Raw genomic sequence first — 121,896 nt, forward strand, 5'->3', positions numbered from 1 at the left:
TAATTTGGAGGTTCCTAACTTATGCACCAAGTACGTAAAAATGGATATCATTTCATATTATTTTAATTATTCATTTTAGATCATTTGATATATAGATTAGGAGCTTTTAAATCATAAAATTTTATATTGTAAACAGTTTAAAGGTGGTACATCATATTTAACAATTTGGATTATTCTTAGAGAGAGGGAGGGAGAGATGAAAATATCTGATTGCATGTGAAAATGGTGAACAAAAGTCAGCAGAAAGTTAGTCCAAACGGACTGCATGAATGCCGCACAAAGCATGCCTGCTTGCCTTATTGCTCCAATAAAATAAAGGAAGCTCCTCTAATCTACCATAAAATCTTCTAGCATGACTTCAAGCTTGCTTTAATCCACCACGTAATCTAATCTTATACAATCTTACAAAGATGGAAGTGGAGGTTTAAATTGCAAGTACATAACGAACAAAAGTCAACAGAAAGATAGTTCAAACGGTCTGCATGAATGTCATGCAAAGCACGCATGCTTGCCTTATTGCACCAATAAAACAGAGGAAGCTCCTCTAAATAATTCAATATATGGTTGGTCAGATTGTGTTGCCTATTTAATAAAAACATCATATACGAATTTTGAATTTTTGATTATTTAATAAATAAATCAAGTTTGAATTGATAAATTTTTAATCTATGGTTGTTGTGCCTAGTCTAATAAAACGCATGAGAACTTTTTTTTTTAGTTCTGGCCTACCTTTGCATTAGAACTTAGTACTCATCATTTCATGTTTGTCATGGCATGCATGATGGTGACCTTCGTCACCATTATTCTCGAGAACAACAAAAAATTAATTAAATGATTAAATCCCACAAGGTTCATTTCATTGAGAGAACGAAATGAAATTAATAATGGTGACTTCTTGTCCCTTGTGCAGTTTGCCGATGGCGACTACAGACCATCATTTTATGGCTCGCTTCTTTTTCTAATAGGGTTGATCATAAATTGGGCCTTGGGCCTAAACTCTATTTATTTTTAATCAAATTTTTGATTGGGCTTATATAAAATTTAATATTTTTTTACACCCAAGCTCGAGCGGTGATCATTTTTTTAAATATTTTTTATAACTAGATAAGGAGCCATTTTTTGGGCTTTGAAATTTTGCCCCCTCTCTAGTTCTCGCTTCGATATTGATCCTTTGAAGGACTCCTATTTCTAGAAGAATTAGGAAAGGTTGGAATATTGTTGTAGCTATTGTTTGTTAGGCTTATGGCTAGACAAATTTGAGGATATTATTAAGCAATATATTGTTTGTTACATCTTCAAGAAAAGATGTTATATGGGAAGGGTTTGGATGGCCACAATCATACCAACTAAATCTAATAATCATAAGTGCCTAATGACAGAAATTTATTCGAGCCTTAATTTCCAACTTTCTTATTCATTAGAATGGCATATTAAAAAGAATAAAACTCAATCTTCTTGAACTAATCTGTAAACCCACCACTATGACGATGATGTCCACGGCGACAATAACAAGTGATATTATAACATGCGAAAAGAAATTTAATTAAATGAAACCATTATTTTTGTTACTGCTCTATGTTGTTTTTCAAAATTATCTAGTAGAAGGCAAGATTTTGCAAATATAGTTTATCCATTATAATGACTAAACTCAGCAGGCTACTATGATTGGGCAATACCATTTGCGAAGATTGGGAGTACTTAAATACAATGCTGCCTAATGCCGCGGTGGGAAATAGGATAAAATCTAATTAATTTACCCATACGTTCCAGGCTTGTAAGGCTTGTAAGGCAGGGGCCCATTATATTTTAATGGAAAGTTGTAAAGTGCTTGTGTTCATCTATTTTATTCTTCCAGCCAAGATCTAAGGTGTAAGGCAATTCTTCTATAGATTCCAAAGGTCATACATTTTTCACATAGAAACATGCATTATATATATACACACACACACACACACACATTTACAGTATAGGGGCATTTGGTAAGAGGGTAATCATCCCAAGATCAAAGGTGATGTAGGTGGAGGTAATGATATCACCATATTTGGTTGCACCATGATGATCTTACATGGCAATGATCCTAAATCGCCTCTACTTCTTAAATCACTACTCAACCCAGTAATAGGATACCTAGCCTTTTGAGGTCGGAAATCCAAGATCACTATAGTGATCTTGGGCTGAAATTTGACGACAAAAATATCCTTCAATCCAGAAAAAAATAGACATGTCAATATACTATTAATATATTATATTAGTATATATATGGCATTATGTTATATTAATATTATATATATTGTATTTATGATATATATTATTAATCATATTATTGTCATATTACTATTCAATGATAATTTTAAATTATAGTAGAAATATATTATTATACTTTATATTTATATAATAAAATTATTTAATATGTTACTTCTATTTGCCTTCTTTTCCCAATCAAAACAAATATTGGTTCAAAATAATATATTATAAGGACAAATAAAAATATTAATTCTATAATAACAATTAATATATCTTTATAGGATTAATAATTTATAGGACTAATAAATATATTATATTAATAATTAATATATTAATAAATATATTAATTTTTTATTATAATATATTTATATAATTACTAAATATATTTTTATGGAATATATTGATAGTTTTGGTATTATATGGTAAGTGATTTTGAATTTTCATGAAATACTAAATAGGTTATCCGTAAATTCTTAAGAATTTTTAATCACCAAAATATAGCATACCAAACTTGTTGATCTTAGATCATTGGGGATCAAATTATCCTGAGATAAAGATCACTAATGATCTGAGATCACCTTGGTGATTCCATTTGGGTTACAAAACACCACCTATATGTAATGTATATATATATGATAGCAGGTCACCAATACCAATGAGCCATGTTATATATATTAGAGAGATGGAGTATTAATACCAAAATAACTTAATATATATGTTGAAACTTCATTCAATTTTAAAAAATTAAGCCATTAAATTTTGTACCCAATCATCTATTAATCCATCCACCTCCTACTAATTATTCCATATGAGACTAAACCTCACATGTGATTCTTAGCAGTATATGGAGTCAATGGTCCTATCTTTTACCAGTTGCTCAACTAGGGAGCTTAGGCTTTGTGAAATGTCTCCAGATTTGTCTTGTAACTTATAAGAAGAAGAAGATGATGATGATGATGAGCGGCATTGAGTGCAAGCTGGCCAGATTGCTTCATATCCACATGGACTAGAATTCAGAGAGCTGCAGGTCTCCAAGTTTAATCAAATACAGCTTGTATATATACATGAATGAGGTGGGTTCCAATGCAAATATTTGAGCAGAACTTGGTTGCAATTAGGCGATCTCCAGTGCCACAGCCTTACCCATGTACACCAGGCTGAACTTCCAAAGCAACCATACTAGTAGGGTGTAGAGATGTCCGGCTTTTGCAAGGGTGATGTCAGGCTCACCATCAGCCTAGCTTGTGCTCTACGGAACATACTAGTCTTAAGCTCAGCTCTAGCTGAAACCAGATTGCCCATACAATTCAAGCTCACAAACCACTGACCTAGGGCATTACATGTGACCCAAGTTCGGAACATATATCTGGATTGGGCTAAGAAGATCATGTGGTGGAGCAGCACAAGTGCTTTCCAAGTCTCCAGGCCAGACTTCAGTCTTCAGGTATCGATTATTTAAGAGCCCGGACTTAGGTAAGGACTTCATGTGGTCGAGCAGCCAACGTGCTTTCCAAGGAAGGAGCCCTTTATGTGCATCTGGACTGGTCTTAGTATTCGGGACCCCACAACCTCTGATTGCATGAATGAAAGGGAAAAGAATCCAGTTCCACTACAGTGGTAGAGCACAACAAAAGGATGGCTCTCCGTTCCCTAGTTTGCTGAAAGAAGAATCTCGCATCTGAAGGTTAAATATTGGGAAAGCCGGGAATTTCTAGCTGTAATCCTTCTTTATGGGCAAATTATATTCTGCAACGTGACGGTGCGGAACGAGCATATAATGAATAGAGTCTATAAAAATGAGACAATTCTGATTGATGCATGGTGATGCGGTGTAGAGTATAATTTCTTTTCTCTTTGAGGGTAGCATCGGAGTTGCCGTATGCTTTCTCCAATGACAAATATTTTGGCCTATACCTGGCCCATATGGTATCCGCAAGATGTTCACCAGATTTCTCCAGCCTTTTGATGCACCTTAAAATGAAATTTAAGAAATAAAAACACAAATTAAAATGAGGAAATAAGTCAATTACGAGAAAACAAGGGGAAGAAAATGTTTGCTTCTACCTGATTGCCGAGATTTTGATTGCAATAGTAACAGTTGCCCTGTCTCGGTGGGGACTTCTACATGACAGCTAGCCTAAACCCTCTTCTTTAAAGTACCTGACACAAGCTGCTGTAGCATTGAATAGTAGCGCTGTATCGACATTTCCGAAGTCTATCCTGACCCACCAATGGCTCCCAACTTCACTAATCTGTACAAAGGGCCAAATAGTCTAGAGGAACGCACAGCTCTCTCCGACACCTCAATAAATCGCTAACAAAGTTTGTAGTAATCAGCTGATTAATGTGTAAGTACTATCATATTATTTGATTTACAAAACAATGCTTCAAAAACGCTGACCAAAGGCTCTGGCCAACACCTCTGCCAAGGAGTTCTTCCCTGGTTTTCTGGTAACCAAGGGAGCAGAAGCAGCAAACAACATACGCTAATTCCACGAAGTGCCAAGCCAACCAGGGAACCAACATGTGGCGAGTATTGTGCAACATAAAAATCAAAACTTTAATTTGAGAATCACATGCCATAGTTTCAGAGTGAAGACATAAGGGCTCCAATTCTTCTAACTTGCAGCATCTCGTTCACCAGACAATTCAGCTCCGTCTATATAATTAATTCTTTTTTGAATCAGAAATCAGGTTTCTAAAGCAATGCTTCAGTAAATCCTTTATCTGGATACATAAGCATATAAAAAGAAAAATACTGTATGGACTTCCGCCACGGCTTATCCCCTCGAGGTCAGCAAAGTCAAGTCTAGTGGGCGCTATTTTGCCAGGCAACCAAGAGGAGAAACATGGCAAGCATGCAACATCTAGAACCAGGTATTGATGACGATCTCATCACTCTTTTTTCTCCAAAATGAGATGGACTAGACAACAAATATCAACAAAAATAGTTTACATATAGCGAGAACTGTGAATAAGCATTCTAGATGACTTTTTTTTTTTTTTGTCCTATAAAAACTATCTGATAATTCTTAGACACAGAGTTGCATGCAGCTAAATCATGCCCTCAAAGTAAATCTAAACAGGGACAGTCCTGTGGTAATTAGCTGTTTCGGCAATCTGATCTTCTTCATCTTGATTTTCCCCGGACATCTCTTCCAAAGATTTTCCCTTGGCCTCCGGCACCAAGAAGGTAAAGAAGAAGCCCAAGAGGCAGCAGCCTGCCAGCAGGAATAGCGAGTTCCTGACGCCAATGCCGGCCGGGTAGCCGGGATCGGCCTTGGCCTTGTCCTGGTTCTGCGCCGCATACAGGAAACCGAACGCCCCGACGATGGCGCCCGCCTTCCCTGCGGCCGAGGAGATCCCGTGGCACGTCGACCGCAGCCTCGCCGGGAAGATCTCGGCGGGCACGATGAAGGTGGTGCTGTTGGGCCCGAAATTGGCGAAGAAGAAGGTGAACGCATACATGACGATGAAGCCGATGTGGTTGCCCTTGGTAGTCCAGTGGTGGTAGGGGATGGCGAGGCCGAGCATGAAGACGGTCATCATAAAGAAGCCCATGAGCTGGATCTTGAACCGGCCGATGATGTCGATGAACGCGACGGTGAACCAGTAGCCGGGGACGGCGCCGCAGAGGACGATCAGGGTCTGGGCGCGGGCAATCTTGAAGACTTCCTCGAGGGCGTTCATGGTGGCGGCTTTGGGGATCCAGCCGACGGCGCTGAAGATGTCCTTCTGGAAGAGGTTTTGGCTGTAGAAGGCGATGTCGAGGAGGAACCAGGTGGTGGCGGTGCCGAGGAGGTGCACGCCGTGGCGGCGGGCGAATTCCTTCGAGAAGATGCCGAAGTTGCCGGCCGCGTTCTTGGTGAACTGCTCCACCTTCTCCTGCTCCTCGACGATCTCGACCTGGAGCACCTTCGACATGTCGGAGGCAGCCTGCTTGGCGTTCCTAGCAATGAGCGCGGTGTACCGGGCGGTCTCCGGCATCTTCATCCGCCAGTAGTAGGTGAGCACCGCCGGGAGGGCGCCGATCATGAGAATTATCCGCCAGACGTAATCGGCCTGGGGGACGGTGGAGGCGACCTGGTCGACGTCGTATGGCGGCGCCTTGAAGCGGGCCTTGAAGGCGGCGGAGATGATGATGGCGACGATTCCGCCGGAAAGGTTGCCGAAACCCTGCATAGCGAAGACGGCGGCGATGAAGGCTCCGCGGGTGCGCTTGTTGGCGTACTCGGACATGATGGTGGCGGAGAGCGGGTAGTCACCGCCGATGCCGAAGCCAAGCCAGAAGCGGAAGAAGCAGAGGGTGGCAATAACGCCCTTGGCGGTGTGGCCGAAAGAGAGGCCGGAGGCGATGGAGCAGATCACCATGAGCATGAGGGTGACGCCGTAGACCTTCTTCCGGCCCATCTTGTCGCCGAGCCACCCGAAGAAGAGCTGGCCGGAGAGCGTACCGCAGAAGGCCACGCCGTTGACGGCGGCCGCCACGTTCGGCGGGAGCGAGCCGGGGGTGCTGGAGCCATCGTAGTAGTAAATCCGGCCGAGGAGCTTGGTCACCAAGGAGATGCAGAAGAGGTCGTAGGCGTCGGTGAAGAAGCCCATGCCGGCAATAACGATGGCCGTGAAGTGGTACCACTGTGTCTTGGCAACATCTAGTGCGTTCAGCACCTGGAGCTGGTCTCTAGCCATCTTCCTCCTCTCTTGTTCTTCTTCTTCTTCTTCACAAAAGAGTGTTGCAATTGATATCAGATATCAGAAAAGAGACGAAGGCTTAGATAGACAAGGTTAAAACCATGGACGCAATTATAAATATAATATTATAACTTGTCCATTTAATCCAGAGAACATGTGACTAACAGTCGGTGAGACTCGAAAGAGGAGCCAAGAGAAGGAGACAAAGGGGACAAAAGAGTAGACGAACCATAAAGAAGGCAGTAAAAGACTCCAGATATGCCTCCCCAAGGTGAATCCAGAAACGCAAGTTGTGAGATATGTTTATTTTGGCTGTTTATTTGTGGATCCTAAGAAGAAGGGATTGGGTGAAGGAAGAGAAAGATATGGAGGAACTATTAAAGTGAAATTATAGAGATAAAAGAGATTAGTATAGTTCCGAGACCACAGGAACTAGATGGGAAAAAGGACTCTGATAAGATATATCAACTCGAAAAAGATAAAGAAACGAAAGAGAACGCCACCTCTTCAAACTCAAAACATCCCACAAACCATTCATGATGGATGAAAACAGCTATACTAATTACTAGCTAGGTAGTCAAGTATGAAACCATATATTTATGTCGTTATTATGTCTAAGTTAGATATAAAAATTTATGAAGAAATTGCCCATCTCTATAAAATTCGGGAAAGAATTTTTTTATTTTTATGCCAAACTATTTGATAAATTCAATTTAACAAGCATGAACACATCACAGATGGGGGGAAAATCGTCCAATCTAAAAGAACACGGCAGGGGAGAGGGAGAGAGAGAGAGAGAGAGAGATCACAAACCTCTTCCCGGAGAAGAAGACTGATGCGTCGAGAGAAGGGAAGATGGAACGAGGAGCCCCGGGGTCAGGAGGGCGGTATTTAACGGTGTGCGAATGAGGCGAGCGTAACGGCATCCGCCCGGGGCATATCCCTTGCAAGTACCCACGGTCAACGGTTCTATACGCCGTGATCACGCGGGAGTGGGCCCACGCGGGGAGCCAACCACCCCTCCCTATTCTTCCCTCGCCCCTTCCCACTCTCCGCGAAGTTTATGTACGTTTGTTTCGTGATAATTTGTGATGGTGGGGTCGGAAGCGATGGAGAATACCACCATTGCAAGCTGCCGACGCAAAATCCCCAAAATATTCTCCTCTTCAAAAAATTAGTTTGGCAAAAATATTCTAACTTTCATAAAAGAATAATATGCGGAGGTAGACGCAAGTTGAAATGCACAGCTTGCTAATGGAGAAATAAATAAACTATTTATCTAAATAGTATGAAGCCCTTTAAACTTTGTGCAGGTTATTTCTCAATAGTATCTGATGAGTGATGTAGCACCCATAAGGGTTGCTTAAAGACAATTTTTTTATTTTATTCATATCATGCCCACGTAAAATTATATAATCTAGAAACTCTATAACTTTTTTTTTCTTAATTTGATATTTTTCTCAAATATTTTTTGAGAAATTACCTGCGTATTCTAACACATGCCTACAGTACAACACCAAGCCATTGATAAGATGCTCATGTGCCTAAAGTACAGCAATGCTACAAATTTAGCTTTGGCAAATTATTAAAATTTTCATGATACTATCCATTGTTGCTTCTAAAATTCGAGCCGAAGTATTGAGATCAGTAAAGTTACCGATGTGAACTGGTAAGATCGAATACACTCCAATCTGCCAAACTGGGCAGATGGACGGTGTGCTGGTGATGATTGATTGAACTCGGGTTGAGATTCACTTGGTGATCTCTAACCGACTTGAAACTAGAAAAGGAAGTCCTCTTGTCGGAGGTTGCTCGACGGAAAACCCTCCGACACTTAAGTCAGTCAGATTCTAGAAAAATGGTGGAAGAGAGAGAGTCAAAGTTTTTTGAGAAAGAAAGAGTGGAGAGGACAGAACTTACCTAAAGGTCCCCTATTCATCCCCTTTTATAGAGGGTGCTCGGCATCATTGCCCAGATTGGCTAGACGTGCTTTAACTACTTGGCGACGGGTGCTAGGTCACACGTGGGTAGGAATTAACTATTCTGATCGTGCTGTAACGGACAACCAATCGTAATGGGTCATAACTGCCACTAAGGTCGTAGCCACGTTCTTGATGGGCATTAACTATTTCTAAACAGACTTTAATGAAAGATATGTAGCTTTTTTTCATTGCTCGACTGGACCAGAATGGCACTTCGGGTAGCACCGAGACTTCGAACAAAACTGAGGTCGGGTACTTTGGCCTATACCATAGTCAAGTGGACCTATACAGAGATCAGTTTTAGCATTCTGTGACTTAAGAATTTGTGGAACTTCAAACTCTAAAAAGGCAAAGAAGATATTTTTTATCATTTGTAAGTACTTCACCATTGAAGGACCCTGTGCTTCTTATTCTCCTCAAATTTAACCAACAACAAGATGAGAATCGCTAAGGCCTTTAAATGTTGCACCCCGAGCTCTTTGGCAAGTTTGAGACCGACGATGAGGGTTTCGTACTTAACTTCATTATTTAAAGTTGTGAAATCAAGCCGCAAACCATATTCTATGACCAATTCATTCGAGCTGGTCATGATCAGCTCAGCTCCACTTCCACCTGAGCTAGTAAATCCATCCATATGAAGAATCTAGAACACCTCGGGTGTATTCTCCTTTTGTTCATCCTCGGGAATGGCACACTCCACAAAAAATCAGCTCGATAGCCCATTTTGCTGGTAGTGATCGAATTTTCTAAGCTCGATAGCCCATTTTGCTAATCATCATGAAATTTTTGGCTTCTACAAAATTTGCTTCATTGATCAATTAATTTGAATAGTGATTGAGTGGGCTTAAAAGTATTGACACGGTCTCCAAAATAAAATAATGAGAGCGTAGGCTATCTTCTCCAGCCTCATACACCTTATCTCAGCACCTAAAAGGGTTTTACTAATATAATAGATCGGCTTTTGAATTCCTTCTTCTCAGATTAGCACCATGCTCATGGCCAATAGAGAGACTACCAAATACAAATAAAGCATCTCTCTTGACTTCGCTTGGTGAGAAGAGATGGTGAGCCGAGATATTCTTTAAGTTGATGGAAAGCAATCTGACACTCTCGGTCCATTGAAAGTTTCTCATTTGCATCACTGTTTTAAAAAAATAAAGGCATCTTTCGACTGATCTTAATACAAGTCTACTGAGGATAATTATCGGATCTACCAAATGTTGTGCCTCCTTTATTGTCTTCGATGGTGAGATCTCTCGTACAACTTGGATCTTCTTAGGGTTCAACTCAATCTCTCACTATAACACCATGGAGCCCAAAAAAAAATTTTAGGTGATTCCGAAAGCACATTTGTTTGGATTGAGCTTCATATGGTATTTCCTCGAAGTTGAACAAGCTTCTTCTGAAACGGTGATATGATGCTCGGGTTCCCAACCCTTCGCAAGCATATCATCAATATAAACCTCCATATGTCTACCAATCTGTTCTTTGAAAATCTCGTTGACTAGTTGTTGATAAGTTACTCCTGTATTCTTCAAGCCAAAAGACATGACCTTGTGATAATAAAGACATTTGTCAGTGGTAAAAGTGGTTCTCTCCTTGTCCTTGAGGACCATCTTGGTCTGATCATTAGTTCAAGAAGGCATCCATATAACTCAGTAGCTGGTGTCGTGAGGTTGTATTTATGAGCTGATCGATCCTTGAGAAAAAAAAGCTATCCTTCGAGTATACTTTGTTGAGATCGGTATAGTCAATGCAGCTCCATCATTTTGGTTTGCCTTGTTTGCCAGAATGATGTTAGCTAGCCAATCAGGATAGTTGACCTCATGAACAAAGCCAGCCTTCAAAACCTTGTCAACCTCCTCATCAATGACTTATTGTCTCTCCAAGGAGAAGCTTCTCTACTTCTGTCATACATGTCCATACACCAGGTCCACATTAAGCTTATGAACAATAACATCAGAACTTACCTAGCATGTTGGAGGCGAGCAAATGAAAACATCTGCATTTGCTCAAAGGAAGCTAATGAGTTGAGTTCATGTCATTTCATCCAACTAGGAACTGATCTGAATTGTTTGGCTTACATCTTCTTCATTGAGATGAATGGAAATGAGCTCCTCAGCTGATTCTCCTCATTGTTCTTTCAACTCATCTCAAACGTCCAAGCTTTCAATAGAGAGCATTTCAATAGGCTTTTTTCCTTGGAGTGTGGCCATGTAGAATTGACGAGCCAATGCTTGGTCACCTTGGACCCCGCTAACTCCATGCTTTGTGGTGAACCTCATCAATAAATTGTAGGTCGACACCACAACTCGAAAGGTAGTTAATCTAGGCTGACCTAAAATTGCATTATAAGCAAAGGACTTTAATTACCAAGAAGTCCAACTTCGCAGTTGCCTGGCATGGTTTGTGACCAAAAATGACAAGAAGATTGATGATGCCTTCAATAGGAATGGAATCTCCCAAAAAATAGATACTAGAAAAATTAATTCTCCTCAGCCAATCTATAGATAAGTTCATCTTTTGAAAGGTATTATGAAATAACACATTAGTCGAGCCTCCGTTATCAACTAAAATTCTTCTTACATCATAATTAGCAATAGTAAGAGAAATCACAATAGCATCATCAATTGTGAGGTGTGAACTCCCTCTAAATCAACATCGGAGAAGAAGATTACTTCCCTAGTCCTTTGTCTCTTTGGTGTGGCATCCCGTACTTGGCTATTCTAACCATGACCTCTTGATGAGCTGGCACCTCCAGCTGTAGGACCTCTAAAAATGGTGTTGATTGTTTCTACAGTTAGCTAATTGTCGTGTGGTTCTTCAAGGAGACGCCAATCCTAACTAACTTCATCCCGATCTTGCCAGTCATTGATGTGGCGACCAAGATGCCCTTGTTGGATTAGAGTCTCGATCTCATTCTTCAATTGAAGATACTCTTCAGTGTCATGGCCATGGTCCTGATGAAACTTACGATACTTCCTATAGTCCCCTTTATTTTCCAGCGCAAGGCCACCATAAGTAGCCTCGGCCCAGCCCTTGATCTCCATAAAAATTTGAGCCTTTAGCATATTGAGATGTGTGTACCTCTCAAATTACCTCTCAAATTTTTAAGATGGACTCCTTGAGTAGTGCGAGCTTCCTTCATCTCGTTGGTACTTTCTCCTTGGCTCATCTCTTTCTTCCCTGCTCTTCTTGTTCTTGTTGTTAGGCTTATCCTTGGGTGTCTCTCGTTGGGATGCCATTGCCCTCTTCTCAACTTGGGCCAGAAGTTTGGGGAGGTCTTTTGGGAACCTTTTCTCTAGAAAGAAAAGAAAATAGGATGGCCTCATTCTTCCCTTCATAGTAGATATTGTGACCCACTGGTTCAAGTCATGAATCTCCAATGTAGCCACATTAAAATGGCTGACAAAATCTCTAAGAAACTCTTTTTTCCTCTGCTTCACAGCAAAAAGAGCCTTGAAGACTTGGTATTGCCTTCTACTGTTGATGAAATAAGCAGTAAACAATCAGCTAAAGTGCACAAATGAATGAATCGAGCTTAGCTGAAAGCTCAAATACCAAAATCAAGCTGTCTTTTGAAGTATGGTAGGAAAAGCTCAGCACAATACAGTATCTTAAAGCATCATGAGAGTCTTAAAACTCTCTAAGTGATCCAAGAGATCCTAAGTGCTGCCATATGATTCTAATTGGGGCATTTTGAACTAAGGTGGAAGTGGTTCCTCCATAATCTTCTATGGAAAAGGAGGCTTTGAAGTGAAGTCCAAATCATCCCGAAGCCTCGATGTCCTTCCTCTTAATGCTTCAATCCGATGATGCATCTCCTCAATATTCCGATCAAGGTTGGCTTCCCACCTAGAAATTCTTTTTGATTGGCAAGGAGAGAAATAACCTGAAGTAGAATCTTTGTCGGAGTGCGGGCTAGGAGAATGATGCTTGTCCCTTGTTTGAGGCTTCTCAAATGAGAATGATGGCTCTGCTGAGCTCATCCGGGGCTCTAAGGACAAAAATGATGGCTAGAAGGAGCTGGAGCTAAAGTTGTATTCAGCTCATTTTTTTATTGTTGGTTAGCTGTTGCCTGCCATAAGGCTTGGACAGCTGTTGTTAACATCTACACCCATTGCAAAAACAGGTGCTGGTAATGATTGCTGAGGTGGACGAGCTTGGTGAGGACTCTTCGGGAGCCATTAGATTTAGGGTGAACCTTCACGTGAGAAGCAATTGATGCACCTCAAATCCTTCTCAACCTCATGATTAGAAACTTAATCCCTCTCCAACTTCCAAACAGGGATCAAAAGAACACTTCTTCTAGTTCTAATCTGTTGCCGTAGGAATCCGAACTGAAGTATTGAGATCGGTAAGTTATCGAAGTGCATTGGTGAGGTCACTTATACTCTAAGTTGCGAAGCTAGGCTGATAGATGGAGCACTAGTGACAACTCTGACTAAACTCAAGGAACGTCCAATGGGGCATCCTTCAATGCTTAACTCAATTGGATTCTAAGAAAACAGTGGAAGAGAGAGAGAGAGAGAGTTAGTATTTCTTGAGAGAGAGTGGAGAGGAAAGAACTTACCTAAGGGTCCCCCATTCATCCCCTTTTATAGAAGGAGGTCAGCATCCGTTGCTAAGATTGGTGGGACGTGCTTTAACTACTCCACAACAAGTGCCAAGTCATGCATGTGGGTAGGAATTAACTACCCTGATCATGTTGTAACGGACGACCAGTCATAATGGGTCATATCTGCCACTGAGGTCATGGCCACGTTCGTGATGGGCATTACCTGCATTTAAACAGGTTTTAATGGAAGACATGTAGCTTGTCTCCATTGCTCAGCTGGACCTGAATGGTACTTTGGCTAGCACTAAGGTAAAACACTTCAGACAATGCCGGGGTCAAGTACTTTGGCCTGTATCGAGGTCAAGTTGACAAATACACTCCATATCAACTATATAATTGAAAGGTCATGTTTGTGACTCATTTGCACTATTTTATTAATGAGAGTGCAAATGAATATTTTCGACCATATAGACCACAACAGTGGTCTTAGTATAATATTCATCAATTTATATCTTAATCAAATTTATACGATGGTCGAATCATATGATGGTATGAGAAGTATCCCCGCTCAAGAATATTTGTCATGTTCCTTATTTGGAGTTTATTAGGAGTCATGCACTCTTTCAAATAAAAATATTTACCAACGTCTGAGCAAAAGCTCTCAAGAAAGTGACCTTAAGATTCATTAGTAGTAGTAAATCCTTGTTGCCTTCCTCTCTATTGACTAGATTAAATGTTGTATGCTAGTTTAGAAACATGATTAGACAAACCCTGAGGAAGTCTTAGCAAAATGAAGGTGACGGATAGCAACAATAAAAGCCTTTTATTTTATATCTAGGAATAACGTGTGAACTTGGTCTTAGTATCTTGCAAAGGGTATGAATATATTCAAGGTAGAAATACAGATTGCACACAACGCACTCGGCTGAAGGCTTCCAAGAACAAATTGCCAAATTCAAAGGTATTTAGAGGATATTCCTTGGGATAGTTGACTGGTAAGACAAGGGTGGCTATACTACTCAATGGGTTTGGTGGACTTTTGGGAGCTAAGGCTATAATTGAAGTTGCACTGTAACTCAAGCAGCCTTGCAACTTAAATTGTAAGAGTTGATGTTGGTTTATTAATAATATGTAATTCAAAATTTTGTTGTTTTCAGAATAGTCCCATATATGATATTTAACTAAATATGAACCTACTTAAATATAAATCTTTGTCTTAGACTCTCAAATAACTTGGTTTTCTGAGTAGATGAATCATGTAAAGAAATGTTTTCAATGAAACAATGCCTGAGGGACACCACTTAAGTAAATTAAAGAAGAGAATAGTAAGAGTAAATTGAGCACTGAGTGAACTCAAATACACCCATTATGCATTTGAGAAGAGGATTGAGAAAGATATTTTTTAAATTTATTTTGTTGATTTTCAATGCATCTGGATTTGGTTAGTTCGGGTTCAATCTTGATTCTTCTTCGTTATAGTGTATATGAAGGAGAACACAAAGCTTCCACATATTCAGTTTGGAGGAATCTCCTATAGCTTAGGTGGTTGGAGGAATCTCCTATAACTTACATTGTAGAAGGTTTGTTGCCCCTAATAGGAACACACGATCATGATTTCTCAAATCAAGGTGCCTACATAGCCTATTAGTCAAGATTGTTAGTGGCCATATCATACTTGAATTTTAATTTTGCATTCATTTTTGGTAGAAATTTTTTTCATTCATTTAGTTTGGAACAGTTAAATGGTATTGGAAGAGAGCTGTCCCTATTTTGTAGCTTATAACTTTATCAGATATCTAGTTTTTTGGTGCATTATTAGATATCTAGTTAATCTCAAAAGATAAATGGGAAAATTTATTATTTTATTATACTTACCAATATCCCTATCTATGTTATATTGAATTATTAGATGACTCCAACCCTAACATGTAGAGCCTTGAAAGGAATGACACGTTGATTAGTAAATATAAATATGGAAGAATCACTAGGTAAAATGAGATAATTGGCTTTGATAGTGTTAGAAACTCATCCAAAAACTTAAACTTTTAGAATGAGTCAGTATACATCAGACTTAACACAATTTTTTTTTTAATTAAAAAAGTTTTGAAGCCGTAATATGATTGTTATACATCTCAAATTTAAAAAATTTATGCATTGACCGCCATACCATACAGTCCACACTATATAGGTAAAGTATTATTATCAATGCATCACTTAGCATCTAATGATGCTAACATGCGATATTATATATATCTTGCCAGCACCAACAAGTATATCACATATTTATACAATAGCATCTTGTATTGATTCATTTTGTATCGGCACGAAGGCTTCAATTCTTAGTTATGCACATGCTAATTAGAATATGTATAGACTCACAACTAAATTATGATATTTTCTGATTTCGTATATCTTTTCATCTTATAATTCATGATTTTGTAATATTAATTGTTTGATCATAGGACTCTTGAATCATAAAAGAAAATATTTCTATTTGATATTTGAGTTCATAATTTTCTCTTTATCATTTCCTACATTATTTAGAAACTCTTTCTCTTAACAACCTCACATCTTCAAACGAATATCAACTTTTAAAATTCAAAACCTAAACTAAAAAAACAAAGTCATGGTTTTAGAATTCAAAACTTCCAAAATAGCACAAGTCAAATATGATTTAATTAAGTAATAAGAATCATTGTAGAAAATTTGGGATCTTTGAGTGAACCGCAAGAAAAATCTTCTAAACGGTTGAAAAATATTTAGCGTAGCAGACGTTCTAGTTGGCTGAACTAGGGATGGCATTTTGTTTTGTTTGACTTTACAATTCAAGCCAAGCCATCCTATCCCGGCTCAATTTGTACAAAGTGTATTATATTGGCATGAACTCGAGTTCCACTTGTATTGGTCACTGGGACATAGTAATTAGATTAGAATTTATTTTAGTTAGTTAATAGACCTAATTAATGTGCATCATGATAGCAGATTCTCAAAGCGGACCGGATATCAATCATGAGGTCAAATGATTTTTTTATTATTATCATTGTTTCTCCTCAAATAACAAGCAAGTTTTTTTAAAAATAAAATAAATAGAATGATGGAAGCAAGTTAGTCAATTCAATTAGGACACATTTGGGTGGGTCTGGCATATATGCAGTACCATTCTTTTCTTGAATCAAGTGGTGTGAGTTCAGATATCTAGACAAAGTGGATCAAGTCAAGTCCAGATCAAATTTACGAGGATCAGTATCTTCAGCAAATTTGCATGTTGGCATTTGAGGCGGGTTAATTTGGCCATGGCTGCCATGCAAGCACCTTGCAAGAATGTCATCGTTCTTTCTGAGAAAAAAGATGGATAAAGTCTTTCGAAAATTCATCAAAATCATGAATTATGGTGAAAGCAGGATTTAATTAATTCAGAGCTAAATCAGCGAGCACTGATACCAGTATGCCATCGTAGATAATGCATCTTAACCAATTCTTTTGGATGTCTTACCATAAAAATAAAAAAAAAATAATCATTGAAACAACCACAATAATATGTCAGTCTTGCTCATCTGTCATGACATGACATGGTAACCAATCCTTGGTTCTCTTGACGAAGACCAAGGAAGGATTCCTAATTTTATTTCTTTTCTCCAAAACGCAGCTTTCTTTCATGGCAGAGGCTTTGTCTTTTTGTGTCAGGCTTACCTAAATCTTGCACTCTTTTCTCTCGCCGGTCTTCCTTTTTTTTTTTTTTTTCTTTTTTTTTTCTAACAATGACGAATGTGAACGTGGCAAATAAAATTAAAAAAATAACTATAGAAAGACTCTGATAATGACTTATGTTTGCCCAGATAAAATTTATAAAATAATAAACCGCAAAAGAGACAACCCAATCGCTATTCCGTTTGCCATCCGTCCACTTCACTGGAGTCTAGAGGTATTACCCGGAAGTTGCTGAAGGCCGATCGTTGTATGAGCGGACGCCATGCATGTTGACTTGGCGGTCATCGTTGACACGTGTGGAGCCCTACAAGATTTTCCGGGCTACTCAATATATTCTTGTTTCTTATCCCTGATGCCCACCTGATGTGATCCCCTCACAGTCCTCCAGTTTCCACGTTATTTCTGGAGTTGATTTAATATCGTTGTTACTTGCAACAAAGACACAAAGTGACCAAATTAAATAAACCCAACTAGCATTAACCTAGTGCTGTCGTCCAATATTAGGTGCAGCCTTGCAGTATGTTTCATATAAAATGAGAACTCGACACAAAATATATGTGAGAGTAGGTAGAGATGGTTGTGATTTTATAAAGGCTTATGTGCATTTCATGTAAGAAAATCAAAAAGCCACCGGATATACATGGACTAATTCAACTTCGATGAAGTTTCAAACATAGTGTTGAGATAAGTAATGGCAGATGGACTCCATTTTCCTTCTAGCAACATCCAATGGAAGAGAGAGTATACTTTTAGTATACTTTTATAAAATAATATATTTTGAGAGTTAATTTTGATGCATAATATATGACTTTCCAAATTATATGATTTTTGATGTGTTATATCCAAAACAAATAATTTGTGCATATGATTTTTGATGCATAAGGTATGCTTCCAAATCATATGAATTTTGACCTATGAGTAGTTTTAATGTAATAGATTATATCCAATAGCTCCCACGTATATGGGAATCTGAATGGATCTTAATTGAAATCTGGTCGACCGAATTCTAATCCACTTATAATGACCCTTATTTTAGCAATTCTCATAATAGTAAAAGTTCAAAAGTTGCCTTTTGAGATAAATAATGACAGTTAGAACCGTTAGAACGGCCAATAACAATTTTGGTGGGCCACTATGAGAGGATAATGCATTGGATTGGGCTTAATAAAAATCAATTAGTGAAAAAAAAATGGTCATGATCAACGTATGTCTGTGAAATGGGTGATAACCATTGATCATACTCCTCTGAACGAGGCTGGGGAGCTATATCTCCATACCTGGTTTTGGTTGTGTTCTTCAGGGGGCTATCCTGCCCATCTCCAAAGAACAAATGGTGGGTGTTTTAAATTAGTTCGAGTAACAAAGATGGATAGTTCCTGATGCGGGATTTGCACCCCGTCATCTGATGCGGGATTTGCACCCCGTCACCAGCACAATCCCCACCGATCCGAGCAGCGGAAGAGAAAGTGTCCCTCAGAAGGTATTGTCCGCTTTGGGTCCGATTCGGGGGTCGAGCGTACCCGGAGCCCTCCGCACGGCGCCTCACGGTTTTGCCCCACAAAAGGCGCCTCCTAAGGGAAGGGTTATTGAGCCCCCCATTATATGGCACAGACCTTTCCGCTACACGGTCGATGTGGGACTAAATTCGGGAACCCCCCGTAACAGTTCCATTCTAAAGAATTGCACTGAAAGGTGGAAGAGAGATCAAGGAACCACAGAATTAGGAAGGGAGATTCCTCGAAGTCTCAATGCCTTTCTAGAGAACATGTGTACCGGACGAAGGCTTCTGTAACAGGCCAGAGTCCATTTCTTGTCAAGGGAGGGGCTGGATAGCTTGATCGATCCATCTTCCATTCCACAAAGGAGGAGAGGTAAAAGACGGCTCCTTTTCGGCGGCTCCTTTTGGACCGCTCGGAGAACAAGTGCCATACGTGGTAATCTCTCCCTCTTATCTCTAGATCTCTCAATCTCTATGGCTCGACAGCGACGTTATAATTGTGATTCATTTGGAGGGAGGTGCCAGAAAATTTAGACATGTGCTGAATTAGTAATTTTATAAAAAAAATATTTTTTTAAACAAAGCATATTCAGGTTCCGTGCGGACATATATTCAGTTCCACATCGATTATTCGCCGAAGAGATCTTGGGTACTTATACAGGTCTAAGAAATTCAAAAATTACTTCCGGCTAGCCATTTTGGATGGATTTCTGGGTTGTTACAGATAGTATTAGAGTAAACTCAGTTAGAGCAGCACGAGATGCAACTTAATAACATCATACTTGATGGATACGTTGTCGTGGGATAGCATTGGATCTTAAAATAAATTAACAGCATAATTATGGTGCAAGTCTTACATTACTATGGGTTAGGGTACATAAAATCCAATTGTTTTGTATTAAGCGAGTTTTGTCTTAATATTAGACTGGTATTAGGCAATTTTTGGCCTTGTCATGGACTGAGAAAGGAAATTAGGTCAGTCCAACTTCAGCTTGAACTAGCACGCATTCCTAAATGATGGTTTTCCTTTCAGTCTTGTGAGTGGTTGTAACAAGTGGAATGGATATTTAATCATGTTGAATCAGGTTAAGCTAGTCATCATAATTTAAATCATAATGTTAAATTGGTTGCTTTTCTTATGATATTTCTATGATTCACAAATCATAGTTAGGAGACTGTTGTTGAATCGAGGGCAATCAAAGGAGGGAACAACTAGAAATTGTACATGAAGTCTAATGGAGAGCATGCAGGCCAAATACTTCACCATAAATTTGGCGATGATATAAATCAGTAAGCTTAGCATCAAGTAAATAAACTATGTATGGGTGCACTAACCCTCATGCAACAATGAAAATGAGCTATCTAGGAAGAATGATGAGGTTTAATTTAACTACTTAAATATTCTTATATCCCTAATATTTGTCATTTAAAATGGGATTCCATGTGTATTTCAAGCTGTTTGCTCTTGCTCTTTAGAGGAGCTCTATTCAGTTTAATATAAATGTTGATTTATGACGGATGGGCCAGTTAATTACTTGGTGATATTGTGCATGTCTTTATTGACTCCATTTGAAGCATTAAACTGAGCAACTATCTGTACATGATTGTATAGCAACTAGTATGCACCTTATCTAGGGGTTCTGACATGCAAACGGTGCTTGTTGTAGGGTCATTAGTTTTATTGTCACATATATAGTATGGTATTTGGCGTTACATTTTGTTGTAGTATTTCGGAAATGTCTTGATATGCTTCTACATATTGCAAGCAAAATATTATCAAAGTTTACAGGTATTAAGATGTTTCTTCTCTAGTTCTACAGGTCTCAATATTTTATGGGGTTGCAACTAGATGGCTAGATGTGGTGACTGTTGGATCCTGATGGTAAAGGCCTCTAAGGGCTTTGCGAGGATCCGTGCAGACGTATGTTTAGTTCCATATTGGTTATTTGCTGAGTAGATCTTGAGTACTTATACAGAATCAAGGAACCCAAATAATACCTTCCAGCTAGCCATTTTGGATGAGGTCCTGAGTTGTTACAAATAGTATCAGAGCGGACCCCTTCCATAACCTATGTAGACTAGGGGACACTGCAGCGCGGATCCATTGAAGCTAACACGAGCCGATCGTGATGTTTGTGATTAGATTTGAATGGATTTGAATCCTTAGCCTGACGAGGACGTCAGAGCTTGAACGCGGGGGGGGGGGGGGGGTATGTGAGGATCCGTGCAGGCGTGTGTTTAGTCCCACATCGGTTATTTGCTGGATAGATCTTGGGTACTTATACAGGATCAAGGAACCCAAATAATACCTTATGGCTAACCATTTTGGATGAGGTCCTAAGTTGTTATAGGCTTTGCCAGGTATGGCTTGCAATCGGCGAAGAAGGCTAGCTTGTTCTTAGTCGCTTGAGAGCTATCAATGCCAAGCATATGATTGATCGCAGATTCTCTTCTTATATTATTCTGATCTAAGTACAAAAAATGAGAGGCTACTCGCTTGCCCTACGCAAGAAGATGCTTAAGGAAGCCATCCAGCGAAGCCAATTTGTGGTAGTTCACCTCCTAATCCCATATCATGATGTACCAGCTGTCTCAGCTCCTAGGACTCACTACATTCTACGTATGGTGGTCTATATCCTCCTATTTTGGCATGGTTCTCGTATTCCAGCTTCTTACGTGAGGTCCTAGAACCCACTACATCCTGCGTATGGTGGTCTATGTCCTATTTGGCATGGTTCTCATATTCCAGTTTCTTACGTGAGGTCCTAGAACTCACTACCTTCTACGTATGGTGGTCTATGTCCTCTTATTTGGCATGGTTCTCATATTCCAGCTTCTTACGTGAGGTCTAGCTATGTGCACTACTTTATTGGACTAGTTGTATTGCCTTATGGATGTCGCCTACAAGGCTCGCCGTCTCGGTATCAGATTCTGTACTGATGTTATACTAGCATAGTATCAGTATGGTACAGTATGAAATTTTTTTGACATACCGAATATTAGTACGCCACTCGTATCAGGTACGAATACTAAATCGGTATGACAAGATATGTTTTGGCATACCTTGGTAGTATATATATCTTTCTTTAAGCTCATATACGGTACTATCCATTGTCTGAAATGATCATAGTTTGGTTATATTTTTAGTTTTATGCTTTGCTAGGTTAGTCGGTCATACTTTAATAGTATATATATGTCTATATACGCTCGTAAAATTTTAGCATACTATTACCAACAATGTTTTGTCCTGGGGAGAGAGAATTCATGCTTAAATATATGCACTCTATACTAGTGAGAGCAAATGGCAATGTTGTCAAAGCTGGACAACTGTATGGTTGTAGGTGACTGATCCAGGAGGAAGGGAGGTGGATGGGAAATTGGGAATAGGTGTACGAGGGCATGGCGATATCTCCACAAACCGGTATGGGTAATTGGGAGGGAGGGGGATAAATGGGGGAAGGACAGCTTTATCTGGACAATGAAAATCACCACTATATCCTTAACTTATTCCTCCAACCAAACAATACTGTGATAAAATTACCTCCAAACTTATCCATTCAACGAAACAAACAAAATTCTTATTCCATGGAATAATCTTTTGCTTCCAAACTTATCCGGATAATTTCCTCTTATTCCTTCAAAATGTATTTCACAACTAAACATTGTCTTGGAGAGTCTCTGGATAGTTTTATCTTTGGTTCTAAGTGTGAGATGAAGGATAGTCTAAACAATTATATCTGATATTCTAAATATGTATATTGGATATTCAATATATTTGTATCGGATGTTTGGTAAATCGGTATCACCTATCTTCTACTTGGGTCTAGGTCTGATTTTTTCTCTGCAAAATCAATAATTGAGTGATTTTTTTAATCAAAATATACTTTTACTAGATAATGCTTTTAAAATTGTAATGCTTTTCAATCGCATTTCTAGTGCAGTAGTAATCACTTTTTTAAAAAAAAATCTACAGTTCAAAAAATCAAACAACATGCTTATGTGTGAGGTCTAGAAAATGGCAGGTCCTTTTTAGAAAAAAGAAATGCATTAGTCTTAAATATTTCATCCCCATTAATGTCACACTTAGTTGTTGAAAGAGAGATCTTAAACAACAATATCCTCTCTCTATAGTATACCAGTGTGTTGCTCCCCAGCTTCCTATAGTCTGTGCAAAAGGCTTCTGTAATTTCTTTATTTGATTAATAAATTGAGAGGATTTTCCTCCCTTTACCTTGAGAAAAAGAAAAGAGAGAGGGGGAAAAAAATCCTCTCTCTCCTCTAAAGCTTGCCCTCACAACAGATGTTACTGAAACAAAACAAAGGACAAGCAAGGAGTAATGAGGGGATCGGGAACAGATGAAGCATGGTGCAATAAAAACTTTGCTAATAGCAGTCTTCCTTTCGACAAATTGGATACTCTCTTAAGTTATACTCATCTAACATTCACTCTCTCCAAGTTACTCATCTCATATCCACTCTATTTTTTGGATTTTTTTTGAATGAAAAGGGAGGATTGACCACTCTCTTTCTCAGTAAAATTAAAAATTATTTACAACTGAACCAGATTTGAGACCCAGTTTGAAATATGGAAAGACAGTTTGGGGTCCTGGTTTGACCCAAAAAAAGTCTAGGAATGTTCTTTGCTTTTGCCTAAGTTGAAGAGTTTATTTTATGAACAATGGACCTACTTTATGTCCTAGCGTTGTTGTGTGGCACGCTTCCACAATGAGCCGGGAGCGAGAGAGCTTTGAGATTGTCTGTAAGTAGAGGCTGAAGTTCGCTCTCATTAGCTTGCATCCAAAGTTTGTAATTGCAATTTGCAAATTTCCATCGCTCTGGATACTGAATTAGCTTTTAAGTCTGGATATTCCCGCGTTTATTTCTTTCCACAGGCTCCCATCACTGTAGAAGCTAAGTTGTCTTAAAAGGATCTTAGGCAAGTTCGAAGGAAGCTGAGCTCTCCATGCTGTCCAAAACCCTTTCACCGAGCTCGGCGGTAGTGGGGATGATAGTGTGAGGACCAGTATGAGTATATATTTAGTCCTATGTCGATTCTTCGTCAAGAAGATTTTGGATACTTATATATAATTAAGAAACTCAAAAAATACTTTTTGGCTAGTCTTTTTGGTTGAGGTCCTGGATTGCTACAAATGGTATCAGAACGAACTCGGTCCATAGCCTATATGCACTAAGGAACATGTGGCATGAGTTCATGGAGGCTGACCATGGGCCGATAATGATACTTATGATTAGATTTGAATGGATTTGAGCTCTTAGCCTTACAAAAACGTCAGGACTTGAACGGAGGAAGTATGTGAGGACCCGCGCGGGCATGTATTTAGTCTCATATCAATTATTTGCCAAAGAGATCTTGGATACTTATATAGGACTAAGGAACTCAAAAAAATACTTTTTAGCTAATTTTTTTAGGTGAAATTCTGAGTTACTATAGATTGACCCTGAGAGATGAACCACCAAATTGCTTGTGGAAAAGTGCAAGTTAGAAATAGGAAATCAATGTGCTTATTTGCCTCGCCACAAAGGGAGCAATAAGATAGGGCTGGGAAGTTTCCTTTCCCTCAGGTTTAGTTGTTCATCACTATGATGGTCTTCCGCTCGCTCCTTTTGCGGGAGAATTCTTTTGAAGCTCGAGCACTGAGGAGGTCGTGAAAGTGGCTTCTCAAGTTTCCTCTATTCAGGAATTCTTCTACTAAGATGCTTGGGTTAGAGAAGAGTAAATAGAGACTTGCTTCAGGCCCCTCTTCATATTAATCCACCTTGTAGGTTCCCCAATGACAAGTAGAGCCAAATTGCTTGACTTCAGGATATTTTCGATCCATGTACACCATCTACTGTCAAATCCTTTTGCTCGGAGAAGGGAAAGGAGAAAGGACCAGTCCACGTTGTCGAACGTCCTTCTCAAATCCTATTTTTTGGATATATTATTAGAACTTAATACTAAGTACAAGATCTATTGAGTTTTGGCTTACTTACGTGATCATCTGGATTTATGAGCATTTGGAACCTACATTGAGCTTCAGCATTTTAGTTAGGAGTGTTCATTTTATACGGCTGATAGGTGGCTTTCAAGGACAACAAATCTCAAAACTAAGATGTTGTCTTTCTCGCACAGCCAAAAGGATTAACAAGCTCTAATGGGCCCTTTTTTGCAAGGATGAGAATAGGTGAAAAATGATCTGCTGCCTAATTAGACCCAAAGAATTGCAAATCCAAGGAAGAACAACGTAAAGCAAACCAACAATATAAAGGTGACAGTCCTCGATTTTCTGTTTGGAGTCTTTTTTTTTTCCTCAAAAATATAAGTTCTATTAAGGTATCCACAATCAGGAAGCATCTCTCTTTTTCTTTTTCCTTTTAAAGGAAATTTTAGAAACCGAGTGCCTAACATGTTTTCATTCAGGTAATAAAAAATAAACAAGAGGAGTCCACATTTCATTGTTAGTTTGTTATTTACTAGTTTTCTTATGTTAAATTTGTGGGTGTGACTGCCTTTACATATAAAGCATTCGAAATAGTTCATAATACAGTCTGAGACATTTGCCAAACTAATTAACATCAAATTTCAACTTACTAGGATTATGAATCCCTTTTTTTTATGAAAAGGGAGGGAGGAACTTTGATATACCTTTAATGAACTGAAATCCTTTCTCAAGAAGAAATAACCTGGCAATATGATTTTTCAGCCCAAGTTGACTAATCCAAAAATTTCATAGTGTCAGAGAGAAATAGATTGTCTTTTAACTAAACATAAAATTTAGTGATCTCTAAAAGGTCTAGTGGTCAATATGGACCAAAATAGACTAGTAGAGTTTGCAAATATTTCGAATCCTGGCAACAAGGGAAGAATGCATGTACTGCTTGAAAGTGTTGACCTGAAGCCGAACAAGGCCAAGAAATAGGTGTTGTCACCATATTGAAAGGTGATGCGTATTTTGGTGAAATGCTAGTCCTTAACAAAAAATAGAGGATGAGTGATCAAGTAATTCCTGCCCTTCACAAAGCCAAATAACTTGCAGTTACTATATTACCAAAAGGTGATGTATTCGTGAGCTTACTAACATCAAATGGTACAACCACCACCTTCTCTCCAAGGTTTATTAACCTTTCTAATGGATGGAATGATAGTAAACTATGGAGAGGCATGCATCTTTGGTACGTAAGTGGAGTGCATGTGTGCATGTAGGAACAAAGAAATTCTATACTTCGATCAAATATGGAGGCAACTATAAAACAAAATTATAAATTGAGAAATCTCCATGGAAAAACAATGAGATAACAATTAAAACAAGCACATCAAACAATGTGTGTTTGAAGGACTCTTTTTAATCCTCAATTAACAAGTATGCAAAATTTCTTTGACAAAAAAAAGGTCTTCTAGTTTTTTTTCTCCAAAAAGATGGTGCAAGGAAAGGTAGGCATGTGATGTCTCATGGATCGAGACTGCAGGCACTACAACAAAAAATCTGTTTGCCGACCCTATATTGCCGACGCTAGATAAAAGCGTCGGCAAAATTTTTTCTTGCAACAGTAAATACCGACGCTTTTGGAAAGCGTCGGTACAAAATCTTCCGCCGACGCCTTTGTTAGGTTATCACCGACGCTTATAAGCGTCGGCATAAGGGATAAATGCGACGACGCTTATAAGCGTCGTCGGACTTCATTTCTCCCACAACAAAACCCGATCGACCCTCTCCCTCCGCAGCCTTAAATCCCTACTATCCCTAGCTCGCTCGCGCCGACCGACTCCCCCCTCCCTCCGCCGATCTCAGCCATTCCCCTCCTTCGAGCGACCCCAAATCGCGTTCCTCCGCCGCATCTCCTTCCCCTCCGCCGCATCTCCGTTGGCCTCCTCTCTGTGGATATCTCCCGCCTCCTCCGCCGCAGAGCACTCACGCGGCGTTTGAAGTTTGGAGCCGGCAAGGACAGGGACAAGGCCAGGTTTGGGATCTTCTTCTCTTGCTTCGATCTTTAAATTCTAGATGTTCTGGATCTTTAAATCCGTGCTTGCCACCGCCATCCACACCGGCAGAGCCTGAGGGTAGCTATCCTCCTCCGCCGCCTGGGATGCCGAATTCTGAATACTACCCTCCATCATCAGGTTCATGGGTTTGCTCACATTGTTACTGGGATTTCTTCTATGCAGTAGCCTTCCCAATCTTTTCGTGCTCGCCACTCGGGATCGCCCTCCGCCCTCATATCCTACCGCTCCGCCGCTCGGGATCGCTCTCGCCTCCCTTCTCCTCCAACCCCTTGCGCGGCTCAGGTGAGATTTCTTCTCCTCTTCTCTTCTTCTTCCTAATATAGATATCCGCTCGTAGAACCATGGAACCATGGACTCGCACCGCTCCTCCATCCTTCTTGCCCCATCGTCTCCGCCCCCGACCCCTCCCCGGCCGCCAGCACAGCCACCGCTCCGCTCCGCAAACTCATTTCTCGGACCGAACGGCATTCGCCCTTCCCTCTATTCCCTCGTTCCCATATTTTCCCCAATCTCTCCCTCCCTCCCTCCGCGATGCCCTCCGAGTTCTCCGTCAATTTCACTCCGCCATGATGACCAGTCCAATCCAAGAAGAAAAACTCCGTGATGGCGGAGGGCTCCACCTTCTCCTCCCCCAGAAGCCCCTCGGCACCCCGAGCGGCGGCGGCGACCCTGTCCCAACCCCCAACCCCGTCATTCTAAATCCGTATTATGATTTATAATTTTATTATTTTTAGTCATATTAGTTTTGGTTCAAACTCAACATTTATTGGCCGGTCCATAACCCGTACCAATCCATGCCAGCTCATGCAAGGACATGTTATAGCATGCCAATATGTGCCCCAGTCTTGAAAGTTGATACAATTTCATTGCTATCGACAGCTGCAAAACTCTTTTCCTTATACTAATGTTTCGACTTTTATGTATCCTGTAGAACCACGGTGTCTGCTCTTCTTCCTGCAAAGGTTTACAAGATGGGCACAATTCTTTCATTCTGGATCTATGCCTGTACCAGTTTACTGGAGTTCCATATATACTATCACAGCATTGTTATGTTTTTAAAACATTTTGACAGTCATGGGGTTTTGAATTTGGACTGGTTAGGCATGATCGATGTCTATTACTCATTGTAAGTCTTAAAAGTAGATGAATTAGAGAATAGCAGAGAAAATATAATTGCTTTGAATTTTCACTTTTGCTTTTACTAAACAATTTTATTTCTGTTGTCAGGGAAAAAGAATTAGTAACTATGGTACATGTTTCTATTATAAGAAATCTGGTACATGTTTCATCTGTTCTCCTATTTGCTAATGAATTATCATCACTGATTAAACAGATAGTTATAATCTGCTAATGCTATTCCTTTCTAATAACTGTTTCTTTTGCCTAATGGTGCTATCCTTGCCTGTTACATGCGTAATTATATATGAATAAGAACAGAAACTTTATGTTCTTATTCATATATACTAAATTAAACCTTGGTACCGTATAGGTATCTTACCGGCATGGTACGGTCAGTATGGGGTGGTACAAATCAGTATGACAGACCTTATGTATAACAATGGCCAGAGTAAAATTCTCGAGTTTCTTCAACCATGGTAGCTGGAAAGTTTCTATTGAGGGTGCTTCGCACAAGTAATCATCCTCAATTTTTTTAACCCCTATCACTTTAGTGTGAACTTAGTGTCCATTCAACACATGCTTTATGAATGATTGGATGCCCATGACTTTTATTTATGGTTCCATCTAGGATGCTGTTTGTTCTGTCACTCCACATCTTTGTTTACTGCACTGAATCATTGTTCCAAGTAACCACATTTCTTGCAATATTTTTGTGTTGCATGCACTTCAGCTAGCAGAAGTAGTTGTTGTGTCCTAGTTTTTGCTAGTGGTTTCTCCTGTTGTTATTGTTTGTTTATCAATCATGCTATTTAATCTGGCTTCTATTAAATTTACTGATATATAACTTGCAGGGCACTGGGGATTTGATGACTGCACTTTTGCTGGGATGGAGCAATGTAAGGGTTTTACTTACCATTTTCAGCTCAATAGCGCCATATTGTGACATCTATTCATATTTTAGAAAGTAGCAGTGATTTATTTTGCATTATGCTGTTCAGAAATATCCAGACAATCTGGACAAAGCCTCAGAGCTTGCAGTATCAAGTTTGCAGGTAATTATTTTTTTTTGCCTCCTAGCATTTTTCCTATGATTCACCTTATAAGCTTCTTATGACCAATCCTGTCGAATGAATTCTTTGCTTTTGTGGAACTGGTTGGTTGTTATCTACTTATATGCTATGCTTAATATTTAATTAATATTTTCCCTTTCATCTTATGCTATAAAAACTAAAGGAAGAGCATTAACCAATACAAAGACACTATAAACAATGATTCATGAATGATTGGTTAATTATAAGGTTATTATAATTAGTTTTGAACTAGGTGGTCAAACTGAATTTTCCTAGAAATATACATCACTATAATAACCTTATAAGGTTATTATAAGGTTATTATGATACTTTATGGTCAATATGATATGTTTGAATTTTGGTATATAAAGCTTACATGAGAGTTTAAGCCTCAAGTGCCAGAATCATAGCTGCTGCATTTGTGTTATTCTAACCTTTAAATATAGGGTGTATCAGCTGTTTCTTGATGTGAAAAGATCGGCACAGTATTTAATGGAGTACCAGAGCCAGTATATGTTCAATGAAGTGCTGAGGGAGGCAGATGAAGATGAAACCACACAATTTTGATCTGGGACATGTAGAGTTCTATCTGAATGTTTACTTGTCATGGTAGGGTAGGATTACAATCGAAGTATTCTGCTCTTGCTTAATTTATGTACTATGGTTGTGTGGAATCTTGGATCAAGTCAAAAACAAGATTTCCTATGTAGAGGGATGTGTTCTGTTTAGTACTTTAAATCTTTGACAGACTAGTTGGTTTTCTTCTATATTGGTTCACACATTTTTCTTATCGCAATGGAGCTCTTTGATTCAAGGTTTTTTCCTTGACAGGATGATTCTGTATTCTTGGCCGGCTCATCTGTATGGACCTTGCATTGATGAAAGGCATGAACACTTGGTGAGCGAAAGAACAAGTACTTGCAGGTGTCATGGTACGAAAACATGACGTGGATTTCTAGGAACCAACATTCTGAAGCTTTCCTCAATCCAGGGAACCCCGAGTTTTTTGGCCATCACCAGATTCGCGCCTTAAAGCAGAAGCTTTCATTCTCTTTCGGCCCCGTTGCATTCCAGAACAGACTGTATAATCTTTGTTTGTGGTGGTTAATTGATATTAGAATGGCCTCAACACCCGAAGGTACTTCTATATTTGAACATATTTGAGCCTCTTGATAAGTCATTAAATATTTATGGCATTAAATATCTTTAATGCCATAAATGCAGAATCATAATATTTAATGCCATAAATATTTTTTTTAACGAAAAAATATTCTAACGACGCTTTAAAGCGTCGTTAAAATCACAAAATTTTTTTTAAAAAAATAATATTCTAACGACGCTTTAAAGCGTCGTTAAAATCACGAAATTTTTTTTAAAAAATAATATTCTAACGACGCTTTAAAGCGTCGTTAAAATCAAGAAATTTTTTAAAAAAAAAAGAATATTCTAACGACGCTTTAAAGCGTCGTTAAAATCACATTTAACGACGCTTCAAAGCGTCGCTAAAAGCGTCGCTAATTTCCGACGCTTTTGCAAGCGTCGGAAAACATTTTCTCCACTGTAGCATAGGCGACGCTTTGCCGACGCTTACGAAAGCGTCGGGATGGTTTTTAGCGACGCTTAAAAGCGTCGTTAAAGGCCAAAAAAAGCGTCGCTAATGACCACTATTCTTGCAGTGAGGGAAAGGTAATTCAAGGCCCCTGGATATTAACTAGTTAGATTTTTGTATGTAGCAAAGATAGAAATCTAGAATTGGAATACGAATCTATTGGTTTTAGGGGTTGGTTGGGCTACCTACGATGGGTTAGCCTGGTCAAGATCATCTAACATTTAAATTAGAGAGAGAATAGTTGGAAGAAAAGAAAAAAAACTACCGAATAGTTTCTCCTTCTCTCCCTCTCTTATTTGTACACCATTCACGTCCAGACTTCTCTCATAAAAAAAAAAAATTAAAAAAAAGGTGTTTTAGAGAGAGAGACATAAAGAAGCAACTTCCTTTCATTCTTTCCTTGCATCATAAGCATTTGAATGGTGATTTTTGTATTTTTTCCATTGTGATTGAACACTCGACCTTAAGCATATTCTAGGATTAGATAAATACGTGGTTCAACCGAATTTCACTTTTACAATTTTTCAAGATAATTCATAAAACTTAAAATTCTATTAATTTAATATTCTTGATGTTATCAGAATCTTTGCAAACCAACGTCGTACGAAGCTAGTGCCTACCTTTTCTCAACGGTTTTCCTCTTTCTATTCACTTTGCTCAAGTAGCTCTCACAGTGAACGTATACTGTTCTCTTGAAGTGGTTTTGGGGACTGTAGTTGTCGTCACTTGAAAAAACGGGTATTTAATTCAGACTTTAGATCCTCTCAGAATCTTGAACTAACTAAAAGGAACCTACAACTATTCAACCACTGCCAAGGGAGGCCGACTTGTATGAATGGCTGGGAGTGAACAATGGCACTATTTAGTTATTGGCAGAGGATCCTCAACTACATAATCTATGGCACACTGTTGTAGACATGGAATCCGAATAAGATTCTCTTTTCATATAAAATCAATTGGATGAAGGTCACAGGTGTACAGCCAATTAAAATCTAATTGTTCTCCTGATTTTAGAAATTTAATAGAATTTACACTATCAATATGTCCACAATTGGAGAAGGATGTGAAAAATTATTAGCAAAGCATCTAAGTTACTTCACAGTCCAAGGGAAACTGTGTATTAATCTTTTAACTCCGTCCTTCTCTCAATGCCATCTTTATTTGTTTTGTCTTCCAAAATTTTGAGTGGTCCTCATGCTGGGAAAATGAGGATTGGACCATATTAAACTTTTTAAAAAAAGGAGAAAAGAAAAAGGTATAGACATACATGTCTTGGATATGTAGGAAAATCTCATTAAAGCCGCTGCTCTACATAGAACCTTTTTCCTTCTAATTGTTGCTCTTAGACAATGTCCTAGTATCTGCACAACATGTAACAACCCAAAACCTCATCCAAAATAGCTAGCTGAAAAGTATTATTTGAATTTCTTGATGTTGTATAAGTACCTAGATCTATCCAGCAAGTAACCGATGTGAGACTAAATACATGCCCACGCGGGTCCACATACTCTCTCCGTTTAAGCTCTGACGTCCTCGTCAGGCTAAGAGTTCAAATTCATTCAAATCTAATCACAAACACCATAATCGGCCCGTGGTCAGCCCCAATAAACTCGTGCTGCAGTGTCTCCTAGTCTATATAAGTTATAAACTAGGTCCGCTCTGATACTATTTATAACAATCCAAGACCTTATCCAAAATGGCTAGCCAAAAAGTATTATTTGAGATCCTTGATCTTATATAAATGCCCAATATCTACATAGAAAATAATCGATGTGGGATTAAATACATGCCCGCACGAGTCCTCACACTACAATTCTCATAATAAGTGCTACAAAATTCTCTCTATAGAAAAGTTTCATATACAATGAACTACATAACAAAAGATTCCTTTCCTCTAAAAATATCAAGCCCCAAAAACTTAGATGAAATCATATATAGTTAGACTTCAGTGACATAGTGTTTTTTCTCAAAATACATTACTACTAATATGTGACATCCACTAGTTGAAGGATGCAACCAAAATAACGGGCATTATAAGAGCTGAAAGCAAGTTTTCCCAAAATTAACTTAGAGAGCTAAGAAAATGTGCCTGGCCCCACTAATGAACATAAATTCAAGTTTCCATGAGTAAAAAGTTGCCATAATATTTAAGCATCACATAATCACAGCGTGTGCCAAGGGAAAGCAAACAGTAATGTTTCCAAAGTATCCTTTGGAACACGAAGCCCTTTCGGAGGGAATATAGGACAGCTTTGTCCACGTTGGGTCCTTTTGATTTGCGATTAAAAATCATTTAGTAATATGCAACTCAGGTAGCGGTGACTGGACCATCATGGGGCATGATCATGTCAAAGGTAAGTCCAAGTGCTCAGTGACCAAAAAGAAGAAAAAAATAGAAAGAAGTCCAAGTGCTCAGCTAGCGATGGTTAAAAGATAATGGGGATTATTTCAATGAATTTATTGAATGATTTTATTGTTGCCTTCTATGGCTTATAGTATCAATACTAGGAGAGAGAGTGGTCTGCCCACTTCAAAATTCAGAAAATATCCTGAAAAATATAAAAATGGATCATATCATATCATGAATTTCAAATTAACTAGACTCTTTTTCCCTAATCTCGCTGTCAAAGCAAATATATCTTTGCTAGAATTTATTTTCTAATTTAATTTTTCAGTTAGAAGCTTTACTTATCTAAAACTTTGTTGATTAAAACTAAGCTCCTATAATTAAAAAGATTCATAGATTAAAAATATAAATTAGTATATATTATTTTTAAAATAAAAAAAAAATTTATATAAAAAATTTTTATTCTTGCATGAGCATCACATGCTAGTTAATTATTTATATGAAAAGCATTATTTTGTATTTAAATAATAATAATACAAAAGATATATAAATTGTAGAATGGTACTAAATGAGGGTGATCTTAACACACTAATAGTATTGCTCCTTTGTGTCGTAAATAATGACCCGGGCCAACTAGAAAATAGCTTCTCTGCATGCAGAAAGATAAGGCAACGTACACTTAAGCCTCTAAATGCTGCAGTAACAGGAGGCCATCTCTGATTGTTTCAAGGGAGGGGAAGGGTACTAACTTCCCTCGGATGTTATAGTGCATAGTCTAATACGGATGCAACCGAGGGTTCTGAGCTCTCCTCATTTCACCTGTTTGTGCCTTCAACCAGAAGGCTCCCATTGCCAGGCCCACCACCTTGCCGCTCGCTGCCTCTGGCCCTACACCTAGGGCTCTCCAATGGCTTGCCTCCAAGCATAATGAGCTCCCCCTCCCCATTCCTCAGCCCTTAAAATTCCAAACCTAAACTAGTTGTGCACCCTTTAGCATAACCATGAAAAGGGTTAATAATTGGACCATCAGATCCAATACGACAGCATTACCAGAAACAATTCCATCATGAACGTATTTAGATTCGATTAGATATGATCTATATTTACCAACACCTCTGCAGCCCGTAGAAGGAATTAAAAAAATCTTCATAAAACTTTTCTTTTTTTCTTTTTTCTTTTTTTTGCTAAAGAAAAGAAGAAGGGGGAAGGAAGGGACAAACCCACCCCCGCGTAGCAGCCCCCACTGGACCCCCACCCCGCCAGGAGAATGTTCGATGCGAGCAGAAATGACCGTGTTAAGCACCCCGGCCGGTTTTACTCATACCCTCCCCATTCGTGTGCCCGGCTCGATTACCCCTCTGGCCTCCGGCACGAATACCACGTGTGAGTACATCACACTTGGCACCACTGAAGCTACCAGAAGAGCGATACGCTCTTCCAAACCCCATGTCCGAGCAAGGAGCATCCAACTCCACAATTTAATCAACGTCCGTGTGTTTCGAATTCGGAACCACTTGGTTGGAAGTAAGGCCACGCTCCCACTAGGCTACCATCTCAGTAGCTCTTTTTATTTTTTTTTAATTATTTTTTTTTCATCCTACAAATCAACAGATAGACCATAAGCTAAGATTTAGATTAGGACAGAACTTTAGAAGACCCTAAAAGTATTACCACATAAATGGGTCTAACCATATCACTGTTTTAGCTTTCAAAGATCTGAATCATATTACCATGCTCTATTATGACTTCAATCCATTCACAAGCCTAATTAAATTCAGACATCAAAGACCCAGCATACTTCTCTAATTTGTCGTTCACATGTTGGTCATCAATACATAATACCCACTGTCGAATCTCTCCAAGCTAATGTTACATGTTCTTGCAAGCCACTGTTCTAATGAAGGTTGAGTGGATTGAATGGATACCTGATCAAACATGATAGCCCAAAACGAGTCCCTGCCATCCAACTTCCACCCAAGTTACTGTTACAGAATAAATCACAAACCACACAATTAACACTATTTCAGAAAAATATTGCCCCTGCAATAGTACCTTAGCACATACTTCAGCTAGCATCATGTGCTAACTTTGGGTTGATGGAGGACAGTGACACTCGCATTGTGCTAAATATTTATGGTATGCAGCGGATTTTGCACCTTTCCGATGATCTGAAACTTTTACCGGATGCGGTAGCAGGGTTCAGAACAAGATGATAATAGATGCAACACACGTCTGAAAGATAACTAAAACACTGCTGCATGGCTCCATCTCTGGAGGATGCGAAGCACAACGAGCAATATTATGTTTAAAAATTAGAGTCTATTATTTTCTTCCAAATTCATATTGGAAAGATCAAGCAGATTCACATTTCTGATGTTCTTGAAATTGAGATCAAGCACGCATGTCCTAACCATCCACAACTAATTTACATACGGATCAAGAAATGTGCGACATCAAAAAAAAAAAAAAAGGAAAAGGAACACCTGAGCCATAAGTACCTAACTGTAGTCGATAAAAATGATGATTCGGATTCTTTTTTGGATGAGCGCTTGGTCAGCGGACAGCATACAGTGGCGTGTCCTCTATGATTGCCTATCTCATGCTCTTGCACCAAGAAAAGACTGGTATAGGGAGGCAAAAAAAAAGCTGTCAGAATTTATAGGAACATAGAAGACAATAATTCTTGTGTATAGAATAAAGTTGTTACGTACATATATGCATATGTGTGCCTATATATATATATATATCTGAGGTTCCAACCCATGAGACGAAAACAGACTTAGATTAAAGAAATTTCTCCAGTGGAGAAGGTATAATGACCCTATAGATGAGAGCGGACAAGAAATAAGACCCAAAAAAATATCAGCAAGAAACACAATCACATTAATAAGAAATAGACAAGAATATGTATAATTTAAAGAAATACTCAAACATCAATCTGGATTTGCATGAAGTCAATGTCAGATTGAACTTAGATAGCCATTTAGTTATGACATATAACTAATTCTGCAAAATAAAATAAATCAATAAATCCTTAGAGTAGTATGCTAACAACAATTTTGTTACATTTAGTTCGCTTTAAGTCAGACTTTCATCCACCCTACGTATCCATTTACTCCAGATGCATGATTAGTTAGTGAGATCAGCTGAAAAATTATCTGGGCTACAGGAATTGTCTTGAGCAAAATCCATGATCATAAATTTCTTATGATTATGTTTCAAGTTCCACTTGAAATAACCATAATTATGATAAAGATCACTGACTGACAATCATCGAAAACCAAAAACTCTATTGATCTTGAATCAATGACATTGATGATACCTAATTATTGTATCTTGTGAAAGAGAGAGTCAGTCAAATGCAGAAGAAAAAGAAACACAAGAAGCATGCTAGAATGCAAAAACATTTTATTCATATTAATGTCCTATTTAGAAACAGAAAAAGATTAGATGCTAAATTAATCACAGAAGTGATGTGACTTCTTAACTTCATGATGATGGAAAAGTGATGCACCAGTAAATAATAGATTCTACAGAACCTCACTTTCTCTCGTCAGCTGTTGGCATTGGAGATGACAGAATTATTCAAGTCTTTGTTTTTAATGATAAGTTAGATTTTTCCCCTGTTTTGTAAGAGGTATTATGTATTGGCAAGGAATCTGGAGAATACAGCAGCCGATAAAAATTAATAACACCTGAAACTTCAAAAATAAACTGCATGCACCTTTACTCCTGGTGGTGGGGTTCCAGCTTTAGCTGTAGTCGTACTACCAAAGCCAAACTTGGTTTTCTTTTCCGCAGGCTTCAAAATTTGGAATGAACACATCAAGGTTTCATCTACACTCATCATGGCACCTGCATTGTCGAATTCGCCACAGTAATTTGGTGCCGAGAAGATTGTTACAAGTTGTCTGTCAGCAAAGAATTCATATCCATCCTCCACCACCTGACAAGTAAAGAACTTGAATTAAATAGCAGCTTTATCTATACATCAAAAGTAAAAAATAAATGAAGACAGCCATCTATAACCTGGTGAGCACGACATATAAGGTCTAAATCATGCTTCTGAAGGAACTCAGAAACCCTATCAGGACCAAAAGTATATGAAACTCCCCTGTCATTCATTCCCCATCCTTGAATATCATTGCTAGGATCAGACCAGAGAAGATCACAAAGAAGGCCCGTGTCTGGAACATCGGTAGGACGCGTTAAATTTCGTATTTGGTCCAAATTTTGCAACTCTGGCGAAAGACCTCCATGCATGCAGAGAATCTTTTCATCAATGAGAGCTGCCACAGGAAGGCAGTTGAAACAATCTGTGAAGACCTTCCAGAGTCTTACATTAAATCTGCGCTTACATTCATCATAAAACCCATAGATACGGTTTATAGAGGCACATTCATGATTCCCTCTTAAGAGAAAGAAGTTCTCTGGATATTTAATCTTGTAGGCTAAAAGAAGACAAATTGTTTCTAAGCTCTGTTTCCCTCGATCTACATAATCCCCTAAAAACAAGTAATTAGCTTTAGGCGGCAATCCACCATATTCAAATAGCCTTAAGAGGTCGGAATATTGGCCATGAATATCACCTGCATTGCAAAGCAAACCACATATTAGCAGGAAAGTTTAGCAAAATATTAGCAGGTACATAGCAGATTAAATTGTTACTTCAACAAATTGATCAATTAAACAGATATTTTCAATATTACTTATTTAAACCTGAAAATGAAGTAAAAATTAATGAATATCTCCAGGTGTGATGTGTGAAAAATGTGTTCATGGTGGTTACAAAAAGATTAAAAATTAAAGCAATATAGAACTTTAAACTACTCATAAGTTTTTTCTGCCTATACTGCCTTAAGGAAAAAAAGATACAAATGGATGATGCAGAGCATACAAGAAACTATGATTTACAGAGATATGAGCACTGGAAGAATAGCTTGTTAAATGTGATTGCAGGTTAACTAGCATTTATAATTCATTCCACATAATCAACAAATTAGGACATTTTCTTGCTAAGATAAATTGAAGGGAAAATGAGGGAGGAGGGAAGACCTAAGCATAGTTCTTGTTAAGTTGGTTAAGATGCACGCATAGAATCAAGAATTTATGAAGCATATTAATGAAGATATATTGTTCCAGAGGGTTAATATTAATAGCAACAAGGAGAACTGTTACAAACAGTGAACCAAGTGTGATTGACCATCGAGAGAGGTGGTATTCTGGCTGTTAGGGGCTTACATGGGAAGTTGACTCAAGGTTTAATTCTGGAAGACGTTAGTATTTTGTCCATGGATGACATAACATGAACATACAAAACAGAGCCAACATCCAGGCCAAAGCAACACATTTGATTCTTTTGATATAGTCATCAATAAGGGGCAAAAGGTTTAACTTCTCTGTCTCACTACAAATCATGCTTAATTATACAAAAAAAAAGGACATGCGAGGACACTAACAAATACCTAAAGTACCTTTAGTTCCCCATTGATGATATATGACAAGAAAGTTGAAGTGAAATTGTTCATTTAGGTGGGAAGCAAATCATAATCATAACCACTAAACCTAGTGATCCACTTAATAGATCCCCATTCGCTGTGCGTTCATACTGAGGGCCACTGCAAAGGAGACATCATCTAGAAGATTAACATGGATAATAGGACAAAGCCAAAACTAGGCCAAAGCAACAAGGACCTTTCATGTGAAATGATGTTTGTAGGGACAAATTTAACTAAGTATGAATCATGCTCAATAAAACAAAGGAAACGGAATTATTTGATTTTGCTTATTAATTTTCTGCAGGTCTTTGTCAAGAGCTATGATGCTACGACGGATCCCTCCCATGTTGAAGAGATAAGAAGGAGAAGAAGAAAATGTGGTCTCGCAGCAGGGGGTTGTCTTAAGTAGCCAACCAAACAAGAGCAATTCTATGTAACATGCATGACCTTGATAGTCAAATCTCAAGTTAGTGTTAGGTAAGAAGACTAATGCAATACTACAATGGAACTAATCAAGTACCGACATCATGCAGCAAAATCATTTACCAAGCAATCACTTTTTAAACTTGAAATTGTAAATAGTGGTGGCAAAAGAGAAGGGAGAAAGATAAACACCAAAATTCATGTATTACTTGTCTTCTCTAGGATATACTGCTAGTCCATCGTAAAGTGCAAATCTCAAAACCTATCATAGCAAATCCTTTAATCATCGTTGCAATCTATACTCTGTAGTTGGTCTAGTTTATGAAACTTAATTCTGATGCAACTAGGCTCCCATATATGACAGCGCTTGATCAAGTAATAACCAATCACCATAAAGTCAACTCAGAGATCGAATCAACTCATGACTGTCTCCGCGCAAATTGGCACTCACACCACGATAAAGCCAAGTTCAAAAAATAATCAAGTGCATCATCATCCAAATGAAGGCTGGTTTATAACCAGTCAAGGCCCGGTCAAACCTCAATTACACCATGACTCAAAAAGAAGACTCCATAACTATGTGAAAAAGGCAAAGTTCACCACAAAATGCCCATCATACAATCAAGCCCATGACTCACACAAGTGCACATGGATGCACTGGATGCTGACTTTGTAAATAATGGCAATGATAATGGTAATGATGACAATAATAATAATAATAATAATAATAATAATAATAACAACAACAACAACAACAATAACAATAGTAATAAAAATAACAAAAAAATCCTGTAGGTAGATCATACATGCAATTTCAATGTTTTTTAATGTATGCCCTACCAATGAGTTAGTCAAACCTCTATGAAAAGCATGCAAGAGCTTCCTTTTGGAACAACATAAATTTAATGAGATACCCATAACAAACACAACAATTAGGGTTTGGAATTGCTTAGAATAGAATGATGACAGAATAAAAAAAGATATTGGCAATAGATAGGATTTTATTTTTTCAGATCAAGCTAAGAATAAAGTATCTTTTGGCTCCAAAAGAGTTGGTGATCAATTTTATTTTCTCCTCATTCTTCACTGCTTTCTTTTGTCTCTTATTCTAGTATCTCCTCTCTATTCTATCTTTTCCTTAGTAAGCAAAGCCAACTTGTAGCATTCAAAACCTGATGAAGAAGATCCATCAGACCAGCTCGGCATCTATAGTCCTTCGCAAAAAGAACTATTTAGGGTTGTGTTCGGATATTTAATAGATCTAGAACTTAATAATACAAAAATGTTAAGTTATATTCTAACATAATAAGATTTTTAAAAAAGCATTATCTGTTCAAAGTTTAATTTAGTTTTGTTGTTATCCATGTGCAAATCATAATTTAATTAAACTGAATTTTGTTGACACTCGGCCAGCACAAACAGGATATTTGTAGTTATACTCAACACTCTATAATACGGAATGCCAAATTTAGTGTCCATTATTCCCATGTTAATTAATATCAAATGTCCCACGATGTATGGCGATGGACTTGACACAAAGCTGACAATTGACTTGCATGCTCGAATACTCCTGCATATATTCCCAACAAGAATTGCAATTTATAAATATCTTGAGGTGAGACCTTCATATAATCATATCCAAAGAATTTTGAACAAGCCGGTTTGAGGAGCACCAAACCAGACCAATCGGTTCCCGACATAGTTCAGTATATAAGTCGCCCTAATGCCACAGCACCTCTAGCTTTTTTTTCTGATTCGATTGCTGCACTCATTCCCCTCCCTCAAAACCCTAGGGCATCCATTCCTGGTGCTTGACGACAATGCTGAACGACACTGCAATGCCGAAGAGGTACCACCTTCCTCTTCACATTGGTACATCCCGAAACGGCATGGCATAGACCTGTACCGTGCTAAACTAGTCGTCGGCCAGTATCGGAGATGGTACTGGTTCGGCGAACCTTGATCATGTCCTTATCCTACTTGTGTGGAGAAAGAAGAGTCCCAACTCATCTCCAAGAAATAACAACGACGTATCAGCTCCGATCTGAAACATCAGATTTATAGCAAAAAGTGCAAGTCGATAGATTTCCATTTTTAACTAACCAAGCATATCCAAAATCAAATTATATTTTTAAAACTCCAAAACCAAATAATTAAAGATAAATATAATCTTCATGTTCTACCAAGTGCAGCTTAAAAACTTAAGCTTTTCCATTTGTTAAAGCTTTCATGCTGTCATTCCTAAAATATCCCTATTCACAAAATTTTCTTCCCAGTATTCCACAACTGCACCTATTAGTAAACCTTTTTATTAAATAGTTGCATCTAAGCAATCCAACAAAATCCCATTAGATTTACTTGGTCTCAATTCAGCCATATCATTCATTAAACATCCAGAGCTCTCCAATCTTAGTTTGGCTGTTCCTACATCTACAAGTTCAACCACGATGTTAAATAAAGGAGACCTCTCTTCAGCAATTTGGTGGGAATCGCCTTTCCCATCTTCAAGATGCTGATCCACAGGTGGACACCCTTAACTGAGAGCCTAGTCACCATCAAACAGTAAAATAGATGTAGCTTACCAAACTCTACCACCAAACTTAAGAGCAAGCTCTAGAAAATGTTGTGGTTAAAATAAAAACTTAACAATAGAAACAAACCAACTACAATGCAATTGCAATTCCTGATAACTTAGTATGTAAGTTCAATTATAATTAGGACTCATGCAGATGAAGAACCCCAAACAATTCATGAGGATGGTTATCATTTTATAGTATTCACTAAGATCTAAGCTTCAATGCATAAGAAGTATGAGCATTTTTGAGGTGAGGAAAAGAAATCAAATCATCCTCGATCACCCAATTCCCTATTCCTTCTTATCATCTCTAGCTATAATTTCTTTTGCTAATTAAATATTTGCACCATTAGCCACAAATATGCTATCTGGTCAATAATATGTCACACTAAAGCTACCTATAGTTATTCCTTGGTAAGCCTGGAAAGCAAGATGTTCTACCTCCTCAAACCAGCTTTGTCATCAATCCTGACCTACCCATGAACAACCTCACCTGCTTGTGTGCACATGAACGGTGATCAAGAAAAAAAAATAGTGTTAAATATCCGCAAAGCATGGCAAATGAGTTTTTCTATTCACAATTATATGTCAGTGTCCAAATGATAAAATGAGACATATCTAAAAGGATTTATTTACCTATAAAACTATTATCTTGTAAGTATGCTTTATGTGATCAAAAACATTATTATCTTATTATCAATGAATGAACCTAAAGAAGATATTTGTCAAAGGGATTCATGATACACACATTTATAATTTTGACAGAGTCATGAGGTATGGCTCACATATGATGTTGTAAATGGCACTAGTTATCTCTATAACTGAACCTAATGTGCTTCTGTCTACAAAGTAACTGTCACTACAATGCTACAGGATAATTTCAATAATGTTGCAAGCATGTTTATAGCCCATGCCAATAATGGCCACTATATGCTAACACGCTAAAACCCCAAAGAAAAACCATTAGAAGTGCATCATGGCCATTGCAGTGCCATTGATTGTGTTTGTATTTGTATAAGTGAAAATAACCAAAGTATTTGTATTCGATGATGGATGGTATTTGTATGAATGAAATAGACTTGTTTGTATGAGATATGTAAATATACATGCATACATACATACGTTTGTATATGTACCCAAACACATGCTCACACATACATGCATAGACTTGTTCCTTATAATACCTTCTGAGTGCTTTTTCATCATGATATGAAGTCTCTCCTCTTGTGTTCACTTTTTGTCACAAGCAGCAAGTATGCTTAAATGAAACAAAATAATTGATTGGAACAATGGTAACCAAGTTTAAAGAGGTTTCATTTGTTTGATCTATGTTGAACAACAAAACTATGATTTTTTTCCTAATGCTATGTAAAGTTTTCCCTAGGCACTTTAGTTTTGGGGTGTCAGCTGCAAGTGTCAGCTCTCGGCATTTTGTTATTTTTTGGGAGTTTCCTTTTAAAAGAAACCTTCCTATAATTGAGGGCACTAGAATTATGAGACTAGGAAGGTTGACAATATAGGCAACTTTGCCCTCAAGATAATTAATGGGAAGTTCATGTTCTTTATGAGCTTGGAGAAAGCTTTGTAATATTGAATGTAGGAAAGGTGATTTTTTGGACTTTAAGGACAAAAAAGCTGTGCACAAACAACAAATTGATATCAACAAAGACATGTATGCTAGGATAGTGATAAGCGTCAGAAATAGTTGTGGGCCTTGTGGATTGGGCCTAAAGCTAAGACAAGGCTTATATATCCCTCATTCCATCAACACTAGTCATAGATTAATTTTAATGTTGATATTCAGGAATAGTGTACCACAATGTACATTATCTGACAATGGTATAGTGTTAGATGTTGAGAGGAGAAGCAACAGAAATGCTAAATTGGAATAGTAAATGAATGTCTGATAGGGTAGGAACCTCAAAGGTAGTAGAATAAGTATGGGAAACATGCTAAAGAAAATGGATATGAGAAAAAGGGCTCAAGTTAGTACTGACAATCAGGAGATACCACAATATAATTTTGGAACTGCTTTACAAGAGGAGGAGGAGATAGATGAAGACTTATCCAGTAGAACTAGATGAGTTGAAGTGGAAGGGCTTCTCGGGTATTATATAACTGATGCATGTAACTACAAAATGCTGAGCAGCAAGAAGAGACAAAACACATAATACAAAATTAGCAAAGATGCAAATGTCAGAATGTAGGCATGAATATGCTGTAGAACTCTGAGGATAAGGTGAAGGAACAAATATCTAGAGGCTAAGAATTAAACTCTAAGCACAGACATGCATATGAGATATTAATATGATATAATGAAGATATACCAAGGCAAATCATGAGACCACCCATCTCACCATGAATGGCCCCCGTCACGTGAAGACTGGTGAAGAAAGGGGAGAAGTGTCAGCATCCAAAGGAAAAACGGCTTTTAGTCATGCTAAAGGAGAATAAAGGGGAAACAAAGGGTTCTGTAGGAAGTCCAAAGAAAGGAAAGGAAAAAGAAATGCACACAAACAGTTTTGTGTATCATGGTCTTTTGCTGCAATGATCCACTACAACCATCGCTTCTTGATTATTCTTCTCTCCCTTTCTTCCCTCTTTTATTAGGTAGGGCACAAGATACTGCGGCACAGGAGAGGATGGAGGCCAGCAGAAATTTGCTTACCATATTGGGTGCAAATGTGGGTATGAAACACAATTAATTAAACCCAGTTAACTACTGGCAGTTTAAAGTATTATGGCATAATTGCAGGAGTTTTTTATCAATACTTAAGTATTCAAACCTCATTCAGTCATAAAGAATTCATGATGCTTATTTTCCATTTGGGACATGCATCTAGGGGTCGTAATCGTGATCCAGACTCGTTTACCCGACCCTATACTCAATCCACCTAACCCAACCCATTGGTTGAGGCCCTTGAGGGTATAGATTTTATAATTTCTAAAAAATATATGTCCAGTGATGGGTGAATATGAACCACTAGATATTTGATTCAATGGCTCATAATCAACAGAAAGATGAGAAGGGCAGTGTCTAACCCCTAGCAGCCTCTCCAGGCCCACTCCTCTCCCAAGTATTCTCTCTCCCCACCCCTCTGAACTCTTCTCTAACTTCTCTCCATCGGGAATCTCGTCGGCTCTTACTGGCCACTCAGTAGCTCTTTTTGAGTTCTCACAGGTATTGCTCTCCATCCTCCAACTTTGCCCCTGCTTTTCCTAGTTCCATATTCTAATTGACAGTTGCCATTGCCACCTACTCTCTTTGCCCTACCTCTTGTTCCACAGCCACCTTCTATCTCTGCCCTCTCTTCCGCCGCCACCATCCCCACTTCTACCTCTCCGCCAAGAAACCAACCACTGCCACCCTCTCTCTCAACCTCTCCACCGAGGTATCAACCACCAGCTCTGGATTGGCTGCGACTCGGGTTGGATCATGCATTCTAAACCCTAGGGGGTTAGGCCCGTAGGGCCTTATATATGAGCTCAACCCAACCCAAACCTGACCCGACCAACCAATTGAAAACCTCTACAACTATCAGGGTTATAACCTATATGTATCAGCATGCGATACATATTGGATGCAGCAATAGCTAGTGAAGAATAAGTGCTTCCTAGGTTACACTATTATCGCAAAGTGTTTCAAACTAATAAAGATGGTACGGTCAAACTCAAAAAGTTAGGGATCACAATAGGAAAACCAAATCTAAAACTAATTGCAATTATGAGGACTCTAGAAAATCTTGCAATACCACCAAACAGAGCTTTTACAAGAGATGGATGGCACGCAAAGGTTCAACATGCCAGCCCATATAGTTGGTTAAACACTTTGGTAATTAGTCTCATCCCAAAATCATGGTGATGAAGCCTACATACTTGTTAAGCCAATGGATCTCCAAGATATGCAGACACTAGGCCATTAGAATGACAACCTAGTGGCTCTAAATCATTAATCACAAAACACTCAATCCACAGTTGCACGAGGTCCTACTTGGCATGATTAAATGTGTCAAAAAACTTTCTCTAAGAATCAACAACTTTGGAACCTCACCAAATACTAAAGAATGCAACAATTTATCTTCTATTTCACTAGTCTATCAACTGATGTGAGATCACCAACCTTTGGGTCTTCAACTTCAGGACTTTTCCTACATAGAACAATCTCTGGTTTGTTAATCTTCAATAGGAGGATCTTTAGTTAAAGGATCACTCGCTACCAAATTGCTCCTTTCCTTTATTTTTGAACCAAAAAGTTTTTCAAACTTATATATCGACTCCATTTGCATCTCCATCATAGAATGCCTTGCGTTTTTAAGCAATTCATGTGACACGTGCCGCAATCTGCATTCAATAACTTGACAACAAATCTTAAACTCCTAATGCCAAATCTTTATGGTTCCATATCAGATTAATGAAAATCTTGACAATCAAATCTCAAGGTGAAGTTCTAGATCCGGTTTCTTTCAATCAAATCTAAAAATAAAGTTACATCATGATCAAGTCAACAATGGAACTACTAGAAAACACCAAGATTCACCATGTTCTATATAAAAGGAGAAATTAATGGAAAACTATAGTTCATTCTTCAAAACTAGAAAATTTATTGCAGAGCATCACAACCTCATCAAAATGCTTGCGAACAATCAAGATCACCCCAACCATTTCCATTAAAAAATAGGATTTCATTCTTCTCTGTTCCATCCAGCTCCAATTCCTTCCATTCTCTAATTTGCTTGGTAGGAGACCTCACTTATAGCATCTAAACTCTCATAAGATCTTTCTATATCCACAAGCTACTAAATTTTCTAAGGAAAATTATTACAAAAAAGCAACACAAAAAAAAACAAAAGCTGCTAAAGATATTAAGAAGATATAATATCAAGTATGCTGATGACTCTCTGAAAAGCAGCCTAATATTCATCCTTTAATGATGACAAAGACATAAAAATAACAAAGGCAATCTTACTTTTTCAATGGGTTTTGAATTTATAAACATGTAAGAGCAAAATGCTGGTGAATATAAAACCTAAGAATTTCAGGATAAAACTATCTCCACTTTCCAACCAACCAAAATATATAATTAGTGCACTTCCATTAAGTGATTAGAAACCAAAGGGTAGTCCAAAATGCCAATTGCCAATTTACCTAAAACAATTGTTCAAAAGACTGGAATATTTTGACAACCAAATCAAGAACAATCAAAATTTATTTCCAAATGACAAGATTAACACCACCTACAGCATAATATATTAACGGCATGGATTTTGCCACCTATGTTATATTTCATTTTTTAGGCGAACTGATTTGGACCATTAGTTAATCGGGGGCATTATGGGAAACTACTATAAAATTGATTGGCAACCAATTGTTTTTCCCCTTCCTCTCTCCACCTGTAGGTTGCGGGATGACTACCGAAGTCTGGCCATCCTCAACCTCTGCTGGCCGGGAGTCATACAAGCTCCCAATCTCTATATGATATCCATGAAGAAGTCGGAGTGCCTCAAAGGTGGCACCAAGTTCCAGGCAAGGACCTAAACTACTAAGAGCATCCACCACACGACCTTGTTAGCCTCATAATTCTTGCTCCGATGACCCTACCACCTCTTGGACTACAAGTCCATCGGTGCACTTAAGAGACTATGTTGTTGGGCACCATTGAGATAGGCAGCACAGTTCGGCTGATAGATGCTCTCATCAAAAGATTCCTACATAAAGACCGTGTAGTATGATGCATTGATCTTTGCAGAGGCGGTCCCAAGTGGCTCAAGATGGTGGGGTTGGACTGGTTGGACACAAAAACATTGTTATGCAAGTTGTCACCAAATGCTAGTACCTTAACGCATCTATCAGCCATATGGGCTCTTTCTCTTTACATCAAAAACCAAAGAGGAATGGATGTTGATTTTATCCAAGAGTGTGCATGGATTAGTTCTTTTTTACATTTCTGGCTCTTCTCATGGCCCGATGACGAATGACTATGGTGATGAATAGAGAGAAGAAGAAAATGAGAGGAGTTTGGAATAGGATACGGTCTTTTGGAAAATTAAAACAATCCTACACTTTTGACGTGCATTTCCAATTACCCAGTAACCTATATAAAGAGTTCATTTTTAAATATATGGCTGAAAACACTTACTATACGAATCTTGAAAGAGTACCATTGCAAAACCCTAAAGGCATACATATTTTCTCCTTACAAGAAATATAAAAAATAATGTACTAAGATTTCTAGTGGGGCATAAAACAAAAAATATATTGGAACCTATGAAATTAAAGTGCTATTGATATGTCTATTGGAGCAACAATAGGTTTTAAGGCAGGGAGTTTTTCATGGTAATACAGCCACAATAAGAGCTGGCAGGAAAACCTTACCTGATAAACAATGAAGCGATGATATGTTGGAGGAAAAGAGTTTTCCATGGTAATACACCAACAATAATAGAAGGCAGGCTTGGGTACAATAGTAAGGCTGCTCCATTGTGATCTCGATGTCATGGGTTCAAAACACAGAAACAACCTCTACATATAGAGAAAGGCCGCATACATTTGACCCTCCCTAGGCCCTACAATAGTGGGAGCCTCGTGCAATAGGACACCCTTTAATACCCCTTAAAATAGGAGTGGGCATAAAAACCTAACCATCATGTATATGCTAGATATTCTTTGATTGTTGATATTCAAGTTCACCCATAGGTGTAAAAATATGCTTAAGACATAAAGCAAGATAATAAGAGTTGACAACAATGAATAAAAGAATAAATTAAGTCTGACGGAGAATCAAATCAAGATAATACAAGAGTGCAACTTTAGTTAGAAAATTTGTAGAGCAAAAGAGTGAAAAATAAATTGAGATGCAAAGAGAATGATAGGTTGATTGATGAGAATGTCCCATGAGGAATTGATTCTTACAACGAGAAAACATACATGATAATGATAAGGCTAGTTATATTGTAGGCTTAGAATGGTAGGAAGTGAAAGGGCACATGGCTACTAAATGAGAATAAATTAAGTTCCCAGCTGACTAGTGGTATAATAAGAAAAGAGAGAATTTCTAATGATTTGGGCATATGCAGCAAAGGTTTCATGGATGCAGATGAGATACAGGAATCGAACTAATGACTATAGAACCAGCAATTTAGATTTCAATTTCCAAATTTCAAAGGTCCTTCTTCTATATCATCCCTCTAATATGTCATAAAACCCAAGCAGCAACCAAAATCTTAATCCCTCACTTACCTAACGACAGTTCCTATTATTTTCAATCACGCAAATAGCATGGAGTGGATCGTAGACTCTGGTGCTTTAAGGCACAAATTCGATTAAAAACCGGACCTTTTGTCCCTCTCCAAGATCAAAGATGAACAAAACCCAACTCCAAGCAACCAAATTGGCCCGCACCCAGATCATCAAAACTCAAGACACAGGTCTCGGAATTTACCACAAATCTTGATGGGCGCCTCGAGCTCCAGGAGGTTGGGCTGCTGCATAAAGATCTCCTTGGACACGAGGCACAGCTGGCGGATCTCCGCCTCCGAGAGCTGCACCTGCTTTCCCGGCCTGGTCCCTCTCACCTCCAGAAGCCGATGTATGATACCATCCAACACCGCCGGATCCATCCCCTCCTTTCCCCTCCCCGCAACTGATCAAAACCCCTCCCAAATCGGAACCAAATAAGAACAAAAATCTTACCTTTCTCCTCGCTCCCACCGCCCAAAAGCTCTACGATTCCAAGGGGGAAGGGGACGAAAGAAGCCGGCCTCTTTGCGTCGCCGAGATAAAGACTTTTTCGCACATTCCACTCGATGTTTCTCTCTCTCTATCTACAGACTCTAGCTCGCTCGCTCGATCGATCGATTAGGGTTTCTTTCGCTCAGATTCCCCTTTTGGAGAGGAAAAGAAGATTCTCTCCCTTCCTCTCCGCTCTTTCTGCGCGCAGAGAGCGAGCAGCCGAGAGAAAGAATTTTTTTTTCCCGATGGGAATCGGCCGTGACAGAGAGAGGGGAAGAGAAGGGAAGAATACGAGCGAGGTTGCTAACCTAAGTGAGAATGGGAAACACGGATTGGAGGGCTGAGATTGGATCTCGTGACGGCGTAGTCACAGAGAATCATTTATCTGTGACCGTTTCATCGTTGATTGGATGGGAATGGTTGGGCATTTAGGTTGATCTATCTGGAGGGGTCCACAGTGCAGCGATTGGGCGATACGGAGCGGGGAGCCGCGAGTGGGTGGTGGGGCCCGGACTGTTTGGGAGGGCGGACTGGTTCTGGCTTGTTGCACAGGAAATGTTGCGGGATTTGGTGTCAGTGTGGGTCAGCTCGTTGGTGGATAAAAAACAGTCCCCGGATAGAGATCCCTAGAAATGGAATATAATAAAAAATAACTACCCCCACACCCACCCCCAAGAAAAAAAAAAAGTAAAAAAAAAAAACAAAGTATCTTACACTCAGAAGTACACCCACCGATGGGACAAGAATAAATTATTTATCAAGTAAAACAGTTAGCTAGTAATATTTGTAATGAAAAATCTTCTCCGGAGATATTCTCGTTTAGTAACATATATGTGAAAATCAGTGCTGGTTTAATTGATTCAACCTAGTTGAACCTACCCAATCTAAAAGTTGGACGGTCTCGATAGATGCCATCCAAAATTGAAGAGGCATCCGTCTCCCTACCATCTTGAAGACGAGCTTTGCAAAATCATCGCCAATAGAAAAGAACGATCATCAAAAACTATTACTTAACCACCGTCATGGAGGCGAGTGCAGTTGTTGCCCTATTATATTTATTTCTCTCCTTCCTCTTCCTATTCACGAGCATCACTACCATATCTAAGCCTGCTTGATCCCTATTACCAACCTCCTCCTCATTCTCTACCCATTGACCATTAGAACTCCAGTTTTTTCTCTCCTATTTTTCATTTCTTCCTCTCCTATACAATGTCGCCGCTATTCTAGATTTCTTCATTGTTAAGTGCACTGCCACTTCACTCCTTCCTCTCGATTTGTGATCGTGAACGTTGTGCCTCGCTTGTACCCCTCATTGCCACTACTCTCACTTCACATTCCACCAATTAGTCATCGGAGCACCAACTTTCTTCCTATTTGTTCCATCCTTATCATTCCTTGTTTCAAACACAGCCTTTCTCTTAACATCCCCATCTGTTCGGGTAGTTCTATATACACCCCCCCTATTGCTCAGGACACCCCCCAAAAACCAAAAAAAAAAAACCCAAACTAACCTTTAGTGTAATTACCATATTGCCCTTGAAATTTTCTCATACACCCCCCCTTCCTCCTCCTCCGTTTCGTTTTGAAAAGAAAAAAAAAAACACCCCTCAAACCCCCCTTAAACCCCTCCTCCCCCGTTCCCCCTTCTCCCTCTCGTCGCCGGCATTCTCCCGATCTCCGACCACCTCGCCGGCTTCTCCCGGAACCACCTCGCCGGCTTCTCCCGAAATTTTTTTTTTTCACGGTTCGTGCTCCGTTCGGCACTGGATCGCCGAACAAAAGGCTTCTGTTCAGCTGAACAGTGCCGAACAGAAGCCTTCTGTTCGGCAACCCTCAACCGAACAGATCTGTTCGGCTGCACAGTGCCGAACAGAAGGCTTCTGTCCGGCACTGTTCAGCCGAACCGAAGCCTTTTGTTCGGCGATCCAGTGCCGAACGGAGCACGAACCGTGAAAAAAAAAAATTTCGGGAGAAGCCGGCGAGGTGGTTCCGGGAGAAGCCGGCGAGGTGGTCGGAGATCGGGAGAATGCCGGCGACGAGAGGGAGAAGGGGGAACGGGGGGTTTTGGGCGTTGGCGAGGTGTTTTGGAGGGGAAGAGCGGGGTGGGGGGGGTTTGGGGGGTGTAGAGAGCAATTTAGGTGAGGGGGTGGGGAGGGTGGGGGTAATTTAGGAATTTTTAATTTTTTAGGGGTGTCCTTAGCAAATGGGGGGGTGTAGAGAGTATTTAATTTTTTTTTAATTTTTGGGGGGTGTCCTGAGCAATAGGGGGGGTGTATATAGAACCACCCCATCTGTTCTTCTATTAATTTCTATAATTCCCTCTAATACCCTCATCTAATAGGTAAACTTCCATCTTAACCCTAAACAACCCCCTTCTATTTAATAATTTCTATTTATTTCTAATATAGTTAGTTTAATTTCATGTAGAGGAATGGTTGTCCATGAAAGAAGACTAGCATATGGGGTTTTACACTAATCACTTGTTTGAGATAAAACCTTAGCCTTCTTATTTAATTTCAATAGTTAACTTGGCATAGGGTTAGGTTAAGGAGATATGTAGGACTATCATTAATTTTGGCGATAAAAATATTAAAAAAATTAGATTTTAAAATTTTATAAATAATTAATTAAATTAATTATGCATGTGAAGCAATTGATTGTTAATGAGTTAGTTTTCTTATTTTATGAGGAAAATCAATCCGTGTAATTATGATGAATACTAATATTAAATTAATTGGATAATGTTAGATGTAGGATTGACTAGCATATCTCGTTTGGATTTTGGTTGTCAATAGAGGTAAGAATTTTCTTTACATGCTTCCTTGTATGATTCTATATTTTGGTATGCATGTGTTTGATATATAGGATGAACTTGATTACATTCTGCATACCATAGTGTAAGCACAATGAGTATATGAAGTTGATGTGACTTGCAAAATTTGATGATTGATGGTGGTAATATTTGATAATATTTTATATGATATAGTTTAAGCATGATAGAAGCATGAAATTGATATAAATGAGAATTGTATAGTTTGATGGCCGGTGATGGTGGATCGGATAATATTCGTTCGGATCTATTTTCGTATTCGAATATATCTAGATATAAATAGATATTTAAATATCAGACAAATATCCATATTTTGTATCTATATCAATCAAAAAAATAGATATGGATATGGATAGTGAACTATCCGATCCGTATCCGAATATTCGATTCCATTTGTAATCCTATTTAATTTTATATAGTATTTATAGACTTTTAAAAAAATAAATAACCATATTAATATGTTATGAACTTGATTTATTATACATTTAGTAATATCTTTAATTATATGATCATAAAGTTTAATTATCTTATATATATCCATACTTTTGATATCCAATTTGTATCCATATCTGCTTGAAATAAATATAGATATGAATTTTTACATCCGACTAACATTCGTATATACATATATATATTCGTCAAATAAAATAAATATAGATATAGATATGCTAGTATCCGATCTGATTTCAACCCTAGTTATATTTATTACTGTCCTGTCACAGAAAGAAAATGTGTCATTATCGTTGCCCCATCATAGGCTAGAAATATGGTATTATGGTTACCTGGTCATCAGCTGGAAATGTGATTGTGGATAGTTCAAAGCCAAAACTAATTTAAAATACTTGATATGCACTCTTGGTATGAATGGATGAGTGTGGACTATGGGCTAAGCTTGTCATTGGATGAAAATAGACTATTATCGTTGCCTCATTATAAGCTAAAAATATGGCATTATCATTGCTCTGTTATAGGCTGAAAATATGGCACTATCATTGCCCCATCATGAGTTGGAAATGTGGCTATGATTAGTCCAAAGCTGAATTCAAACTAAATTATATTTGTTAACTAATATCTACTGAATGGATCTTAATAAGAATTATAAATATGAATGAACAATTTAATGAATATAAAGTAACTAATTTTCTTGATTGTTATTGATTATCGTTCTATGTTGTGGAAGATAAATGAATTCAAACACTGGTTATTTTGCATTTTTCATATGTTGATCTCTTTATCTAATTCTAATTGTTGCACTTATTATTAAATAATTTATTTTATTCGTTATTTAATATGTGTCTATGGGGGTGGGGGATTCTTACTAAGCTATTATCTCAGTACATGCTTTTATTTCTCTTTTCAGAGCCATTGGATGTTTAGATCTCAGCTAAATTTGGGGTATCAAGTGAAAGGTGGAATAATTAAATCACCTCTAATACTACTCGAGTATTTGGAACTCGCAATTGGATATTTCTATTATTTGTTAGTGATGAAAACAATTTATCTTATTTAAAAGTAACGAACATGCATTATATATTATTTAATCTTATTGGGATTTTGTATTGTTTTCTTTGCCTTGCATACTCTTTTAAACTTTGCCTTAGGGATTGTACATCCATATTGTATGGTTGACCGGAGTGATGGGTTCAGGGCATGACAACATATATGTTGGAATACTTAGTTGGTAGCAAAGGATATCTCAAAGCATATAAAAGTTAAATGTTATGAGCTACCTACCAAGCTTCAATTTTTTTTAAATTAATATTAGGTTTTCGTCTTCAAGGATGAATTTTCTGTAAGAACCACACAATGCAGTACTGATAAGTTTATATTTGAACATGCTACATTTTTCTAATGAATCAACAATATATATATATATACCGAATAATATACAACTCAACTTTGTAGCATGCATTCAGCTTGTTCCTCTTATTGTAAGAATTGAATTAAGTATAATGTTATTATCGGAGATGTAAAGAATTTGATACTTATTTATCTATAGAGCTGTGAACATCACAAATTAAAAATATTCACTTGCACTAAACATATAGTTATTACATGATATTAACATTCTACTGATATTTACATGTAATAGTGCCTATGTAACATTTATTGATGTTGATATTAGTTTAAACTTAACATATGTATTTGATATTATAATGTAAAGGGTTTCCTTTTTATATCTTGTTGCCTGACATTTTAAGCTTAGTAATCACATGCACCACACATGCCATTATTTAGGCCCTGTTTGGGGGAGCTGTTGGAAGTAGAGCTGTTGGAAGTAGAGCTGTCTGAAGTAGAGCTGTTATAAAAAGCTGTTTGCTGTTTGGTAACTACATTCGTAAAGTGCTGTGGTACTTTGTTTTGTGTTTGGTAAACAAACTGAGAAAGTACTTTTATATGACAAAATTACCATAAAGGACATTGCATAGTATTATACAACATAACATAATAAAACATAACATAAATTAATACATAAATATACGATATAGTATAATATTATTGTAATATAAAATAATATTATGTTAATATAGCATAATAGTAATATAATTATTAGAGTAAATTAATATTTGGTAATATAACATAATATTAAATTATTTAAAATAACATATTAATGTATTATAATGAAATGTAATATAATACAATATTTATAGTATAATACAATAATAAAGGTATAAAATATTATAATTAATATTATAAATTAATTTTCCATAATATAACATAATATTAAATTATTTAAAATAACATATTAATGTATTATAATGTAATGTAATATAATACAATATTTATAGTATAATACAATAATAAAGGTATCAAATATTATAATTATTAGTATAAATTAATTTTTCATAATATAATATAATATTAAATTATTTAACATAACATATTAATGTATTATGATATAATATAATATGATATTATATTCATAGTTTAATACAAAAATAAAGGTATAAAATATTATAATTAATATTATAAAATAATTTTCCATAATATACCATAATATTAAATTATTTAAAATAACATATTAATGTATTATAATGTAATGTAATATAATACAATATTTATAGTATAATACAATAATAAAGATATAAAATATTATAATTATTTGTATAAATTAATTTTCCATAATATAACATAATATTAAATTATTTAACATAACATATTAATGTATTATGATATAATATAATATGATATTATATTTATAGTATAATACAAAAATAAAGGTATAAAATATTATAATTATTAGTATAAATTAATTTTCCATAATATAACATAATATTAAATTATTTAACATAACATATTAATGTATTATGATATAATATAATATGATATTATATTTATAGTATAATACAAAAATAAAGGTATAAAATATTATAATTATTAGTATAAAATAATTTTTCATAATAATTTTTCATAATTTTCCATAAAATAATTTTCTGCGGTCCAGGGGCTCTTCTTCATGGTCCACGCTCGAGGAGGACCTCAGCGTGGGCCGCGAGGTTGATGATAAAAAAAAACAATAGATTGATTTTGGAAGGTATGGAAAAGGATTAAAATTTTTTTCTTCTAAAATGTGGTTCAAGAGATGCATACAAAAATTGAAAAGAAAAATACCTTTTCTTACGGAAGGGAGTCTGACGGCTTGGGTTCTTGGCTCTAGCAGATTTTTAGGTTTATACAGGGATAAACTATGTAATTATGTTATTTTAATATGGGCATTTTTGTCAAAAATATAGCTTTCCGAAAAAGCTGAAACAGCTTCCTCCCAAAAGCTCCAAATTGGAGCTTCCTCCCAAAAGCTGTTTTCAGCTTCCCGCAAAAGCTGAAACAGCTTTTTGAAAAATTTACCAAACACAGTTTTTCATCTAAAAGTACTTTTGGAGGGCCAGAAAGTGCTTTCTGGCCCTCCAAAAGCTCCCCCAAACAGGGCCTTAGTAATATTAATGCTCTATTTCGTGCTACATGTAAAAATATTTTTGTTAAGTTGCCGATGAGGGTTAATGGGTTGGTTTAACCTAAAATAGAAGCATTTACCCAGTTTGCCTGGTCAATTAATGGAATCATGGTATATTTTGTATTTGCACGGCTTCACGACAACCTAACCCGATCTATCCTTATCCTACCCCAACTAATTGCCTATCAAACTTACGAATCCTATTCCGAGTCGGACTGGTAGGGATAACAGCGCACTTATATATTCGGAATAAGATCCCTGCGGCGCTCTAAGCTAATTCCGATCTTTACAATTCCCGAATTCCGGTCCCGGCGCAAACGTCCCTGCTTTGTTCTCAGCGCCAAAACCCACCCCAGAGAGATGAGAGGTTTCGCCGGCGCCAGCGGCGGCCGCGGGAGGGGCGGAGGGGAGAAGTACCGGAATCCCTGCCTCACGATGCACCAGCCGTGGGCCTCGCTCTTGGTCCATGGAATCAAGCGCATCGAGGGGAGATCATGGCCGGCTCCTCTCACGGGTACGAAGCTTAATCTTTTTCCTCTTTGATCTCCGCTTCTATTTTCCAGTCTTGCCTGTGATCGTAGTTAGTGTACTTGATGTATTCTAAATCAACAAAAAAGTTTTATTCTTGTTCGAATTCAAGAATCCCCATGGGCCCATTCAATACTCATCTCGTAAATTTTACTGTTTTCTTGATTCTCGCAGACCTATGCTTTAATTGATGTGAATTTGTGGTTTTCTCCTATTCTTGGACCTTTTTTTTTGGCTCTGTGTCGTCGTTGAATTGGCTGTTGATTGCGGGGAATAACTGATGCATTTATTCTTTTGAAGGTCGACTTTGGATTCATGCTGCGTCGAAAGTTCCGGATCCAGAAACTATCAAAGCAATGGAGGAGTTCTACAGGGAAATATATGCCATTAATGGGATCACTGATATCAAGTTTCCGGAGCACTATCCGGTCTCGCGACTTCTAGGTATGTAACGGATGCCTCGTTTCCTTATTGTTTTACCAATATTTAGATATCCAAGAGTAAAAAAAGAGAAATAAAAAGAGCAACTTTTGGAAATCCTTTGCTGCACTTCTGTACATACTTTATATACTGGACAAATTTATTCAGTTATTCTCTTCGATGAAATTTAAGAACTGAGATGGTCTGCAGTTTTCAGCTGTGATGTAAATTATCTGGATGAGGGATCATAGCATATGAGATATACACCATATTATAATTTTTAAAACCCCTTGAATATACTTGGGACTAGGGCTCCAACATATCAATGGTTTTTGTTGATTACAATGTCAAAAAATCTGTCTTGCAATATGCTTAAAACATCTGAACTTAAGTATGTTGGAGTTTTAACTTAAATGTGTTGGTTTTTTCTTCTTATCCACTATTTGGTCACCGACAATCCCAACCCTATCATGAGTGCTCTTATCAGTGACCAAAATATATATTGAAAAAGGTTGAGTTAGTCCAAGATAGAAAATCTGCAGGGTATTAGGTCATAAATATCCTTGGAGGACTTACCTATGTGAGAAATGTCGTATAAGCCGTGACTAAGGGTTTGGACTAACCCTAATAAACTTCTCATGAAAAATCACCACATAAAGGCTTAATTGATCCATACTGTGTGTGTGATAAGTAGAAGTCTGAGTCAAAGGACCTAGTTCAAGGTTTAATTTTCTATGGTTTCTTCAGATAAATACTATCAACACTAAGTGAGGTTCAAGTTCATGGGATTATACCTAAGAAGAATAAAACAAGTTAGCCTGTGATGTTTGGTTTGAGTTGAATCTTTCTATGGTTTCTTTAAGAGATGTTTGAAACATCATTATTACATTCCTCTCATATCTTTCTCGCAGAGAAACCTTGGCTATAGGTTGGCAAGTCATCTCAAAAGTGTTGCATATATGTAGGTTCTTGCTTATTCGCTTATAATTCTAAGTTGTTTCAGCTATATAGCAGCTTATGTCCTTCGACTATATAACAGCTTCTATCCTATGGTTTAGAAGATACATCTATTAGAACTTTTTACTAGGTTTCGCTAATTACACCTAACTGAGAATTCCCATTTATTTGCAGCTTTTTTCATTTATAATTTATTCTGATAGCCATCTTTCTAGATCAAACTAAAAATCTGACAATGTAAAAAGAAAAGGTGATCGCACAATTGGCTTCTTGTTGAAAATAAGAAAGAAATACTATTTAATGCTTTCAATGGTAAATTTGATCTTTCAATTCAATCCTTTTCTGTGGGCTGTCCCATCTCTTTCAACTACTCTTCTCCCCACGTGTACTTAAAATAAGAATGCTTATCGGAAGACTTTATCAGGCTAATAAGACCTTTTGGTATCCAAATACACTCTTAGTCTATTCATATAATTTATATCGAAAAAGTATGTTTTTTTTGGGAACCATGTGATGTCGGAATTCCTACCACATCATCTTCCAATTTTCTTGTTCCTTACAATTCAAGCTTCAAACTCATCTGTGTGTGTGTGTTGGGGGGGGGGGGGGGGTCACTCATATATATATCATAAATATGTTAAGTGTATTAGTGATGCCTATACTTAAACTTTTTCCACCATTTGAGGATGTCAATTTAAAATGCATATTTATATTGCTTAGCTATATATAACAAGATGGCCCTTGTGAGTAGGAGGGTGCATACGAGTAAGATAACTTCAATGAAGTTTCTGTGGAAGGATCCAAATATGCTTGATTCTTTCATAGACCTAGCAGTTGATGATGGTACAGTGGATTTTAGGGTATTTTGGACTTCGGTGTTTTGATGATGGTATTAGTAGCAAAAGTAGTATAGCAATAGGAAGTGTGCTTTTGTTTTACTTTGTGCTTGTGGTTTGTCTTTATTGGTTAAATGATTTATTCTTGCCTTTTTTCTTTGCTTATTATACAATACAATTTGTTGATCAATTTATGTAGACTAGTTATAACACCACGTGCTTATGCATGTGATTCCGATAACTAATAATCGATAATATATGCTAACAGCAAAGTATATTAGTTGTAATAAATTGGTAGATATAGTTGCAAAAAAGAAAAACTTTTAATGAGGATTTAAAACCATAATTTAAAATATGGAAATATATAGAGATTATTGTAGAATAGTATTTGATCTATTACACCATTTTGAGTAAGATGACTTCTGGTCGTAAAAAGAAAATTTAAAACCATAATCTCCATTAACCTCAAAAAATATATTTCTAAGTATAAGGCAATCAATAAAATCCATAATTAGTAAGAATATCATGTGAATCCCTGTTGCCATATACCATTATGGCATTATCTCTTGTGGATGGCCAAGATGCAACAATTTAGAAAAAGAGATGTATGATGCATAGAAATTCATGTCAAACACCATATACACTAAATGGCCAATAGAGTGCTTTATGGATACTCAATCCATATAATTCTGTAGATGCTATAGTCTTTCAAGGTTAATATTATGTCATAATTCATATGCCATGTTAGACATCTTGCATGTGTAACTTTGTAGTTCTAACTTTCAGATTACTTATCAGTGTATCAGATATTCTATAATAAATATTAGGTCCATGTCCATGTCGGTATCTGGTTGTCCTAGGATAAGTCTCTCACTCTCTCTCTCTCTCTCTCTCTCTCTCTGTGTCTGTCTTCTCATTTCAATGCGTGCAAAAACTCTCACCAGAAAAGGACATCAATATTGGGATGTCTAGCTTACCTCAAGAATCCAAACCTTTGCATGTCCCTGGTCTCATTCTCATGATGACTAATATCTCCAACTAATTCTACCTTTGACCAACAGCTGTTAGTTTAGCTGGTTGCTATTTTCCTCTCCAAGTGAGGGGCCTCGGGTGCAAACATTAGTAGTGGTGTAACCACCATATTCTCAAAAAACAACAAATGTACCTATTTTTTAATAAACTCACAAGGCCAATGATGCGAAGTGTGATTAGTGTAACCAAGCAAAACACTGTCCGAACTTGTGAAGATCTTTTCTTGAATCGGTGAGAAGTTGGGGGGGGGGGGGTCTGTTGGAGGGAGTTTCGTGATGCACTCAAAATCTGGTTGAATATCACAACTTCATATGGATAAATTTAGAATGCATCCTGTTTGTCAAGAGTTCTAATTGGTATAACCAGTGACAAAAATTAAAGTTAACAGTGCTATTACATCCCACTTGTAAGGGTTTCAACCAGTGACAAAAACCAAAGTAGGGTAATTTACTTGGGGCCCGGCTAGAGATGGTTAGAAGGGATCCATCTATTGAGAATAGAACATTATAAAGGTATTTTGACAGGAAATATATATGTCTTAGTTATCATAGGGGTATCTGGGAGAGGTGTATTTTGGGAATGCGATGGTTAAAAGGGATCCCATTAGTCGAGACTAAAATATTCTAAGCGTATTTTGGGAGGAAATATATATTTTAGTTATCATAGGGGAATTCTAGGAGGGGTATATATTGGGAATGGGAAAGCTTTCACATAAGACACTAGAACACATATATAGATTTTAGGATTTAGTGAGACTCTCCTTACCATTTTAAATAACTCAAGGACGTTGGGCATATTTCAAGTGTGAGATATGATGTTAGATGCACTTGGTTGCAAAGTGCTGCTCAAATTTTTTATGGATCATTCTCATTTTAGAAATGTTCTTTGCCAAAATTTCATCTTGCTATAAATATTTTTTTCTGAAAAAATGAGAGAAACACCAAACTTTAAAAGCGATCAGTATGTAAGATCAAGTGGGAAAAAAAGCAAGTAAATCTACTCATTGATTTCTCATAGGTGATGAGGTTTTTCATTCTAGCAGCATGAAAGATATTCTACACTAAGTTCCAGCAGTAACTGTATATATTTATTTCATTGACCTAATAAAGTTTATTTAATCTTCTTTTTTGGAAAAATATGGCAGGGATGCTAGGTGTGGAACAATAAACTTCCTTTGGAGAGTTTTTTTTTTTTGGTGGGGGGGGGGGGGGCAAGATATGCATGCTCTCAAAGACAAAAACTATCTACTAAAACTCTGTATTTATTTTGATTAAAATTATATTTAATTTTCTTTCGGAAGAAATATATCTAACTATTAAAGCTGTATTGTTGTAGATTATCCTATCTATCTACCTCTAAAATAATTAAACAAAAATAAATCATAGACTTGCTTATCAATATAAACAAATAAGGGTTTGTTTTTGATAGATTATGAATCACTTATCTGGTAGATGGACTCCTCTTTGGGCTTTTCTTTCCCTACATAATACGTGTAGAAGAATGCCATAATAAGAGCACAACTAATAGAAAGATCACGTGAATGGAACAATTTATTATCTCTTTTTATATGAATGATTCAGAAGTATATGATGGCCATCTCAAAGATGATTAAACAAAGTAAATAGTGATTTACAAAATTTTAAAAGAACATAAATTTAATTATGATAATAATTAAGTGCACAAACAAAATCAATTTGAAAGGCTAAGGAAAAGCTATAATAAGCATCTAAAAAAATATATAGTGTTTTAAAATGTAGTGCATGAGGCTGCATTTGCAGCCACATATGCAGTGTAGTACCCTAGCTGCACCGCATTTTATGTGGTCACTATATGTGGTCATACTGTATATCAGCTGAAAAGCCCCTTAGCCATATGCAGCCATGTATGTGGCTCAATTAGTATAGTACGACTGCATATGTGGCCTGCTAAGCATTATGGGGTGAAGTACGTGGATCACTTTTATGTTCGTATGTGTAGATGGAGCATGTTCAAGTTGATGATTAGACTGGATGTAGGTTTTAATTATATTATCACAATTGTTATTAATATCAAGTCCACAAATCTTTTAACTTGAACATAACAAGGAAATTAGTGAATATGGAGGGGTGCTGTGATATCTGGCATGCTAGAAGCTGAAAACTTATTGTATACCATTCCCATATCTCAAATTGGTCATACACACATGCATATGTGGTATATATACACATACATACATGAAGATGTAGATACATATGTAGGTTCATACATAAATACACATTTACATGCCATGTACAAATTACAAAGCGCATATATGGATTTTCTTTTTCTAAAACCTCTAACAGGTTCAGATATGGTTATGGATGTTAATGCACTATCTGAATGGTGATCTAGATATTCATTGTCTTTAAACAGATTCTGCTATCTGGATAAGAACAGGAGTATCCACATAAAATATGGTTGTTTATCAATCTTTATAATGTATTTAATTTTTAATTTTTGCATATGTTTTTCTGCTTATTTTAAATGCTGGTTTGTTAATATACTTTCTTGATTTTTCCCTTCAAATTTATTATACATTAGACTCATATATGTCTATGCTTGAAGCAATATGATATTCGGATATTAGTTATTTGAAAACCGATCTGGATATTATCAAAATCCAAACTGTAACTGTATTTGTTAAAAGCAGTTGCGGGCTTATATTTTATTTTCTGATTGATATCCTCCTCCATTTTTAAAGCTGCCGAATAAAACCAACTAATTGATGTGGATATGGAAAAGTTGTCACATAAGCAATCCATTTTCATCCCGATAGTGTGCATGTTTTATGAAACAAAGCAATTGATTTGATATGCTCTATAACTTGGAAATGTATTGCTGTTTAAAAATCTCTGTGAAAATCTTGTGCAACTAATTGACTATGTTTCTCATTACAGGTTGTGTTGAAGTGGTAGGCTGTCTTAAAAAGGAAGAGCTGGTGTGTTGGGAGGCATTACCTGAATCGGTGGGATCTCAGTTTTATTATCTCTCTTTCTGAAATTGTCTTTGTATGGTCATATTTAATTTGAGAAGAAACTACTTTGTTTTGGTTTTGGTCTAACCAATGTGACTGTTGGTCACAGGTAAGGCTAGAAGGCCAGACAGACTTCTGCTGGCTCTGTCAGAACCCACAGGTACATTTGCGCATCATTCAGTAAACTTTTCTTCTATAGATCAGAGAGCTTTAATACTTAAAAGGGTTCTTTTGCCCTTCAAAAATAACAGCCAATCATGTTCATTTTTAAATGATGAAAATTACCTTTACATTACACAACCTTTCAGACTTTAAGAGCTTGATACGATAAGATTTTTGTTCAACTAACTTTCTGTTACTCAATGCAGACATTGTTGGTTCCATTTGAAATGCGAGGCTATCAGGGTGTTTATAACCTGGAAAAAAAGGTACCCTACTAAGTCTGCTGTTTATTTTAAGGAAAAATTTTCCTTGCATATTTTTCTATGCCTTTATTCTAGCTGGGTGCTGTAACAGTTGCATCTACCTCTTGCCTTTTTGGAATAGATCTATGAGGCAGCAGTAAGAGGTCTTTGCCCTGTGCAATGCCCTCAACCAGTGAAGTTTCCACTGCCAGATCCCCAAGATCCTTTGTCACTGAGGCCAGGATCTCTTGCCTCATACTTCAGCAGCTCTAAAACATCCACAGTGGAGACACCATCTAGTGTTAGTGCTGCAATAGCTGGTGCAAGGGCTGCTGCTGCACAGTTTTCAAAGAAAGATCAGGGCAAAGCAACCAGTAGTAATCAAACCGGTGTAATTCAAAAAAGTGAGCATAGATCCACTGGAATCAGTCTCAGGCTAACTACGGAGGGCAGAAGGTTGTCTAGGTTCCCAAATGGAAGGTCACATCAGGGCTATCAGGCCCATAACCATGAGGAACAGGAGACCACTGCAGAAAACAGAGAACATCGAAGAGGTCTCACTAAGGAAGTTGGCAGAGATCTTATTTTACAGCCTCGAGCTTCTAGTAAGGTCAGTAATATATCTTAAACTGTTGTGATTATTCCACTGAATCACTGCATGATTAAAGGTTATGATGTCAGGCCACTTCCGAGCTTTCCACTGTTTTTTATTTCTGATTAATCTTTCAAAATGACCAACAGGTTCTTTTTAATGATTAAAATGGAAGGGGTGGTCCCACCCAACTCATTGAGATAATGAATCAAAAGCTCCAGACTATGTACAAAGACTTCAAAGTACACAATAAAGAAACGTCAGATAAGAACCTAGTACAAAGAGTCAAAAACATCCTTTGCACAATGTCAGAATGAACCTTTGATGCATTCTGATGGATACTAAGACTCCAACCACTTCAATATTATTTTGATAGCTTGTAGAGAATTCAATGCCTAGAAATATATGCCATGGATATGAACATTGACAATCTGAAAGTGCACTTGTGTGGGCGTGTGTACATGTATATATGTACATACAATGGTTTGTTACCCACAAACGTATTCTGCATTCATACACTCATATTTCAGTATGATGGGTATATACACAGATAATTTTAGGTATTTCACTGTAAGGTGTATATCAAATAGAGTGCAAGTTTGAAACATACATACATTTCTTTTATATTTGTTACCCAAACATACATATATTTTACATATTTCAGAATAATGGGTACGTTAATGCAGACATATTATACGTATTTCAGTATAATGGGTATATAGAATAGAATTCAAGTTTGAGACAAATATTTTACATATTTCAGTATTATGGTTATATTGAATAGAATGCAGACTTGAAACACACATACATATTCTTGTATATTTGTTAACTGAACATACATTATATTTTACATATTTCAGCATAATGGGTACGTGAACACAGACATATAATCAGTATAATGGGTATATTGAAGAGAATGCAAGTTTGAGTGGCACATATTTAACATATTTCAGTATAATAGGTTTATCGAATAGAATGCAAATTTGAAAGACACGCACGTACATACACATTTTACGTATTTCAATATAATGGATATATTGAATAGAATGCAAGTTTGAAATGTACTATTATAATGCAAACTTCTCGAGTCTCTGTCCATGGCCCTGGAGCCCTCTGTTATGTTGAAAGCAGGCTGCCATCTGTCCGCTATGAGATGCTCCATGATACCTCTATTTAATAAAGTTCATCCATGTTAGTTCATCTCTTGTTTGATTAAGACACTATTGTATGTTCGATGGTATGAAAATATGTGATTTATTTGCCTGCAATACTGTTGGTTTGTCAATTGGGAACTATATGTATTTGCTCCAAGAAAAACTTATGGGCATAAATATAAGTAGGTTTGAATATGAAACTACCTTTTATTTATTTATTTATTTATTTTGAACAATGGTTGCATGGCCACTACTCATTTCATTAGAGGGAATGAAATGGGTAAAAAAGAGTCACAGGATGACAGAGCAGCCTACAGCTGAGAAAAGAGAGAGAAAAAGGGAAGAAACAAAAACAAGAGAATCTATAGGGTACTACCCACCATTACAAAAAAGTCTACTCGCTACAAACCTGCAACAAATAGCACCCAAAGCACACCCATAAATAGCCCATTACACAAACCTCCTGCAGGCCCTCAACCAAGATGGAGAAAATTTGAATCGTAGCTATAACCTCCCCAAACAAGGCCCCCCCACCCATGCTATGCTGTGGGCTGTTTACTTATAATTGGTACACCTGTTTGATGTCCACCCTACCTCTTCTCACTTCTCCCTGTCAGTAGTCTCCAAGAACATACCCGACAAATCCACTTTGTTGCATAATTCAACAATTAGAGAGAACGTGTCATTCTGGGTACTTGGTCTTCCAGTAGGCTATCAATCAACCCAACAAATCGGTCACCCTCAGTACCCTTACCTTGGAGGCATTCGGAGTCATTTGTCCTTGTTCCACCCAACCATTGTACCATAACCATAAAATGATGAACCACCTTGTTTTCTTGTAGTCTAATGATGTAAGATTTGAGAGGGCTGATGAGTATGGCACTCTCTCATCCTCCACAGGCAAGTCTGCCTAAGTCTTTCAGGTTCTCTTATTTTAGATAAAGCAGTGATTTAAAAGGGGCCTCCTTTTTAAATATGGAACTCTAGAGGCAGGAGATCTTTTCCATGCAATTCACTTGTACACTTTTTGACTTTAGAATGCTTTAGAAGAGCATGGCCTAGAGAATATGAGGTAATAAATCATTACAACGGTTCTTTGACCTTGTACATGTTCTTCTTCTTTGTTTACACAATCAACGGAAACAATCATTTGGATATATAAATCAGATGCCACTGCATTAAACTTTCATCTTTGCTCATCATCATCATCATCATTCAATTATGTGCAGCTACTTGAACATTTTTTGGCTTTCATTTCATTTTATTGACTTTCTGAGTTCTTAGCTTTTTGCAGCAGCATTAGAAGGATTAAAGTTCAATTAACTTATCTGGCTTGCTGTTAAAAGCTTTCGGAACTGACAGAGTAGAGCATCTTTTTTTTCGAACCAGTGTATCATGTGAAGTTGCTCGCGTGGGTATTGCTGCACTCTGAAAGGATTTTCAAATGGCTTTTGAGTTATTCCAATACTGCTGTATATTTTCTTGCCTTTATCGTTTATCAGTATTTGGTCTATGTTTTAAATTAGAGCATTTAATTCTGTTCATAGTGTAGGTTCCCTGGCATAATTGGGATAAAAAAAAATGGTGGGAGGTAGCAACATGCCACGGAATTATGATGTAATTTGATGTACATGCTGTCTTGAAATTATTAGGAATCCAAAATTTGTTTGATCCAGGTATGCTGATGCGGAGATTTTTCTTCTCTTATCGATTGTTGGTCAAAATTAGGCAAGGTAGAGTTTTATGCAACTACTTTGGAAAAAATAAGCAAATACTAAGAAAAGCTCAATGGCCATGCGCAGCTGTCTTGGTTGTGTTAAATTTGTTGCATGGGGAGTCATTGGCAGAGAGCAGTCGTCCAATTTGAGCTGGGGCGCAACATGGTGACTTCAAATTTGTCAAATCTATGGACGGATGATGCCACAAATTTCCTTTTAATGATGTATCCAATTTGAAGTCAGATTCCTTTATAGCATGAGTCAATGATTTTTTTGGGATCATGTCGAAGCTTGCCGCCGATAGTTTCTTCATTAAAAAAATGACCATGGTTTTGAATTTTGATAATATAATTAATATTGACCATGCCAGAAATCATGCCATATTTGTGTGCTTGTAAGCACATCTCAGAGCTTCACAAGAGCAATCACAGTCGAAAGAGCAAACTGATTCAACAATCGCTATTCTTTTTCACATGAAAGCATGAACAAGCTAATGGATGCAACCCCCTGCAATTGGAGACTAAGCAATATGGTGTGCTATGAGAAGCTTCAAATCCTTGATGATAATCTAGATGACAACAATAAGATTGAGACCTTAGCGCCTAGGCTTTGAATTGGACACAAATAACTGTTGCTTAATTGAGAGTGCCTGCACCAACTTCTTTGAGGAGCTCCGGGCACCTCAAACCCCTCTAAACTTGACCTAGATTGGATTGCCAGCTTCCCAATGTAGGTTAAGTTTAGAGGGGTTTGAAGCCAGGATCGTATCGCTTTCTTGTCCCTTTTTTTACAAAGCCCCTGATTCATAGGAAAAAAAAAAAAGGCTCTAAGCACCCATCCCATGTTAAATTCATTACAAAGAGACTAGCTAAGGCACTTGCTCATTTCCTTCCCTCTTAATTATGTACTGGTGTCTATATGTCCATGAGATTATCTCCTACTTCCACCAAAAGAAGGAAGGTGTTTTATGCAAGTTGGATTTCGAGAAGGCTTTTCACAATGTCAACTGAGGCTTTCTTCTAACCCTTCTCCAAAAGTGGGGTTTTTATGGTGGATTAGATGGATATGGAGAACACTGACTTTGGGCAAAACTACACTGCTAATCAATGGAAAACTTGGTTGTCAGATTCAATGCACAAAAGGTCTCAGACAAGGAGATCCATCTCACCCTTCTTCTTTATCCTAGTGTCCAATATTCTCAACAAAAATCTGGGTCTAGCAGGTTTTTCTTTTTTTTTTTTTGGTGAAAGTCTAGCAGGTTTAAAAGGACTCCTATATGGGTTGGAACTTGAATCCAAATTGGAAAGTATTAGAGAGTTACAATATGTTGACGATACCCTTATCTTCTCTCAAGCCTACCCAAGATAACTCCAGCACCTCATATCATAATCAGTTTTGAATTGGCCATGGAACTAAAACTTAACGTCTTAAAATGTTATTCAGTTATTTATTTTGGCGTTTGCATGAGAAGGAGATTTTTATTGAGCTGTCAACTTATACCACTCCATTACTTCTTTTTTGAAAAGAATTGCAGGATGCTTAGTATTCGGTTATGATCTCGGATTACTGATGAGAAAAGAAAAAAATTCAAGCATCACTGATACCAGTTAAATAATTAAAATTTATAATTAGATAACTTTATTACTTTTAATAATGGAATTATTTTATTTTATTTTGAATTGTATATATTGTACAGTAATGCTGAGATTGTATTTAATCTATAGATTTTGTATATTCTCTCGAGTCTTGCCCTAGAAAATATGTAGTTGCATTAGTTGCCCAACTTGAGTGATAGGCTCGGGACGTAATATCAGACAAGTTATGATCTCTTTCAGTTCTGCTTAGAGACTCAGGAAGATGCCAATGCACCGTGCTAAGATAGCTTTAGACTACCGGAGAAGACTACTTCACCTCTGCTGCTTAAGAAGGCTTAGGATTCTCTTGTCCTTGCTGCTTGTTGGACCCTTTGGAAGGCAGCAACCGCATCTTTCTGGACAAGCAATTCTCTTGGCAGCTACTGCTTGGCTTATCAAATCCTGTGAACTTCTTGTTACCTCAAAGAATACCCCTTGGTTCCACAAGTTGGCTATGAAATTGTCTATTATGTTTTCTTAGCTCTTCTTTCTCTCCCTCATCCATCCCTCATCCATGTAATTGCTTCTGCCTTTCTTATGGTGGCTTTCAATGGACCGGTTTTTGTACTTTTGCTTCATCCTCTTGATGAAGTCGGGCTCTGCTCCTTTTCTGAAACAAGAACTTCTAATTTTATATGCCCTTTTTAGTGAAAATACTAAATTTTTTAAATTTATTTTGGCTAATATTTGATTTGATAATCATCATTTAAAAATTTATTTGCATATAAAAAGGAAAAACTACCCTCCACTTTTATTGTAAGAATAGAACTATTTCTATGTAGGTCTGCATAAACTACAATGTTTACAATCTACGGTACCTTTACCAAGTGATGAAATCATATTTGGAAGTTGTATAAATGGGAAACTAATTTATAGGTATTGTTGTGAATTTGGCGATTCCTCAATGTTTACAAGGCCTTAGGTTCGAGTTTTCGCTAGTGCATCACTTATTAGTTTGGTTTGGGTAAGTTAATTTGGTGAGACTTTTCTCTCTCCGTCCCTCTCCCATGCTGCACTTTTCTCAAGGTAGCCCTGTGTCTTCGATAGGTCATTATATGACAATTACTCATCTTGATGGAGAAAGTTGGTTGCAAGATTAATGCTTCCCATATTTCTTGGAAGCTTTGATGTATACATAAGTCTACATCCCTGAGCAGAGGAATTTTCCAAGCCTAGAAATGTGGTAATTGAGGTGATTGCTTTAGGATGCTGATGTCAGTATCTAATGCATCTAACCCCCTTTGGATGTGGAAGTTGCACTGTTAATAGATGGGCCAGCACAAGTAGCATTTGGCTTGTATTTGGATGCTAGAAAACTACTCCAATCAAAGGTCTCTTTCTCTCTCTCTCTCTCACGTCATCATCTCATCTTTGTTGTCATTATCATCGTTATTATTAAAATTTTTGGACATAAGAAAAGGCCTACATACACCACCTCTGGCCCTGCAAAAATGTAGCCACTAACAATGCAATGTATTGGTATCTCAAATATATTTGGCCTACTAGATTAAGATAAGCAGCCTATCTTAGCTATTTTTTCTAGAATATTTTCTTTTCGATTTTTTATCTCGAGCTCTATCAGAAAATTCCCTTTGCTGAGTGCATATTTGGTTCAGATTCCCCTTATAGTTGGGGTTGTTTATAAATAATCTACATGAATATCTTCATAATAATATCCAGGAATTGAACTGTGGATCTCCAGGGTAAGCCCTTAAGGGAGGGTGTCAACCAACTCAAGCAACAGTTGTTGGCATGTAATCTGTACCGTTTGCAAGGTAAAGATCAACAAAAGGAGGCAGTATTTGGGATGTCAATGGACTGGGTCTGAGCAAAGCTAACCCTATATTTTAAATGAGCTTGATTTGATGACCTGGCTAGAAACAATATAAAAGATCATTCTATAAAGTCGGCTGAATCTAACTTTTTGTTGTAAAATTTCCATATATTATTTACCATTAAATTCTGAATATTAATTTGAGGCATCTGGTGTAGTTGTCCATCTCATGGTGCTCAAAATTTTAGTTTGTATTCTACCAATAATATGTGCATCAATCCCTTCAAAGGGCTGGGATGTGCTCAACCACACATTCTCTTTCTAATGTGATTGAGACAAACAAAATAATCCAGAATCTATCAGTAGAAACTCTTCACTTTACATTAAAAACAGCTAATTGATTGGATTAGGAAGAAGTAAGATCCCAAAATCTCTTACTATTACAATCTTGCCATCCAGAGAGTCAAAAAGAAAAGAAAGCTCCCCTAGATTGAACAATTTTAAGAAGGAAACAAGAAGGGGAGTTTTCTACCCCATTTTCCCTTCAAAAAAAAAACAGAGAGAGAAAAAAAAGGAAGGAAAGAAAGAAGGAAGAAAACAAGAAAGGAATTAAAAACAAAGAGAACAAAGTCATGAGAATTGAAGTGGTTCATGCTTCACCAAGGGCCGGCGACCTCTGACTGCTTTAAGAGCTCCTCCAAGTACTCTGCCCCCAAGTCCTCCAACTCCACCACACTCTCTATCCTCACCTCCCTCCCCTTCCCCTTCCTCCCCGTCGACTTCCTCCTCATGGAGTGTCTCCTCTTCAGCGCCACCACCGGCGACACCCCGTCCTCCTCCCCGTACTTCATCCCCCGCAGCGACTCCCGGACTCGCTCCACCGGAAAATTCAATACCGCCATCGACCCCCTCATCGAGAACGCAGCCTGGTCGTAGGCCAAGGCCGCAGCTTCCGCGCTATCGAAGGTTCCCAGCCACACCCGGATGCCATGCCGAGTCGAGTCGCGAATCTCCGCAGCGAATTTCCCCCACGGCCTCCGCCTCACCCCTCTGTAGCTCTGCTCTTTGGCGCCATGCCCTGCCTTGCTCTTCGAGTCCACCTCCTCTTCCTTGGGCTGGATCGAATTCGAGTCGCTGGCATCCGACGACGACGAGGCCTTGGCAGGGGCCTTCGCGAGCATGTCGAGCAGGAGCATCTCCTCGGAGTCATTCACATCGAAAGGGAGGGCCTCTTGCTCAGAGTAGAAGAGCCTGTGGCCCCACGGGAAGCACTCCGGCGAACCCGCGGAGGATTCCGGCGAGCGTTGAGAGCTTAGGGGGTAAAAGAAGGAGGAATCCATTGTGGGGAAGAGCCAAGGGCGGTTCTTCTTGTGCTTCTACCACTACTAGTTTAAAGCTAGTTTGGAACTCTCCGTTCCCTAGTGGAGATGTCCGATGCCCGGCCCATCTTATACTCGAACGAGGGAGGGTTTTGGAGGGGAATGGAGACAAAGGGGTGACGTAGCGTTCGGTTGGAGGGAGGGTGTTGGCGTGGGCCCCAGGCGGGCTGGGAAATGGGCCCCCATGGATGGCTAAAAAAGCACGTGCGTCAATCTAAGACGGCGCCCAGGTCAGAGGCATGCGGTGGGCGCTGATCTCAAGAGCTTTTGGGGCTTTCGGCTCAACTGAAGAGCCACGTAGGGAGACAAACGGAGCTGTAAATTAAGTGATTTTTTCATCGCCAATCATTCAGAAAACCATTTATAGATGAAAAAAATAGGGATGTCTAGTGCTTTTCGTTATATAGTGTTTTTTGACATTTTTAACTGTATTTGTATATGTATCATATTTTTATCAGAGTGGATACTTTGGTACGCAACAAGGATCAAGAAAGGTATTCTCCACACTGTGGTGTGGTGTTTTGGAAGACAGGCTTAATGACAGTGCAAATTAAAGGAAGTAACTTTTTTATGGGCTGGTATGTTTGGCCGAGTATGTTGAGTTTCATTTACATTATTGATTTTTTTTAAGCAAAACAGCTAAATTAAACCAATTGGAGATAAATGCATATATGGAAATAGGAAAACAAAATGTTCGACAATTTAGTTGGAAGATCTGCTATAGAGTCCCATAATATAGTGCCGAAAAAATTGTTTTATATTTTCCAAAGTTTAAGCTCAGATGGTCAGAAAATAAGTTTGACGGCATACATTGGGCTCGACAACTAAACTATTTTATTTACGATGCATCTTTATACATTGGGTGTTTGGTTCTTGGTGGAACACAACAAGTTTGCCATTGGACATATAGCTGTTTTAGTTGTTTATTTTGCTAGACAAACATCAATTACTTATGTGCGTGCGAGTAATAGTTGTTTATTACTTGGGACCTTTCAAGTTTCAAACCTAGAACCTTTTTCATCGTTCGCCTTAAGCCTAGTTCACCAAAAATCACATGAGAAAAAATTGTTTTATACTCAAATTTTAGAGTAAATTACAAAAGTCTCTTTGAAATTTACATTTATTACACTTACATTCAATAGTTTGTAAAACCTATACTTTCATCTAGTTAATTAACTATGCTAGTAAAATCGTTTACCTCATGTACAAGGTTGAATTTTTAACTTGGGAGAATGATACATACATTTTTTTTATATCATTAGGTGGTTGTTATATTACTTAAGGTTATTTTGGTTATCTTTAAAATTTTTCTATGGCATTTGGGTCCCATTTAAAGTTTTTATTAAATTATAGGCTAAAGTGTCGGATAAAAATAAATCTCAGGAGGACAAACAAAGATTTTTGAAAATATTGGGTATAACTACAATTTATCTTTAGTCTCAGGAGGATTTTTGGAATTTACTCAAAATTTTATTTTTGAAAACTTTTCCATACTTGGTGGGAGTTCTACAATTGATAGTGCGTGAAATCAAGCAATATGATTATGCGTCCTACGTCAAAAGTAGGGAAGCTACATTTGTTTACCTAAACACATAGCTTGGAGTGGGTGAAAAAAATGATCTGGATGCCAATTAACCATTAGTGATTTGAACCTAATTGGTCGGCTAGACCTCCAATGTTCGTATTACTGGTAGACATTCTTCCGGAGAAAAAAATTGACAAGATTCCAGCAATCCTGCTGGGGAAATCTGAACACGATTCTAGCATAGGAATATATATCAAGCTTATTTGGCAGCATATTGCATGTCCCTTTCATTAATTCCTGCAAGAAACCATAGCTTTTCTTTGTTGAGAAGGCTAAGTATGCAAGCAAATTCCAAATTCAGATGCCATAGCTTTAATAGAAGGGACAAAAAAACAAAAAATCACAAATCTCCCAAATCCAACCATCATTATTACAACAATGGTAGAATTAGGCCAGATACAGATCCCCTTGACATAGAAGAATGGAAAGGTGGAACAGGAAGTCTTCCACAAAATGGGTCCTGCTCGCTCTTGACCTTCTCTAGTGTTAGTGAAGCTGATTGGGGTATCTCCATTGTTTCCTTAGAATTCCTATATGACTGCCAATCAAATGTCTATTTTTTCCATCTTGTTCCTTCATGCTCATTGATCTAGTTGTCTCTATCGCAACACAATAAAATTATCATTCAGTTGAAAAAACCAACTTATTTTTTTCATCACCTTTCGGTTTGAAAGAAGAGCATCAAGCAAAATGCGAATAGCTTCCTAACTTCTACGAACCTTCGCTATAATGATATAAACAATATCTACAACTGTAGAATGATCTGGATAGACATCCAAATATGATCTCCACTATCACTGTATCTATAAAAATTATTCTAGGTAAAACTCATAATCGAAAAAAATAGGTTGGGATTTGACACTGATGCTAATGAGGAATAGAAGTTCTCTTTAATTAGTATGTTTATTAGAGAAGTTGGTTGATATGAGATAAAAGTTGGACCCGGAATCAGACCAATGTCATTTACTTTGGACACATTTTGATCACTCTATGGTAATAAAAGGATAGCATTAGAGAAGGTCCGCTCCCCTTGTATCATTTTTGTCACATGATATTTGCAACTTTATAATGCTTGCACTATTAAGCTTGACGACTATAAAAAAGAATAGGAACAAGAAAAAGCTCCTTGTCACAATCCATAAACGTGGCTGCAAGTGGTCCAAGTATTTCTTACTACCTCTTGGGTAAAGGTTGACACACAACTTATATTGTGAGCAACAATCTGAATCACTGTACAAGAGAACTTAAGGGGCGTAAATTGGCTGAATTCAAGGTTTGACCATCCTAATGAACTGGAAACTAGGTAGCCAAAACTAATCTAAGCATGTCATTCGCACCTTTAATATAGTTGAGTCATGTAAGGATCACTTTTAATTTTATTTTGATCTTATCCTACTTCTCCATTTCATAACTATGAACCTAGATCCAAGCTAGCATTATCAAAATCAGAATCATTCAGCTAGGGTCCACCTATTTCACCATAAAAAAAGACTGGAACTAGACTTAGGCCGAACAAGATCGACCTAAAGGTTGGGCAATGCAGCTTAAAGCTATCGATTTTAGTAGGCACAAACCTTATAGCCAATGAAGGACTCGTATAGGAGGTGGTCTCCTTAATCCAAAATCATTAGCATGTCAATATTTTTGATAAGAAGGTTCTTTAGGAATGGTAACGGGTTGGGTATGGGTCGGATAGGCTATTACCCACACTCGCCCTATACTTGCCACAGGGCTGCATGGGGCCGGTAGTCTCGAGGCAGGCCAGGGCAGGTAAAATTAAACAGAACGGATTGAACAGAGCGGATTAGATAAAATTATAAAAAATTATATTTTTATATATAAATCAATTATTTTTTTTTGTCTTTGGGAGGAGATTTATGAAGATAGATATATTTAGGTTAAATTCAGGTAGATTTTTACCATCATCCATATCTGCCCTAGATCTATTATGGATGGGAAAAACCTACTTCATTCGGGTTGGATACCCATGAGATGTGCCATCTCTTGGTTCTTTGATGTTAGGCAGCAAGCCTACCTGCACTTTGATGTGCAGCAGATTCAGAGAACAAGGACAGGTTTTCATAACCTGGGCTTAGGCTCCTCCTCACATCATGGGACCCATAGGCCCTGTATGCCATCTAAATGCATAGGTAGGTAGGGTGAGGTGGTCCTTTGGACCATCTGGAAGCGTTGGACTTCTAACTTCTGAGGAAGGACTATAGGAAGCTTCCCAATGAATTAAGAGCCTCATGAATTATCCAAAGGAACTTACAAACATAAGCCCGTGCGGAGGGGGTCCCACCATCCAAGGACCGGTGGAGGCTACAAGTTGTGGGTAGTTTGAAGGTGATTTTTCCTTTCCTTCTTTAATCTGTACTTGCATGAGAACGTTCATGAGAACAATTAAAGTATATCAACAACAACAAAAAAAGAAATGAACAATAAAGGATTGGATTGGATGGTAGACATTGCTTGATCATTGGGGATTATGTTGACCGTGAGCATTGAGTTGAACAATCAATAGACCAAATTATATGATTAGTTGCATTATATATAAAGTTTGCTACGATGTAAAAAACTGTTTATAGAGCCTATGCTTGAATAAAAAAAGAAAATAAATATTCATATTGTTTATCACGTAGGTATGAAGTAATATCTCAACATTTTTTATAAGTTGCATGAGGATTCTCTTCCTCCCTCTCTCTCTCTCTCTCTCTCTCTCTCTCTCTCTCTCTCTCTCTCTCTCTCTCTTTCTCTGACCATGCTGGTGGGAGAAGAAATGAGCGTCGTTGTGATCATTCACTAATTCTAGAAAAATGGATTTCTCAAAAAAAATCTAATTAAAGATAATGGAAAGATGATCTCCAGCAAACACATAGTGGTTTCTTTGTTAATTAATAGAAATGGTTGTTTAGTGCGGTATTTACTGATGAATGCACAATTGAAGTTATCATGAAGATCTTGCAGAATGGATGTTCATATTGATTATTGAGTAACAATGCATTTAAGGTATCAGAAAAAAAAAGCTAAAAGTTTCCAATCCCCCCATAAAAAAAAGGAGCTTACATACAAAAGATAGGAGCATGAGGATGAATTTTCACCAGCCAAGTCAACGATTGAAGAGGTTATCATATTTGCTTAATTTGGTGGTCAATTGTTCCTTATTTGGGCACTCCAATTGGGGATATATATACACATTGATAGTGATGGAGAGGACCATATATTTTCCTTTTATAGCCATAGTTTAATGAAATCGTGCATGGAAACAATCAAGAGATTGAATTGGATGGGAGGCATTTATTTTCAATAAAAAATATATTGACGACGAGGTTTGAATTGGTAAGTCAATTCCCTAAATCATATAGTACTGCATATATTGTTCATTACTTTAGGCTCTAGGATTAAACAAAGCAAGTTATTTATACCATATCTTACAATGAAAGGGGATGCAAATATTCATAGTGTTTGTCTGTTTTTTATGAGTAATATTTATATTGTTTATCATGTAGGGATGTATAGTAACAATGGATTTGTTGCTACCCATAAGAATGATTTTTCTGGCTCGTGAATTTCCTGGCTTGAAGGGTTTTTTTTTTTTCTTGGAAAATTTGCCAATGGTCGAACGAATGAACTTATGTAATTGCCCCTTGCCATTGGTTTGCCTGATAGTTTTGTGCGCGCGCGCGTGCATGTATGTATTGGTGGGTGGGAGAATGAATGGATAATGCCAGGAGCGGCTCAATATATTTGGAGGTCTAAGGTCATTTTGCTTTAGAGATCTTTTCTGCAGTGGGTCGGACTAAGGCAAACTCACAAGAAGATTTTTTTTCTTTCCATTTTGTTTTTAAGGCCTTTTCTGCGGTGGGCCTTCTTTGGGCCGGAGCCTTAGGCGATCGCCTAAGTCGCCTGAGGATTGGGCAGCCCTGGATAATGTCTAATAATAATAGATAGAACTGGATGCATCGTGGCTTCCAACATATATATATATATATATATATATATATATATATACACACACTAACTCAAAGTATCTCGAGGTTAATTTGTCAAAACAATTGCGATCAGTATTCTGGAAGGTGGTAGTGTAGGCCCTTATAAGCTACTCACCATCTTTCTTGGTGCAAAAGTCTTGTACAGTTGTTCTTGTTATCATCGTTCATGTCATCATTGTTGTTGTTTAGTGTCGTTGTTGTTATTACCATTATAATTTATTTGGTCTTTATAATGCTTGACCTCCTAGCAGCATTTAGGTGTTCACTGGGCTAGGTTGATGAAGAAGAGTTTGGTCAAGTCAGGCATTTACATATGGGGAGTGTTGGATGAAAAGGTTAAGCTAAGCTAAGCTAGTGAGTTTCCATAAAACCATACACTCATCTTATTTACATAATTATATCAAAGCAGAGGAGTCTTTTTTTTTAATTTTATTTTTGAACTAAAGAACCAAAAGCAATGAAATTGCTGAAATTGTTTCCATGCAAGCAATAGTATTTGGTCTATCTCTTTATTTTAGCTTCGAAAAACAAGAGAGGCACTTTCTAGGAATTACTTATCTAGACAACATGGAAGGAAACACTTTCTAATGTTTGAAGGCTGAAACTTTTAGGGTGAGTGCAACAATTATGCTATAACTCAATCTATAATACTTTCTCTTAAAAATTATTCTTTTTGCAACTGTTCTAATGAATAGACAATTGTTGTCTTTACAGGAAAGTCAAAACATTAGAAGTCTTCTTTGGGAGGAGAACTAATAGTTATTGGATTCTACTACTTAAAAATGGATTAAAAAAAAGTTTGGCTTTTTTATAGATTTTCCACGTGCAACTTTTGATGATTAGCGTACTATAATTGACACTATGATTAAATAGATAAAATACTTGACATGAGATTGACCTAGAATAGTATTTTCCACTAATTTGATGAAAATAACATTATATAAATTCTCTATTAAATGACCCTAAGATCCTGTGTCTTTACTGCAATTTAGAGGCAACTAGCTAGGTGCATCAATCCTATAGCAATTACTATAATGGTATAATGCCGATTTTTTTTAAAAAAAACTATACATTCTAAATAATAGAGTTTTATATATTATACAACAGAAAATCCTAATGCTCAACGTGTTCGAATTGGATTTCGAAGCCTCTCATATTGCATTTTTAAATGAAAAAAAAGGAATGGGAGGCAAGTGCATGCTGGATCTGAAGCCCTTCACTTAAAACCAATACATCTATCATTATATTATTTTTATTATGTAACAGCAAATAAAAGTTTTGTGAGAATGTATTTCTAATAAAAGAAGGAAATTAGCATGGTTTTTGGCTTGGCCAAGCTCCTCTCATGCACACTGCGCATGCAAAGATTAATCCAATGATGCATAAATGGAGGATCATTAGCTTTAGTATATGAAAATAACTATACAAAGATATTATTGAATGAAAAAAGAAAAAAAGCTAATTGAAGATCTTACAAAGAAGACGACAAGTTAGACACTTCCATGGCAAACCGGGCACGCAAGGAAGCTCGTGGGGACACCAAGCACGTGCCGCAAAAAGGAAAGAGACGAGAAGGTGATGGGATAGCGACACGTGCGCTCCTATACGTTACTTCCCCCGGGACGATGCATGAATCCATGCTGTGGATTTTAACTACTTTGTACGTTACCCCAATGATGTGGAAGCTTGGTCATAACTCATGTCTCACAGGAGAATAGGAAATGGTGGCCAAGGATTTGAAGGTGGGCAAGAAAATGGCAGACAATGCTCTCAAAAGAATCTTGTAGTGCTGGTGGTCACGCTTGGACCAGGCTGTGAGCTAACCAAGCTAAGATTGGATCATAGATCATGGTAAACAAGAAAATGAAACCCACAAGTTAAATAGAGTTGAGAATCAATTGAAGTCCGATCCTGATCAACAATATATTAGCAGTAATTAATTGTAACTTGCTCAAGAAAGAGGTCAGTTATCCATAAGCAAAACTAACTCGAAAACAGTTAGGTTAGGTTGGGTTGGACCGGGTTTTGGTAGGGTTGCATTTGGAATTGGATTTTGAGCATAAGTCTCCATTTTTCTTTGAGATAGGTTTATGAATTGAGCAATGTTATAAGATTTGAACTTCGATTTGGATTGGGTTGAGTTAGCCAAGCTTCTAACTTAAAAATAAAGTTCGCCCTAGACTGATCCAATTTGGTTTAGATGTTGGGCCAACCAAACTCAAACTATTGGTGAGAAACAAAATGAAGTCATTGCTCAATTTGTTTGTGATATCACAAAATTCAATTTACTTTTCTAGCTATTATGTTCTCTTTTAAGCAAAAGTAGCAGGATCTCAAATTTTTCGACCATGAAAGCAATTAAGTTAGGTTAGATTGGATTGGGCTTGATAGGATTGCATTTGAATAGGATTCTGATCACGAATCTACACCATGCTTTGACCTAGGTTTATGAATTGGAAGCTTGTTGTGGAAATACATGTGATGTTCTAAGATTTGGACTTATGTTTGCATTGGATTAGCTTGCCCAAGCTAGAAGCAAAGTTCACCCTAGACCGGTCCAATTTAGTTACATATTGGACCAACCAAACTCAAACTATTGGTAAGCAACCATATGAAGTCATTGGTTAATTTGTTTTTCACATCACAAGATTCATTTTATTTTTCTAGGTAATATGTTCTCTTTTATTTATTTATTTATTTCTTTATTTTTGTTGGACGGGGTGTACTGATGGCTGTAAATGACATATATTAATCTAATGAATTTATCTACCTATGGTCCAAATCTGAAGCATTGCAGGTGCAAAATATGGCCAAGACAATTGTAGAATTGTAGTTGTTCGCCGTCTGTAGACAGAAGATGTCCGAAAGGAGCTACACCTTCTCACTAATCTTCGAATATCGTCGAGCAATGACTGCCCGCCCATCTCGCTGTGCTGGCCTCGAACTCTCTCGATCACCGTGTCTGAGTCTCCTTCGAGGTGAATACATACCACACCCAGAGTATAAAAGAGCAATTGCTTCAAAACGACCAACTAATTCCAGATAAAAGAGACCAATCATAGGAACACCTGGGCCCCCACTTTGATGTCACCTTCACCTATTAGACCATGTTCTTTGTCAAAATGGTCCCTCCCGGGATGTTGATGACAACGCTTGGTACGTAATTGATCATGTTTCATGGAATAGGAATCGAAGAATGGAAAATCAATTGAAATTCGATAACTTGACGAACAAGGCGCAAAGAGAAACTTGGATCTTGAAAGAAGGGAAAAAACCTAATAATGTCAAGGTTTGGGATTTGAAGTCTAATTTAAGCTTAATATAACATGTGCTTTTTCCTCCAAGGAAACTTCTGGGTTCTTTCCCTTGGGATGAGAAGTAAAAGAAGGTGGTATGGGCTAGCGAACAAAAAGCTGATACCAACATTAAATGGGAGAAAAAGGAGGCTTACTATAACATGTGTTTCTTCCTCCAAGGAAACTTCTGGGTTCTTCCCTTGGGATAAGAAGTAAAAGGTGTTATGGGCTAGCGAACAAAAAGCTGGGTGTTATGGACTTCCCTTGGAAGTCCCTTTTTACCAGCTTAAATGATCGGGTGGGCTAACCATTGAAGTGGTGTGAGAAGGGTGATGGAGGTTGGCGAGCGTCTTAGAAGATAATAAGAAGAGTCAAAATTAGTTGAGAATTGCACATAGAAAGAGTCTAAATTTTAATGCAATATTCTAGGATTTAAGTTACAAAAGAAAGAGTATTGCAATAAGTGATTGCTAAACCAATGATTAGATTTTCTACCAAGGGATGAGAGACCATGAGGCAACTGAATATATGCATCAATTCTTAAATTACCAAGCCCTTGGTACAGTTCACAGTGTTGGAGTAGAACCTCCAATTAGGAATGGAGAGAGGACACAATACGGCTGATTGCATGAGAATTTAATATGGACTGCGGACACCAAATTATTTTTCTTCAGCATCATCTGAGTGATTCACTCTAAATGTAGTCGATTAACAAGGATGAGAAAACTTTGCTATTTGGGTAGAGAAACCAAGTCTTCTGATTAAAATACAGGAAGACCTGTTATAAAATCAAGTTTTCACATGATATAACAGCCAGCAACTTCTTAGTCAACCGTAATCACATAACTTGTGTCTCTGATGAACTCCCAAAGTCATCCACAGAAATCAGCAAACGATAACAAAGCTTCATTTAGTTTGTCACAATGGGAAATTTTAAGAAGCAACATGGAGACTAATACATAATTAACCCCTGTAAAGCAACACTGCAAACAAGAGTAAAAAAATTACATAGCCTTAAAATCTGTATTATAGAAAGATTATATCTAGTTTGATTTCAGAAGGATAAGAAATATGAGTACACCACCACAGGCTCTCTTGGAAACACCAGCACCAGTCAGAACCTGCAGGTAAGTGACTGTTCAACCACATGGGGGTGTCTTGAGTTGGAGAAGCACAGAGCTCCAGACATAAGAAACTCTTATTTGTATCCACTCCAGTGCCTTGGATGACAGAGGAGGTAACTCATCCATGAACATCACCTGCACATTGCTAAATCCATGAGATGCACCTCCCTTAAGGATTCCTATTCATGAACCAATCTCTTGAACCTTTCTTCTGAGTAATAAATTAAATTAACAAGAAACTTACAAATGGACATATATATCATTCTCATAATACACCTTTTCCCGGTCTCTATAGTCCATCGATTCTTCAATATGTCCACTTCGGCATTGAAGCCGAGTTGGATGGAGTTCAGGTTTCAGACGCATGTTGGGTATTGGCTGGCATCGCATCTGCTCAAGAAAGCCGGGTGTTGGCCCCTATTGGGCACCATCTCCACCTGTCAATAAAATCCTTCTTACTAATAATTTATATAATTGATATTCATGGTTTTCTCTTAGTCACTCTTCAAATAAATCATACCAAAGAGATCCATCTCAATCGTCCCTTAAAATGGTGTCATGCTCTTTAGTTGTAAACCTAGAACCAACCGTCACCTATTAGTAATCTCTCTAAATACAAATATAGCAAAGACTGACATCATTAAGAGGAAGTCCAACCACCAAGACTCATGGGTAATAGCATGACATACCCCCTGCTTTGTGAGACTAATTTCAATTTAGTGGCCGCCGGCCTATGGGTAGCAATAATATGTACATCATTCTCCATGAAATTGGGTAAAAGTTTTGTTTGCATATAAATGTTATTATTCAAGACGATAATGCCAAGTGTTCTTAACAAGCTTCCTTTCTCGTTTTTTAGTCAGAAAATTCAGCGAGCAATTTGGATGCTCAGCTTATACCAGGTGCAGAGTCTGCACCATAAAATATAGGCGTGAAGTGTCAACTACAAACTGTTGGACCCCCCACACTAGCTGACAACTGCCCATGCCTAACAACCACACCAATTCATGGTCGAGAGGACATACAGTAAAGACATCTAAAATACAGATCCTAATAACATTTAAGGATTATAAAGAAGAAGACAATAGTATGGTTTAGTTATCATTTTCTGGCAGAACTTAGCCACTAGCTCTAAGGCCCTAACAAAAATACAAGGGACTTCCAAAATTGAATTTTTTTCATCGTATGTATATGGCATGGGTGAATTCTCTAAACTGTTCCACTACAAGAACACTCATCAGTTATCATGTAAAGTTTCTCGTTGGAACATGAGAAAGGAAAGAATGGCTAAATGAACTGTCAGGTTTTCAATAATTAACGAATTTGTATTTGCAGAAACAGAAACACAAATATCACACAGGCATTGAAACCACCAATTCTTCAAAACATACAAAACATACCTTACAATAAGGTTGCACAAGTTTGAAATGTATAATATCACTTTTGTGGAGGCAGGGGGAGAGTGTTTGCAGGAAAAACAGCGGATGGTGATCCCTGGGCCTTTTTTTTCAGCTGCTCAAGAAGCCGGTGAGCCTCTCTCAGTTCATCTCTAGCACCCGGCCCATGGTTTTCCCATGCATCTGCAACTTGTTGTTGGAACTCCATTGCAAGAGAAAAGCTGCACTTTGAAGTAGATGATGTTATCAACCATATTATTTATCCCAAATGTAAAAGAGAAATGACCTGCATAACGAGTGTAACATATTTTAGACATACAGTTACTGTCGAGTGCTTCTTTAGACAAAGAAAACAAAATTCTTTTGTACCATAAAGCTATGAATTCACAAAACGCTTTTGAGACAATTCTCAGCAGTTTGCAAAATGGAAGAATCAATTTAATTCGAAATTAATAGGATAGCCTTTCATGGGAAACTAGAGATTAATAAACAAAAGATTTTGTATCTCTTTAAATTTAAGATGTTGTCTTGATTTACAAGAGGGAAAGAAAATCTATGTGGATCCAATACAGTGATTGAAAGTATCGGTGGCCTTTCGTGAAGCTAGAGAACAAACAAAAGTTTGACAGTTAATCTCCTCTAGAATAGCAGCTTTCTATGAGATCAAAAATACTTTGCAATCTAGAGACATGAGATATCAAAGATATGTCTGTTGATATTGTAGCTAAAAGATTTCTAAGTAACATATACTGACTTCAAGGTAAGAAATAATTTTATTGCTTTCCATATGCATATGAATCTTCAAAGGAATGGTTGTCAACTCCAGTCATGCATTAACCTATTGTTTGTAATATGCCAAAAACATTTGACAAAAAAAATACAGCTCATCAAGTTCCATGAGTATCATAACTTCTAGTCAGGAAAACCCTCGAATTTGTTTGCAATATGGAAACTTCAGGGAGAAGGAAAACAAAAAAATGGAGGTCAAAATAAGGGTTCATTTGAAATACTCCATATCATGATCTATTTTTTCTTTTTTTCAAATTACACGCTATAATTTTATACAAGTAGGTGTTTGGTTGCATAGTGAAAATTCAGATAATCCATGAAACACGAGATTTACAATTTCCACCTGAGTAGAAGATTCCAGGTTCATGACTCTGCCTACCTTTCACCTTATAGATCTCCATTTTTGAACTTTCTCTTTGTCATAAGCAAACATTTACTATAATATCTTCAATCTCAAAATTCAAAGTTTCGAACCAAAGATATAATAATGATTTGGAAAAAATAAAAACTAGTAATTGTAGCCTAAACAATGGGCAGCATAAACCTAGTTGAAGAATCTTTCTTTTTCTTTTATGAAAAGAAAAAGAATCTAACTGGAAAAAAAAGCTGGACAAATCTAGTCATAAGAATCTAACTGGAAAAAATGGCAAATAAGCCACATGCTAATAGATTTTATATGCAAACAGAAGTAGGAAAATTTCTGTTGTTATAAAGGTAGGCAATACAAAGAAAAGGAATATGGAAGTACAAATATGTCAATAGGCATACTTCACCACGCTTCAGCCATTTTCATTTCTTCATGTTTCTCAACAGTCAAAATTAGTTTTACTTTATGAAGATTATGAATAAATAGCACCAAAACTGTGGTCCAGTTTCGGCGCAGACAGAAATCAGTAGTGACATAACCAAGTATATATTAATACAAGCTAGTGTACTGCCAATATAATTGATTCCCATTACACTACATCACCAAAACTTAGAGTTTGCAAAGCAACTTCGATTAGCAATTTGCAAAAGCCGCTAGAAATTTATACATCATACTAACATAATTGCCTACCTCGTAAATAAAGAGGGAGTTTTTGAAACTAAATAAAACAAGCTAGCATATACTTATGATTCTTTTATTGAAACTAAATAAAACATGATGAGTTCATGCTTGACAGTTTTGACCCCACCCTCTGAACCACTAATGGTATTTGATATGTTCCTTTTTATTGTACCAAGGATAGATTACGCAAAATGCATTCATGACTCCAGCTAGTCTTGTTGGATCCAAAACCACCTTTTAGTCATATGAAAATTTTTTAAGCATTACAAGTTTAGTTAAATAATGAATAATTATCAAGCTATTATTGAAGATTTATAAAACTGGAGAAGGCTCAAACTTAAACTACCATTCCATTAACATAGTCAAGAAATAACAACAAAGAAATAATACCCCACTTCAAGAAATGAATGCACGAACAGCATGCAACATGTCTACACATGTGCGAGCACATACTGTGTGTGCATGCAAACACACACATGCACACACAGCATGTGCTTGCATGTGTGGAGAGAGAGATTGCTTAGTCACAAGGATCTGAGAAAGAGAATATGATAAGGAGGTCTGCACAAACCACATTGAGCTTAACCAAGGAGCAGCATCTGGGTATTGAACAACTAGTCTAAATATAAATCTCTTCATCCTCAGCCTTTGTGAACAATTCCATTATGCACCATTGTCAATATAAAATTAACAAGAAAATCATTATGCATTGAACAGAAAAATTTAATATAATCAATGATGCTCCTACATAGCCAGCAAGCCAAGTCCAACTCCAGAACCTGCTTTTCAAATTTTCAAAAGCATAAATTTCAAAAAGAGGTTATATCCTCCATGAGTGCTCATGCTTTTGGATCCTTTATCATTCCTAGGTAACTCTCTCTTCTCTATCCCCTTCCTCTCTCAGAGGGCATTCATCATCTTTACCCATATCATGTCAACCAGCAGTCATTTACTTGATCCTCTACTACCTAATGCTAAAGCTATTTATAAAAACTGTCTTGAAGTCTCCCACAAATCCACCTGAAATCATAGCTTGCCTTCTTCCCTCTATTCTATCCAAAAACAGAGAGACCTTGGAGGGTCACACTTGACCGTTTGAGCTTGAACCGTGTAACCTATATGCCTGTAAGGTACCCTACTCAGCCTTTTAGTTCTCAAAGCCTCTCATTTGCCAAAAGTTTCCTTTGCCAATTATTTGGCCCTATAAGGTTAAGGGATGCCATCTGGATGAGAATTAGTCATATACTGCCTTAATGGATGACACCTTGATTCATAAAGATAGCCCTACATAAATGGAATGAAGTTGATTAGCCAAGGTTAACCACATCAAAAGTCACCACCACGATAAGAACTATCGATTCACTTACATGTATTTACTGTTTTCTCTTTTTTTTTCCCAACTGATACAAAATTTTCAACTATGTTATTGCCTTACAAAATATTCCATTAAGTACATAGAGATCAGTCAAGATTCCAAAAGCATATATACACATCATCCACCCACCTTTTTTACTATATAATCAATCCCTTCAATTTTATTCTACTGCATTATATCAACCACTTGATGTTGACTCATGTGCAAAAAAGAAAGTTTATATAAGACATTTTTTTGAGGTATTAGGGTATCTTCATAACCCCCTAGTAGCCAGACTGATTAATGTAGTAAGCACATGAGTTGGCAATAGCCAATCACACATAAGTATTACAGAGGAAGTCATCCAAACTTTCAAATTAATCAACATGGATATAATCGCCATCCTTGAAAGTTTATCCACAAAAAGGAAGAAATGATGCCTGCTCTCGTTTGTTGGGAAAATGTTGGACATGATCATTTTGAAGATTTAGCCATGTTATGCGAGATACTTATACAGCAACCTGTTTGTTTAATAGCTTTTACGCTGATAAAGTTTGGCCAACAGATAATGGAGCTTAGATGTTAAACTTACAGAAGTTGATAAACCACATCCAAGAAACAAGTAGTGGATCTCAGAAACAAACTAGATGGATTAGAATGAGAAATTTATTAGTGAACCACTAGGTTGAAGATATGTTCAGTCTATAAAATAATTCTTGAGGCAAATGTAATCACAAAGAATGTTGAACATTGCAGTTGCACATGAATCTACGTTCATGTCAATCTTAAAGAATACTTTAGATGATACAGCCATAAGAGACCTAGCCTCCGGCTAATGGCTTGAGTTTTGGTATAGCAATTTTATTTGCCCATTATTCAGTAAGCCAAGCCAACAATAACAAAGGTCATGAATGAAGAACTCAATATACAACAAAAGAGGCCTGGTTTGCATAAAAATAGTAGGCAGTTTGATAGTTTTGCAACAGCAACATCTTGGAAGATCAGTGTCCAATAAGGGGCATCAGTTCTGTTGAGAACACAAGTAGTTTTTGCATATTTTCATATGAAATTGTATGAAAATCCAAATTTTGCAGCTTTATGAAGTCTTCTGCTATGGAAAGTCTGGGCTTAAGTAAATAATTGGAACAGAACTGAGTTCAGAACTAGAGGATACTTTCTTCTTGCAAGCTTCATATAGACAAAAGGTTCTAAGAGTTTTAACTTTTCTTCTCATTTGAAGTCTTGAGTTGATGAGACGCCAAGCAACTCTTCGGTGGAGCAAATCCATTGTACTATTGTGAATAAGAATGAGCTTAGCTGGTTTCCAAGAACCAGCTATTATTTTCAATTTGGACTTTAGCTGGTTTCCTACAGGCTTAAATCTGTAATTGAGAAAAGAGGTTTTGGAGATTTGCAAATTGATCACCTTATTATCAATTTGTGAATCCCAATAAAGATTTTCAGCACCAAAGCAATTCCCTTCCTATGGAAAAACAAAAAATTACTGAAGAAACGGCCTTGGTTTTCTTGACATATGATTATGCCATGGACCATCCAATGATGACAACATAGGTGAGTTCAATCCAAGCATCACTACTAGGCTCAACGAGACAAATCACAAAATATTAAGCATTGAGAATAAAAATCTAATATTAGAAAAGGAAAGATAAAAAAATACCAAAAAAAGATGTAAGTTAAGGGGCAAAAACAAAAGCAGCAGTATTTTGTCCATTCATGTGTATGGATGTAGGCCCTGAAACCTTAGGCAGCTCAAGTGTTATATGAGCCCTGTATTGGGTTATGGATATGACAAAATGCTTCCAATGGTTGTTCATGTGCACGGACATTAGCCACAGAAACCTTTAGTAGCTCAAATCATGTATTGGCTACAGTAAGGGTAAAAGAAATACTGAGTTCACATGACCTCTTTATGGGTGGAAACCGGTTCCAAATTCCAGATGTTCAAAGAATGATTCCTGTGATGATGAGGTCAGAGCATAGGTATCAAACATCACATATGAAACCTTCACCAACATGGTCTCCATATAGTAATTCTAAGCATGAGGTAGAGTATATGGACAGTTGATGTTGGTAGCTGGTGATTCAATCACCAAAGCAAAATGGCTGGGTTGATATATGGACCAACGAGTGATAGCTCCAAGAATGTGTGCTTTGAAGTTGCCGATTTTTACAACAAACTGAAATTCATAACATATCCAGATTCAATTATGGCCTATGGAGATTAGTACAATTGGTACAATTGATAGAAGAGGAAAAACGTCAAATTTTTGAAGGCCAAAACAAAGGGATCAGCATGTCTATAGTGGTACAATATGGCAATTGGTTGCATAGAAAAAGATGAAAATTGGGCATCTGCAACAAGATGAAAATCAATATGAACAAACAGTTTCTTCCAGCTAACTAAACTTCAAAATGGAAAAAGAAAAGTTGATTGGAGGACCACAAAGAACTCTACAAGTTGACTTTTCGTAATTTTGTACATTAGACTGCAGCTTCCAAAGTGATGGTTTTGCAATGCTAGTCTATGGGCAAAAACATCCAAAAGGTATCACAATGTCGAAGCATTATTTAAAGAAATATATCAATTCACTCTCAGAATTGAGAATTATTTGCATAATTAAGCTTCTAGGAAAGAACATTTCAAGGTGCATACCAAACTGCTCAACCTTCGCCAAGTATTCCATGTAGCTCTTTTTATGATGATATCTCATGCATGAGTAGAAAGGACAGCAACCATAAGAATTCTAACTTGCTACTCATGATCTAATGAAAGAGAATAACATCATCTTTGTACTTCAAAATGGACATGAAAAGACTTACATGTTTCATGTGCAGAGGTGTGTGGTGGTTTGTCCTAGTAGAAATAGCAACTCTCTGAAAAAGGAGCAAGAACAAGAATCTGAAAAGAAAACAGATCGCTGACCGGAGTGGGAGAAGAAAATTCATGTTTCTTTAGAAAGAGGGTGTATTATGGTGGGAGATCACCACAGATATTATCGATGGGAGCAAACCCTTGACCCTGACCACAAAGCATCATATAATCTATATCAGCTTAGCCCCATCATAAACACTAAAAAAAGGTTGAAAACTACCATTACAACTGAATATCTTGCATTACAACTGAACATTTTTTTTCTTCTACCAAATCATTAACCTAAAGCTGCATGGTGTTTTGAGGCCTATAAGCACCAATAATAAGTTCTTATCTAGTTTGTCATGGCCGCAGTAAAGAACATATATAGGAGGTCAGATACAAATATTTGTCAAACGAGTACACAAACAAATTTTATGGTTGAAGTTAACCATCAAGGATTCCATATGTACCTTTAAGACAATTGACTTTGATGTATCTAGATACCCCAAAGTCAATCATAGACCTTAGTATCAAAACTATAATAAGTTATGGCTACTACGAAATTACCATAAAATCTAAAAAACAAAAGTGTTTAAGTCGAACAATGAGATGAACATGTACCTTCCCATGGCTCCATATGCATTTGCAAGGCATTGACATGTATCTATTGAATCCTCATGGTATGGCCCAAATGAGAAATCAATGATGTCCTTTGCAAGTGCTAGCATCTTCACAGCCGACTGCGGCTGGTCCATCTCCAGGTATGCCTGTCCCAAATGCTTATAGACAAAACCCAACCCAAAATGCTTTGGACCAAAACAGTTCTTCAGCTTCTCTATTGCACTTTCCAAATATGGAACAGCCTGGGGCACTCTTTTTGTCACAAGAAGCAACCACCCCATCCTTGCCATGATGCTCCCCTCAAGGTGCTGCTCCTGTGGAAGCTTTTCAAGCATTGCAAGGGTCCGTTTCATTAAAGATAGAGCGGTCTCAAATTCATTCATTGTCTCATACAACATAGCTATATCTGCATATGCCTCAGCAACCTTTGCAGGAGAGGCTGAATCTTTCGTGTCGAGAATACCACAAGCAATCTCCAAACACCTCCTCGAGTCCCCAAACTTCTCTTGGCAACACAAGGCTTTTGCCATAGAGACAAAAACGAATGCCCGAGTCTCACTCTCCTTTTCAGACCACTGAATCGCTCTTTTAAGAGTGTTCATTGCCTCATCCACCCTACCCAATGCAATTTGAATATTAGCCACGTTGATTTCCACCTCAAGCAATTCAGTATCCAATCCTGAACTCTCCAAGACTCTCCTTGAGAGCTCGTTCTGCTTCAACGCTTCCTCATTCTTCCCCAAACTAGTATATATAATCCCAAGAAGCTGCCGAACCTGGACCACCTCTGCAGAATCCACCCCAAATTGGGCCTCATAAATCTCCAACGCCTTCAAACACAACGGCAAGGCCTCCTTAAAATCCAACACTACCGTGCAAGCCTCCGCCAAATGCTTATAGGCAGTGCCCAATTCCAGACTACTATGCTCCAAGATCGATTTTTTAAGCTCTAGAGACTTTCGGAGGTTGAGCAAAGCCTCCCTTCTTCGGCCCATTGCCGTCTTCGTACTCGCAAGCTGGAGCTGGACGGCGATGCTCACCAACCAACCTTCAGAATCACTGCAACTTCCAAATTGCAGCCTTTCAAGAATCTCATCAGCCGCGTTCAATGACTCCAAGCTATCGTCGAACCGCTCGAGCTTGCAAGCGATCGAGCCCATCAAACGAAGGGCTTTCACGACCGAGAGCGACCATCCCCCATCCCTCTTCTCGAAAATCTTCAGAGCTCTAAGGGCAAAGTCGAGAGCTTTATCGGCTTCCTCGAAGCCTGGGGATTCTAGGCGCTCGCCCACCATCAGGCAGGCCGCACCGAGCCTCTCGTCGCTCTCGTCAAGAGAGGATTCCATGTCTTTGAAGGCAGCGAGGAGTTCCTCTGAGGTGGTGGCGGATTCGAGGGCTTCTCGGAGCCTGGATGCTCCGAGCTCTGGATGGCGATTGGGGAGAGGAGTGGAGATTAGGGAAAGGGTTTGGTTGGCGCGATGCGGGGGAAATTTCGAGAACGGATGGGGGTTGGGGAGGAGAGGGTGGGAATTCGAGGTGGGGTTGAGATGGGGAGGAGAGAGAAGGGATTGGCGTCGGGGAGAGAGGTGAGAGAAGAGATTTGCGAGGAGATTTCGAGAAGAGAGGTTGGATTCGGTGATGGCAGATAGGAGAGAGGAAGAAGCCCTCCTCATGGCTCGGAGGAGGGAGGAGGGAGGAGGGAGGAGGGAGGAGGGCTATTCTGCGACGAGACTCCGAAGCGCAAAACCCTTTACAAACCCAAGAGGGACGTTAACAGGACCGGGTCCGGACCGGAACAGGCGTCCAAAAAATTACTTATTTTTTAATCTGCATTATTTTCAAATTACTTATTTTTTAAATATAAAAATATAAATTTTTATTCTTATTTTATTTTTATTTTTTTTAAAAAAAATATATTTAATATAGTTAGTTATTTTAAAAATATTAAATTATTGATAGTGCCCAAAATAGCAATAGTAGCGGCGAAAATAGTGGAAGCTATGGAGGTGACGGTGGTGGCTGTGATGTATGGGGTATTGATGATATGGTGGTGGCGGTAATGATGGCAGTGTAGGCGGGTTGTAGAGTTGATAGTAGCAATAGTTGTACCGGTGCTGGCAATGATGATTACAATATAGGTGATGGAGACAATGTAGTGACAATGGCCATGAAAATGCAAACTATAGTAGTAATGATAGAGAGCTAGTAGTGGTGGAAACAGTGATTGTAATTACAGCAATAGCAACAATGATAGCGGTAATGTCGATAATGGCAATGAAAAACATAAGTTTCTTATTTTTTAAAATAGTTGAATGGGAGGTAGTTAAATGGTACTAATGTTCGTAAATGTTTCCACATTGAATGTGGCATTTTGAGTTCATCTCTTATGCCCCAAATAATCTTTCGAGTTTTCGCATATTGCACTTTGGAACTTATGAATATCACAAATAAAATTATCCCTTATCACTTTGTATAAATCAATCTAAAATCATCTAAATATATTGTAAAGACAACCTTAAGTTAAGCTGTGTTAAGAGAACTTGGTGAAGCTATTACTATAGATATTAGGGAGTGACTATCCTATATTTTACGACAAAAGAACCTTAAAAAAAGGGAGATAATTAATTCCAGGTCCCTCCATGGACTGTGCTATAATTTTTAATCTCTAATGACCAAAGCTATAACACCCAATCTAATAATTGCAAGTTTTATAACTCCAAGTCCCTATCTACTTTCTCTAAGTCTAAAATTACTAATATACTCCTTTCCACTTTATTTCCTCTCCCTCTTCCGTATCTTCTTCAACCTTTCCATCCCAACCCATTTACCACACCTACCGCTAAATAAATATATAAAAACAATGCATCATTCGTGGTATATTAAGTGCACACACGTATCTAGTAATTGTATATTATATTATCTTAACTATACATTATGGTATATTAACTGTGTATTGGGATATATTAAGTGTGTACAATGACATATTAAGTGTATACATGTATCTAATAACTGTGTACTATGGATATTAGTGTGGACTGTCTTATATTAATTATGTACCATGGTATATTAAATGTGTATTGTAGTATATTAAGTATGTATTGTGGTATATTAACTATGTATTGTGATATATTAAGTGTGTACATGTATCTAGTAACTGTATACATGGGGATAGTAACTGTGTACTGTGGTATATTAAGTACACACATGTGTAGTAACTATGTAATATGTTATATTCACTATGTACTTTAGTATATTAAATGTGTAATGTGGCAATAATAACTATATATATGTGGTATGTTAAGTGTGTACTGAAAATTATACTTACATTGTTTGCACTATGCTGCAATGATGTTCTCCTTTTCTTTAAGCTATAGTTATTGGCTCAACTCTGCTAACTATTGCTTCCAAATAATTGCATTGTGTCATGTCTTCACACGTTTAATATTTTGTTGTGTATCATAGCTAATTTATTCTAGGGTTTATATGTGAATAAGATACAATCCGGTCCTCGATAAGATATCTTTTTCCCTATTTGAACTCCACCAGGTACTCTTTTCTCTCCATGATGGCATGATCTCTCTATTCTTCTCCCCTCTCTTCATGCTAGTGAACAAAGCGAGGCTTGACCACGGTTTGCCTTAAAGTTGCTTGTTATCTCCAATATTGCAATTAGGGTTTGCCTGTCATAACAAATGTAGTTCAATACTAGTCAGTGATCTTCGTTTGCTGCATAGAAAATCACATTTTTCAAAAGGAAATTAAATAATTAATCGTCGAAGCTCCGGGAGCATTGATGGCACTACAGGGAATAATTAGCCAGATGCGAAGATATTTGATAATGTCTGGTTTTTACTGAGATGAGGTTGGTTGGCCGTCATTGTTTCTTTTGCTAGAAAGCTATGATAATTTATAGCATCAAATTCAAGATGCTCTGATGCCAATAGTTCTTTGATAAAAGATCTGATTGAAGCTTTTATGTATGTATCCGAGGTTTGTGATTCTTGTTTAGCGACAAAAATTGGTGTTTTTCTTTTATTTTTTCTACCTGAGCAGTGTGCAGGAGCCAACATATATTGAATGTGGCTACTCTGCTCATGTTAAATGAAGGGGTAGAACTTATTTTTTATTTATTTATTTTTTTGTACTACGGCGGCTTATACATGCCAACAAAATCAGAAAACAAAGAACTACATAAAGGTCCTATCATAGCCCCACTATTCATCCATACAAAACCTCCAAAGTGGTGAACTGCAAAGAAAGCAACAGAGTCAGCAGTACCGTTTGCTTTCCTATAGACATGCGTGGCCTGGTGGGAGTCGCACTCCCCTAGTAATCTACGAATCTCGTGAATCAGCGGCCGGTCCTCAGTTATGCGTCCTCAATCTCGAATCTACTCGATCACTGTGACCGAATCACTCTCAAGAATAATGCGGTTCGTGCCCAGTGTCCACCGCACATAGGAGTGCTGGAGTTGGGGATGTCAAAAAAAAAAAAAAAAAAATTAGGCCGGAATCGGCACATCTCTATCTAACCCTAGTCTGAATATATCTTCAATTTCAGGTTTAGATCCGAAAATTTTTCTGGCCATATCGACTCACACTACCAGTCTAGCGACACCCATTCTGGTTGCTTTTCAGCATCCCAGATCACCGTGAGCCCATTACTCTTCTTCTCGGAATATCCGATAGGTAATCGGCACCTGCCACGCAGCCACACCGCTAGCATTTCCCGCCATCCCCCTTCCCGCCAAAATGAAACGTTACGCCGCTCTCCCTCCTCCCTTCCCCTATTTATTATTCCTTCTCCATTCATCCCCCCAATTTCCCATCTCTCCGCCGCTCCAATCCATCGCCCCATCTCTCATTCCTCTCCTTCCCGATCTCCATGGAATCCCTCGCACCATCGGAGTCCTCCATCTCTTGCGATCAGAAGCTCTCCTCCTCTCCTCGCCCTCTGATCAAATCCCGGCCGCCGGCCGCCGCCCCGTCACCCTCCAAGGCCTCCCCCTTCGACCAGATCTGCACGCCGGAGAAGCCGGCCCATCTCCCGCGACGGGCCAGGAACCGGAGCGTCGCCTTCTCGGTGAAGGAGGTGAAGAAGGTCGCCCTCGGCCTGCAGAGATCCGCGGATCGGTCCGATCTCACTCGATCCGATGACGATCTCTTGTCTGTTGAGGAGCAGCTGGGGGCCGGCTCGGGGTCTAGTTCAGTTCACAAGCCATCGAGGGCTAAAACACCTGTCAAGCTCCCAGAAAAGTAAGTCCTCCGCTCTTAAAATCTAGTGTTTGTTGAGATGGGTTGTGCATCAGAGATGAATATATAGCATAAGAAAAGATGCTTCTTTCATTCTATTATTAAGCGTGTTTAAGTGGAAGTTTTGGGATTTGGGATCTCCAATATATAAATTTTGATTTCCTGTCTCTAGAAAAGTTCTGATCGTTTTCCATAATGATCTTTGGCAAAAATCTTTTTTTTCCCAGAGAAAAGGCATAAATTTAAGTAAGTTTCAACTTCTTTGTTTGTTTCTGACATCTTATGACCCCTTTTTACTGTATGATTTGGTGACTTATCGTGTTTTTTGAAGCATTGGTTGGTTATTGTGCTGATCTGTTCTTATTTGTTGGTGATCAGATATGAGATATTGTCTGAGTTCTTCAATTGCATGGAGAGCTCGATTCGTTTGCTCAGATTGAAAGGAACCATGTCAACATTTTCTAATATCTGCACCAGTATTCAGCATTTGACTGAGCGGTACTTATTTCTTTTCTTTAACTTACCATAACCTGTTATCTTTTACCTTCTTTCTCAGTAAGCAAATAAATCGGGTATCTAAGATTTCTTTATTTTATTGATTGAAAATTGTCTTATATCTGTATGCAGGAGGTTTACTTATGGGCATTTAGCGCAACTGAAGTACATGCTGCCTGAAGCCATTTCAATCAAGAAAGTGCTTTCCCATGACGAGACTACTTGCTGTATGAAGCCAGAGCTTCAAGTTACTCTCCAGGTTGAGGCAAGAGCTAACAGTGTGAAGCCAAAAGATGGAAGTGGGTATTTAATCTTGAGAAAAGTTTTCAGAGAAAGGCTTCTGGAGTTCTTCAAAGAACATCCAGAGGTACAAAATTTCTCCATTAGCTATAATTTTGCAATTTTTTCTTGGGCTGACAGCAGAAAAATGTCATGTGTGAAGTTGAATATTTGTAGTATAAGATGCACGACTGTTTTTTCAATTGACTCAGAATTGAAAGTTCTGCCTCTGTCATTATAGTCACATGTAGTTATGATTAATGTTTTAAAGATTTTGATTTGCCAGCTTTATGATCTTTTTTGGACTTTCTAAAACTTGAGGGCTGTAACTTTCTTCTTTATATTCTCTAATCAATTTTGATATTATGTTATTTTTCAATGGTGGAATGGGAATATATCCATATTAACAACTTCATTCGCCTACCAGGGAGATGAAATTCCAGAGGAACAACTTCCGCATCCATTCGGTCAAACAAAGTCGACCATACTTCCACAAGTTGCAAGAGTCTCCACCAATTCAACATTGCTGGAACCTTCCTCAGACACACCATCACAGCAGCAATTTGCTGTGCCTTCTCACTTGTCTGGATCTTTTCAGAGGCGGTTCTCTCAGAAAATTCCCATACCTGAGACAGAGAAGACGTCTCTCGCATGTTTTAAGGAACCTTCTCCTAAAGAAGATCCTCCTGTATCTGCTGTTCAATCTCCTATAAAATTCTCTACGAAGTCACCAGTATCTAAGAAGTCCTTGATTAGTTCCCTCATTTTAAAAGCCTCGTCGAGCAACAACAGAACTCACAAAGAGGAGACAAAAAATTTGAAGGCTGACAGTTGTTTTACAAAGGATTTAAATAATATAGAGGGAACTCCTGCCAAACTTATTTCTACTCCTGCCAGGCTGATGACTACTACACCAGAAATTCAAACGTCAAAGAGATCTCGCCCAACCATGGATTATGATACTCCCCCAGCCAAGAAGTCAGCAAAACGGTCAACACGGGCCAAGTTATTTGCAACTCCAACAAAGAGCACAAAAGCATTGAATGAAGATCATAGAAGCCGAAGTTTGTCCACAGATGATGATGTCCTCCATTTTCTTCCACAGAGTCTACTGCAATCTGTAAGCCTTGCTCTATCATTACAAGCAAGTCTATATATTTAATGCTTAAAAATTACTTGGAAGAAATTCATTTGCATGGAATGCACCAATATACTTAGTAGACCATGATCTTTATGATCTTGTTCTCAATTATTTTCATATTATGTAGTATCATATTGTGTAATCTTTTTCTTTAGATTATTTTTTTCTCCTTTTACACTTTGCACTCCTTTGAAATGCACTTGATTCATGCATTATATATTGTTAGTGCTGCTTCGGTCAAAGTCCTTCCTTCAATTGCTATTTCCGCATTGCATTTAGAGACACAGTTTTCTGTATGCCTATTCCTTTAACTGATAATGGAAGTTTTCAGGTAAAATTTGTTGAATGGCCTAACTTATTTTTTCTTTCTTTCTTTTCCTTAATTTCGAGCAGTAGTACTGTGTTTCATAGGTATATGCAGGTGAATCGATTCAGATATATCTCTTTGCATTGTTCCATAAAACATAGGAAATTATATTTATTTAAGCACATGTATATGCGATCTGTGTCTTAATTTGCTAATTTCTTCTGGACTATCTTAGCCTATGAACTTATATTAAATGCACCATTCTTAAATTAGGATGAAAGTTTAACCCAATATCTCTTTACAGGTAAGAGGGAAGGAGAAGAAAGCACTAGAAGAGAAACAGGCAGGAGCTGCCAATGCAATGAGACGACAAAAGTTGATAGCATGCTTACCCAGTACTTTTGACATGATTTTGCTTATATTTCAGTCAGCTAAGCGATCTGTAATGACGAAGCACGAGCTTATTTACAAGATAATTGCAAGTCATTGCAAAATAGTGGACAGAGGTATTGCCGATTAAGATTGGTTAAATATCCCACGTGCAGCAATCTATCTAATTTAAAACTGAAAATATAAAGTTTTGAATTTGCAGGTGAAGTTGAAGAACAGTTGAAATTGTTACTAGAAATAGTTCCAGATTGGATCTCCGAAAAGACAGCATCCAGTGGAGACAGCCTTTGTTGGTAAGTTCAAGAACGCGTGTTTGTGTTTATGTTCATATTTCTTGCTCTTCGCTATGTGCGTTGTAGTGTAAGGATCCACTTTTTACAGACTAGGCGACCCATTTTGCAATTAGTATGAATTTTGTCGAGGATATCAAAATTGATGACCAAGTTCAGATGACCTACCAAAAGAATTTGCTTCTCTTCATTAAAGACGGTTTTAAAAGTAACTTGGCTAAAGATCATCATCACAATGACATTTGGTACATGATGAATCATATTATAAATTATCTAGTAATTATCATTAAGCAGAATAAGTCCATACCGAAGTGATTAGTATGAACTTATCCTTCATAACAAAGTAATCGTCCTGAACCTGTGCAGTGATATTTTCTCTATGGAAACAAATTATACTTTTTTTGGAACCTGTTCTATGCATAAATCTCCTTTTGTACTTTTGTTTTATGACCTTAATCAAGTGCATTGGGCCTTGCCCAATCTTTTTCTCACAAAAAGGCAAAAAGAAGAGAATATGTTATTCCAAGCCAATGCTAATTTACATCATTGATTTGTTTTCTTCAGTGTTGACAAGATATCAAGTCCAGAAGAGATCCGACAAAGACTAGCAGAAGCTCAGTAAGAAAATGCACCTGAAATCAGGTAGCTCATGAGGCCATTGTTAGCATAGACAACTTTGCTTCAAACATGGCTGCAAGGAGTGGAAGTACTGGGGAAAGAGCTTCCAGACATATACTACTTGAAAAATTCATGCAGTGGTTACTAACAAGGATGCTGATATGGACCTTCTCCCCCATTAAATTGGGGTTATGTATTTTTCTTTTTTTCTTTTTTTTTTTTGTTTTGGGGGTGGGGAGGGGGTTGCTGATTATAATGCTGCAAGCAAGCTTTAGAGAAAGCTTGCTTGGTACTGGTGCTTAAATGGATGTAAATGCTTAAATGGATGTAAAAATATTCTCTTCTACTGTTACCTCTTCACTGGTGTTTTGTAAAGAGGTCCTGCTTCTATGGAAAATTATTTATGGAAATTTTTGTTTCATGGGAAGATTAACTGTACTGTTGTATATATGATCCTATCTTTTCATTCCAATATAATCATATAAGTGGTAAATGGATTATTAACCTTTGAAACCAATTTTTCATTGTCATGTATTCAAACAACACATCTCTTTCCGTATGGTTTCAGTTCTACATGTCATTCATGCTGATATCTCTTAGTTGTGGAACACTGCCTCCTTTTGAAGAATTTATTTCACTATCATGGTTCAGTTCCAGGTAACTTTGTGTCCAACACTTGTGGTGGCATGGTGCCTTTCTTAGCAGTTCAGTTTCAATATCTTCTATCTGCATATTGGCTTTCAATATCATCTCTGCATGTTGGTATACTTGAAATTTCAGACCTTAGATGATTCATAGTTTTCTCCACTTATGGCTTTTGTTATGTTTCTTTTCTTTTAGGAGAAAGAAATGTCCAACTCCTTAGGGTGTTAACTTATAGTCCATGACCTTGTTTGTTGATATATATATATATATATATTATGGATTTCATCATCATCATCCCAAGAGACATCTAGAAATATGAGCGGAAAACCTTCATTCCTATTCATTTATATCACTCTTGAAGAAAACAAGCAGCACATGCAGATGGATCTGGGATGGTTCTAGCATTTTGGCCCGATTGTCTGACACTAAAATATCCTAAATGGTGCGACATATGTTTCCACCATAAGAACCCCATGGTTTGAGCTTTGCACTAGTAATTGGTGGCAGTAATTATAATTTTGAAGCTTCCCTAACTAGAACAGCAATAATCCTAGTTCTACTCAGCATTCTCCAGCTTTCATATTATTAATTAAATTCTTGAGGCCATCAATGTTGTGGGTCCAAAATTTCATGGTGTTTTTTCTGAGAGAAAACAATTCTTATTGCTGGATATATTGTTTGTTCAGGAATCCTATGTTCTGTTCAGATGGATGATAATGATCCAGTTTCAAAGAAAGTTCTAACAATATAAAATGTTAAGTTTTCTGTAGCCAAAGAAGATCTTTATATGTTCAACAAGACAAGATTTTTATGTGAGAGAGGCCTTTGGCTTGGATCTGTCTCGTGTAAAGCCATCAAACTAGTGACCAAAATTCAAGACGGTGACACGATGGTTGGAAATGGAATGCTTCAGGAACCTTTCGGTTAAGTCATTCTATCATTTGCTGAATTTTGGTGGTGTTAGGGTAGTTGGCATGAAGGATACATGCAAAGCTTGTGCTCTGAAGAAGGCTAAAATTCTTTCATGTTTGGTTGTCCAATAAAAGAATTCTGGCTGCTAATAATCTTCAGAAATGACATTGGCCACATAATCCAGTTTGTGTTATGTGTGATGCTGAAAATGAGACTGAATTCCATTTGTTTTTGGAGTCCAATTTTTCAAGAATATTCTGGAGTCTTATTTGAGTAGGCTGGATACTAATGCAAGATGGTCTTCTAGTTGATCTCTGGACAGGTTGGAAATACCAAATCTGGTGAAAAGAATGAGAGCTGGATGGTTATCTCCTTATAATTGCATATTGCATTGCATTGCAGCAGAAAATATGGCTTGAAAGGAATATAAGAATACTTCATGGAGTCAGAACTAGCAGAGAGCATGTAGACATAGATGTTGTCTTCACATGGTTGGAATGGTCTGCTTGTGCTTTGTTTTAATTTGCAGATGATTTAGCCATTCTCAAGTATGCTTGTATGATTTAAGTCTGTACCGAATTGTCCAGCATCACCTCCTATAAAGTTCAACAGAGACTCTTTCCCATGAAATACCAGATCTGGTGAAAAGAATGAGAGCTGGATGGTTATCTCCTTATAATTGCATATTGCATTGCATTGCAGCAGAAAATATGGCTTGAAAGGAATAGAAGAATACTTCATGGAGTCAGAACTAGCAGAGAGCATGTAGACATAGATGTTGTCTTCACATGGTTGGAATGGTCTGCTTGTGCTTTGTTTTAATTTGCAGATGATTTAGCCATTCTCAAGTATGCTTGTATGATTTAAGTCTGTACCGAATGGTCCAGCATCACCTCCTATAAAGTTCAACAGAGACTCTTTCGCATGAGAGCTGTCTGGTTTATGAAATTGTAGGACATAGACTTCATCAAGCATATTGGAAAATATTGTGCTCAAGGAAGAAGTTGCATATTTGTTTGGATAGTCTCAGATCCATTTTGTAGCTCTCAAGGTATGAAGTATAGAATGATGGTTCTTCTGAAAAAAAGTATTGGGGGATCCTGGTTTTGGAGTTTAGTTATGGTGGCTGTATCAGTGCCGTTGCAGTAACATGTCAATTCTGCTTTGTGAAGCATGAAGGACTGCAGGGCTGCCTCATGGATGTTGATTTTTGGGCTGGCTATATTTCTCTTATTAATTTTCATTTTATCTTTCTATCCTTGCTTCTTTGGATAATCTACTACTAAGATTTGCCATACCGATGCATACCATCCCATACCAGATGCACCGTATCGTATCGGTACCAAACTGAGACTCAATACAGAGGATGTAACAAATCTCGGTACGCCAAATAGATCCCTGTACTAAGTGTATCAACATTTTACTAAGATGGTACTAGTATGGGATCCGGATCCAGTACCAAGACGGCGAACCTTACCTGCTACTATCTAAGCTCTTTATTCTCTCATGAAATGAATTGATACCCAATCCCATTCTTTTCTAAAAGAAATTGACTAATGACCAAAATAAGTTTTATTTCGTCCTTCTGTTATTTTCTTTAAAGATTTTTCTGACTTGTTTTAGAGTTTATTCTTGACAATTGCAGTTGCTTTGTTTTGTTTCCTTCTTTAGCCCTTTACTTCCATATTTTAGTTAAGATAGAGAATAATTTCTTTTAATCTTTATTCTATCATAGAAACACTTTACTAGATCACTCAAGCATATATATCTTGACACATCCATCCGACCAAGACTTTGGAGGTACGGGAAGGAATTTATTCAACAGAAAATATCAAAATTCATAGCTAACTATTTCCAAAGCAAGATAGTCTACCTATTGATCTGCAATATGTGAAAGGCCAATTGTTTTTACAACAACCACCTGATAGTGATAACCAATAGTTAATGTTACTCCATAGCAGAGTTTAATCAAGTCATCAAAAATGAGTTTCGAGTGTTCAAGGGATGATGGTTTCGAAGTGAATCAGATGGTTTAATAGAAGACTATAAAGGGAGAGGAGAATCACTATGGTCTTGATATCACTGAATACTATTTACTAATACATAGTATATCCTCTAGAATTCGGTTAGCTGGGAGTGACATCACCTCTACATGGTTCAATTTCCATCAATATGGATTCCATTAAAACTTGTCCTATTAATAGTCTCTTTATAGTCATAGCCTTGAGATTTAATTTGGAATTAGGAAATAAAGTTGGAGCGGCTAAACGAAGCTTCTGCTTGAACAGGGTTAATGCGAAGGAAAAGTGGACTGGAAGTTCTTACAAGAGGAATGAATTTACACATGAACTTGATCCTCTGTAGAAGATGCTAAGGAGTGAGCTAAGTTATAGCTTAGTGGCAGCACCCTCTTGCATAAGTTGTCTAGGATTCAACCCAGTTCTCCCCTAAAATAATGCTTGGATCTTAAATCCCCTTAAATGGGGTAAGCAGGATGAGTCTGTAACACCCCAAAATCTCATCCAAAATGGCTCGCCGGAAGGTATTTTTTGAGTTCCTTAGTTCTGTATAAGTACCCAAGATCTTTTTGGTAAATAATTGATGTAGGACTAAACACACACCCGCACAGATCCTCATACACTCCTCTCGTTTAAGCCGTGGCGTTCTTGTCAAACTAAAGATTCAAACGCATTTGAATCTAATCATAAGCACTATGATCGGCCTGTAATCAACCTTAATGAGCCCGTACAGCAGAGTTCACTAGTCCACATAGGCTATAGACCGGATTCGCTCTATACCATTTGTAACATATGAGGACCTCACCTAAAATGGCTAGCTGGAAAGTATTTTTTGGATTTCTTAGTCCTGCATAAGTACCCAAAATTTCTGATAAATAACCAATGTGGAACTGAACACACGCTCGCACGGATGCTCACAAAGTCCCCCGCACCTCTCCCCCTTTCTCTCCCCCCACCCGAAAGCTATATTGTACTTGCCCATCACCATAAGTCTTTCTCATTTTCCCTTGCATGGAATTGACTTTAAAATAGCATTGTTCACCACCCTTAATATGGACCTTATTTTTGTGTGCTAATCCACTTGAAGCCAATGACCACTTTTGCAAACCAACGAGAAGCTTTTTTTTTACTTCCAACTTGTGCTAGAATTTATAGGGAGACCTATCATACCCTCCAAATCTTGCTCTACCATATTCAGGTCATTGATATAATCTCTTCCCTATTAATTCTCCATAAGGGATGACCTCCACCAAACTACCTTTTTAGAGCAAGTGATCCATATCATCCCTTATTTTGAAACAATTTGCATACTGTTTGGTTTCCTATCTATTTCTATATTTTCTTTTAAAATAATAAATTATGCTCATTTTTTCTTATCTAAGTCATGATTTTTTGAGATATACCATTCAGAACTTTTAATTGCTATACTGAGGGGTGTGACTATTAGGGTAAGCCCTAATTCACTTTATGTATTATTGAATTTTATGCATATATTCTTGTAAATATGGATTATTATGTATTTACTTAATGAAAATCACTATTTTTATATATATATCCCCCACCCTTTGTTTTTTTGACTAACTGCACTAAGTCTAATGCAGAGCTATATTTTGGCATAATTTTTTTAAGAATATTAATGGACAATGGCTACACCTAAAATAGTTATATATTAACGTCAAATATTACAGAGGCGTATCGAAAAAGAAAGATTTGAGGGTTATATATAAATAAAAATTAATATATAGTAAGCCATATTTTTAAAGGTATATATATAAAAATCTTATATTATTTTTTTATCAATTGGAAAGATATGTGCATGATATGACCTATGAGAATTCACATCCAAGAAGCACCAGAACCATTACAAATATATTTGACATGATGAAATGACTTACTATCATTGGAATAATATTTATGTTTAAGAGTCAGATTAATACTATAAATTTTAAATGGTAGGAAAATATAGATGCATGATTTTTCCTATAATGATTGTAATAATTTGTATATTAAATATATAGTCTGTCAATCTTTTTGTCATTCACCATTCATTTAACGTGGATAGTCTCAGTTAAAAATTTCTGGTTTTTTCGAAAATATGGAAAACCTAAATACTACGTATAGGACATCTTAAGTTATAAACTAAGGGATATACATGTTAACAAATGCATTCCAAGTTGACCAACAAATAAAATATACAAAAAATATATTTTCAATAGAAACAAAAAAATATTTAGGGTCTGTTTCGATATTTCTACTAAATTAGACAGAAAATCATATAGAAATCGGATTCGTTGGCCCATTTATTTTATATTTTTTAAGAGCTTGTCCAAATCCAGCCTAGATCCAAACTTTTAAACTGCATAAATAAAAAAAGATATATGGAGGTCTTTTTTGTTTCCCACAAAATTTAGATTTGGTAATATTTGGTTGATACAGGGGCATGCTTAACTAGACAGTCCAATTTATAAATCCTACAAGACCAAAAATTAGAACTTTTATAAGGAAAAAAAGAGAGGAGATATCCATTCATATAATTAAACAAAATACTTTTGCACATAATTTACCTAGATGTGGACTGATCCATCCATCTATGCCGAAGTAAGAGAGCTTTACACAAAGGGCTGTAAATGGGACGAGCTAGGCCATTCTTCTACCCGAACCCGATTTAAATTTTTTTTCAGATTGCAAGCCAGGCTTAGGCTCAAAACTTTTTGGATAATCCAAGCCGAGCCTAGCTCGAACCCAATTAGGCCAGCCCAAATTACCAATTTAGGCCAAAAATAGGTCCAACTAATTGAAGTTTAATATTTCATAATTGCTTCACAAGTAAATGAGTTAGTTAAAATTAGGCTCTCTCCTATAATACAAGTAAAGGATACGTGATACATTATTCATTTACTTCCTCATTATTTTCTCTAAATAATAACATACAAAAACAAATTGATTCGGGCCTGAATTCGGGCTCTGTTTTAGATCTTGTTTGGGCTTAGGCTGATGACATACTTAAGTCCGGCCTGAAAAATAAATGGGTTTTATATTTAAGCTCAAATTCGGTCTAAATTCTTTCGGAGCCTAGTCCACGGCCCGGACCGAAGTTGGCTCGGCCCGATTGGTTTCGGGCTGGCGCGAGTACATTTTCAGCCCTATTTACAGGCCAATAAATAAAGAGAAGGAGATCATTAGGGAAGAGACTGCACAGTAACTGCCGGAGAACGGAAGGGCGTAGCAGCGATGAAGATCCTGGTCGCCGTCAAGCGGGTCGTCGACTACGCCGTCAAGGTCCGCGTTAAGCCCGACAAGGTAGCTCCTCCCCCTATTTCCCCCCATAATCACCGGCCATCAATCATCTGACGGTCGTAATGGTGGCCCGGCGATCGCGATCAGAGCGGGGTGGAGACGAGCAACGTGAAGATGTCGATGAACCCCTTCTGCGAGATCGCGCTGGAGGAGGCCCTCCGCATCCGGGAGTCTGGCGCCGCCGACGAGGTCGTCGCCGTCACCGTGGGCCCCGCTCAGTGTGCCGACACCCTCCGGACCGCCCTCGCCATGGGCGCCGACCGCGCCGTCCACGTCGACGCCGGGGCGGCCCCCGTCCTCCCGCTTTCCGTCTCCAAAATTCTCAGGGCCCTCGTCCAGGTGGAGCAGCCCGGACTCTTGATTCTGGGCAAGCAGGTAAAAGGAATTGCTTCTCTCTCTCTCTCTCTCTCTCTCTCTCTCTCTCTCTCTCTCTCTCTTAATTAAATGTTGGATTTTGGGGCGTTTTAGATTTTAGATTATATGGAAGTTTACTTCTAGTACTCGAGTGGTGATTTGGTATATTGGCTGATGATATAGTTTGATGAAATTTGCTAGGGTTGTATTTCGTTTAAAAATTAACTTCACTTTTTGTTGTTTTTGTTTCTTCTGGTATGTGGACAAATGTGAAATTGTTGGCGGATACAATATCATTGGGGTGAAAGAATCTTCTATAGCGTGGAGCGTGGTCGGGAAAATGTTTTTTTCTTTTTTTTTTGTGTGACAAAATCAATTGAGACTGAAAGTTGAATTGTTCAATTGAAACTGATGTTCTCATGGGAAATCAGTTGACACTGACTAATATGTTATTTTAAATCTCGAAAGTTTAAATAGTGAAATTTTAAACCTTAGCATGGAAAGAAAGAGAGGTTTTTGAGACTTAGAGGAAGGTTTTAGTGGGAGGGAAAAGTTAATAAGTTTAACAAGTAAGCACGATACTGATTATATATGCATTCACTGCAAGCTTTTATATATCCTTTTGAACTACTTTCATCCTTTTTGTCTCAAGTATTCTCTTCTCTTGTAACAAATGTAATAGTGCAACATGGACTCCTAATTTACGTGTGTAATGGCAGATTTTTATAATTTGCATAGCATATGAATGGTGCCAATTTCTTTTAAAGTACATTCATCTGTATTTTATCTGAAGGCCTTTTATCTACATTTTCACTGGCCAATGTTGGCAAGTGCATGCTTGTGACCCAATTTTGCTCCTCATCCATTTCCTTTTTGATTTTTTTAAACTTTATGATGTGGTTCTATAACTTATAAAGAGTACAAGGTTAAGTTGTAAGTCTTGATGCATCAAGGGATGACTCAACTGGTCTTGGAAATGGTTACTTTAACTTGCTAGTTGCCATAGCACTTAAAATTGTAAGCATTTGATTTATTATGCATTTCAGAAAGTCCCAAGTCCTAGTGTCATTATGATTTATCTCACACTGGTTTCATAACCTTATATATGGGCGCAAATTGTTTTACAACGTTTAATAAATGTTTTATGAAATAATTAAACAACCTAGTTACATGTTATTTGGTGAGAGTTTATTTTCTAATTGGCAGATTTCAGTCCAGGTACTTTTCAATAGGTACTTTTCAATCTTTCTCATTTTTCTTCTTTCAAATATAGGATTATTAGCATATATTTGCATTTGGGTTGCATCAGGTTAGTTTCAAAAATCCCAGTTTAACCCCTCACAAAATGATAAGGTTATTGGGGATGGTGGAAACTTTCCATGGGATGAATGGGAGGTCAAACTGAAACTTTATTTGTATGAAATTGATGCAATACCTGGAGAATGAAAACATCCTTCTTAGTTCCACTAGTCAATCAGCTGAGAGACAACAAAGATCTTTATTCTTTATTTTGATGATTTTGGAAAAGAGAATCTTGAAGATATAGAAGGTTGGAACCTAATTTTCCATAACAGCCAACTGTCAGGGATTGATTGCCAAATGTTTTTCTTGATGTTTAAGAGTTGGTCCAACTTCCTTAAGCGATCGTAACCGTGCCTACAAAACATGAATATCCATTCTATCTATATTTTCTTCTGGATCACCAATTCTTTGTCTTGCTTTGCTGAGTATTTGATCCAAACTAGGGAAACAAGCTTGAGGAATATCCTTTACAATCTAGTTGACTTTTTACAAGGCATTTTGTGCACATCCATATTCAGGTTTGAGATCATATGACGGATGCAACAGAATATTTGTTAGATTTTGAGACAAGATCTCATGCATGAAGTGAATCAATTTAATTTCAAGTTGGGTAGTAAGAATACATCTATTTCCAACTAAGCTTGGTCTGAGTTGAAACTGGTTAGAAATTGACCACACGTGTTGTATCATGATTTATATATATAAGGTTGGTTAAGGTTGGCTTGCTTTATATATAAAAGTTTAGTTAATGTATTAAGAAGTAGAGCTAATCATCAAGTTAGTATGTTGTATTATGCAATATTTTTAGAGGAAGCATGATTTGGGGGTAAGCTGTAAGCCTAATGGATTTTTCCATATGATCTAAAAAGTAAGAACTAGGAAAATTAATATGAAGAAATATGAGGTAAAGAAAAATAAGGTAAAATTTATCAATGATGTTTGGACTTGGTGACAGACTTTGGTGAGGATCACGCAGTGCGACAATTTAATATGTGCATAAATCGTCATGATAAATGTACAGTATCACACTTCATCATACTTAGTTTCAACATTATAGTTCAAGTGCAGTGTTGTCATCCAAGAATACAGAAGTAAGGTAAAATTTATGAATGATGTTTGGGCTTGATGACAGACTTTGGTAAGGATCACATGTTGAAACAATAACAAATGTGCACAAATCTTAGTGGTTAGTTGTACATACTTCATCATACTTAATTTGAACATTATTGATCGAATGCAGTGTTATCATCCAAGCATACAAAATTCATTGTTTTCTTCTGTTCATTGGTTGTGGAAAAAATCATTGCCTAATGCATCTACCTCCTATACAAGTATAACAAGAAGAGGTAGCGATCCTCCTAGAAACTCTCTATGTAATACTTGTGCCTTATCTCAAGAGCCTCACACATTCCTCAAAAGCCTCAGCTTAAGGTCTGACACAAGCCTAAAATATGCCTCTTGACAGATGTTAGCTAGATCGTGCCATTTTGTTTCTAGGATATGTGTCATGAAAAAAGATCCTTAAATCTTTTATGAGGAGTTTAGAGAAGTCATCTTGTCATCAGCAATGCCATTTAGGCTGCATTAGGTATTCTTAGATATGGTGTGAGCAGGTTGCCAAATTTTGGACACCATGTTGTAAGCTATATGAATCTTCTCTAAGCTTGTGCTCTCCTTTGGTTGATGTTAGGCTAATCCTCACCATCCATTTCCTTCTTAATTGTCTTCTTTGTAATTTATCTTTATCAGCTTTTTTAAATCTCTGCGAAGTTGTATGCTGGGTTGCATAGAAGATGCACCTCCATACCTTGTTCTGAATTGTCAATGCCATTTGTTATCTGGATTGCCTGTTTTATCATAGAACTTTGAATGGTTAACCTGGTTCAGTTTTTTTTCAGTTTACTGTTTAACATTTCTGATTGTGGATTCATACTGTAAAATCGGATTTATTTTTGGAATATAGCTGTTGTGATGTTTCGTTGTATGAATTTGTTGGCCTGGACATCATCTTACTTGTTCATCATTTGTGGTAGGAATATTATTCTCATTCTGGGTGTTTTGTTGCTGGGGCTTATTCTTTAGTTATCCTGTTAGGCTATTGATGACGACTGCAACCAAACAGGACAGATGGTAGCTGGACTGCTGAAATGGCCACAAGGAACATTTGCTTCAAAGGTAGGACATTATAGACAAGCATATCTAAATATTTTTGCTGTTTCAAATCTCACAACTTCATGCCATCTAATTTAACTATCTAAATCCCTTGATTCAGTATATCTGGTTGCAGTCAAGTGAGAATTTCATGCAGAATAACAAAAGATGGGTCTCAACATTGACATTGTAAAATACCATTTATTTCTAGGTCCTTTTTACAGATAAATATGTCTCCAGAAACCATAATGCACACCACAATTTCCTGTTTACTCTTAACTGCTTTCTGTAGTTAATCAACAAAATGGCTATTTTGATAACATATTGATTTTACGTTTCTATTTTTCTGAACTTAATATGGGCAAGAGTTGAATGGAGTTGTTTCACTGCTCTTTATATAAAGAAAAAAGCATTAGATGAGGATTTCTTCAAGCAAAGAAACTTCTCTCCAATTGGTTTTGCAATTCATCATATTTCATCGCTTTGCATATGTAAGGTTTACAATAGCTTATTGTAGTAGCCCTCTGGACTGATAGTTCAAATTAAGCAAGTTTACCATCTATAACAAGGGATATATAGAAAGATTTGAATGACTCTTCAATACTTTGTTACTTTGTAATATAGTTTTCATCTATTAGTTCGTCGCTTAAGAAATTTCAATTTTGTTGAGGTAAATTTTATTGGTGGACTAAGATACCATAAGGATGCTATACAAATTGGTTAAGAGAGATGCAGATGTCTCAGCTGCAAATGCAAGGCGATGAACTTAAGATTGGTTATGATATTGTTTTGATGGAGAGAGATGGGAATATCTCAGTTACATCAAAACAGGGTGTATGAAGTAAAGATGGGCCTCTGTTGATGCTCTCTTGTCATCTGATGCCATTAAGATATTTGAGAGAAGTATATAAGCCATCCAACCATACATAGACACATGCTTGGATGTGCATACATATACATAAGTTGTTCTGTATGGATCATAATCTTGAGTATGGAGAAGCGCACGAGCATAAGGTGACTGCTGCTTAAAATGAGGATGTTGCGGTGGATGTCTGTGTTGTGAGATGAAACTGTGAAAGATGAACCATAAAAAAGTACACGAGAGGATTCTTAAGAGTAGCACAAATATAGGATTAGTTGTGGGTGAACTATTTATGACAGACTTGGCTATCTATAAGACAAAGACGTCTGTAATGAAGAGAAAGGTCTTCAACTTGTTCTAAGTATTAAATAATGTGAAATAGAAAGGCTAGAATGATCATACACACTGATTTTAAAGTAGGATGCACAAAGCCGAGACAGAGTTGAAGATTACAGGACCGTTTTCAGTTGAATTCAACTTATATGTTCTTCCAAATAGCCTATTAAACTTCTGTTACTTATCAAATAAAATTATTTCTGAAGCATGTTATGTGAAACAAAGTTGTGCAGCTGTCTATAGACTAGTTATTAGCATGTTCTGTGCAGCTTAGTGCCCATAAGAGGCACTTCTTGAACATCCAGAAATTTCTTTCACTGGAAAAAGTAAATAAACATGTGTCTGTTAAAGTATGTATGTACTTGAGTTTGGATAATTTGAACCATGAGACATATTGGTGCGGACACCAGTACTAGACCGCCAGTGACGCGGGTCTATGGTCGTCGCAGGAGGAGGGTCCAGCCACTCTTGTTATGGCTGGACTGAGTTGATGTTAGCTTATTTTATGTTGACTGGGTTTATGTACATATTGTTGTGTTATAGCTTTTGTGGGATTAGTTTATTTGGAGGGACCTTTTTGTATTTCGTAACCCTATATATAGGGTCTATGCATGTCTTGACAAATTAATGAATTTTGAACACGTTTGCTCTCCATCTATTTCTCTCTCTTCTCCCCTCTCTGTTCTTCTTCCTCCTCATTCCTCTCCTGTTCTCTCTCCTCCTCCTTTCTCCCACCCCTCACGGGACAGTGCTGCATCAGCTTTGCTATCAGAGCCAGGTCAGGCTTGCCACTGTTGCTAAAGCCTCGGTCCCTCTTCTGTCTCTGCCACTGTTGCCACCGTTCCTTCCTCTCTCGGCTTCAGGCAAAAAAAAAAAAAAACAAGGAAGAAACCCTTGCGGCTGATCCTCCCCTTCCCATCGCCATCGTGCCCGACACCACCACCACCCGCAATACTCTCGCTGTGCTCTACTTCCTCTGTCTCACCATCGGCAGCCGTTTCTCCACCCACAGAATCACCACGCCGGATTCCAGAATTTCGGTGGGCGCACGAAATTTACGCGGTACCCCGACCCCGGACGCTGGAGCGTGTTGACGGACCACGAGTGACTTCCGTTGCCAAAAAGAAGAGGACTATTGCCCCCCTTCTTTCGGCCCTGTCCCTTGGATCCGCCGAAGTACCCGCCGGCCACTGTGCACAGGAAGAGAGACGGGAAGACATTACTAGTGAGAAGAGACCCAGTGCCGGAGCAGGTGACTGGTCGCTGGCCACCACCACTGGCCACTGAGATCCACCCGCACTGCTGGCGTGAACTTCGGCATGATCGGCCGCCGGGAACCGCCAGCAACCGTGGGCGTAAATCTCGGCACGCTCACTTGAAACTGTTGGAGAGTTTCAAGTTGGTAAACGGGTAAGCTCCAAACCCGTTAACCCTCGGTCAGTAACCCGGATCCGTTCCGGGATAAAACAAAAAAAAAGAAAAAAAAAAGAAAAAAAAGAGGGTCACATGACCCTCACGTGAGTCCCGCACGTGACTTCCACACGTGACAACCTCAGGCGAAAGCACGTGACTTGCACGTGCTGTTCAAAAAAAAAAAAAGTGTACCTATCGTCCCGACGAAGAAGAACCCTAGATCTTGGGTTCCGCCGCCACCGCCGCTGTCGACGCATCGCTGCCACCGCCGCCACCGCAGCCGTCGCCGTTCTTACCACCGCACCCACACTTTCGCAGCCTCTCGCCGCTTCCGTCGCCTCCCACCACCACCACCACGAACGCCTTTTTTCCCCCCATCTCTTCTTCCTCCTTTCTTCTCGGCCTTCCACCACCTTTTCCACCCTTTATCACCTCACTGACGGGAGGATTGGAGAGTCTTGAACCCTCCTGAGCATCTTCTACCACTTCACGGCCAGTCGACATCCGGCTGTCCAACCACCACCGCCTTCACCCAAGCTTCACGACTACCCTCCCGCCGTTGAAGAACTGCCACCGCCACCTTTTTTATTTTTCCGATTCTTTCGCTGCCACTCCACCTCCCTGGCTCGCCGCTGCCTCTCCTTCGGCTGCCGCCTTTCTCCCAATTCCATCGCTCTATTTCCCCATCCCCTTTGATCCCCAAACCCACTCCACCTCCCCGCTTCCACTTGTTCACAGGCCGTTGCTTCATCAGGCCCGCACCCGGTTTCACACGGGCCCAAGCCCGAGCGTCCTCCCTCCTTTTGAACTTCAGCCAAGTGACCTGACCCGACTTCGTCCACACGAACCAGCCCAGCAGGTCATAATTGTGCCGATTAGCGAGCCGATTTGCCGCACTTGAATCGTCATCTTCCACTAGATCAGGTTTGCCATTTTCTGGATATTTTGTTTGCTTTCATTTTGGCATCAAATTGTTGTTTTGTGCTTGGTGGCATACTCTGAATATCCAAAACACACGCTCTCACACACCTCCACGCAACATACAGTAACCTTTGTGACAACCCTCTTTATTATTAATTGTAGAGCTGGTTATCGTTGGAGCCTACAAGGTTTCGTGACACCTGATCATCCACTGGACCCTACTCTACTTGACTGCGATTACTTGTTGGCTTGCGTCCCTTTCTAGTTCCCAGTTTGGAGTATTTCTCTGTTCAAGCATAGTCTTGTGTTATATTGAGCATCTGTCTTGCATTTTAATTGACTTTGCATGCATTAGGTCTACTTCACGTCATTATTGTCATCCTATGATAGGATAGCATATAGTTAAGTCTATTCTGCATATGCACCTTTGTAGTGGTCGTGTCCTCTCACATTCTGACACCCAGTCTACTATAGACGACCGCATCGAAGCCCTATTGAAAGCTGTTGAAGATTTGACCACTAAATCCTCTCATACCCATGCCCGCCTAGAGTCGGTTAAATCCTCCCTACATAGGCTCATAGAATCCAAAGAAGATACTGCAGCCCACTTCCCCGATTTTGACTTCGATGAAACTCTAGAACCACACGGCTCTGTTCGACAAGGAAATTTTGACAATGTACCATTACCGGGACGACATCATGCCTACCCATGCCCTAGAGGATCGGGCACCATCCCTCATGTTGACCGGGGTCATCACTTTAATGTGGAACCTAGACAACCTCGTGACCATGAGGACGACGTGTTGAAGGGCATTCATGTTGAAGCTCCTACCTTTGATGATCGCTTAGACCCAAAAGTCTTTTCAGACTGGATGCACGAAATGGATTACTTCTTTGAGTGGTATAATTTGTCTGAGGACAAGAAGGTCCGGTTTGCTAGGATGAAGCTAGTTGGTTGCGCCAAACTTTTCTGGCAAAGCACCGAACATTTGCTAGCTCGGAGACATCAGCCTGCGATTATCGATTGGGTAGAGATGATAGAAAAACTGAAAGAAAGTATCTGCCTTTTAGCTACCAAGATGATCTTCTCGATCGGTGGGATACTTTGCGTCAAGGTAATCGGCCCGTTAATGATTACATCGCCCAATTTGACGAATTTATGATGCGGTGTAATGTGGAAGAAAATGAATGGATGGTCCTGAGTAGGTTTCGACGAGATCTTAATGATGAGCTCAGGAAGGAACTCATCCTTCGGGAAATATCCACCCTTGACCATGCCTATACGTTCGCCCAGAACTATGAGCAGATAGCCAAGCCTACATTTGCTCGACGTTCTGATCTTCGCGGACCACCCACTAGCGTTTTTCCTTCAGGATCTCGACATCCGCTTGGACCCATGCCTTCTAGACCTATTTCCTCCAACCCTACCTTAAACCGGGACACCAAGGGCAAGGGCATTCTTGGCGAAGCCCCGAAGGCAAGTTCCCGAATCCAATGCTTTAAATGCCAGGGTTTTGGTCATATCGCTTCCCAATGTGCGAACACTTCTCTTGTCATTGCAGCACAACAACAAGAGGATCATAACGACGAATTAGAAGAACAAATCTATGAACCAAATTTAGATGACATCCATGATGTCGAGGATGACCACGATGAACGTACCGACACTTTAGGATGCATCCGAACCACAACTCCATTGATTGAGACCGAATCAAACCAATCTGTTATGAATGTAGTACGTTGTGCTCTCGCCCAACCCAAGGAACAGGCTGACTGGAGGCGTTCTTCGATCTTCCACACTTATCTTAAGTGCGGAGATAAGGACTGTAAAGTTATCATCGATAGCGGGAGCTGCATTAATGCAATATCATTAAGTGTTGTCTCTCGCTTAGGTTTGACTCCCGTTCCTTATACCCAACCTTACAAGGTCTCCTGGATAGATACCTTTTCTATCCAAATTAAAGAACGGCGTCTCGTCCCAATTCAAATTCTTTCGTATAAAGACACCATCTGGTGTGATATAATCCCGATGGACGTAGGTCACCTAATATTGGGAAGACCTTGGTTGTTCGACCTTGATGTCACCATCTTTGGTCGTTCTAATTCTTGTTCCTTCATATTTGAGGGCAAGAGAATTAAACTTAATCCCCTACGGTCTAGGACACTTGACGAGGGCAAGAAGACCAATGAGACAAAGAGCAAAGAACTCCATATTTTGAGTCCATCCAAATTTGAACGAGACATCTCTAGTGATTCTATAGTGTACGCTTTACTTGTTCTCGAAAACCAACTGATTCCACCAAGCGAGCTACCAACAGATGGTCAACTCATCCTTGAGGAGTTTTCGAAAATTTTTCCTGAAGACCTCCCGGATCACCTGCCGCCCTTGCGTGACATACAGCACGCTATTGATCTAGTTCTGGGAGCTACCCTACCTAACCTATCCCACTGTCGAATGAATCCTTCTGAGCATGCTGAGCTGCAACAGCAAATTAACGAGCTCATCCAAAAGGAATTCATTCGTGAAAGTTTAAGTCCGTGTGCCGTACCTGCACTCCTAACTCCAAAAAAAGATGGCATGTGGAGGATGTGTGTCGATAGTTGGGCCATTAACTGAATCACAGTCAAATACCGTTTTTCCATCCCTCGGCTCGATGATATGTTGGATATGATGGCAGGCGCCACCATTTTCTCCAAAATTGATTTAAAGAGTGGGTATCATCAAATCCGGATCCGTCCAGGTGATGAATGGAAAACGGCTTTTAAAACGAAAGCTGGACTGTATGAGTGGCTGGTCATGCCTTTTGGACTCTCAAATGCCCCTAGTACTTTTATGCGAGTAATGACCCAAGTCCTACGACCTTTCATGGGCAAATTTTTAGTCGTATATTTTGATGACATCCTTATCTACAGCCAATCAAAAGAGCAACATTTCGATCATTTACGACTGGTATGTATAACCTTGCGGAATGCCAAACTATATGCCAACCTTAAGAAATGTTTGTTCTTCACTTCTTATGTCAACTTCTTAGGTTACATTGTCTCCTCAGAAGGTTTGTCCGCTGACCCTGATAAAGTCACTGCGATAGTTGAGTGGCCTGAACCAAAAACCATTACTGAGGTTCGCAGCTTTCATGGGCTGGCCACTTTTTACCGTCGTTTTATTAAGGGGTTTAGCACATTAATTTCTCCAATCATTGATTGCCTAAAAAGGGGCGACTTTCATTGGACTAGCGCTGCAGCTAACGCATTCCACGATGTCAAGAAACGGATGACGGAGGCGCCAGTTATGCGTTTGCCTGACTTCAGTAAGGCGTTTGAAGTGGAGTGTGATGCATCTCGCCTTGGCATCGGCGGGGTGCTCAGTCAGGAACGCCATCCCATAGCATACTTTAGTGAGAAGTTAAACGAGGCTAAGCAAAAATACTCTACCTATGATAAGAAATTTTATGCTGTAGTCCAGGCTCTTCGGTATTGGCGGCATTACCTGCTACCCAATGAATTCGTACTTTACTTTGATCATGAAGCTCTTCGCTACCTTAACTCTCAAAAGAAGTTGAATTCTAGGCATGCCAAATGGGTTGAGTTCCTTCAGGAATATACTTTCGTTCTCAAACATACATCGGGTGCCTCCAACACTGCTGCTGATGCGCTGAGCCGGTGAGTGACCCTACTCTCGACCATGTCCGCACATGTTACGGGCTTCGAAAGACTCAGAAGTGACTACTCCACTTGCCCCGATTTTGAAGAACTTTACAGAACCATTGCTGATGGACATGAACCCTCAATTGATGGATTTTATCTTCAGGATGGTTATTTGTTTAAAGCAGCAAAGCTCTGTATCCCACAGACATCAGTAAGAGAATTTTTGGTGTGGGAAGTACATGCCGGTGGCCTTTCCGGACACTTTGGGCGAGATAAGACCATCGAAGAGGTCGAACGTCAATTCTTCTGGCCTAGCCTAAAACGGGATGTTGCTAAAATCACTAGCCAATGTCGGACGTGCCAACTAGCCAAACACCAGAAACAAAACACTGGTCTCTACACCCCCTTACCGATACCTGATCGTCCTTGGCATGACATTAGTTTGGACTTTGTGCTTGGTCTTCCCCGTATCGTCCGACAACATGATTCTATTCTTGTCATAGTGGATCGTTTCTCCAAAATGGCCCACTTCATTCCGTGTTCCAAAACCGCAGACGCTTCCAAAGTGGCCAAACTCTTCTTTGCTGAGATTGTTAAATTTTATGGCCTTCCCCACACCATCGTGTCTGACCGGGATGTACGTTTCATGAGTTATTTTTGGAAAACTTTATGGTACTCAGTTGGTACGAAACTTAAATTTTCCACTGCCTACCATCCACAAACTGACAGCCAAACAGAAGTGGTAAACCGAAGTCTGGGTAATTTTTTACGGTGCCTTGTGGGTGACCATACTCGTAACTGGGATTCAGTTCTTCCTGTCGCACAGTTCGCATATAACAATTCAGTTAATCGGTCCATTGGCATGAGTCCATTTGAGGTCGCAATGGTTACAAAGCTCGAAAACCTTTAGATCTTTTACCCATGTCACCCCATGTTAGGATTTCTGAGTCGCACACGCATTTGCACAATATATTAATGAGTTACATCAGGAAATCCAAAAGCGCATACATGTTAGTAATGCTCAATATAAATTGCAAGCTGATTCTCATAGATGGGACAAAATATTCCACCCTGGGGACTATGTTATGGTACGCATTCGACCAGAGCGGTTTTCGCAAGGGACCGTTAAGAAACTGCAGGCTCGTAGCGCGGGACTATTTCGGATGTTGCACCGGGTGCGAATGCCTATGTTCTTGACCTCCCCTCAGATTATGTTATCAGCTCCACTTTTAATATTGAAGATTTGGTTGCTTACAAGGGTCCACCATCCATCCCCGATGACCCTTTTGTTGAGTCCCATCTTGAGCCCGCTACTTCCCATATCCTTGAGTCCATACCATCTTCCCTTCCTTTGCCTCTCCCACCAGCACAGAAAGAATTTATTGATGCCATTTCAGAAGAGCAAACTATTTTATCCAGTGTTGGTAGCATTCAGCATTTTTTAGTTCGTTGGCGTGGCCGCCCAGAATCCGATTCGACTTGGATCACACGAGAGGAGCTTCAGCGCATTGATCTGGACCTTTTGGAGTATTACCAGAGCTGCACTGCTCCGCATTCGTCGAGGTCGACTTCTTCTGACCCGGAGAGAGTTGGTGCGGACACCAGTACCAGATCGCCAGTGACGCGGGTTTACGGTCGTCGCAGGAGGAGGGTCCAGCCACTCTCGTTATGGTTGGACTGAGTTGATGTTAGCTTATTTTATGTTGACTGGGTTTATGTACATATTGTTGTGTTATGGCTTTTGTGGGATTAGTTTATTTGGAGGGACCTTTTTATATTTCGTAACCCTATATATAGGGTCTATGCATTTCTTGACAAATTAATGAATATTGAACACGTTTGCTCTCTATCTATTTTTCTCTCTTCTCCCCTCTCTGTTCTTCTTCCTCCTCATTCCTCTCCTGTTCTCTCTCCTCCTCCTTTCTCCCACCCCTCTCACGGGACAGTGCTGCATCACATATCATCTGGTCTTTAGCGGATGCCTGTGCGCTTTAGTCATCACAGCACAAAGCACATGTGACTGGCAATGGAAGGATGTTATCTGATTGATTCTAGTTGATCTAGAACTGATCATATGTCTTTGCCTCTTGAATAGTATGATATTGTACCTCAAGCATGTCCATTTCTTATACTAATGTTGATACTTAAAAGCATAAGAACCATCATAAAAAGATAATAATTATCAAATTATTCCTCCAACTCCTTCTCACTTCTGTGTTCAGATTTTGCTCAGGCCAGATCAAATGAAGCACTATGTATTTGCACTGTGCATCTATGCATGATTTTTCCATCAGTTTTTCACCTGGAACAGGAGGTTCAGGAACAAAAAAAACACTAGAAGTAAATAAAGGTCGTGAAATTAAATACTTAAGCGTGTATGGCATTCATAAAAAGGCATCCTTTCTTTGGTTTTGAAATTTTGACAAAAGTTTTAAATTTATTTACTGATACCTTCATCCTCATTATTTATTTGATATAAATGGTTGATTGTTCCATGACCTAGCATAAATTGTCGTAATGCAATCTAGAAAGAAGTTTCTTTATGATGCAATACTGATATTTGCCATCTATTGCTCCACTAATATGTATCTCAAGTCTTATGTTTTTCTTTTCTTTTTCTCTTTTTTTTTTTAAAAAAAATCAGGTTAGCTGTTACTGTGACTAACAAGTTATGTTGATCCATTTTTTCAATTATTTTAGATTTCCATTTAATAGATATGTTAAAAGGAAGATTCAAGGGTATAGAATTTGTTCATCTACTTAATTCAGTGTAGTATGGCAAAGTCAAATTTATGTATATTAACACCATTTGCTGCCTTTGTAGTAGGTTGTATTGGACAAGGCAAAACAAGTAGCAACAGTGGAAAGAGAAGTCGATGGTGGTCTAGAGACTCTTTGTCTAGATTTGCCTGCAGTAATCACGTAATCTTCTTCTTTGATTTTTTTTGGCTGCCAATATTATTTTTTTTTTCTTTTTGTTCTTTCTAGATTTTAATTGTCACCCACCAATGTGGCAGAACAGAAAAATTGAACTACTATTATTTGCTCTGGCTTAATTGAATTGTCATTTAATCTCATGCTTAAGAATATGCTTCACTGTATAATCATGCCTCATATTTGCAATAACCTCGACTAACATCAGTGGGCACTAATAACATTAGGTTGTCAGAAAATTCCCCAGTCATGTGACAATCCTCTGCACATCCTCTTTGTTGGCCTACCAATCAGTGCATCAGTTGGCTTCTTCATAAATGCCAGAAACCTGTAAAGCTGAAGTCTTTATGAGATTACAAATGTCCTCTCAAGGAATCCAGGTGATTGTAGTACTGTTTTGCCAATAGACTTGAGTCCATAGGTTAGCACTGCTTTTGTCAGTCCATTAACTGGGAAAGGTTCTTTATTTAGAACATGGAAAGGTGGCCTCCCTCTGTCATGCTGACAGAAGAAAAGTGATTGCTGAATCATCAATTATGACCTTCAGTCAACCAAGCATCACTTGCATAGGCTGCATTTTGATCATCTATGTTAGATAAATTTATTTCATCTTATTAAATCAACTTAGTTGGACCATACCGTATGTCAAATAAGAACATTACTGCAATACTGCATGATGTTGATTCGTGAGCTTTAGGTGCATAATTTCGAGTATGTTCTAACATGGGCAGGTTAAGATATTCTTTATCGACCATATCTTATATTTGCTTCAGTGTTGGCTTTATTGCATGTCATGCTGCTAATTAGTATTTGACTTTTAAAAATTCAATATTTTGCTTGACATTAATTGGAAACCAGGTATGATCCACCTTCATGAAAACATTAGTACTAAAAATTTCAATTTGCTTTGGCTTATCACCTTAGTATTTGACTGGTACCAAGCCAGTATCTTTTTTATCAGGTCCATTTCTCAGTTAATTTTTGGACATGGTTTTATTTTTGTTGCAGCACGGACTTGAGGTTAAATCAGCCAAGATATGCAACGCTCCCCAATATAATGAAAGCTAAATCAAAGGTCATCAAGAAATTTACTCCTGAAGAGTTAAATGTGGAGATTAAGTCAGATCTAGAGGTGGTTCAGGTCACTGAACCTCCAAAAAGGAAAGCTGGTGTTATCGTTTCCTCTGTGGATGAGCTCGTTGACAAGTTGAAGAATGAAGCTCGTGTCTTGTAATGTTTTGGTGAGTGGACATCATGACTGATGGGAGTTCGTTGCTGCAACTGGTTCAGTTTGGCCTCACCTCACATCGCCACAACGAAAAACCACAGTTGTTCATGATGGCAAAGTAGAAATTTCAAATAAATTCTTTGTGTACGTTTTGGTAATAGTACGATACCTTATCGAATAAATTAGGGGCACAGATACTAGTTAAGATAAAAATTCATGTATCAGACAAGCTGCACCATCCTATGGTCACCTGAAATTATCTCCACCCACTCCTCCCCACCAACTTCAATACTTCTTGAATTGTGATTCTCCTCCAATGCAATATGTTTCTTGTAGGATATCTAGCAACTTGAATTTCAGCTGAGTTGATCACCTTCCACTTCTGTTTGACTTGAATATGTTAGTTGCATAAGTTTCACAGTTAGGACTTTTACGAGATACGTTAACTATATGATGCACCAGCATTAGATAATTTTTTGAGCAGGACATTTTAAAGAGAGATTATTCATAAACACTTTTAAAATGTCAAGTATCTTACACAGTTTTAGGAAATCTGTTTTACCATCATGAGTGGCAGATTACTTGAGTAGCCTGTCTGTGAATCTTGATCGTGCTTATTTGATTCTATGCACATGAATTTGAGAAAGTGAATTCCAACTTTTTGTGATAGACTTGTCAAAGCTCTTGGAACCTTATGATAGTTATTAAACATGTTTCTCTTTTGTGCTTTTATCACAGAACTGCAAGTAGATACTGAGTGTACTGTGTTATACTATACTGGTCCATGTGTGGTGTGGTATAAGAATCATTGCCTTGATCTCTTATCATTGGATTGAAAGCCTTATTCAGCGTCACTGAAGAAAAAGAATCTTATTTTCGTAGGCAACAATGAGGACATCAATGATATTAGTGCAACAACCAAAAACTGACAGTGGGCAGGAAAAGTATAATTTCACGCTTGAGTTGAGGTAAACATATTGTCAAATGCTTCTATGCTAGAGCTTCTATACCAACTTCATACAAATTCGAAGCAGCACATTCTTCATGACCATCTAATAAACTAGGAAAAAATGTTTTTGCAAAATCATTGTTGTGCTCCTGAATAAAGTTGCAAGTCCATTGGCATGCCTTATAGTGATCCATTTAACTAAGAATTAATCATCGCTTGCTGACAGACACATAGCTTAGTTCCACCTTTGTATTGTGATATTGAGAATAGTCATAAGAAATGACTCATAGCTGGAAGAAATTGATTAAATATGGTAAAGGCTAGCTTGTCAGTGGCTTGATAATTGCAACTTGTGAAGACAATGGTGAAGACAAATTAATACTGACAGACAATTTCCATCAGTCTCTGTGTTTTGCAGGCATGGCTGATGCGCATGGTTGCACTTCTGTTCAGTTCTAACACAGGATCTACCCTGCTGCCCAGACTGCGGTCTAGAACAAAACTTAGGAAGCAAGTGAAAAGCTTACCACTCTCCTGGAAACGAAGAACTACGTAAGTGTTCAAGGAACTAGTAAATGAGAACAAAAAAGGCTTCTTCAGGAATAGGTGTCAATAGTGCACAAGGCCAATTAGACCAGCTTAGGCATCTGCTTGAGGAGTTATCTATTGATCAAAGTAAAAGAGAATTGAGGAATGGTGCCCTGAGAGTCAAATAGGAACTCGAGAAAGATATACTTTGCCTGAAGGAACTTGGTCTTGTTAAGGGGAGTTACCAGGTTTGAATCCAAATGCTGGCATTCCTGTCATGTTCCTGAAATAAG

The 121,896-nt window shown here is 38.0% G+C and overlaps 7 protein-coding genes across 22 annotated transcripts; 3 read left to right on the top strand and 4 right to left on the bottom strand.

The window, feature by feature from the left end:
- Window positions 1-5,124: 5,124 nt before the first annotated feature.
- On the bottom strand, window positions 5,125-7,977 carry LOC103703618 (putative inorganic phosphate transporter 1-4). 3 transcript variants are annotated; one of them, XM_039126751.3, is made up of 2 exons: window positions 7,750-7,977; window positions 5,125-6,962 (listed from the first exon to the last, which is right to left on the bottom strand). In XM_039126751.3, exon 2 carries the CDS (start codon window positions 6,931-6,933, stop codon window positions 5,323-5,325), a length of 1,611 nt encoding a protein of 536 aa, XP_038982679.1. In that variant the 5' UTR covers window positions 6,934-6,962; window positions 7,750-7,977; the 3' UTR covers window positions 5,125-5,322. The 3 variants fall into 3 exon arrangements, with proteins under 3 accessions (XP_038982679.1, XP_088579614.1, XP_038982681.1); XM_088723488.2 differs by having other exon boundaries at window positions 5,125-6,959; window positions 7,750-7,835; XM_039126753.3 differs by lacking the exon at window positions 7,750-7,977 and adding an exon at window positions 7,166-7,507.
- Window positions 7,978-35,128: 27,151 nt separating this feature from the next.
- LOC103703608 (serine/threonine-protein phosphatase PP1 isozyme 3) lies at window positions 35,129-49,408 on the bottom strand. Of its 2 annotated transcripts, XR_015987930.2 has the most exons (5): window positions 48,764-49,316; window positions 36,859-37,418; window positions 36,554-36,775; window positions 35,541-35,650; window positions 35,129-35,450 (listed from the first exon to the last, which is right to left on the bottom strand). XR_015987930.2 is itself a non-coding variant. In XM_008786519.6 (4 exons), the coding sequence occupies exons 1-4, from the start codon at window positions 48,939-48,941 to the stop codon at window positions 35,427-35,429; spliced, it is 984 nt and encodes a 327-aa protein (XP_008784741.1). In that variant the 5' UTR covers window positions 48,942-49,408; the 3' UTR covers window positions 35,129-35,426. The 2 variants fall into 2 exon arrangements, 1 of the variants encoding a protein (XP_008784741.1); XM_008786519.6 differs by lacking the exon at window positions 35,541-35,650 and having other exon boundaries at window positions 48,764-49,408.
- Window positions 49,409-56,050: 6,642 nt separating this feature from the next.
- LOC103703586 (RNA-binding ASCH domain protein) lies at window positions 56,051-66,425 on the top strand. 3 transcript variants are annotated; one of them, XM_008786504.6, is made up of 7 exons: window positions 56,051-56,349; window positions 56,664-56,807; window positions 62,524-62,591; window positions 62,710-62,760; window positions 62,969-63,028; window positions 63,147-63,614; window positions 66,140-66,425. In XM_008786504.6, exons 1-7 carry the CDS (start codon window positions 56,196-56,198, stop codon window positions 66,149-66,151), a joined length of 957 nt encoding a protein of 318 aa, XP_008784726.3. In that variant the 5' UTR covers window positions 56,051-56,195; the 3' UTR covers window positions 66,152-66,425. The 3 variants fall into 3 exon arrangements, with proteins under 3 accessions (XP_008784726.3, XP_008784732.2, XP_008784719.2); XM_008786510.6 differs by having other exon boundaries at window positions 56,052-56,349; window positions 66,045-66,425; XM_008786497.6 differs by having other exon boundaries at window positions 56,053-56,349; window positions 66,035-66,425.
- Window positions 66,426-70,233: 3,808 nt separating this feature from the next.
- Window positions 70,234-71,313, bottom strand: LOC103703576 (ethylene-response factor C3-like). The gene has a single exon (XM_008786486.5). The coding sequence runs from the start codon at window positions 71,214-71,216 to the stop codon at window positions 70,533-70,535; it is 684 nt and encodes a 227-aa protein (XP_008784708.1). The 5' UTR covers window positions 71,217-71,313; the 3' UTR covers window positions 70,234-70,532.
- Window positions 71,314-81,009: 9,696 nt separating this feature from the next.
- LOC103703567 (protein KINESIN LIGHT CHAIN-RELATED 2-like) lies at window positions 81,010-91,086 on the bottom strand. 11 transcript variants are annotated; one of them, XR_603461.6, is made up of 5 exons: window positions 89,337-91,078; window positions 82,653-82,870; window positions 81,773-81,829; window positions 81,497-81,689; window positions 81,010-81,387 (listed from the first exon to the last, which is right to left on the bottom strand). XR_603461.6 is itself a non-coding variant. In XM_008786474.6 (3 exons), exons 1-2 carry the CDS (start codon window positions 91,007-91,009, stop codon window positions 82,690-82,692), a joined length of 1,854 nt encoding a protein of 617 aa, XP_008784696.5. In that variant the 5' UTR covers window positions 91,010-91,078; the 3' UTR covers window positions 81,010-81,387; window positions 82,653-82,689. The 11 variants fall into 11 exon arrangements, 4 of the variants coding, with proteins under 4 accessions (XP_008784696.5, XP_088579618.2, XP_088579616.2 ...); XR_016395755.1 differs by having other exon boundaries at window positions 82,653-82,935; XR_016395754.1 differs by lacking the exon at window positions 81,773-81,829 and adding an exon at window positions 88,682-88,880.
- Window positions 91,087-94,108: 3,022 nt separating this feature from the next.
- LOC103705379 (CDT1-like protein a, chloroplastic) lies at window positions 94,109-98,518 on the top strand. The gene is made up of 7 exons (XM_008789074.6): window positions 94,109-94,591; window positions 94,967-95,086; window positions 95,216-95,450; window positions 95,790-96,482; window positions 97,115-97,316; window positions 97,403-97,493; window positions 98,055-98,518. The coding sequence occupies exons 1-7, from the start codon at window positions 94,221-94,223 to the stop codon at window positions 98,110-98,112; spliced, it is 1,770 nt and encodes a 589-aa protein (XP_008787296.4). The 5' UTR covers window positions 94,109-94,220; the 3' UTR covers window positions 98,113-98,518.
- Window positions 98,519-104,857: 6,339 nt separating this feature from the next.
- On the top strand, window positions 104,858-120,466 carry ETFBETA (electron transfer flavoprotein beta). The gene is made up of 5 exons (XM_039126749.3): window positions 104,858-104,983; window positions 105,068-105,355; window positions 108,731-108,811; window positions 118,792-118,886; window positions 119,907-120,466. The coding sequence occupies exons 1-5, from the start codon at window positions 104,915-104,917 to the stop codon at window positions 120,130-120,132; spliced, it is 759 nt and encodes a 252-aa protein (XP_038982677.1). The 5' UTR covers window positions 104,858-104,914; the 3' UTR covers window positions 120,133-120,466.
- The last annotated feature ends 1,430 nt before the right edge of the window (window positions 120,467-121,896 follow it).

Source organism: Phoenix dactylifera, chromosome 6, assembly GCF_051530095.1.
Source record: "Phoenix dactylifera cultivar Ajwa chromosome 6, Ajwa_hap1_PhDact_Kaust_v1.1, whole genome shotgun sequence".
Lineage (NCBI taxonomy): Eukaryota > Viridiplantae > Streptophyta > Magnoliopsida > Arecales > Arecaceae > Phoenix > Phoenix dactylifera.

Bases quoted from the DNA above. Each gene is read 5' to 3' on its own strand.
- LOC103703618 (XM_039126751.3), bottom strand. From the start codon at position 6,933: ATGGCTAGAGACCAGCTCCAGGTGCTGAACGCACTAGATGTTGCCAAG.
- LOC103703576 (XM_008786486.5), bottom strand. From the start codon at position 71,216: ATGGATTCCTCCTTCTTTTACCCCCTAAGCTCTCAACGCTCGCCGGAA.
- LOC103705379 (XM_008789074.6), top strand. From the start codon at position 94,221: ATGGAATCCCTCGCACCATCGGAGTCCTCCATCTCTTGCGATCAGAAG. The intron at 96,483-97,114 runs GTAAGCCTTGCT...ATCTCTTTACAG, and splicing joins CACAGAGTCTACTGCAATCT to GTAAGAGGGAAGGAGAAGAA. The intron at 97,494-98,054 runs GTAAGTTCAAGA...TGTTTTCTTCAG, and splicing joins AGTGGAGACAGCCTTTGTTG to TGTTGACAAGATATCAAGTC.
- LOC103703567 (XM_008786474.6), bottom strand. From the start codon at position 91,009: ATGAGGAGGGCTTCTTCCTCTCTCCTATCTGCCATCACCGAATCCAAC. The intron at 82,871-89,336 runs GTACATGTTCAT...TTCAAAGTGCAG, and splicing joins GCATATGGAGCCATGGGAAG to CTTTTCTCTTGCAATGGAGT.
- ETFBETA (XM_039126749.3), top strand. From the start codon at position 104,915: ATGAAGATCCTGGTCGCCGTCAAGCGGGTCGTCGACTACGCCGTCAAG. The intron at 108,812-118,791 runs GTAGGACATTAT...CCTTTGTAGTAG, and splicing joins AAGGAACATTTGCTTCAAAG to GTTGTATTGGACAAGGCAAA. The intron at 118,887-119,906 runs GTAATCTTCTTC...TTTTTGTTGCAG, and splicing joins GATTTGCCTGCAGTAATCAC to CACGGACTTGAGGTTAAATC.
- LOC103703586 (XM_008786497.6), top strand. From the start codon at position 56,196: ATGAGAGGTTTCGCCGGCGCCAGCGGCGGCCGCGGGAGGGGCGGAGGG. The intron at 56,350-56,663 runs GTACGAAGCTTA...ATTCTTTTGAAG, and splicing joins ATGGCCGGCTCCTCTCACGG to GTCGACTTTGGATTCATGCT. The intron at 63,029-63,146 runs GTACCCTACTAA...TTTTTGGAATAG, and splicing joins TTTATAACCTGGAAAAAAAG to ATCTATGAGGCAGCAGTAAG.
- LOC103703608 (XM_008786519.6), bottom strand. From the start codon at position 48,941: ATGGATCCGGCGGTGTTGGATGGTATCATACATCGGCTTCTGGAGGTG. The intron at 36,776-36,858 runs GTTATAGATGGC...TTTACTTGTCAG, and splicing joins TTATATGTCGTGCTCACCAG to GTGGTGGAGGATGGATATGA. The intron at 35,451-36,553 runs GTGCATGCAGTT...TCCCTATACCAG, and splicing joins CCCCACCACCAGGAGTAAAG to TCTTTTCTTGGTGCAAGAGC.